This window comes from Corapipo altera, unplaced genomic scaffold, assembly GCF_003945725.1.
Source record: "Corapipo altera isolate COAL_440 unplaced genomic scaffold, ASM394572v1 61411, whole genome shotgun sequence".
Taxonomy (NCBI): Eukaryota; Metazoa; Chordata; class Aves; order Passeriformes; family Pipridae; genus Corapipo; species Corapipo altera.
In genome coordinates, this window is record NW_020884875.1 from 540599 (window position 1) to 642024 (window position 101426).

The window sequence follows — 101426 nt, forward strand, 5'->3', positions numbered from 1 at the left end:
CATCGAGTTTTACTTAAAGTCCTTTAAACGTTTTGTTTGTATCGCTTTTATCTTCTGTTCTCACTCAGCAGGCAGTGCTAGTTCCAAAGATGATTTAAACGAACAGTGAATTACCTTTTTTTTTTTCTGAATAGAGCTAAACAAATCCTTTCTAATTTTTTTAGAAGTTTTTTTTTTTTTAAGAGAAACTTAAGATTATAAAATGAAAGTGCATTCTAAAATGTTTAGTTGCTTTTTCAGGTTCACTTTTCCCAGGCACTGGAAAAGGGAATCATCAGTGACTCTGTTTTCTTTCAAACCAGAGTCCCTTCCTGACTCATGCCCCTACACAAGGCTCAAGGAGTGTGTTTCCAGCACTGTTGTTCTAAAATTAAATCTAGAAAAAAAAAGAAAAAAAGAAAAAAAAAATTCAGATCAACCGAAGTGTCTCCGAAGTATTGTCTTTATTAAAAGCTCTATCAGGTAATCATGTTACAATTTGGCCCAGATGCTCTGCCTATCACTCCTTTGAAGATGATTGCTCATGATGGCAATGTCTGGGCTGATAACTAAATCAAGCTCAGTGTTTAGAGCAGAGGGTTGTCTAGAGGCACTTGTTGCAGTGACAGGCTCGGCACGAGGTACCAGGCAGTGCCTTAGGACTCTTCAGCAGGGGAAGGATGATGTTAGCTGAGCTGAATTGTTCTGTGGATGCAGAACACTTCCACACAAACAAAATAGCACTGCAGAGCACACCCTGGACCACCCTCCGTGCAGAGCAGGAAGGTTTGCAGTGGTGTTTGGCCAGGCCTTACCATGCAATGAGGAAAAGAAAAAAAACGACACAAAACTCCTTTCACAGCGATGAACTCTGGGATGAGGTACATAAAAACAAGTGTGTGATTCCTGACAGTGGCTTTGTTCCAGTGAGGAAATCCCAGGCATATGAAGTAAGTAACAACTTCTGGGACAGGAGAGAGAGCAGCTCCCAGCCAGCTGATTTTTTTTCTAGCAGTGCTGCTGGCAAACACGTTGACACCTTGCCAGGTCACTGTCAACTTGCACCACCCAGGAGGACCAAATCCCACCCTGTTTTTCCCCTGCATCTTCACACAGAAGAGTGAGCCCCTCAGGTGGTTCACTGCAGGGTTAATCCAGCACATTCAATGAAATGTCAGTGAAAAAAGATTTGGATGTGCATGAAGTTCTGCCACCACTCAAGACCCCTCCAAAAGCACTGTAATATCAGACTCACTCAGCCTCCCTCCATGACTTTTTTCCCCCCATGTTTCTAGAAACCTGTCTTTGAACAATGCTCTGTTCATTATTTATCCACATGAGAACAGCCACACTTGCAAATCATTCCTCTGTGCTCCCAGGTAGCTCTCTGGAAATGGTGCTGGCTCATAGCAGCAAGATGGATGATGGGGTGAAGCAGAAGAAACGCTGAGAATTACACCCTTTGACTCCCCAGTTCAAAACTGTGATTATCTCCCAGTGGGGCACGAAAAATCCTCAGAGGGCCCACAGCACCCCGGGATAGCAGCCTGGAGTTCTGAGTCCTTGTTTCAGGTTGTCCCTTGTGATCAATTCTGGCAGGAAATAATATACAATAGCCACGCAAATGTGATGATTAACTCCAGCAGCAGCAGCTTATCAGAATCACCAAAATATACATGCACTAACTTCTGATTATCCATTATCTTAATTTTAAAAGGTCCATAAGTCCAGCCTATTTGTTCAGCTCATTGCTAAGGCAAGGGAGCAGATTATGCATGAACTACTTCTTATTCAAATCAGAGCAATTCTGTTCATTTCAGGGGTTACACCAACATAGAAGCAGCATAGAAAGGGACTCCTTTAGCCTTCTTGCCTTTCACATAACAGTATCACTTAAATCTCTCTTAAGTCAGTCATGATCATTTTCCCCATTTTCTGCATCAATTGCAAGATAACAATATAAAGTGCTGAAGGCTGGGTGCTCCTGCTGCAGAGCGTTTGGCCTCTGGCAGGATTATACAACAGAGTCAAAGCTGATGCTCATAAACAATGTCTTTTACTAAGTGCTTTCATAGGCAGGTGTTGGCATTCAGTTTTGTAATGTAAATCAATCACTGCTTATATCTTCTGATTTCAGGCCAAAAAGTGGAAAAGATACTGTGCTATACGTGTTGGGTTTATTCTGCAGATGTCTGTGGAAAGGTCAGCTTTTTCTACAACCAGAATCAGTAATTCTGAAAGCTGCTGGCAATATTTTACATTCTCCTCTTACACATCTGAAAAATACTATTTTTCTACTGCTCTTCCTGAAGGTTATGCACCTCTTATGGAATATGAGCATCAAAATCCTAATTAAATGGGGTTTCATGAGTATGGATCTCTCAACACTTATATATAGGAATTTCAGATCTTGTATTTTGCAACCTGGTCAGATATTGATAGCATCAGTACTAGTCCATGTTTTTCTCAGATAGCTGAGATTAAATGTAATCCCTAGTGTCTTTCATACTTCTCCTCCCAGACAGTGCCCACAATCTCATTTTATTTTGCTTTAGATAAGGGAAGGATGCTGAAACTAAAGCAGTTATTTGGACCCCAGAGGAACCTGGAAGAGGTACTGGAGCCCAAAGAAAAAGGGAGAAACAAGGAAGCAGAAAGAACAATCAGATTAGGCCAATGGAGTAATATTCAGCTTTTGAGATTCAAATACTCCCGAGAACATACAACCTTGTGTGGGTGTACCAGTGGGACAGAACTTCAGTAGCATATTTTCAGAAACATGGAGTACTTTCAGAGTTGCTACACAGCAGTTTTTTGTCACCCTAACAATGTTTTATCCCAATGCCATCTCCAACAATCTGTAATTTTGTCACATTTTCCAAGCACAAGCAGGATTTTCTGCCCTGACCTATGCCACCCTGGCAGTGTTCATCTTCTGCCAAGCTCTGGGGATGGCTGGACAGCATCCAGCAATCCAGGCAGATTTGCTGAGCTGTGACCTGCCCTCAGATCTCCCTGAAATCCCCAAATGGGGGGGTTCACATTTTTCTGAAGTGTTTCTGTAGCTGATCTGATGGTGCTTGGGTCTAGTTTAGGGGACAGACTGTCTAGCAGTAGGTACAAAAGAAAGCATAAATGAAAAAGCACAACATCTTTATATCCAGGTGGGGTGTACATAATGCTGCCACCACTGACAGCAAAAAGTGGAGCAGTATGTATCAGGGGCTGATTAACCTGAATTATGACTTCCCCCCAGCAGCTTCCAAATTTCAGGCTGTGATTTAAAAAACTCAGCGTGGGTCCTGACAAATTGTGAGCTCCACTAGCAAGACTTGTGCTTTCCTGTATTTACAGAACAAAAGTGGGACCCTTCATCTTTATTATGATATAATAATCTTCTCTCTCTTCACATATCTGTCCTTTACACAGACTCCCCCCATGAACATGGCTGGTATAAAATAGACCAAGGACAAGCTACTACTGGCTGTGCTATTATAAATTCAATTCACAAGGAGGCTAAAATGAACTATTCTGCATGGAAAAATTAACCGGCATGATTACAGTAATAACCTAGAGTTATCATGGTCCTCAGGTGGGCACAGTGTTCCAATTTTATTTGGAAATAATTACTTCAAAAGCAGAGCAATTTTTCCAGGACGCTGTCTTACTTTGAAAGAGTGCATCCGTGCTGCTTCCACTGCAGTGGCAGTGACAGTGATTTTCTTTGCATAAGCAAAGCCCAAGAGAGGGAACACATTACATATGTCTCCTCCATTAATGTGCTGCAGTAAATATGAGACTAAAAGGGCTGAAAAAGAGAAATCTTGGAAGTCGGATAGAGCCATGCATGGAAAGTGAACAGTCATGCCAGGCTCAGAGCTACCGTCACAGTTTGGCTCTGCAAAACCTTGTGTCATTTGTAATAGTGACACTCCACTTTGTTCCAGCTTTAATTTGGACCATCAGCTACAAATGGGAGCAACAATAATGAAAAAACAATGATTCTGATACAATATTTTTTTTACTCCTTTCTGAAAGCCTACTAACATCTTTACAGCAAGGGGGGAAAAACAAGCTAAGAGCTGTGAATCCATCAGCAGGGATTTCTCTCCGTTTATGTGTCTGCTCCTAAATTTTCATAGACTAACGGCAAGAATAACCAGGATGTAAAGTTCCCCAGATGCAATGGGTTTCCCCCAGAGCACAAAAGTGGGCAACCCTTAAGAATGAAACATGAAAGCATGAAACATGGAAGCATAACTGCCTCCAACATACATGGTGGAGGGGTAAAGGCAGGGAGCAAAAATGCCATTATCAACAAGATCTAAACTTTAAAGTGAGAAAATATACACTTAGATACATTTATTATACATTGTTTGTGGATACCACACGTTGAATTATTCATTTGCTGAAAAAGTCTCAGACATGCACTCTATATAAATACTATAGCAAACCAAAGTCAATAGTAAGAGTCAGCCTCAGATTCAAACACTCAACTACAAATCTTCATAGAAATATTCATTTTCCAGGCTCCTGAGGGTAAAAGACTAAGATTACTTTGCTATACACAAGACACAGTTCTCTAAAGACCCTCTTCCATGTAATTCTAAGATGAACACTTGTTTTGATTTCAGTGGTATAAGATATCAGAGGATAAATTCACCCACCGGTAGAACTTGACTGTAGACATTGTTTGCAGAGACCAAAGAAATAGATACAAAAATCTAAAGCTAAAATAAATCAGTCACTAATTATCATCTTAGAGTTTCCCATCAAGAGAAGATTTTCTGCCAATTTCTTTAGCAAATTAGTCATCCTCCCCTTTTTATGGTGCAGTGTTTATCAAGTCTGCTCTGATGCTGTGGGTTTTTTTCTTTGATTTCTATTATTAGGTAATCAGTTCCTCCCTTTGTCTACAGCAGTGCCTCTGTGTGTCTTAGAATTTATTAGATTTCATTGTTAAATATGTGGTCGCATATAGAGTCATTCACCATTTCAAAAGCACCTTCTTCAATTTGAACTTCATCTTTGCACAGAAATCCCTATCTCCTCATACCTATTGGAGAAACCAGAATGTTTTATTTACAATAGTTGAGTGTGTGCTGCCTGGACAGGATGATAAGAAAAGCACTGATTGAGCCCTTCCTTGCGCAGAACCAGCATGCAGGAGTTATCAAATAACTGTGCAATAGATACCAAGTCCTTCTTAAACATTGCCAAAGCAATTTATCACCAGGGAATGTCCATATCCTTAATGCACAAATAGTAGAGGCAGTGCCTCGTCAGTATCACATTAATCAGGGGCTGTGCAAAGAGAAGTGTTTTAAGAGATTAGCCAAGTTTTGGAGACACACTGCCCCAAGGCTAGCCAGCTGCCAGCACTACCTTGCTCCTGAGTACTGGCAGTGCTCCTGCTTTCCCCCCAAAGCATCATGCTTTGCCCAACACGGCCACGTCACTGTCCACCAGAACCAAGGGGATCAGCCTGATTTCATAACACAGACAACCAGCCTGATGTCCTTTCCTCGCAGGATTGGGAAGTACTTGCTGCAGACAAATCCCTTAAACAATCTACTCGTTGTTCAATAAAACGGTTGTCACACATGTTCATCATTATAATCCTTTGCAGTCAGACAGTACTACCCATCTGATGAGCTCAGCCTACAAATTTAGCTTGAATCTGGTCTGACATCTGCCTTGAAGTATGCTTTGATTCGAAAATCACGTTAAAACTCTGCCTAGAATTGTCTCTGTGTGCATCTGTGTCTGTGTGTGCCTGGACACATGGATAGAAATTCCTAATATTTCAGTACTGTTTGAATGAATGCTGAGCACCATCTGCCAGTAACTGTATTTCTAAACTTGGAAAAAATAAGAAAGGAAGAGATATTTTAAACCTTTTTCTCATAAGAGCAGTGATTTTTCTGGAAATTCAAGCAGCTCTGAAAGGGATGTACCATTTCCAAAGGCAGCTCTTTCTCAACAGGTTTTTGAGTTCTCTATAACTCAATGTCTTCATATTCTACCATGTCAAATAAGGACAAAAAAATACATCTTCATCTTTCGAGGGCCCATATGGCAGGTGCTGTCCGTGGCATTTGGGATCTCAGATGTGAAGCGCCGAAGAAAGGCAAAATCATCTTGTTCAATGAGGGCAAGGTAGAAATTAAGTGAACTGTCAGAATGTCTTTTTGGATCATGAAGATCTCTGTAATCTTGTGTACAGAAATTTGATATTCAGGAGAGACTTCTTAGTTTAGTCTGTCAGTTTTTAACACTGTAGTATATGCAGCATCCTTTTTTATTTTTGTTCCTACATATTTCTCCCCAAATTGTACTTTGTTACAGTTAGAAATCCCTCATCACAGGAGTTTTCTGGGAAAATAAAAAAACCCCAACCAAAATCACAAGCCTACCACTAACTGTCTGGGCTGCAGTTAGTGTTTCTTTATCAGACTCCCATTGCACAGCCACAGCAGCCTCTTCTGAACATATTTTCATTGAGGCTTTTGCACTGTAATGTTTCCTTTTGTGTTTCTTGTAGTTAATCATTAAAGACAAAAAAAAAAAAGAGAAAAGAAAGGAGAGATTTAAGAATTGCAAAGTATAAACTCACTACTGGAAAAAGCTGCATGCTTGAATTTTATAGTCCTCAGAGCATGTGATATAAAGACTTGTGAAGCACCATAAGTCTCTCATAAGTGCTCCCAGATCTTCCTTCAGTGGCCATTTCAACCAACCAATATCTGGTTTCCTTTTTTAGGTAAAACATGTTGTTATTCAGCTTGAACTACCTGAGGTCTAGAATTCTGAGAAAGCTAATAAAATAGGTTTTCTACACAGTTCTATTTTTGTATCCTATCCAAAGCACTGCAAGCCAGAGCTGTTACTTCAAATCAACATTTTTCTGTGTCGTTGAGACACAGGTGTGTTGTAACAAGCATAAAAAATCCAAAGGACCCGTGAATCAAATAAATCACCAGAAATCCTCATAAAGAGGGAGAGACAAAGAGACAGACCTAGAAAATTAAACTGCTACACTGCTCTTGAAGGATTGCAATTTAGAGCGATGAAAAATGTCCTTGCAAATAACATCATTGAAAATTTCCAAGAGATGAAATGTCAAATACTAATGTAATATTGCTAAATATCCCCCATATAGATTCAATTTCAGTGACATTAAAGAGTCAGAAGGCAGAGAACTACCATCTAAAGAGGGAAGGAGTGGAGATATGCCTGAAGAGAGAAAGGTCCAGCTGTGGGCCAGAATCTGCAGCCCATTAGGCTCTCCAGCCTGATGAACTCACACATGGAAGTGAATCAGCACAATAGCTGCTTCTTTCTGAGAGTGGGAAATAAATGAGCCTTCTCCCTATCACTAATCTGTCAGGTTTAATGTATGGCCGAGTCTTATTTTAAGTTAATCTGTTTGGAGCAAAAAAGTCTAAGTGTCATAAACACCTTGAGCAACAAGGGCGTCTGAGTGATGCTTGTGTGGTACAAGCGGCTTTTATCCAGGCAGCCAAAGGCTTTTGCCTCACTTTATTTCTTTTTCTTTTTGAAGCTTCATTGCCAATTTGCAATCTGAACGATTACCTAGTGCCAAAGTGCTGCAGGGGCGCCCAGGTGCAAGCCCACTGCTTGCTCCACTCCTTCAGGGAGCTGCAGCACTACAGATCTGCCCACAGGCAATACAGCAATGTACCCTCCCAGGTTACATCCCACGTACCCATTCCACAAGCTGGGGATGGGGCAGAGGCACAGGAGGCACCTGCCTCTCACAGGCTCCCACCTGGAGGCCAGCAGAGAGTCCCCATCACATCCTTATTGCAAGGGACTAGGTTTGCACAGGAGCACTTACAGGCTGTGAAAGTCACGGCTTCTGGGGTCTTGTGTGACAGCCTGTAGTCTGCCAAGTCTTTATCTTGCAAGCCAGACAGGTTCCTGCCTGCATGGAAGCCACTGGACTGTGGACCATGTCTGGGTACAGATAGAACTTTTGAAAATTGCCATCTTTTTAAGGTTGTAATGACAGGGTTGGTGGAAGGTCACTGGGCAAATGCCGTTTCTGATAGTGCCAGATTACAGTAGACCTACATCTGACATCTTCCATTAGTCACTTTGGTATTTCTCCCTATGATGCTCCACAGCCCAGCCCAGTCTGCAAAGTGCCATAGTCCTCCTTTAGATCACTTCTTACCCTGGCATCCATGCTGTCTGCTGTGGGACATCTGTGTGACCAGGGCTGCTAAGCACACATCTCTGCCCAGCCTCATCTCATCTGTTCCCTGTACAGTCACTCTTGCCTGTACCCGTCTGAATGGTGGTGGAGAAAGCACACATGGCCCCAAGACCAGGATTCACCAGCTCAGATCAACACAGATATGGTGGTGAGGGCAGCTGGCATTCATTCATAGAATCATGGAATCATTAAGGTTGGAGAAGACCTCCAAGATCACCGAGTCCAACCTCTGACAAACACCACTATGCCAACAGAACTCTAGAATAAGTGCCACATCCCGTCATTAAATATTATACATGTGAATATTAATTTTCAAAGTTATTAAGTTGCAAACAATGTCTGCCTGGGAGATTGAAGCTTTTCCACTCTGCATTTCTGAACAGTGCCCAGCCCTGTGAGAGCCCAGTCCAAGCCAAGGAATCTGCTGTGGACCACCACGCTGACTGAAACGCCAAACCAACTGTGATTCAGTACTCTTGTTCAGCTGGGATGTAAAAGCAAGCCTTTTTCAGAGGAAAAATCTCATTCAGAGCAACACCAAAGCCATTGCTGTGGGCAGACCCTGTTGTGGCAGGTACATGTCTACCCAGAGCAGGTGAGGTGGAGGAGCCTGCATCTGATTCATCCTTCTCTACAGCTTAGCTCCCTGTAATGCAAAAATCAAGAATATAGCAGGGTGCTTCTCAGACAGAGAACTTCAAGGGGAATTCACTGTTCGACAGCCTCACTCATCCTCCATTTCTCCCGGCATCTCTTTGAGCTGCTGTGGCTCTGTGTAGACTAAGTGGGGACTGTGAAACCCCGACAAAGGAGAGCGAACCAGTGGGATATTTCTATTTCTGGAACTGCCCATTAGAGAAGCTATTCTGTGGTACACAGCATGCCAGCACACTTTAAAAAAATAAATAGGAACAAGAATATTAGCAGAGGAAGCATATGTGGCCCTAAGACCATGACTCATCGGGTTAAATCGACCAGCTGAGGTCAGTGCTTCTATTTATCAGCTTTTAGTTGCAAGTATGGCAATAGGGACAGTGATTCTATTACTTAAATTTTACATGCTGTGAAAAATACGGCAGTGATTAATGTCTGTAACAGGCAGCTAGATGTGCTGCTTTTAGAATTTGGAAGCTATTTCAAGGTCAAGAGTTTTAGTTTTCTTCATAAAGTGGCTTTTCAGCTGGTAAAGTGGACTGCCCACGGATTTCAGGCTCTGTATTAATGGGCAATAAAGGTATTTTGTGCTCTCATAATCATCCAAACCCAGCTGAACCACAGCTTGATGAGAAAAGCCCCCCTAATTGCACTTCCACAGTCACCCATCCTTTGTCCTTTTCAGGACCATGAAAGCATTGACCATAATCTGATGCCAAACATGAGGTTAATTTGACAAATACAGAAAACATTTCTGTGATGTGGTGTTGGATTTCCCTTCGGTGTCCCAAATTTTGGATATATCTTCCTTTTTAGCCAGTCTGTACCTTGGCCCTTTATACCATCAGTGGGAGAGGGGGTTGTATTAGATGGTGCAACTGAGGGGCCCTTATCCTTGTGGGTTGCTGCATGAGGGCACCTTGAAGCTTAGGCTCAAAAAGTTAGTGGGTAACCATCTCTCTGAGGAAGGTCCACTTCTGTTGCCAGGACATTGCACATAGAACATTATGATAGGTGCAAATAACCTTATATTCCTGCTCTCTTATGAGTCGTTACCATTTTCAATATGAAGTTATTCCATTCTGGTTTTTACTGTCAATTAAAAAAATAGAAAAATCAGAAGTAATGCTAATGGGAGGACATGATTGCCTTCTGTCAAACACCCAGAAATCCGTAGAAGTGTCCGGGTACAGCACTCTTCTCTCTTCTCTTTCACCATGGAAGCATAGGATGATGACAGGGCAAGCCCAGAGCTGGAGAGTAACTGCATTATCTCCAGTTATCTCTGTTTCCCAGTAGAGAAGCAGAGGTAAGTTAAAACCGAGTGACTCACTGCTCTGATTCACATCCCACTTGCTGTTATCCTTCATCCTGCTCCGGACGGGTAAACAGGGGCTCAGCAGGTCTGCTAAGGGAAAGCCATGCTGCACAGGCAGGGGACCTCACACCAGAGGCAGAGATTGACCTCTGCAGCACAGTCTGATCTCTGCTGGTCAAAACTAAGAGCAGTAACATAGGGAAGCCCCAACCCAGCAGCTGCGTGGTTGGGGAAAATACCGATGGGGAGACCACAGGCATCTGCAGGGCACACCCATGAGAGGGGCAGCATAAGAAAAGGGTGAAAGGCTGGGCCACACACCCCAAGAGTTTCCCAGTTGCCATCCCCAGCAGGGAGAAGTCTGAAGGGTCTGTTAGGAGTATTAGCTCATCCTTCCAGGCATTCTGGATGGTGCTCGGCACCTACTGCCTCTTCCTTCCCAGCGAGCCTCCTCATTTATGCCCTACTCCTGCACTCAGACATGCTCCAGAGACAAATCCCTGTCCTTCCAGTGCTGCTCAGCCTCGCACATCCGCGGCTGTCTGCCTGCCTGCAGCCTCCCAGCAGTCAGACCCAGCCACCAGAATGCGTAAACCTTCCATGGTAATTACAGACAAACCGTGGTGCTGGTTGGGCCTGTGCTGTAATTACCAGCAGCAAAGATAAAACCTCCAAGCAGGCTCTCAGAGCTATTTAGATCATAATTCTGCTCAGCTTAGCAGTGCTCCCCACAGCAGCATCTGTCTTTCAGCAATGTCAGCTGGTCACTGTGCGGGGCTTCACGCAGTGTTACCTGCTCCCTTGGTTCTTCAGGTTTTTTGTGTTTGTGTGAGGGTTTGTTTGGGCTTTTTTGTTTGTTGATTGTTGTGTTTTCTGTTGATTTTTTTTTAAGGCCAACTTCTGTGTGAGATATTTTGGTAAGATTTTCTCCCCTAAAGCTCTCACTAAACACCACTTCCAAGGTTCATACTCCTGAATTTCATTATTTCTGATGGAAATTGCATGCATCCCAGGTCCCTGGAGCATTGAGGGGAGGTGATTTAACTACTAATGTCAGCCTGATAATTTTGTACCTAGGTTTGGAGGCATCCTCTGCGGCCGTTTCTCCACTAAGTGCTTGGTGTCTTGAATATTTCATGGCTAAGACATCTATGACTAAGGCATTCAGAAAGATTATTCTTTTTAAATACAGGTTAGCTACCCTTTTATTTGATTTGTGTGGGTGTTATTTCACTCAACGCTTCAGTGTCTTGTGACCCACTTACAGGCTGAAACAGGCTCCAGTGAACTTTCATGCCTTTATATTCAGGTTGCTCTTAACTTATGAAAAAAAAAACCTACCAAAAAAATCAACCAACCTCTGAGGCAACTATCCTTGAGTTTTAAAACAAAAATGACTCTTCTGTGTAAGTGATTGTAAAAGTGTTCTGTCAGTTCAACCCATGAGTCTCATGAGCTATGAGGGCGAAGTGGGTTCTCAGCAGGTCTTAGGGTGCTGGGCTCTTCTAGAAGGATAGGTGACAGGGACTCTCATGGGCTCTTGTTAGCCCTTGTGAAAGCTCATGTCCCACATCCAAGAGGGTCACAGGCTCAGGGCATCTCCAGATTTACATGTGGCAGTTGGGGTGAACTACTGCAAAGGCTCAGGTGCTCCTCATCCAGCTCCAAATCCTCCCCTAGGCAGGAGAGAGCACTGGGAGAGCTTCCAAGATCCCTTTGGAAGAAGTTTAAAAGAAAAGAAAAAGAAAACCTACTTATACCTCAAAACAACAGTGCCCTTGTGAGGAGTTCTGTTCGTGCCTAGCACTTTATTTTACTGGTATAATTGTGCCAGAAGAATGTGCATGCTCTTCTGTACTGACATGCCCTTAAGGAGTTTAAGCAGTTCAATCTGTCTTTGAAGAAGTTGTGAGGTGACTTAATTACAATGTCAATGCATCTTCATAGGGGAAATATCACAATTTAATGTCTGGAAGTTGCAGGCAGGATACTAAACTTAGAAATTTAGGGCATTTGCACAGTATCAGCACCATGATAACCTTATCCAAATCATGTTAGTGAAGCATGAAAAAGAAGTTTAAGTCTCTTGTTATCCTTACACCATGGTATGATGTCTAACCAGAAAATCTGACTTAGACAAAACCCATGATGCACAGTGGGAAACAGATACAGCTTTTGGTCAGGAGTTGGGACTAGATTTACTGTCAGTCTCTCCTTACCTTCAAAGTCACCACTGCACAAGTTCCTGCAGCTTCAAGGAGAAACTCAGAGCGAGCAAAGTGAAGATGTAGATACATAGAAATATCTCAATGACTCTTTGCAACTTGGAATACTTGACTTGCATGGAATACTATGCATTTTGCTGGTTTTTTGGTTTGTTTTTTCTTTTTAGGAACCATGCAATATAACAGGTCATGAAGGAAAACTAACAAGAAAGCAAAATGACTAATTTAGATAAAACATGAGTGAGAGACTAAGAATTGTCCCTTCAGTCCTAGAAGTAAGAGGTACCTAAGTAAGAAATCCAGTTCATGCATTACAGAACTCAGTAACTTAAACGTGAGGTGCTCACTGACACACAGATGGTTTGTCCTATGATAAAAGCTAGAGACCTTGCATCCACATAAACAAATGCAACAAGGACAAGAACTGAAACAATATAACATTTTTACAATCACTTAAAAACAAATGCAACAAGAATAAGAATTGCACTGATGTAACATTCTTACAACCACCTATACAGAACAAACTGTCTTCCAAAGGCAACAAATGCTTGCAGGGCCATTGATTTCCCTGGGCACTGAGGTCAGGCTGTGCTTTCAGTGAGTTCAGTTCACAGCTCTGTCCCTTCTTTTCTGCTCCATCCTGTCTCTGGTGCATCCCACTGTGTACCCAGAGATCCAGTTTTGAGTGGCAGCAGTAAACCATTCTTTCTGATAACGGAACACCTGCTTTAAAACTTCCCCTTTTTTTTTCCAAAGATTTTAATGCTTTTCAGAAAGGTTGGTTCACGTCCCCTGTGCCTTAAAGCAGACAGATAATAAAACTCAAAGTGGTGGGTAGTGTCTAAAGAAATCTGGAACGCCTACATGCTTTTTAATTATATAGATATATGCACACTTAATTTAATTAAAAAACAATTACCACAATTTATGATATGAGTACAACTCTTTAGCAAACTGGAATTGCAGCTGAGCTTGCTTTTTAACTCTTTTTTGTTGTTGTTGATTCTGTCTAAAGGATCTGGGCTGATGTTTCTCCTTATGATGAAATAACAAAAGACAGTTTGTCAGGGTAGGTGCTCTGGCTGTTCATTTCTGAAGTTATATTAGCCTTTTTCTCTTCCTAGGGCAAGTTGGGTGAAGGTGGCAATTTGTTTATTGGACTTAAATGATTTTGAATTGCAAAACAGGAGACAAGAAGAACTTATGATGAACACTATGGTGTAAATGAGAGAGTCTCTTTGTGTGCAGACCAGTACAGTAGGAGAGATCCCTGCAGGGAATACAAGTTCATGCTGCATCACTAAGTTCCTTGACATTCCTTCATAAATATGGATATGCATTAATTAGGAAAGGTAGGTATTTCACTAGTGCAGGTATGTTACTCTGTTTTTGAAAAATGTGACAGGTTCTGTTTAACAGAAGTATCCACAATAAGGATCTTCTCCTTAATGTTTGAAGTAGGGAAATAACTTTATAAATAACACCCATGGACTCACAGGACTTTGAAAAAGCTCAAAAAACTTCTCAGCTCACGCTACTCTGACAGTACTAGGCAGAGCTGCAGAATTTCTCCTGCTCCACAGATCCCTCATGCCATGATACAGGTGGGTCTAGTGCCTTCCTTGGGCTTTGCTGCCTGGATGAGACCCCTTGGTGCATTACCTGCCAGACATTGTCGTCATCTTGCAAAAGAAGTGTTGATTCTGGTAGTTTGGTTGGCAATACCTCCAGTTTATCTGTCACATTAGACATCAAAAATCTGCATTTAAATTCAGTCCCATGAAAGAATTGAGTAATATTCTGTAAAATTTTGGGGCACTGGGGGCATTCAGGACAAAGCCGAATAACATTGTGAGGACTGTATTTCTGCTGCTCAAAGAAAACAAGAGCAGACCACCCTCCATTTCCCAGTCCCTCCCTCTGCTATTTGACCAGCCTGTTGTGCAGGAAGCTTGGAGTATCCAACTTAGCAGTCACAGTCAGAGCAATGAAACTGATCACAGGATTACAGGAATATTAGCTGAGAAGGACCTTTGGAGGTCATCCAGCCCAACCTCCCACTTGGAGTGGGGTTTTTGCCAACACTGGATCCGGTCAGCTGTGGCTTTGTCTAGACCAGAGTAAAAGACCTCCAAGGATGAAGACACCACAACGTCTCTGGTTAGTCTGTTCCGGGCTGTAGCACCCTCCTAGTGAAGAAATTTTCCTGACATTCAAATTGGAACTTCAAAAGTGCAGTTTGATGCTATCACTCACTACTATATTATCTGCTTCTACTGAGATGAGTTGGTCCCTGTTATTTTGTAACTCCCCCACCACGTAGTTGTGGGTTGTTAGGGTAGGTACTCTGACTGTTCATTTCTGAAGTGATATTAGCCTTTTTCTCTTCCTGAGGCCCTTGTCTTCCCCAGATTAAAGAGTCCCAGCTCTTTCTACCTCTTCTACTTTTCTACCTCATGCCCCACAGGCTCAGGACAATCCTGACCACCCTTTGCTGGACCCTACTTCCTCAACATCCTTTCTGAACCAGGAGACCTGAAACTATATGTGACATGGTACTGTTGATGTTGATAAGATCTCCCACAGCTCCTTTCCAAAAATGCTGTAGACACGGTGTTGAAATCCTTCCTGAAACCCAGTAGACTTACACGCACTGTTACTCCCCTTCAACCCCCATGGCCAGGCATTTCATCAGAGAAGGCAGTTTTATTGGTCACTTTATTGGTCAAGTTTGCAGTTGATGAATCCTTGACCATTCCCTAGTATATTCCTGCCCTGTTACATGTTTGGAGTGGAATCAGGAGGCTGCGCTTCCTGCACCTCCCCAAGACCTGAAACAAGGCTGACTGTACCCTCTTCTCCATCTCAAAGACAGGCACAACACTGGCCCAGTCCCCAAGCACTTCTCTGAGTCACCATGATTATTCCTAGCTGAATAAACCTCTCAGCTCCTTGGGGTGAATCACATCCAGCCATATGGACCTATGTACATCCAGCCTCTCTGAGCAGTCCCTGAAGCTCGCTGCTGGGGCACACAACAAGCTCTGGTTCAGACAGAGAAGAGTACATCAGCATTTTCTCATCTCTCATTTCACTTGGTTGTCTTCCTCATTCCCTGGTGGACCCACAGTGTTCACTGTGTGCTGCATCATCTGGGAACGACATACGTGACGCTGCCTTGTGAACCCCCTGGATCTTCAGTGCTGAGTGTGGGAAGCCTATGGGCATGAGGCTCCTAGCCTTGGAGAGGGGAAGAGCCTGGGAGCAGAGAAGCTCCCACAGCAGCTTTGGCAATTGGCTGCAGATCTGAAACAGGCAAGTGGCAAATCTGCAAAGCCCTGAGCAGCTCAGAGACACTGACGTGGGAGAGCTGGGACTCATTCAACTGTGCAACCAAAGAACTAAGGACCAAGGAGAATCAAACCTCATTCATTACTGCAACCCCACAGGGTTTCTGATCTCCTTTCTGATGAACATAACCTGCAAGGCACACTAAGATCAGGAAGTCACCAACCTGCTCGTACCTCTAGTTTTCTCCTAAGCAATTACGTTCTGAAGCTACACTTCAGTTAAAGTTGCCTCTTCTATCGCCATGCAGAGAAATTGAAAATGTGCCAGACATTTCTGCTGTTCATGGCTCACAAATCCTTAACCCTTGTGCTGACTGTCAGCCATATGTGATCCTGGGAGCAGGTCCTGTCCATTCCACACAGAAGAAAGAACTAAAAAAAAAAAAAAAAAGTTACTTCAGTACAATCAAAATGTGACTTTGTTTCCTCTTAAAAGACAAAGTAAGAAGTTGGTTCAAAAGTCTTTAAATGCTGTGTGCACATTTCTCTGCATATCAGTGCTGCTCGTACAGAAGGGATTCTGATGTCTTTGGCTCAGCGTCTCAGATTTGGGTATATTAAAATGTGTGCAAATCTTCAGCTGGATCTCAGAAGGAAGCTCTCAATAGCTAGAGCCGAACATCAGGCAACATCCTTGCTGCAAGGCACCTATTAATGCAGTGAATTTAAGCTCCATTTCCTGTTTGCAACGTATCCAAAAAACAGACTTCAGTTGTTATTCCAAATGTGTTTATAATTGCATTTTGTTTCAGGCCTGTTTTATTTGTATGTACTCCAGCTTAAGGAAGGTCACACGCACTCCCTTGTTTCAGGCACAACCGCTCACCCACATGATGTGGTGTTTTCCTGGATGACTGGAACCTCTGTGAGCAGCTGCTATTCCCCTCCCACGCAGGCGCAGGCACAGCCCCAGACACATCTGCAGCGTATTGACTGGTGGGCACAGACCTCTCACTGCACAGCTTCTCCACCTCCTCTGCTGTGCCCAGAGGAAAATCTTTGACTCCAAAGGTCTCCCTGGCACACACAGAGTGGGGACCACTGGGAGAACGGCCTCTTGGGGAAGATGCTCAGGTCTGTCAGACTCTCTCTCACAGACTGTCTGTGAGACTCATGGACAGCCTGGAAAGCGACCAGCTCCCAGATCACCTGAGAGGCACCAAATGTCCCCGGCCTCTGGCCTACGGCCAACTTCGATTTCACTGTAGGTGAAGAGTAATGAAGCTTGTATCCATACAAGATCTTCACTGAGAAAACAGTGGCCTGAGGAATCCCAGACCTTTCCAGGACAGGAAGCTCCCTTGTACCAATTTTTGTTCAGGCACCAGTGTGACTTCTCCGCAAAGGACTCTGCTCACTGCCCCTGCTGAGGTGGGTTACCATGAGATTGCTGTTTGGAGAAATGATCTGGCTTTGATAAATTTCTTATGCAAGTCCTCTGAAAACATGAGGTTTGAGATTTTTAGTGGTCTGTTCAGCACTGCAAACCCTTTTTTAGCTAAATCTTGTTTTCAAAAGTCTGAGAAGTCCGAGGCCCTCAAGAGCTTAAGGAATCAAAGTAGCCTTTTAAAAGCTGGTTGAGACATGATTTGGCTTCATTTGAACAGTCAGAAAAGAAAAAGAACCTATAAAGACGCCCTGGCATGGCAAAGAAAGCTTATAAACTGCCTGTCATTGCACTTTACAACCACCAAAGTCTTCTCCTAACACCTAACTTCAAAGGGAGAAAAAAAAAAAATCCAAGATTTGAATAAATGTGAAAAAGGAAGGGGCAACAGAATATAAATCACAGAATCAACTAGGGTGGAAAAGACTTCTGAGATCATCACATCCAACCTATGACTGCACACCACCTTGTCAGCTGGACCAGAGTATTAAGTGCCACATCCAGTCTTTCCTTAAATCACCATCACCTCCAGCAATGGTGACTCTTAACACCTCCCTGGCCAGCCCATTCCAATGCCCAATCACTCTTTCTGTGTAAAACTTCTTCCTAATGTTCAATCTGAACCTCCTTTGAAACATCTTAACACTATGTCCTCTTGTCCTCCTGCTGGTTGCCTGGGAGTAGAGACCGACCCCCACTTGGCTACAACCTCCTTTCAGGTAGTCATAGAGAGTGATAAGGTCCCTCCTGAGCCTCCTTTTCTCCAGGTTAAACAACCCCAGCTCCCTCAGCCTCTCCTCATAGGACTTGTGCTCCAGTCCCTTCACCAGCCTCATTACCCTTCTTTGGATGCGCTCCAGCACCTCAACATCCTTCCTAAATTGAGGGTCCCAGAGCTGGACACAGCACTCGAGGTGTGGCCTCACCAGCGCTGAGTACAGGGGAAGAATCACTTCCCTGGTCCTGCTGGCCACACTGTTCCTGATCCAGGCCAGGATGCCATTGGGCTTCTTGGTCACCTGGGCACACTGCTGGCTCATGTTCAGCTCCCTGTCAACCAGAACCCCCACATCCCTTTCTGCCTGGCTGCTCTCCAGCCACTCTGTCCCCAGCCTGTAGCGCTGCAGGGGGTTGTCATGGCCAAACTGCAGGACCTGGCCCTTGGCCTTGTTGAACCTCCTACTGTTTGATTTAGCCCATCTATCCAGCTCTGCAGAGCCCTCCTACCCTCCAGCAAATTGACATTCCCCCCCCCCCCCAGTTCGGTGTCATCCACAAATTTGCTAATGGTGGACTCAACCCCCTCATCCAGATCATCAATAAAGATGTTAAACAGGACTGGGTCCAACACTGATCCCTCGGGGACACCATTAGTGACCAGATCCCAACTGGATGCAGCCCCATTCCCCACCACTCTCTGGGCCCGGCCCTCCAGCCAGTTCCTAACCTGGCACAGAGCGCCCCTGTCCAAGCCGTGGGCTACAGCTTTACCAGGAGTATGCTGTGGGAGATGGTGTCAAAGCCCTTGCTGAAGTCCAGGTAGACACATCCACAGCCTTCCCCTCATCCACCAGGCGGGTCACCTGGTCACTCTAGAGAAGATCAGGTTGGTCAGGCAGGACCCACTCCTCCTAAATCCATGCTGGCTGGGACTGATCCCCCTCTCCATCCTGTATGTGCCATGTGACTGCACATAGTCCTGAAGGACTAGAGCATCAGATAATGGCAAATCCTTTCTGAGCCAACATCAGATGTGCTAGACGTGAATGAATTGAATGATGTATTGGTAGTCAAGCAAATAGAAAGACAAAAATATTTTGGTCCATTTTGATAGGAAAATGGCTTATGTGATCACATTGTAAGTGTGTCGATGCCTCTTTCTTCTCCCACTTGTCCTTTTTAATCAAATTCAATACAAGAAACCTGCCAAATAATTTGTGTGTCTACAGCTCTATAAAAATAATAGCCCAATAGAGAAGATGCTTTTTTGACCTGCAACACAAACTCAACTCTTTCAACAAGCAGAGAGCCCAAAAGGGAAAATTACTCTTCTTTGTAAAGCTCTCACTGTAGGAAAAGCTTGAGAGAAAGCAAGTCCTTGAAGCACTGGCTCAGGCATAAGATGTACTTAGAGAACTGGAAAAATCACGATTTTCAGCTGCAAGTTCTCCCCACTGTATGGACAATAACCTGCTTTTGAAGCAGACAAAGAGCAGTTTCAAGGTAAACGAACAGGTTTTGTTGACCTTAACAAATCACGTGTTGTGAGCTGCAGCAGGCAGCCAGCTGCTTCAGTCCAGCCACCAAGGCAGGTTGTATTGACAAACCTGTTTGCTGACAAAGGGGAGGTTCCTTGAGGCACTGTCAGGGAATCAAACCAGAGGGGAAAGCGACTCTGAGGACAAGGCAATGGAGTGTCAAGCTCGAGTTGACAGTAAAACTGAGAGAAAAAAATAAATTAATAAAAAAAAATTAGCAAGAGGGGGAACAGTCCAGAATCACAGACTCATAGAATCATTTAGGTTGGAAAAGACTTCCAAGTTCATGAAGTCCAACCTTTGACTGAACATCACCATGTCACCTAAGCCATAGCACCAAGTGCCACGTTCCGTGGGTTCTTGAACACTTCCAGGCGAGGTGAGTCCATCACATCCCTGGGCAACCCATTCCAATGCTTCATCATCCTTTCAGTGAAGAAATTCTTCCTGATATCCCACCTGAACCTCCCCTGGCACAGTTTAAGGCCATTTCCTCTCATCACTGGTTCCCTGGGAGAAGAGACTGACCCCCACAAGGCTGCAAACTCATTTCAGGTGGTTGTAGAGAATGATAAGGTCTCCCCTGAGCCTTCTCTTCTCCAGGATAAACACCTCCAGCTCCCTCAGCTGAAGCAGCAAATTGTTTGGAAGCACAGAAATGTGGGGGCAGGGGAGAGACCCAAAGGCTACTATTTATCAGCATTTCTTTTCCTATTATTTTCTGCTGTTCTAGGAGCCAGGTTTTCCTGTGTTCCCACAGGTTTCTCCTCCTGGGTCAGAAGGCATTTCTTACTTTCCACAGGCTTCATGCTGCTGCTCTGTAAGCAGGAGAAAACAAGACCCTTTGAGAGGAAACTCCAGATGTTATTCAGAGATGAACATGGGAAGCAGCTCTGACCATGCTTCTTCCTTAAAGACCCTCTCTCACTCCGATCCAAGGCAGCTGCCCCCTGCACGTACCTGAAATCACTTCATATTTGATACTTACAAAGCACCTGACAGCATCTCATTTTACAGAATCACATAATCAATTAGGTTGGAAAAGACCTCTTAGATCATGGAGTCCAACCTATGATCAAACAACACCCTGTCAACTAGTCCATGGCATCAAGTGCCACATCCAGTCTTTCCTTACACAACAAGTTATTAGGCTATTATACATATTAAGCATTGCTATAAAATAAACAAGTTCCTTTTTCAAGAAATTCATACTTCTCTGAAACTGCAAACCCACCCCCCCCATACAGAAAGACAGATGGCCAAGAGGGGAAACTGGGACATAGCAGGCTTTGGATACCTGAAGTGCTTGAAGCCCAGCTGAGCCAGAACTGAGGCTTTGATGAAAACCTTGAGTTCTGTTTCCCAAACTGGTGAATACCAGAGTCACTGGAAAGTACTGAGCAAATGAAAAAAAACCCCAAACCTTTAGATATTGCATGCATTCGATAACACATTAACCACCTGCAGCTCGTAGCATGAAAGGGTCTTTATTTTATTACAGTACAGATTCAGTCCAGTTCACAGAGAACACATCAGTCAGTACATATCTTCACTTTGTAGGAGAAATGGGCATGAACACGTGAGCACTCAGTCACCAGCCTTGTATCACCACTTTATGCATGTTTTGCCTCAAAAGCATCATTTATGGCACACAGGTTCCACCAGCATTCCATGTAATAGCACTGCAACATCAGCTCTAGAGACACAGGAGAGGAGGATGTAAACCTCAAGAACTGTGAAACTATGGATATATATGCACTGCTTGGGGATTTAACTTTCAAAATCCTGGTTTTGACTTGAAAGTTCGTTTTAAAATAACATGTCCCTGAATAATATGTTTTTCCTTGAGGCACATGTTCAAGTTCAGGCTATGGATAACAGTCTTCACTTCAAGCAGTCACTGAGAGCTGAGGATTTGGAGCAGACAGCTGTCTGGAAACCAGGTTTCCATGAGCTGCAGTAGCAGCTAACAGGTAGAAGGGCACCTGAATTTCAGCAGAACAAAGCAGTCTCCCATGTTTAACCATTTTATTGGATCCTGAAATAGGAATGAAGGCAACCATGTCAGCTAAATCAGTTCCTGTTAACCTACCAAACTTACCTTCCTTGAGGCTTTGGGCTTTTTGAAGCACTACATAGGACTCAAGACTCCAAAAGCTCATCTATTTCCCCTGCACATCCAGGCTTACAACAGGGGGTTCAGCAAAAGACACCGTTGCTCTTCACAAACCCGTTGTTGCTTACATCACATTTCTTTGACATGTCCAGCACCAACTCTCCCCATCACGGTCAGAGGTACTATCTTTAAGCAAAATAAAGCTGATAAATACTGTATGCAGTTATCCCCTATGTGGAAATAAAAAAAGTCAAAAAATCCCAAATCATCTTTTGAGAGGGGGGATTAAAGCATGACTTCTTTTAAACCATATTGGTTTATCACCCTGTAAGGGTGACAAAACTCCAATATCCCCCACAACGAAACTTGAAATCAGCAGGAACATGGAAAATACTCACAGAAGGAAGATGAGAGGCCAGAAAAAGGACTATGGATGATACTTTCAGTCTGAAGCATGTTTACAGTAGCTTCGATTTTCAAAGCCATTTTAAAAGTTTTGTGCACGGAACTTGCTCCTGCATACTCCACTATCTTTCTGACCTTTCCACCTAAAGACTTTTTTCTTCTCTCAAAGAGCAACAGAAAATAAGAAAGTGGATCACAGGAGAAAGAGACAATGAAAGCAGTGAGTTAGCATATAATACCAAGTACAGAAAGTAAGCTGCTGTAAGCTGTCCAATATAAGAGCAACATTGCAATTTTCATTTTTCCTCCACTTAAATCAATCATGGTTTGAAATGTTTAAAAAACAATGTCCCCAGTTCATGCCCAAGCTCCTCAAAGTTTTAAACACAGCATCTTACAAGTGAGAGAACACTGTCTTTTTATTTGTAAACCAGAATTTGAAATATCTTACAATATATTTTTAAATTTCATTTTTCTAAAGAAACAGCATTAAGAACTGAAAGAACAGTGTGCCATTAAGTGTTAAGGACCTGTTGTAAAAACCTTTATTAAAAAAGGTTATATAGGTATGATGAATATAAGTTGTGTTTTAGTGTCAACTACTTAAAGCATCTAAATGATTGAAAATGAAGTGCAAAACTGGAAGTCCAGTCACAGATGAGGCTGTAGAGTTGTGCTCAAGATAGAAGAGATCTACCCATGGCAGGCACAGCTGCACACTCACAAATTAACTCAAGTCTGCCCCAGCCATGAATCCTGCAGATCCGAGCGACACCACTGATTAAGTCAGTCTGAACTACTTAATATAAATTCTCCCTTTCTAATAAGAAGGATATTAACTACAGCTTTCAGTTAGGCAATAAAACCTTTCTAATTAGCAACAAAAAATAAAAGTGACATGCTTACTCTGTTTCAGGCACTTTCAAGATCATAGTTTATTTACTGTAGGTAAAAAGCTAGTATACAGATTAAGGGATCCCTTAAATTTCAACTCTACAGTTATACACCATCTAGTATTCTTGCTCTGAATATTAACCAAAAATGTTTCTAAACACCTGTAAGCCCCACTATAAATCTGCATTGTTATGAGGAAAAAAAAAAAAATATAAATCAATGCCTAACTTTTTAAATGCATAATATTTACACTGTGAAACCAATGGGAAATAACAAGCAGTAGCAAAGAGGCAGCAGATTTTAAAAAGCCAAAGTTTTATATAGGTTTTGGTTTTCTTTTACAGTAGTGTGCTAATCAGCATAATTGTATATATAAAAATTAAAATATAGCAGAGCGTCCCATTACAGAAATCTGAATTGTCTGAACTGCAGTCATTACTTGCTAACCATTTACATGCAACACCTGCTAGGACTGACTTTTTGTCTTTAAAGTGTAAAATAGTTTGAGGCTTAAGAGACAAACATTAATTTGTGTACAAATCTAAAACTGCACTTAAGAATGGTACTGGTCACAAGCCTCTTCCATAGAGAGGGGAAAGGAAAGAAAAAAGTACAAACAACAATAGAAAGCGGTCTCTTTCCCTTCACTAATTTTCAAAGGCAATGCATAGACTGAGAATACCTGGATGGCAAACTCTGGAGACTCTGGAAACAAACAGCTTTCACATACAAGACCTTTGCAGGAGGCCTTTCTTTGCATCAAATGGCAATGGCTGACAGCAAATAAGGGGCACCAGGTGTACAGGTAAGTAGGTCTTGCAAAATACTAAGATGGGGCAGTTGTTAATATACAATTTGAACTATATATACAATATAATGGAATGTATCCCCTCACAAAACTGGTTAATGAAACAATTGGACCTTTCTATACTAGCCTTATGACTCAGATACTGTTCTAATGAAAATATAAGTACACAAGAGACTTGCATGGAAAGTAAAATGTATGGGGCATTTTACAGGAACTATTGACAAAGCTGCTTAATGGCATTTCTGCTTTTAAAGTAATTTTGTTAGATATAATTGAAAACATCTGTATATAAAATGTCCTGACAGACACTTCAACATGGAGCTTTGGTGACTTAAACCATTTCAATAACAAGGTGAAAAATTAAACAGAGTATTTAAGAAAATTCAAACTGAATAGGAAATGGAATGCCAATATGGCAGTTAACCCTTTTTCTGTTGTTTTCAAACAGGAAACTCTCTTGTACCAGCAGAATCCTGTATACAGATAGACAGAGAAGTAGGGAATACACCAACTTATAGTTCCCATTAAACAAAAGTCAATTTATCATGTGAGAAGGTACAAATGACAGAAAACATGAATAGTCAATAGAAGAGAAACAACTGGTTTACATGAAAGAAGAGAGAACACTTCAGTCTGAACGCAGTTACTTTGTGAAAGCTGCTACAACAGCCCAGAGAACCTCATTTGTGTTGGTTTTCATACATTCAACCTCAGGGTCTAAATCCAGAAGCTGCCGCACTCTCTTTGTGGCTAAATCATACTGCTCATCCAGGAGGGGGGCAAAAGCGTTCTCCAGGACATCCGAGGCGTGGGCTAAGTACACCAGTGCCAGCAGGCGCTTGTCCATGCGGTGGGGGTCGTTCACCCATTTGTCAAGAACTGCCTCTTGAACCTTCTTGATGAGGCGCTGTTTGATGTTGTTGTTGGTGAGAGGGTGGGTAGTCATGTCAAAAAGAAGGAAGTTCTGTTTCTCTGTTGTCAGTACACCTTTTTCCACTAGATTTTTGGCTAACCGTTCACGGACATTTCGTAGCTGGTAGTGCAACTTCAGTGGGTTCCATGTTTCACCTAAAAAGGCAAAAAACCCACAACAGTCAGACAAGGTTTGTACTATTGCAGTGATTTTTTTTTTCCCACTCTGTGGTGCAGGAGGAGCTGTCAAATTCATACAGCTGAGTACTACACTACAACACTGTGCTCCTGTCAGCATTTCTCTGAGCCCTGACCTACCCAGAAAAAGGCACAGAGACAGAAACCAGGAGGGCCTCTTTGGAGGAACTCTGGAGTACATTTAAAGTTTGGATGAAACACTGGCTAAGCCATGTCTTGATTAAAGATATCAGAAAGCAGTCTCATAAAACAAAAACCAAACCAAGCTCTTTCACAAAGAAAGAGCTTACTTTTAATAATAAAAATAAAACCAAGCATCCCCCTACAGTCTTGTGCATTTGTCTGTATCCAGCCTTTTACCTTTTCAGAGACTGGAAGAAGTGTCATTGCCTTTCTTTTGCCACACAGGTAGGATCATGCACACCCACCCTGTGCATTTCTTTATTTCTTCAGGTTTCCACTCTTCTCCCCCTTCCTACCTCTACCAGATGAAACAGTGAACATGCACTGTGTGAGTATGTGTGCAGTGGGTGTGTGCACTATGCATTTTAGGAGGTAAGAAAGAGCATTAAGTGTTTCTTACACAGACAGAGGTTTTCTACAAATTATATGAGAATTTCTTCATCAAGCTTTTAAAAAATTTATTGGTTAACATACAGTAACAATTACAACAACAACAATAAGCATAAACCACAGATGACTTCAAGGTGATGGAGGGTGACATACACTGTATTCAAGTAACAGCCAAGTTAAATAAACACATGAGGTGATTCCAACTCCAGAGTGACAGGCAGAGAACCCACCCAGGCCTGGACTACACAAGTCCCTATACATCCCACATGTGATTCCTCAGCAGGATCATCCAAACACAAAAAAGTAGTTTCCTTACTACCTTTCATATGGCAAAGTCTATTTCCTAGATTTTCTACATTTGTCATGTGGACTAAAGTCAGTGCTGTGGTGACACCTTGTGACCAAGCTCCTCAATTACACAGACACTCGTCCCGACACAGACAGATGTTTGCTACATCTAGAGGAAATGTGACATTCTGATCTCAGCTTCTGTATTCCCTACACTTCCTTCCCTTAGAGGCTATCTTATAAACATGGGCCTGGCAAACTTCACCTTACACATCCATATAAATACTTCCATGATGGCTTTGAACTCATTTGTACCATAACTTCAAGCAGCATTCTCCACATTGCTGATAATTACAGATAAAGTAGCTATTTTCCAGGATGGACCTGGGCCCTAAAGCAAAATTCTAAGAGAGTTTATGAATTTATTAAATAAAAGAAAACAAAACCAAAGAAACGAACAAACAAAAAACCCCCAAAACAAACTACCAAAAAAACCCCCACACTGAAATATTTTTCTTCAAAGGACAGTCCTCTAAACCACAGGAAATGCAAAGAACACTAATGCCATTCAAGAATTAGTAATTAATAACCATATATAAGTAAATATTGATTCAAGCCTTAGCCACAGCACTGATGATAACTGTCTTCCTAGAGCCAAAGCTCAGTGGGGTCAGAAAAACCTTAGCTTAGCTCAAAGCCTACAACACTGTTCATTCATTAGATGACCTTTTTTGTATGAGCCCTAACTTGATGTATTCTGCACTGGGAAAGAAGGTGAAATGTCAGCACAAATTACATATTTGAGACAAGAAAAACGAATTGGTTTTGCAGGCTGTAAAAATGAAGGGGAGCTGAGTGAGAACTGAACTGCAAGGCTCTGCAGCAGCCATGCCTGCTCCTGACAAGGGCTGCTTTGTAGTCCTGTCTCCCCGCTGCCTGATAGCCAAGGAACAGGAGAGGATGGATGGCAAGGACCTGAGAATGAACTGGAGCTCAAGGAAGGCTGTTCAAGGTGGTGCAGGACAAACGGAAAGAACAAAGAAAACAAGAAAGCAGAATATGGTGGAAAGATTTTGCTCATCTTTGCAGCTCTTACTGCTTGTAAGAAGTGACAGATTTAAATGGGCAAATTCCCAAATCTCATTACCCCAGACCTCCCAGTTCCATCGCTGACAAAAGATGTTTGTTTTCCTGTTTGCACAACTGAAGTACAGCTCTTATCTACTGCAAGGAAGCTGCATTTTACATGTTTTGTGAAAGTAGATGAACACTGGTGATCAATTCTGTCTACAGTTTAGCCTGGAGAAGAGAAGGCTCTAAGGAACCTTACTGCAGCCTTTCAGTGCTTAAAGGGGGCCTACAGACACTTAAGCAAGGCCTGGGACATGAGATAATGGTTTTAAAGTGAAGGAGGTCACTGAGATTGGATACAAGGAAAAAGGTTTGTACAACGAGACCACTAAACACTAGAACAGATTGTCCAGAGAGGTGGTGGATGCCCCATCCCTGGAAACAGCCCCAGCCTAGTAGAAGGTGTCCAAGCTAATTGCAGGGAGGTTGGACTAAATGGCCTGTAAAGGTCCCTTCCAACCCAAACCTGAATTATTCTATGATAATTGGCATTTCATTTTTTGTGCAACAACTTACCAGCTTTACAGGAAGAGCTCTGTGCAAAGTACTCACCTTGAAGACTTTGTTTTGATCATCAAGAAGTGCCTAACATTTTAAAATACTTATTACATTTCTTCAGTTAATGAAAAAACAGAACTCCTGACTACTGTTTCTTTATGACTAATGGCCAAATCACCCTCAGTTTTTATGTCTGAGCTATGGGCTCCTTATCTCCCTTCTTTATCCAAAGATCCGAATAGTGAATCCACACACTTAGGCTCCAAACTTCCACTAACCCTCACATCCAAATACAGAGAAAGGCAGTTACATCTCCAGGGTGCAGTCCTGATTTACTTCAGTCAGTGGAAGGCACCTCTTCCACAGCTGAGATGTCCTCTGACACTTCCATACAGATCCTTTCTGTACCAAGTTAAGTCAAAAGCAACAGTTACTTATATTTGATTAAAGGTTACAATCAACAAGAGACTACCCTAGAGGACAGACTAATTAACTTTTTTGCATACTTTCTCTTGAAAAACCTTACAATATAATCTCTAGTGATGCCAGATAATTAGCTTTATTGGGATAAAAAAAGCAAATACGTTATGTCCAAGGCTTACCACTAAGCAGTTCAATCCAATTTTGTACTGTTTCAGGAGGCTGGGTCTCTTTTATGTGTTTCAGAGCTTCATCAAGCAGAACATCCCCTGTTGGAGCATCTGACTTGCAAATCACCTAGGATAGAATAAAATGCAGTCAGTATTTTGACTTAATTCATATATGACAAAAGCACCCATCAATTAAAAAAAAATGTTATGAAAAGCAAGGACATTTTTAAAAAATAAGGAGCTATCTCTTAAGAATATACAACTTAAAAAACCCCAAACCCTAGTTGTTAAAAAAAAATAAGGCTCTAATTCAAAGATATATTAAGTGTGACATTATCTGTAACTTAAATTAACCTTAATGGACTAAAACTATAATATTAATAACACACTTAAAACCTAATTTTTTTAAGGAAAATAAACCACTTACCCAGGTAGGTCATTTGCTAGCTCCTCAAAACAAAGTACGCTACACACTCTTAAATTAGTCTCTGATGGCAGTCTATTTTACTGCTTCAAGTCAGGTTATTCAAAATACTTCAGCTAAACAATTAGGTCTTGTGGAAATAAAAAAATTACAAACTGGAAAAGCACAAAAATTATTTTTCTGCTTCCAGATATTAATGGATAAAAATAGGTTCAAGGCAACATCTGCAGGTTTTACAACTCTGAAGAACATATTGCCCCATAACACTGTTCCACTCATTAACAGTAAAACCATTTGTATTAGATAAAATACATATGTACTAATAAACCTCTTAATACGCAACAATAAATGTTATTTCATAACTTCTGAAATTATTTGGGGGTTCCCTCAAGAAAGCACAAGAGAACAACCAAAAAATTTATTCAGAATAATACAATAAAATTTAAGAATTTGAGTAACTGCTTGTTTATCAGTATATGTCGTATTATAAACCAGCCAAAATACAATTTCTTTTCTGGTGGGAAAATTAAGAGCACTAAATGAAAACTTACAGATTAAGCTAGCCCAGGTCAACATGTTTAAATCAAATCTATCTTTCGTTATTAACATAAGAATTACTACCATTTCAAAGCACTTACTAAAATAATTATAACCTGGCAACTGAAGTAGTTTTACAAGTTAGCACTTCATAAGCATCAGGTCACTGACAGAAAAACTAATACATCAACAATCCTTACTACAAACAATAGAGGAATGCAATGCATTTTCATAGGGTCTGTTGATGACACTGAAATGAGTAGCAATGATAAGACAACTTCAACCCCGGCAAGACGATCCCCTGTCGATGTACAAAAGTGTACAAAGTGAACAGGATGAAAATAAAATTGATGAAGAGATCTTTGTGACTACCTAACAGGTCATAGCTGGAATACTATTTCCAATTTAGGTGGTCTATATAAAGCAAGAAACTAAGATTTTCAATAAAAATCAGCACGAAATGAACCAGCCCACAATGCCAAGCTAAAATGAATGAAGTTTATTTAGATCTAAAAAGAGAGTTACTTTTACAAAGAGGGAAACAAACAGAAGTTTAGGGAGCCTACTTTGTTAAATATAAAAGATACCAGCTTATTCTGGAAATACAGAAGATGCAGGACATATTCTCAAAAACTTCATCAGGCAATTAAAACAACCTGGTTGTTGAACTGCATTCAGCAATGGAGAATTTGAAGACTAAACATCTGCCAAGGAGGGACCAGAGAAACCTCACTTTCTGTCACTGCACCCAGATTAGATGGACTCATGAGACACTGTCCAGGTCTCCATTTTGGGGAGCTGAAGATCACTCCAACACAGACTTCAGATATTCTGTTTTAAGAGCACATCTGCATTTAAATCCACACAATCCCTATTTGAAACTAAGCACACAACAACACATATTTATCTCTCCGATTTACAAGCATGCACAGCATCACTCAAAACTTTTATTAACCACATACAATTATATTACACATCTTCCAGTTTTGTACCAAGATTTCGAACTTTTGGAAGTGCCTGTTCTTTCATTAGGAGCACACTTCAAGCTAGGATTTTAAGCTGCAAGACTGTAGATATTAACAGGTACTTTTCAGATATTCCTTTAATAATTAGCCTAAAACCAGCCAATTTAGCCATCTTTACTTCTTTTTGAAGCTGATGTTCCAGTAGTGTTTTAGTTTCACAGTAACCTCTGTTACACTGGATCTCTCCATCCTTCTGCAGTTGGTACCTGGTACTCACCATCTCATTTTAACAGGTAAAATGTGAAGTCATCTTTTTAACCTGATTTATTCTTAAAAACAAACAAACCAACTTCAGTGAAAAGATTATTTTTTTTTTAAATAAATAAATCAATCAATAAAAATGAAGTCTAGGACATAAGATTTTTTTTTAAGTTTAGAAAATAGCTTCCCTTGCTTATTGGGAGTTAAAATACTTTTTTCTACCACTGCAAAGAAGTTTAAGAAGCCAGCATGAATATAATGCACCATGACAATGGTGCCTAAATATACAGGAATTTATAGGAAAGAGCTGTAAGGAGCACAGAGGCCTCGATTCAATTCATGACTGACTCCATCAGCTCTTCTGAAGCCACACCATACAGCTATTTTGTTTCCAAGTTTACCAAGTTCTCTGCAGCCAAACACTGTTTCTCCTCACTCCTCTGCTACACTGAATATCCACATTGGTTTCTTCTGATTATCCTTCCCCTCATATAAAAGTATTTCAGTTCACTTCCATAATATTTCTCTTCCCTCTCCTTCCCAGCACATGGAGACAGGCAACAGCAGCAGCAGCCCAGACACCTCTTTGTCTTCATTGATCTGCTCTTTCTTGAAGGATTTAGTGATGAATCCTTCTTGACTAACTGTCTTCAGAGTGGGAAATCAAGTGGGTTTGGGGGGGGGTGTCTCATGAACTGAATCACCATAGAAGATTAGGCATCCACAAGGGGGGCTAAAGTAGAGAAAGAAGCGAAGATCCTTGTTTCTTCAGAGATGATGCAGCCTGACTTAAAAAAAAAAATCTCTTTATTCATATTTTTCAGTGATTTATCAGATACTAGATTTCCCTGGTATTCACCTACTGAGAAAATTTCGATTATACAGAATATTTAATTTGTGTTTTTCACAATGCAGTTTGGCAATTCAGCAAAGCTAAAAATTAAGCCCTTTTTGTGTTGATTTTAAAGCTAACTTCATTGTTTAGTTTTAATACAAAAATTCCTCACACGTGAATTGCTCATAATTGTTTGCAATAAAATACTTAAGTAAATTTGCCAAGGATTGGGATTGCTTTTGCTTTTAATAACTCTGTTGATTCAGTTTGCTTTCTGAAGCTGTGAGGCAATGTAGAGTACCATTTTCCATTTGCAAATCTCAACATTCAATTATTTGTTTCTAAAACTGATCCCAGTAGATGGAACTCCAAAATGATGCAGTGTCTACATACTCCTAAACCAAATTTATAAGGATGTTGCAATGTATAAGATATCCACTTTCGAAGTTTCACTAATGCCCACTAGGTCCTTATGGACTCTTTTCTCAGTCTTATTTGTCTCTCTATGGCATTCCATCATGGGTTTAATGCATCCCAATCCACTCTGAAGTTCTGCCTTAAACACTTAAACATATATTATGAGCAAAGATCAACTTGATGTAAGGCCTGAAGTGGAAATCATTACCATTCTTGTAAGTTAATTGTATGATCAAGGCCATAGCTGGCTGGTTATAAATCCCCACTACTGCCCAAAGAACTGGTTCTACCCTCTTTTTGCCTGCACCTCATCTCCCATGCCAGCAGTGTCACCTGTGTCTGATGACAAGGTCAAGAGAGTACTTCAAGTAAAAACTAAACTGATCAAAGTGAACTTGTTTTCAGCCAGAGGGGTTACCTGGCAAGGCTGTGCAGAATAATAACAACTTCAGAGAGACTCCAATAAGTCTCTTCACACGGACAGGGCTACCCTTCCCAGCTGCAGCGTGGGCTGAAGTGACCCAAGCCTAAAATCCTGCCTTCAGACCATGGCTTGAAGATGCAGGGTTTTGATTCACAAATCAAAGCTTTGAGTTTTAAGGTTTCATCTTCCCACTAAATCGAAAGACAGACCTGGGGCAAGGAGAAAGAGGGATCTCCTGAGAGGCAGAAGCTACAGAAAACAATATTGCCAGGGAATCACCACCTTAGATATATTATCAGACAGCTCATGCCACTTACTAAGCACAGTATTTAATTCGCAGCCAAAGCCAAGGGCAAGTAGAGCAAAGTCTGCAGAAGCAGGACAAGGAGGACAGAGTTGAGGCACTTAAGTCCAGCCAACAGAGGAACAAGACTGAAATTTGGTGTTAATGGAAAACTTCAAAAAAAGTACAAAACAACACAAGTCATTCACAAGAATTATTTCTAAATTGAGGGAGGTGGTGCAATTAGGGATTCTATTTGCAGGAAAATACTTGAGCAGTCTTCATTTACATTTTTAATTAACAACTTTTTCACAGAATCCTTCTGCCTGCAAAAAAAAAAAAGATATCTCCAATGCCTTACAACAGCAGAAAGAAGAAAACCTCCAGTATTACGTAGCTTTGAGATCACTTTAAACAAACACATCTACCCAACCACAAAACCACATGACAAAATTTTAACAAAAAACACCCAACCACAAACAAAACCCAAACACAACCTGGACCATCAAAAAAGGAGCAAATAATTTTGCCTGTATTCTTTAGTGAATATACACACAGGTTATTTTTCCATTTTCCTAAAAATCCCAACAATTCCACAGTTAATATTTCAAGCAGGCAGAACTGACAAGGTTTGCACAGACCGAAAATAACTCCTAAAGAACATTACTGAATGCCTAAGAAGCCAAAAGCTCTGGAGGAAAAAAACTGTGCAAACTAATCAATGCTGAACATGCTTAAATGGGGCTAAAAGAAGAAGGTGCTGTTTGTCTGAACAGAGCCTCAATTTTTCTGAAGTGGAGGAAGCTGGGAGAAGGTTGGGGAAAGCATAAGCTTTCCTCAAAATTTAGCAAAAGATAATATTGACCGGGACATGTGCCATAAGAGAATTTATTTGTGGTGAACAGGCAACATTTGACCACGTTTTCAATAAACTTATTTTACAAGTATCCTCTAATGCTGATGAAGTAAAAATTCTCAAAAGACTGTCACTTTGCACATTCTGTACAAAGGAAAAACCCAGTGGTAAAAGTAATATATAAAGGCCTCAAATATTCAATAAAGGACCTTAGAAAAGTGGCCATTTTAACAGTAAGGGAGCACAACCAATTTAACACACCAGTCACATGTTTAAACTGCATATATTTTTGTGTTCTCAGGGGCCCCAGGTACAAGGATGGTTTCCTTCCCATGCATTGCAGGCACAAACTGCAGCATTGTGTAGACCAGAACTGCTGGCTTGCAGGACACATCTGGCAGGCTGTCAGTTATCCCTTCCTTTCAGCATCAGCCCACATCCCACCGGCATTGCGAAACCCAGTTCTACAGCAGTTCACAGCTGGTGCTTCTGACTCCCCGCAGTAACTGCTGCCACCTCACCCTGGCCAGAGCCACTGCCAACAGGAATCTCTTGGTGCAAGACTCCCAACACTACTAGGAACAAACAGGAGCACAGAACAAGTACCAGAGATTTTCCAAGGCACTTCATCTCACTGCTGAAACACTTCCCAACTTTGGACATCCAACTTAGGTCACTACTCAGAATCATTATTCTCATGTAAAGCAAAAAAAAAAAAAAATCAAATCTTTTTCTTAGAACCAGCTGCAATTTAGAGCTCTTGTATTGCCTGAAGCGTGACACAAGTAAATGTGATCATTTTCCTCCACTTACCTTTCTTGTTAACAGACTTTTACGCCTCATTCCACAAGCCTCCAGCTGAAGACGCCCCCGCAATGCCAATTCGATTAACATGCAGCCACGCAATCCTGAGGAGATGCAATCATTCCAGAAAGATGTGTAACCCTGTGAAGAATGAAACACAGTAAGATATCTCCATCTCCACCTGCAAGCAAACAGCAGAAGGGGCTCACTGAGTTCTCTAAGCAGTTCTCCTGTCTTCATACACTTTTGAAGTGGCATCACTAGTCACCAGTTCCTGCCCTGAAAACATGAAGGAGGAACAGACTCACCCCCTATTAGTTTTGACACTCAAGTCTCTGCTGTTTGAAGAACAGGGAAACATCAGGAGAATGATGCAGAACAAAAGAGGGTGATACCAAGAACTGTGAGGTATTAAGTGTAGTTTATACATGCTCAAAATGAACTTACTGCATTTTTAAGACATCAAGCATTTGGCTTTACTGGCATCACAGACTCATCTCAGTTTAATGAGAAACATTAACATGATTTAAATGCATAAAGACCATGGCAGTGATAAAGCAACAATAACCTGAAAATGGATATTAAGTAAACTACAGAGTATACTGGAAACAGAAATGTAGCAATCAGCGAAAATCACAGAACCGATTTTTTTTTTTAGCTTAAATATAGTAAAGACAAAAGTTTTTAAAGAAATAATTGGAATAGATACTCCATCATTTAAATCCTTCGAAAACATGTATTTTTAAAGCTGGAAGCATATAGTTCTTATACAAACTGCAAAACACATTTATTCTATGAAGCACATCACACCTACCATGCTTTTTTATCTCTATTTCTGCACTGATAGCTGTCTGCTTAAACGGCAGAAGAGAGGATTTAATCCGCTACATTTACTATTCAGTATCTAGAAAAATACATGCATTGACTTCTGTACTCCATTGCTCAACACTTATGACCCCAAAAATCTTTTTAAAAGAATTCTATTTTATCTACAGATTAGCCAGTAGTGTTCTTGCACATTTTTTAATACTTGAGTATCTAAGACAAAACAAAATCATTGAGAAATGTTTTGTCTTTTGAGAAATGTCTGGAAAAACACTCAATATGATCCATAAAGCACTTTCAAAACTCCTCTAGTGATGCACTTCTGAAAATATTCTGAAAATATTTGAGATACTTCAGAGAAAGGTGCTGTAAACAAGAGAAGAGGTGGGGGGATGGGGGGGAAGAGAGCTCTCCCTTTCATAAAATTTATCCTAACCAATAACAAAAATGAGCTTAAATCAAGAGCAATTCAACTTTATTCTATTTGCAGATAAAAGCTGCCAACATATAGAGATACGAGACACACACATCCTAAGTGCACTCAACTTACAAACCAGTCCCTAACTAATGCCATCAAGTACATGTTTCCAGGAATGTGGTAATACTTGCTTCCACTTCCCACTTACCTGTTTTCAAGAGCTGTATTATATAGATGACCAATACTTCTGAAAAGTCTACAAAAGCCCTGAATCTCTAAAGTAATTGCTGAAATACGCCACAGATATTTATTTAAAATGCCATAAATATAAGGTTGGAGAGGCATTTGAGAAGTCATCTAATCAGCCTTCCACTCGAGTGTTGACACTTGGCAAGTATCAGCTACTCCTGTACTGCCATACTGTAATTAAGATTTTGGTTGGCACCAGACGTTTCTTCGCCAAATAACATGCATGATAAAGTGCAGTATTTGCTTGAGGGGGAAGAGATATGACTCCCACATTCTATTTCCAATCAGTTTCTTTACATAATAATTTGCGAAATCAGACAACACATACGCAAACTAAAAATCTACTGCACAAACTCACAGGCACAATAAATTTATACTTCTTTCTATTCACAAAAAGGATTATACTATTATGCAAACAACCCAAGTGCTGATGTTTCTTCCTCTTTGTTTAGTCATGAAAACTGAATTTATTTTTTAAATTACTAGTTTTCAATGAAGTGACATTAACTACACCACTCCCTGCAGTAATTACCAGATGTAAATTCCTCTACCCCAGTGTTTAATCAACACAGATGGCCATAGGCTGTGGGTTGTTGAGAAATACAGGATTATAAAATAATTCAGGTTCAAAGTGACCACAGGAGATCTTTAGCCCAGCCTCCTGCTGCACTCAGGTCAAGTTGCTCGGGGTTCTATTCAAGCAAGACTTGGAAACCTCCAAGAATGGAGACTGCACAACCACCCAACAGTTTTTAATCAAGTGATCCTGACAGACAGCTCAAGGAGATTATAGTCTTCATAAATGGAACCACTTGCTCTGGTGGGTTAGATGACATTAAAGTCATGAGAATACATATTGTGTCACCATCTTCTTTTTTTCCTGCTAAGATGAGTTTGCAGGTGATCCTCTAGAGAAGGAACATCTTATTTCCATACACAGAGATTGCACTGCTACTAACAGAGTTAGGAAGGAGATATTTTATAACAGTCTGTGTAATCCTGAGCATTCTTTAATCAATTAAACTTATCTTTCCAGATTGTTCAGGTAGATGAACTGATTGTTTTTGACACCTACTGCAAAGATACCAGATAATCAAAGGAATCTTCACAGAACATCAGTTTAGGACACAACAGTCTAACTCATCCTTTAACTCATACTTCTTGAATTACATGGAACTGAATAGGAGACACTTACCTTCAACACTGCAAACACTCTGTTGACACTTACTTTAAATGTCACACAGCATAACTAGAAAAAGGTGCACAAAAGAGAAACAAAAGGGTGGATGATAATAATAATAATATTAAATGGAGGGGCAGAATGGCAGTATAGAATGCACTTTATTATTTGTAAAGCAAACAAGGTCTAAAAGGTGGTAAATGAAGTCAGCTCACAGGTTAGAAAAGTCAGCAGCCAACTTCTTTTCTCTGTTTCTATTCAACTGTTTTTACAGGGAGCTAAAAGTTTTTTTAAAATCCTTTAAAAACTGAGATTGATAATAAAGTTTGACAGACAGCAATGGATCTGATCTGTAAACCACACACGGACCAGGAAGCTCCCACTCAGCTGAAGCAGGTGTACACTGGAGAAATTGCCATTCCCTGAACACCACCCGGCCACTGCTCGTTACAGCTTATGGGACAATACAGGGATGTGATTTTTAACACTGTTCTGTTATTCCAAACACCTAACAGTCTCAAAACACTTGACTGAAGATCAAACACCACATTTATAAATGCAATTCATTCCACTATTTAATGCTTTTAAACAGCAGTAGTTTTCTCACAAATATAACACTGAATATTTTTACTTTATCCATCTTCTTTCAAGTTATATAGTTTTATAAACTTCCTAACTCAAAGAAATACTTATTTCATTAAAGTTGCTAAGCAGCAGGGGGGAAGTCTTACAAAGCAGGAAATTATTTTTATCTGACAGCAATCACACCAGAATAGCACTTTAAGCTATGAATAGCTTGCAAGACAAAATTTTAAATCTACAATGATTCAAAGATCAAAAGAATGTTTACAACTGTCATGTTTATTTACACAAACACAGCATTTTTCATCAGATCTGACCTAGAAACTTTCAGATAAAAACTAGTTTTGCTAGACAAGCATAAAGGGAAATAAGAATAAAGTTTACATCAAAAACCTTCTACCATATTAACTTTGAAAGTTCAGACTTTCCACATGGGCATGGCAAAGCACAGAGCTAAAGATTAAGATCCTCTTTCTGTTTTAAGAACAAGTTATTCAAAATCCATGCTCGTTAGGCAATTTTCTTACCACCACCTCCTGTGGCCTTTATTCACTTTCTCCTATTCTCGTTCCTTTTGCCCAACTTCCAGCTCACACAGGTCTTCCTGTTCCGTTATCCATTAACCACTTGAAACTCTCACATATTAAAACAGTCGGTTGCCCAGTGAAGGCTCTGTGCCTTGGAATTACCCAAACTACCTTCCCTTCCACTTCCTGCTTTTACCTTGCCTCTTTAAATCCACAAGTTACTCGAGAGATTTCGTAATTCAAAGATTATTTTTAAATTTTTTTTTTCCCTTTAAAAAGGGCTAACTCTTTATCTCTGACCCAGTAAGGCACTGCAGCAATAACCACTATAATTTAATAAGCATGTAAAAAATCAGAATGACAAGACTAACATGACCAGATGTGCCTGAAGGTATTCGGTGCCAAGTATGTTACTGATTTTTACACGATCAAGGCTACTTTAAGACTTGCAAAAAACTTCAAAAATCGTTTCACATAAGCACAGAACAGCCAACCTTCACAGAGCCATCACTCTCACATTGCTCTACTCAGCATTCAGGCCACTGTTACACTAGCTATATTTGAAACAAACAAACAAAAACAACAACAACAAACCAAACAAAAAACCCCACCAAACCCACAGAAACATCACTATTTTCTGTTTCCCAATTAAAAGCCACCCGGCAGTAACAGTGCAAAAAACGCAACTAAATTGCAGATGCCATTTTACATTTATATTGACTATATTTATATTATATTATAAGAGAATATAATCTTGTAATACAATCATGAGAGAATATAATCATGTAATCTTGGATTACAGAGTGAAGTTAATAAAAAAAAAAACCTTCTTAATAAAATAGAGTACAAAAGGCGAGGTAATTTTTTAGTTACATTGTTTTATGCATCAGTTACTAAAAATCTTCCCAGAGAGAAGAGATACAAATCCTCTCTCCGCTTCCTCAGTTAACTCAGAATACGTGAGCTGCTATTCCACTATACCTGGCACAGATCAGGCAAGAGAAGGGAAGAGTGAAAAACCCGTGAAAATCTCTCAGATTCAAGAGAAAGGAAAAGAAAAACGCTTGCAGAATACAACCCAGAGGGTTCAAAATACACACATGATAATTTAAATAAATATGAGGTGTTTAACTTACTTTGTTAAGGCCACCTGTTTACAGAACACTGACTGTAGCCAATGCATTCTAATTCAATGAGTCTCCTGCTATTACAGATTACTTTGCAGACCACAGAGCCATTGCAAATGGAAATCAGCTTTGTCAGTCTCCCAAAAAAGCACCAAAAGTCACGTAATAGTCTGTGAAGATAACTTGTGGGTTACAACAGCCTACTCACTAAAAAGAAAAAAATAAAGTATTTCTTTATTTTAGCACAGCAGGCCCCTCAGGCCTGTTCTCAGACCTGGATTATTCAGTGTCACAGGTCAGTGTCAGGTCAAAGTTTTGGCCTTGACTCAGACTCAATTTACATTTCCGAAGAACCACAACAGAACAGCTTCCCTGGGATAATGCACTGGTAACACTGCCCAGGCTACTTCTCTTACCAAAAGCCTTTTCATTTTATGTTAAAACTTGATAATATTCCTTAGACCCTCACCTAGCACCCTCTACTTAAAAAGCAAAATAAAAGGCCTATGATAAACAAACTGAAATAAACCAAACAACTGAAAGGAACCTCCTAAAGGAGGAACATCACTATAGCTACTCAAAACCCTGAATTCCTGTTCTCAGGAAATTCCAAATTCTTCTTTTATGAAAGACACAAAAAAAAGAGTTTGAAATTTGGTAAATAATGCCATTTCTGAAACTTTCTGAGACAGAAGAAATAAAATGTTTTAACCCTTTCCAGCCATGGCAGCTGGGTCAATCTGGAAATTAAGAGAAAGCAAAGATAAACCATCATCACTCCTTAGAAGTTTGGAAGTCCCAGCTCTGAGGCAATACATCTCACACTCTAGTCAACAGACATGAAACCCCTAACTTCAGAGTTTCTCAGCTACGAGGCACAATCTAGGTTAAAGAAAGCTTTCACAATAGCAAACTAAATTCTGAATTTACAGGTACCCTGTTCTCCATTAGAAGAGTATTTCAAAGAAAAAAAAAATTCAACAGACTCTACTTGCATGATGCAAGATAAGAAAAATAAGACTTCTCAAATTCGCTGGACTTTGTTATTACTTTTATTACTTCTGCATTAGATGGCATTCAAACATCATGTTGGAGTAGCAATATAAAAGCTCTGAAACATAAAACTAGTGGTTTGTTTATATACAAAAAAAGTGCTGAGCTTTCCCAAACGAGGGTTTCTTGCTATCTCTTCTTTCCAATATGTGGCAGACTAATTTTATGGTATGCTCTCAAAAAACACAGATGACAAACAGACTAGAAAGTATTCTGTACTTGCTGGTATCATGGGAACTTACTGAGGACAATTATCTCCAGGTCCAGTTAGTTGCCCTCGCCAAACACACATGCCAGTATAACAAAAATACATTCTGGAGATCTGTAAAACACACGAGGTCCAGTTCTACTGTTCAAATGAAAACAAGAAGACTCTGTTGTCAGGAGATGTATCATCTGAGATAGACTAATTAAAGTGAATGTGGAACTTATAAAAAAAAAACCTTTCAAAGTCATTTCAGGCCATCTGTTGGATTAGACAAGGTAAATTGAGTCATCTGCTGGTATAAATTATATATGACCTGTTTTTCATGTTGAATAGCACAAAGAGCCTACTTATGGCTAGCATTTACACAGCATGTGTCATGAAGGGTGAATGTGCCTGCATTCTTACTTTGCATAGTTATCTCAATTCTGAGAAAGACACATGTTTTGTACATACATAAAATAGATACCTTTTCTCAGAGGTACTAAAAGTGGCAGAGAGAAACATTGGGGCGGGGGGGGGGAAAGCAGGAAAAGAAACTGAGGACAAAACAATATCCCAGTGCTTAATTGTTTTGCCAGCACAAGTGTATCTTTTGAAATATTGCTTTTTTCCTTGGAGAGATTAATTTCAGTTTTAGTGACCTTTCCAGTCAATGTCACCACATCTCATTTTATCCATGCACAAACCCACGTAATTAGAGAAGGTACGTCCTCCTCCACGTCTTCATTTTTAGCCCTTTGAGGACTAAACCCAAGACAGCTCCAACAAAGCCTGAGCTGCTGCTGAAGATAAAGTATTTTTTCACTCCATGGAAGCACACTGCTGTTCTCTCTCTCGAGCCCACAGTAGCATTTGTTGTTGTCAGTCAGATGTGAAAGTGTTCATGTCTGAGACCTAATGGTCAGTTCCCTCACCTGATGCACCACACTGGTGAACAAATTTCAGACACAGGGGAAAGGGAAGGAACGTCGCTGGGACAGACAGCAAAAGGCAAGAGCACCCCTTTCAGTGACAACCCACACTTCAATGGACAAACTGCATGCAAAACCTGAATAGTTTTCACAACCTGAATCCTTACAGATAAAACTATTCACTTAGTCTTTGGGATAACGAACTGGAGGCAAGAAAAAAATAACTGTGTGTAAAAAAAAAAAAATACTGGTGTACCTGTACTGAAGCCATTCATGGGCAAAATCTGCTCAGAAAATATAAAAAGCATAAGGCTTAAGGTATCATGCGCTATATTCATCATTACTTTCAGATCCCTGCTTTGGACCTCGACAGTGATTAACCTGATGATCAAAAAGTTATATTCTTTAAATCTGACAGGACAGCAATAGCATCCCTTTCCAATTCTCAGAAGCAATAGCAAGTTCTTTCAAGCCTATTATTAGCTAACACAAAGCACAGACAGAACATAATAATCTAAAATCGTCATCTGTCACCCATTTGAAACCTACTGCAAAAGGCAGGCAGAGACAATTTATCTCGACATATGTGCTGTGGCAAGTTGAATTTCACAAAGGACTTACAATTGCAAAAGAACAGTCCCTTTTTTAGTCAAGGCGTTCCTCTCTGCAGTAGTAGTTTTGTTATCTAGAGACAGACAGCTGGTGAGGACAGAAGGGAAAGGACTAACAGCACACACTGTCCAGGTGCACTGCAGCAGGTTAAGAGTTATTAGGAACTCTGACCTGCCCCAGTTTTCAAGTCAGATGTCTGCTTCCTTCCCCTTGCATCCTATCTCCAACCTAGCAAGCAACTTTATAACTCTAATCTGCTTCACAGCTATGACTGCTGATAACAAACACTCCCTAGCAGTATTTTGATTTTAATGAAAAGACTGAAAAGCACAGGGCTATCATATTCCCAAAAAAGACAAGAACCATCTAAATATACTGTTTCCTTCATGTAGTCTCTCTACAACAACTAGTATTACTCTGGATTTTTGAAAACACTTACATCACCTGAAGAACTTCTACAACACATCTCCTTAAAGCTATTCCCAAATCCAAATAGGCAAAATACATAAGCAGAAAGAATAGGGAAAATGCAAAAAAAGGGATTATTATAAATTATGTTTTAGCATAGAATTTCAATCCTTTCTGTTGACCCAAAAGCTTAATTTCAAGAATTCCAAATGCATCTATCACCAGCACTCCTCTACGACAGAAACACTATGTCCTCTTGAATTAAATGGAGATAACAGCTGACAGTGGTAGGAGAGGACAAAGAACAGTAAGTGAACACTGGCTTCCAACACCTGCACATGATTCTGTCATTCCTATCCTTTTTAGAAAGTAAAGCTGCTGGTTGGAACTGCTGATTGCTGAAAGAAAAACTGCCTGATACTGTTGCAGGTAAGTGAATCTCTTCTTTGTGATAACACAACTATGAGCAGAAATCTCAGGCAAATCAAAATCAGTAACTGAGTTACAGCAATAACTTTAGGGATTCTTTAGATAGAAAAAAACTCTTAAAAGTTAGTAGTTTAGGAACATCATAGTTCTATAAGAAACAACTAACACACATTTTGAATCTCTTAAATGGGGTGAAAGTCAGCAAAATTGATGCCACAGATAATTAACTTAATATTGAGCATATTTCACAAAGTATTTGTCCATCAAATCTGACACCTGACTTTTTTTACGTCAAACCTAAAAGCTTCAATCACATAATTACTAGATTATACCTTAAAAATAAGGTACACTTGAAAAAAAATGTGAAGTCTTTTCTTCCTGCACATTGATGCAAGCAGCTTCACAACATAACACTAAGCAAACCTGGCACTTGCTCTCATTAATCTTCATACAGTTGGTCTAATTTGTTAAGGTCTCTCTGCAAGATTTCTCTGACTTTCAGGCAGCCAACAGCTCCTCCTCATTTAGTGTCAACAGCAAACTTAATAATAAAAGATAAAAACAATAAAAAGACAAAAACAAGATGCCCACAACTTGTGAATGATAAAAAAAATGCTCAAGTAAAATATCTACTAGAGTGATGCCTCAGAAATACTCTGGATTTTCAAATACTCTGGATGTGTCAAAGGAAAAATACTCAAACTTCAAGTCATTTGCAACTAAAATAAACTGGAATCCTCTTCACATGAGATTACAGGTATTTGCCAAACTATACCTAACTAGCTCTTTACTGCAAATCTGGCCTATTAAGTAAGACATCACCTTCTCAACACAGAAGCTTGCAGGAACCTATGAAACTTTTGAAAATTAGTATCTGTTTAAGAAAAAAATGCAAGCCAGAGTGCATCAGTGTTTATTACTGGAATACTACAATGTGAGGGCTTTGATGTCTGACTCTAGTCCCTCTCAATTTCCTCTTTGGATGCAAATGAAATCATTAGCCATTTTACTGGAACATAAGTTGTACTCCAGTTATAAATAGAAGATAAGTTACTGAGGGAAATCTCTGACAGTCAAACACTAGAAATCCTTCAGGAAAGCATGCATACAGATTCTACAAAGCACAGTACTGTTGATAAGAAACTTGTCAGGTATTTGATTAACCTGCCACTGCATTTAAGAATAAATAACAAACAGCGACTGCTGTCAGCTGCTGAAAGCACCAAAGCCAAATGCTATTGTCCACTTTGTCAAGCACATACATAGGCATATGTTACACAGACACATCTCTCATTAAAATGAAGATAATAAAAACACCTAACTTTGCTGAGGACAAGGCAAACTAACACATGCACACTGCTGAACCCTTATGAGATCTCTGATTAAATCAACACTTTAGAGTCTGTTAATTTAGAAACCAAAAGACAAATTTTGAAGCCCAACTTTTATCATGATTAAGTGTATACACAAGCAGATAATGACTTCAAATATTTGCATGGCTCTTGCAAATCCACCTTTCATCAGGGGTCCAATCTCTGTTCTCCATATTGGAGCAAAATAAAGATGTAATTAGTTTGTTCAATAACCTCCTAGTTCTACAAACTGATTTCTAGTCTACCAGCTATTGTCACTGAGCATAAAATCTGACATTTATTTGAAAGAAATGTTTAATTAGAACTAGTGCCTAAATACTCCACACCAGATATTTCACTCAAAAAACCAAGTCTTCCCGCTAAAGTAAGCAAATAGAGCAGGATCAGATCCTGCTAATAACCCAGAAGCTTACAGCACACAGCTTGTGCATATTTAGTGTGTCCTACCGGTGGGCTAACCGTGGCTGCAGCTAAGTCCCACATAACTGCTCCTTCAATCACCTCAGCAGGATGGGGGGAGAGAAAAGGAAGAGCAGAACTGAAAATGCAAAACTAAGTGATGCAAAAACACTTGCTCACCGCCTCCCACAACCAGACTGATGTCCAGGCAGTCCCCAAGCTATGACCACCTATGGCCAGGGTACCCCTCTGGGCATTTGGGGTCCTGGCTGCCCCCCTCTGTACAACAGCAACCTCCTGACACTCAGGGGGTGGGCAGAGTGAAAAACAGAGGCGGCCTTAACACTGCATAACACTGTTCAGCCACAGAAAAAACAGGGGGTATGTTATCAACACTGTTTCAGCCAAAAATCAAAACCACAGCACCACATTGGCTGCCCTACAACGAAAATTAACTCGATTCCAGCCAGGTCCAGTATACTTCTCTTAATAAGCATAGGAGAAACCTAAATCTGGTATGTCCTTCTAATACAGACAAAGCAGGTCCATTACTGGCTGACTAAGTAACAGGGGGAGGTTTCACTAACTTTGACTAACTAGGCCACAGTAATTAAAACTGTAACTACCTTCTCCAGGCTTACACATACAGTGTATCTGTCCTCAAACAAAACAGCTGCCCCTCCCTTCCATCTGTTCTTCTACAGCAGTCACAATTTAAAACACTGTGTAAAAGCACTGTGTTATTACAAATCTGGGGAGCTGTACAATTTTAAGGAATCTACATCTGGCCATCAACATGGATGAACTTCTAGAGACATGTCTTGGGTCTCAAAAAAAAAAATGTACATAATGGATAGAGATTCCTCTTTTCTTTGTCTAAACCTCTCCTAGTTTCCTTTCAATTTGTTCTTTTCCGAACAGGTTTCTCACTTGTTTCACTTGTACAGGTGCAAACAATTTTTAATAAACAGAGCATCTCATAATAATGCCATGTCAACATTTTCATTATGAGATTAAAAAAAAAAAGAAAAAAGGAAAATCCTCTTACTGTGCTGTTCTCACACTCAAAAGAACAAGTTCTTCCAGTTAGTACTTAACACACATTAACTGTGAACTGAAAACCTCAGCCACAGTCTGCAGAAGCTGCTAAAGCAGAAGTCCCATTTAATTATCCAGCACAGGCAAAGTAGTTGTTGTTAGGGGATTAACGTAGACAGAACATCCACCTGGCATTTACCTCAACCTCGGCAATAAGCGTTATACACCTGCCTTCTCCACTGCGCAATACAGAAGACATACTGAAATTACAACACAATGCAGATGGAATGCTTCTCCTGTGGTAGAGACTGTCCCATGTGGAAGTGACACAGTAAAGTCAAGTGTCTGCTGAAATTAAAAAATGAAAGTGCAATGTGCTGTTCTGTACAAGAATGACAGGCTAAATACAAAGCTCCTGGTACAACCCATGTACAAAAGCCTGGCAGCCAAGGACTCTGTAAATAACACAACCACATGATGCTATCTAGCAAGACCATAAAGGCAGATGACTAGAAAGTGTATAGCAAAAAAGCAGCTTACAAGTGCTTAAGAGTATCAACAACAGAAAGATATGCAAAAAGCCTGACAGACTAATTTCCCAGCGTGATGAATAAATCCTGTAACATCCACAAATAATAAAAGAGCTTTGAGTGTAACACCTCTCCAATTATAAAGAGCTAGCTCACAAGGAATAGTATTTTATTAATTCAATGGTCCATCACAAACAGGGGGTGGGGGAAAACAAAAAAAAAAATTGGTGAAATGGAGTAGTTTAGTGCAGGATATACTGGGGGGTGGTGGGAAAGCCTCGACATGCACAACACCAGTGATAATACCACACACCTTTGGACTCCTACTCATCCAGGCTTACATACAGTGCACTTAGAGGAAGAGAACAGACATGCAACATTTTATGTGTAACCTCATAACTTTTATGTCTGAAAATGTACGTGAAATCACTCTGCAGTAACACTTTATGAATATTGCTGAAAGAAAGTAAGTTACTGACATTTATCTAAGACCTGTTTGCAAGACAGGAAAAACCCAGCTAGAAGTGGCACGTGGCAAGCCACTGATTTTTTTCTTCCTTTACTAAGAGTTATGAGAAAACTTATTGAGAATGTTGTCTGTGCAGAGGAAATCAAGCCACACATTTACTCCAGACTAGCTTGCCATTTCTCCAATAATGCAACACAGAAGTAAATATGTGCTGTAGTAATTCTTTGTTCTGTGAATAAGAAAGTCATTCTTAAATATACAGCCTTTAGCACTCAGTCTGGTCAATTTAGCCTTGTAAGGAAGTCCTATAACATGGAGCTTGACTAATTGAGATAAAAATACTGCAGTACTCTAACTACATCAGGATCAAAGAACACCTGAAAAAATACCACTACTTCTTTAATATAAAATACTGGTTTTCAGTTTCATTATTATTTCCATTCTGGCAATAAACAGCAATACTTTTTAATCTATATTTCAAGCAAAACTTTCAATTTAAGGAGCTTCCTATAGGCAGAGGAAGAAGAGTTATGGTGTGCTTTTATGAGCACTCTAGAGTTCAAGCTTTTTTTTTAAGAGCACTTCAAAAAACTGGAAAGCATCACCAGAAAGGCTTTGACAATACTTTTGCCCTGCAGCTTGACATGAAAGAAAGGACTACACTGCACTTAAAGTTATCCATAGAAAAATAATACAGATTACAGATTAGCCATGCTGTAAGCGCAGGGATAACCACACAAACTGCATGCAGCTGCTCTGAAATCAGTATATCCTCCAAAGAGCCCCAAAGCAGGATTTATTTACTCAGCAGCACAGTAAAGAGGCACTTTTTTTTTTCTGGTTGCATGTTGTAGCAACCAGAACTGGGGTACTCCTCCTCTCACAACTCCTATCTTCTCCTAGCCTGTAACTTGTGTAATGGACATGAAATGAAAAAAAAGACCAAAAAGGTGGGTAACTACGAAAGAAAGGATTTTTCACCACAGACATTACACAGTTTGTTGTTACTAGGCCCTGAACATTTGAGAAAAAGCACGTCTTTGTCCAAGTTTCAACACATTCATACATCATTCTTCAACTTCAATGCAAATGAATTCCCAGTAGACGCCTCTTCACGTTACACTTGTTTGTCTCAGAAATTTTCCAGCAAAACTTGGGCGCTTCCGAGTTGACGTTCAGTCTGTTGCTGAAACTTTTTTTAATGAGAGGAAAAAAAAAAAATACTGAAAGGACGGGAAGACGACCTTTCAAAAACTGATCACTTGTTACACAGGCAAAAAACCTCAGGCTTCTGCATCATAATGTGAGTTTCACAAAGTCAAATCTTAAGAGCAGGAAAAATGCCGACCACATTTTGAATGTTTTCAAAATTCCTATTTCACCTTTCACAAAAATATCTTTAGGAATTAAAATATAAAAATCAGAAACAAATCCAGAACCTCATATTTTTAAGAAGAATAAGTAAACTACATTTCAGCCCTATTCTGATCAACACAAAGTAGCCCATCTCAAGCAGGTAGACTAGCTTCCTAAAATCTTATTTCAATAAAATGAAAAATATTGTAAGCAGTAGACCTTCACACGAACTATTTGGACATAAAGCTATACTGCAAAACCAAACCTTCAGCAATAAATCAAGTTTCTTATGGCCAAACATAAGTTACAAAGATCGAAGGTAATTTCTGGCCCTAACAAAGAGATTTAACATTATCTCACTCCTACAAATGACATTTCAGTCTTCAGCTAAGGAAGGGTAAAAACCCCAGGAAATATTTACTGTTGCAGTAGACTGCAGCACCCAGCTATTAATTCAGTATACTTTACATGAGTATTCTTTCAGCAAATAAGGAATTAGTTACAGAACAAATAAATATTTTATATTAGTAGGTGCCAGGTCTCTCTAGCTGCTTCAATTTCTTTAGCTCTGGCAACTGTGTACAGGATAGAAGCAGCACAGTGCTAGAATAGATTCCTGACTAGTACTAAGAGAGAATTCCAAAAAGGAGGGGGAAAAAAACCCCTGCACATGTACAAAAAATTTAAAAGAACTTCAATGGAGCAACAGTTACATGGCACAGCCATCTGGCAACCTCTAAGTTTTTATGGGACTGAATTACGAGATGTCTGGGGGACCCGTAATGAACAAACTACCCTCCGCTCATCTCTTAGCTATCATTTTTTAATAAGCTATAATCTAACTTTTAACATTTATCACTCCCTTCTTTTGGGAGCAATGACCTCAGATGCTTCAGTAGTTCTACACAATAACTCCCTTTTGCTGTGGCTTTGACCTATCATACCACACACAACACTTTTTTCACCTAATACAGCAAAGTGGTTTACTTCAGTGAGTGTTTTCTATTCCTATAGCAACAGGCTACTGCTCTGCTTTTAATGGATGAACAAGACTCCCTTTCCCAGACGTGTTTCTGAAGGGTTTCCAAATACATGTAGGTGTTCTTGTGACGCTTCTCTGAAAAATTTTAGTAATGCATTTTCTTCCAGTTTATTACCTGCTCCTCCAAGGACACAGCATCTGCCATGTTATGTAAGATGCATATTTCAGCACATATCCCTTGTCCTGACTTTGGAATACAGAAACAGTTATGTATACACAGAAGATACACATGGAAGAGGAACCACCAGCGGAATAGAGCAACGAAAACACATATACATCAAGTATTAACTTAATTAGGCCAAACTGCTGGGGGGCACGGCATTAGCATACAAAAAGGCCATGTCCAAGAACCATGTTCAAATGCATTTGATTGTGTTAACACATTAGGAATGGCTTTGAGGGGTGCTGTGTTTGTTTTACAGCTGCCAGACATTCCCATCACCAAACCCATTCTGCAGCAGCAACCGGGCAACAACTCAAAAAGTTTTGCTGTGGCTGTTTACGACCATCACTCTCTCCTGAAAGCAGGATTCACATAAATATCTAACAACCTATGAACACTGAACTCATCAATCCATCACTGAATAGATCTTCCTGAAAAACTGTCTCCTAATCATACTCTTCCACCTACACTCACAAATCATAAATGGTAGCTCTGTACATGTGAGGTATTTTGTATAAAATTTATATGAAGTTAAGCCATACTCACTAGTGTTTAACTTTCTAAAAAAAATTACCTAAAAATCTGAAAGCAAAGTTATCAGTGCATGTATCAGTGACTCTTCTGAGAGAGAAGCTATTTTTAGGGAAACATGTTCTTTGGCCAAACGAGAGTCCTCGTTTTTATATTTCTTACTTATATATTCTTTGGCCAATGCAGACTACTTTTGCTTCATCCTGCCGGAATAAAAAGGAAGAATGTTATCAGCTTTAAATTAACTGTCTTTCAGTTGAGCTTGTGCTTCATAAACCTGCCTTAGCCTGTCCCTTAGACTTTTCATAGTTACACTTTACAGAACCTATATTGCTTTTCTCTGCCTGTTCTCTTGAGAAAGTCTCACAAATATTCTAGTAAATCCATTCTATTGGAAGTAAAGACTTTGTAAAAAGCATTTCCAGATATGTAAAGTAAGTTAGTTCTGCTTAGTTATCATTAGAACAAGAGAGAACAAAAAAAATATTCCTCTTGGAAAATGAGCCTATAGTTTTATTTCAAGTTCCGAAAGGAGAAAATAAGACAAGTGATTTATACAGTGTAGCCTGTACACAGGGGTACAAACCCAAAGTCCGAACCCCAGTACTTTATGCCTAACAAAGCTCACAAACAGGTTGTGCTACAGTTCCTGCACATATGTCCCCTGCCCTAGAGACAACATTATCATTCTTTTTGTCTGATGTCTCCACTGCAAAATCCCAAGGGAATTATGGATATCCACGCCACTGTAATCACTCAGTTCCTTTTTCCACACAAAGGAATATTACATCTGCAACGTATGTCACTGCTGCACTTAGCAAAGTCAGATAATTTATAACTTTGATGCAAACCACTGCAAAGCTTGATTTTTGGGCCCAATGTCAACTATCACCTTTTGATATACCATCAAGATTTGCGTCATATATTCTTTCCTAGGCAGACATAATGCTCCCTTATCTTGAAATATTTACAACATAAAGCCCACAGATTCAGCAGGTTTAGCACACAGTCCTTTAAAAAAAAAATAGAGCTGAAAGATCACCCAGTTTATCCCACCTTCTTCAAGGCAAGACCTCCTAGGCAACCCTGCCAGGAATCTCTCTTGCCCCCCCTGACTTACTTTCCCCCTATTGTTCAGGTGTATAAAAACAGAAATGCACAAGTGCACAAACCTTCAAGTGGTGGAACCCCACACCACTGAGCATCTACTGAGTCTATGAGGATGCCATGGCAAGGTCCACCTGGAAAAACAGGGCTACAAGAATACGGCCAAAACCACACAGTCTGAGAGATAAATGTTATTGCAGCAGGTACGTACACCAAGACATCCACATGTGTTAACCAGGAAAACTACTCTTTATTCACTATTAACCAGCATGTCTATTTTAGATGCAATGCAATGTCAAAGAACATATCACCTAGCAGCTTCCCTCCCCCATTATTCTGTCCTCAGGAACATGAACAGTTTCAAGAGACTTCCACCCAAATCAATGAACTGGATTCATTAATTTCCTTATCACACAAGGAAAAAGAAAAAAAAAAAGGGAGGTTGCTTAATCAAATCCGTAATATATTTCATATCTAAAATAAAGGTGTATCGCACTTCGTCACACACCACATCAAAGTAAACTGCTTCCTCGATAGAACTGGCTTTCTGCAGGGTGTGTGCTTTCCATATTGATTGCCTCTTTCAAATGAAACAAAAATCCGACACACTGGTAGAAGTATACCCTCCTCAATAACTTATTCACAGTCTCACAGCAAGCTATTGAGCTGTGAAACCAGCAAAAACACAGAATTATACAGTAATACCATTTCCTCATTTTGACACGCTTCTCGTTACTCAGGGCCCATTTTTGTCCTGTAACCCTGTAAGACATTTTTCACATGCATTACTCTGGAAAGTCTTAGTAGAAAGGGCTGCTCAGCAACCCAGAGCACCTGAGAACCCCGTAACTATCACGGAGTTCCACCTGACAAAACCCACAGGAGTAAAAAGGGTCTCCCACGTTAGAGCCGTGGCTAAGCTGAAGCAGAAGGAGTATAAATGTGCCAGATCCATCTCAGGCCTCCAAGTCCAACGCTGGCCTGAGGCCCTGGCCCCCATATCCAGGTCCCCCTCTTGCCCCAAGCCCTGTATATGTCCCATCACATATATTTATAGGACAGCCCCTCTGCGAACCCCGCACCCCAAAGGCGATCCAAACTCTGCCAAAATCCGAGCACCTTTCCCTCACCTCATCCAAAACACCGAGCCCGTTCCAGCAACACCACCTCCCCGTCCCCTCTGCCCCCAAACCGCAGCCACCCTCACCCTGCAGCGCCCTTGGCCTCATCGCACCGCCCGGCTCCCCTTCCCCACCACCCCCAAAAAACCGGTGTCCCCCCGGGCACCCCCCCGCGGCCGCACCTCGCGGTCCTTGAGGCCCAGCAGCAGCACCTCCTCCATGAGGGTGAGCCGCGTCTCCTTGGAATCGCCCTTCTCGTCATCGCCGGGCTCGTCCCGGCGCCCTTCATCGTCGGAGCCACCGCCGGCGCCCCGCTCCTTGTCGGCGGCGGCGGCGGCGCTGCGGGAGGCCTCGGTCCGGCGCTGCACCAGCCCGGAGCTGCGCTGGGTCAGGGAAGTCATGGCTGGCGGGGGGAGAGCGGGGCTCCGGGATGAGAAGGGCCGGGGGCCGCTCCGCCCTACGCGCCCCGGCCGAGGGCAGACATGGGCAGCGGGTCCGGAGCGGGTCGGCCGCGCTGGCGGCGGCGGCGGCTCAATATGGCGGCGCGGGCTGATGTCAGCGGAGGATGTGGCAGCGCCGGGCGGGGGCGGCGCCGGAAAGGGCCCGCGGCTGAGGGAGCGCGGCCGTGACCCGGGGCGGGCGCTGCCCTCCGTGCGGGCGGCCGGTGTCCTGATAAAGGTGCCTCTTTTGCTGCCTCAAGTCCGATTGGTTTCATGGAATCGTGGAACCGTCAAGGCTGGAGGAGACCTTCGGGAACGTCCAGTCCAACCGCCCGCCCAGCGCTGCCCCTGTAACCCCAGAACCACTAAACCGCGTCGCCCAGCGCCACATCCGTATGCCTCTTGAACACCTCCAGGGGTTGTGGCTCCACCATCTCCCTGGACAACCTATTCCGATGCCTGGCCATTCATGTTTAGCCAGAAGGCCGTGTCCGGTTGCTGGCGCAGCCCCTTCCAGCCTCATTCCCTCCATATGGGAAGCGTTCAGGGCCAGGATGGGACGCTGAGCAACCTGGGCTGCTGGAAGGTGTGTGGCCGGCAGGACCAGGGAAGTGATTGTCGCCCTGTACTGGGCACTGGTGAGGCCGCACCTCGAGTGCTGTGTCCAGTTCTGGGCACCTCAGTTCAGGAGGGACATCGAGGTGCTGGAGTGAGTCCAGAAAAGGGCAATGTAGCTGGGGAAGGGTCTGGAGCACAAGTCCTGTGAGGAGAGGCTGAGGGAGCTGGAGGGTGTTTAGCCTGGAGAAGAGGAGGCTCAGGGGGGACCTTATCACTCTCCACAGCAATCTGGAAGGAGGTTGTAGCCAGGTGGGGGTCAACCTCTTCTCCTGGGCAACTGGCAACAGGACAAAAAGACACGGTCTTAAGCTGCACCAGAGGACGTTCAGGTTGGACATTAGAAAGAATTTTTTCACTGAAAGGGTGTTTAGACATTGGACTGGAGTGGCCAGGGAGGCGGTGGAGTCACTGTCCCTGGAGGTGTTTAGTTGGCACTAAACTTAGTGCCATGGTTTAGTTGACATGGTGATAGGAGAAATAAATAACCTGATTTTATTACAAGCAAATGAACTGAGTAGAAAGGTGGAAGGGGGTGGCTTTTATTAACCAAAGAGGGGTCCTTTTTTTTCTTTTTTAATTAAAATAGGCGTGTCACGGAGTTGTAAGGTGAATGGTTCTGTCTGCACCTGACACCAGGGAACTTTTGCGGCTGGGAATAGGGAAAAATACAAAAAGTAATGTAACTAAACAAAGACCTTCTCTGCCATGTGGTAGCCTATTGTGTACCGAGGACATCACAATCCATCAAAAAGAAGGGTAACACCCTCTCCCTGGTCAGAAAGTAATCTTTTAAGGTAAAAACTGCATTTAGTGAATATGTAACAGTTTATGTAACCAAAAGAACTACAAAAGGTGGGATTTTGAAACTGGCAGTGTGCTTCCAGAACCTAGTGGCCTGGACACCCAGCGTGCTGCAAATAAAACCTTCCATTATGGTTCCTTTGTCTCACAGGTTTTTGCTGTCTTTCTAAATTCGAAAGAGATTTTTCTCACAGTGGTGTTCAGTCAGAGGTTGGACTCAGTGATCTCAGTGGTCTTTTCCAACCTAATTGATTCCATGACTCTGTGGATGGAATGGACTCTCCGTGGCAGAGGAGTTGGAACGAAATGATCTTTGAGGTCTCTTCCAACCCAAACCACTCTGTGATTCCATGATTAAAGGTATGTATATATGTGTGTATATATATATATATATATACCTGTCAAATGAATTCAGGTGAGCTCTCAACAGTTTTGACTTCAAACCACAAAGATGGAGTCCCTCAGCTCTGGTGTCAATGAGCACCTTTTCAAACCTTTAGCCCTTTTGTAGATGGCACACCAAAAACTCAAAAAAATTCTTGTAAGTTTCCAGACAGTGTGTTTTATTGCAGAATAAAGGTGCTTGTGGTGCAAGGATGGCCTACACTTTTTAGTTCACAGTTTGAATATTGCATTTGACCATACTGAAATACATACATATAAACATATATAAACCATATATTTAATATCTAAATAAAATATGTTAATAAAGAGTTATCTTTAGTGAGTTGTTGGTTTAGGGGTTTTTTTAACTGGACTCTGTTTACTGAGAGCTCTGACTGTAGCCTCAACTGTTTCCCACACTCCCATTCCTTGCATCCACTGCTATTGTGACTTGGTGACAATTTGGTACAGCTTGAGAAAGAATAGCAGATGGACAATAGTGATCCCCAGAGGATCTGGATTGCTCTCACAAGTGTTTGCTGATTGTTCCTCTTCTGTTTTTTGAAGCCTGCTAATTATTCACAGTCCACTTACTGTATGAGGTTCTGGGTTTTTTTAATCCTTCTAATTTTATTTTTTTTAATTAAAGTGTCTTGCTGTACCAGCTCAAATGCCAAACTGAAGCTTGAGGATATAACATGACTGTTATTTTTGTCAAATAAGCATTTGCTTAAAGAAGAGACACCACAATAGCATTAAAAGATCTGTTTTACGGAAATGTCTTTTCTGAGTTGTAATTAAACTCAAATATTTATTAATTTAGTCCTCTGTGAGCAACTTGGATATTTTGCTGAGGATTACAATCAAGATGACAGGCATATAATTAACTTGGGTCATTACCTGAACCTTCTTTTAACGTAGTCTCTATGTTAGCTTTCTTCCTGTTCTTTAGAACTCCCAAGGTTTATTGAGAATCATAACTAGAGATCAAAAAGAAGTTCCAAAAAGCTAGTTCAGAAAACTGTATGCAAGCTATCCTGGCTTACTGATAGGAATTACCTAACTTTAGTACTGCTGTTAAACTTTTTCTTAAAGTATACTATTAGTAGAAAGAATTTAATCTTTACCCCATCTGATAATATTTACCTGTTTCCCCAGAATGCAAAGCTATTTGTTGAACACATCTTCTTAAAAGCACTATTAGCAAAATTCTCACATTTCACTTTAGTAATATCATTGTTACAATTTGCTTTGCCCCTACATTCAATCCCCTGTTTCTTTCTCTTGGAAAAAAAAAATAGAGAACATTTCTCAACATCATTTCTATTTCCTCTAATTCCTACCTTTAATTAATGAAGCAATTTTATCTTCTCCTTTCTTATCAATAGAATAGCTGTTTGGGCTGTTACAATTATTTTAGCTGTCCCACTGGACTACTGTGACATTTAGGTACTTATGGGTTTAGTCCTGATTGAATTTTAAAGGTTAACTGATGGAATGTTCATCAGCAACTCTTAGTTTTATTTTTTTTTTATTTGGGTCCTTTCCTCAGGGGTATCAAAGGACTCATTGTTATTTTCAGTTTTGTAAAAATCAGTTTTTAAAAATAGTTGCTAATCATATTATTAATTTGCCACTTTTCTGTATTTTGTTACAAAAGGGGACAAATTAGGATCACTTGTAGGTTAATAAGTTTTAGTTTTTTTGATCAATTTCATTTTTATTAGGATGAGGTGTACTATGAAGTTCCTTATACTTGACAGTCACTTCTGTGATTTAGTAACTCAGATGTTTGCACAAATTGAATGGTGTAATTTCAAAGAAATTTATTTCTTCATTATTAATTTCAGTTCTGACTCGTCTGCTGAACCTAAGCTAATAAGTTCAGTGCAAACCAAATTAAGAACACGTATGATTGAATTTTGAGCCAATTAAATTATTTTTTTACACCAGTGCAACATTGACAGAGAAAACCCAAATCAGAGTGACAAGGGTGGCAAAGAGGACACACTTCATTCAGCACATGATTTTGTCAGTGTTCATCCCTTCTACACAGCTAAGATCTGGTGTGTTACCAAGGGCCACCGGGCTTGGCAGATACCCACCCAGGAGATCCTGTGTCATGACCTTTTTGCCTGCAATTTATTTTACAGTACCAAGCAGCACTAGAAAAATATTTCTGAGTCCTCCATGGCTCCACCAGGAGTTCAGAATGCTGTAGCCCCTGACACTGCAATGTGTGGTTCATGTCATTTGGGTTGTCACTGGGTATCTTGCTGGGGACAGGACCCCTTTCCTCCCCCATCCCAATGCCAGTGGCATCCAGCCCAAGAGCTGAGGCCTGAAATCTTCGGAGCGTTCTGTTAAGAAGAAATACTGCAAGAGTACAGGCTGTACTCTGGAAACAATTTTGTTCATCTTGCAGTAAATAACCCTTGTAATTCATCCTTGTTTATTCAGCCCATACCTGGCAGAATGCAGTAGACCTCTGAAGGAGCTAGGGTTTTTGAATTGCTGCTAGCCAACTGGGGAGTTGAATTAAAAGGGAAAATAGCAAAGGTATAGGTCCTAGAGCCTTACTTTGTGTTGTGGTAGTTGCGGTTGCCATGACTTTCTTCCCTAGGTAGGAAGCAGGGGATTACCACAGTCATGCCAGCAGGAAAAGTGAGTGACAAACTAAGTGCAAACATGTGTTGGGAAAGCAGGTCGGGCAAAGAGTAACTTTAACACCTGAAGTAGAGGCTTGCATGCTCTTAACTACAGACAAATGAACAACCTGAACATCAGGAGCACAAGGCAGAGCTGGATAAAGCAAGAAGTTGTGGAAGTTTCAACCTAACAGACATGCCAGGCTATGGAATTTCAGACATAGTGCTGCTGTCACAGATCATAACAAGGTACTGCTGGGCAGATTTTCCCCCTGAAGGACAATTAGATGAAAAGGATGTACATGTTTTGAAGCTGACAGCAAGAAAACAGGAGTTGTTTTCTAGAAGATGGCTGCTGGCTAAGAGAGGTTCACCATTCAGCAGTTTCACCAGTCAAGCTTGTTTACATTCCTGCCTGTGTCTTCCGTTGCCTCCCAGTGAAAGTTTGACACTCCCAATTACGCCATTAAAAACAAATGTCAGGTGCAGCTGTGGCCTGAATCCCTGTAAGAGTGTGACTTTAAAACAACAGTCAAGAAAAAGGCCATATTCCCCTATATAATTTCAGGGATCTGTTGACAGGGCAGCCTTACATACAGGCACCATATCATTACTGAAGAAGCATGAAGTATGGAAGCCCAAGGGCTAGGAGCAAAGGGACACAAATTTCCTAAGGCCAAATGGTCTTTAAAACCATGCTGATTGCAGATACGCTGCTTGAGTGCTTGAGTAGATATTGATGCCAGAAAAGAACTGGAAACAAACTGTCTTGAGGTTTGTTCTATCCATTATTATCAGCAGGATCTCCAAGAGCAGGATTTTCACTTCCGATAAGAATCGAGAGGCTGAAAGGTGCAGAGTTATGAGAGAAGGAGATCAGAGATATGGGACATGGGCAGACTAATGTGTAACACTGTATGTGGGAAGAAACTAGAGACAATGATCAACTGGCCTTAGAAATCGTGTCTGGTACACGGTGGTCATGTAACATTCTCTCTTTCAGTTTCAGCTGCACCTGTTTTACTCCTACTGTTGTTTTGGTTACTAAATAAATCCTTCACTAGCCAGTGCAAACCAGGTGGGTTTTTCTTCTTGATTTTGGAATGAACTTTCCAACACTAGGAGCAAATTTTTCTAAGTAAAAAACCCTTACTGATATGACTCTTTCTGTCCATGCAACAAACTCCTTTTTGATTGCTTTTAATGCCCAGCAGTTTAGATGTTGTTTAAATTATCAGTTTATAAAATCAAAATTTGCAAGTGTATCTTTTCCAACAAGCTTTCTTTTAAGCTTATCCCTTAGGCTGATTCAAAGACGATGTTTTAGGCTTCTAAAGAATTCGAAGAATTAGTTATTACTTTCAGCAGCATAGAGCCAGTTTTTAACACCAAGCTCATATAAAATCAGATGCAGCCTCTACATTAGTAATAGAATTTATCTTCAAATGACTTTGAATTAAAAACCAGCGCATGCTGCTTTTAAGTTTTTTATCTACCAATGCAATAAATTTTGGATTTTTAGAGAAAGAATGACAGACATTTTAGAAAGATCATAGGCAGAAATGCAGAAGCGCTGTGCACATTTGCTCATTTCAAAAAGGTTTTCTTTATTTCGAGTATTTCCAGATCCTCTCATTTTCTTACCTCCTGGGGAGTTCAAATCATCCTGGTTCCTGAAATCTTTGTATTGTAATAGCATCTTCCTCCTTGTAGCTGAGTGAGATTGTTCAGCAGCAAGAACCTGGACTGGTTATTTTAATATTACAATTATAGTACAGAAATCATAAGGATGAAAGTATCAGTCAAAGTGCTGTTTGTAATTGAGATAGCCTTTCATTTCTACACAGGGGTCCTGTTCAACCAGCATCACTAAGAAAAATGTGCAGTTTCCTTAATAGATGTTCACTGAGTAAAATGAGTCCCATAAAGCCTTCACCAAAACTGTCCCTTGTATTTTGGCAAAATTTAAAACATTTAATAAGGTGAATTTTATGCAAGTTCAGTTTTGTAAAATCTTTATTTCACGTCCTTCTGTAACAAATGCTTTGCTATCTGTTCCTTTTAACGCATATAAATACTCATCAGCTCATTAAAAAATACATCAGGCCAGATGGTGCAAAGCAAATGTTTCCATAGAGTTGCAATCTACAACATAAATAGTGATTAGAGCAGCATTCATGGTGTCTAAATAGAGAGTACTTGGGTGCATTCGTATTGTGTGCAGAATAACTTTTGGTAGGTTTAGGTTTACACCCTCTTGTCATGACCAAAGACCCATGCAGAGAGAATCAGATAATGGATGGTAATTTTAGAACTGCAGATGTGAGACAAACAGAGCCATGGGGTCAGTGAGGGAGAAAAATATGGATTCCAGGAACTAGTGGTCACATCAACTCAGAAAAGGTGTGTGAGCAGCTGGGACTGGGGAAATGGAAGAACAATCTGGAAATATTTGGTAGCAGCCAGCTCTGAGCCTCTATAAAGCCTGTTTAAGGGAGATAAAGCTGCATTTTCAAGTTACTTTGATCCTGAAAAAATCAGCCAAGTGCATTGCAGTCTGTTCTGTTCCTGGCACAAGTTGCATACCCTGCTTGTGCTGGATGATTTGTACTCCTGATGGCAGCCAGGAGGTTGTGAACACAGGGAATGCCAGGAAGTTTTTAAGTCTGGCACAGATGTTAATACCTCCCACAGTACCTTCTATCCAGGGAGCAAAAAACATTGATAAACATTTGTAGATTAAACATACAGACGTATTCAGATTACCTTTTTCTCTGATTCATTCAAGAGTCAAACCAGGATGGAAGCATTTCTAATTGGGTTGCTAAAGTTAGCTTTGAAAATAAGGAAGAATGAAATCCGAGTTAAGTCTTTGGGAGCACTATGTCTCACCGTCTTGCTGTGAGCTACCTTGCACAGCTGACTATGACGAGGGGAGAAAATTCCAGATGTTTTTTTGGGGTGATGCACTTGCTCTTAACTGGGGAAATTCAGAAGTTGGACTCCCCACTCAGCAGCATGGAGTGCTCAGCTCCACAGCACTGTTTGTTTTCACAAATTTCACCATTTGTTTTCACAAATGGTGAAAACAAGCGAAATATGGACAGAATTTTTGGGGTGGTTAATTCTGCACTGGATTATATCTGTGAAACAATATCTGCCTTCGGTATTGAAAAATGGTATTATCGTTATATCATTTCTATGTGATGGCTTTTAAAGAGATTTCACCGGCAAGCACTTTACCTTCTGTGCAAATATATAAATGGGCTGCAAAAGAGCTGTTATTCAAACAGAAACCTCTTCACAGGGGATCCTATCTACACTGCATCACCTTCTTAATTCAAATTGAAATAATAATTTGAATGATTGGGACAAAGGCTGTTTAAAATGTTACCTGCATCGTAGAGATTAATGAGCATTTTAGCATTAAAATACAATGTTATTTCTAAGGTTAGCCAGTTATTTAAAAACTTCTTGCTGAGCGGTTGAATAAGTACATTTTCATAAGCACTGACTGCATTTAAGAGTTGATTAATTATCTACAAATGTGTAGGAACTCCTTCTATGTACTAATGTAGCACCAAACACAAGACTTTCTACACAGAACTAAGTCAAGATGGCGTATAATATATAACCATGAGACACAGAAGGAGGGGGATTCTAGAATGTCTCCTGTTTTTTAAAAATAGTATTTGTAGCAATCACAGTGGATTCAAAGAGAGTAGGAACCTGATTAGTAGTCAGGAACTGTCAGAAAACTCATGAAGAGGTGATAATTTTACCATCAGCCTTACACATCTATAGCATGCTCATCTTTCTGCCTGTGAGTGGATTATATTTTCTCTCTGAAAACTAGATTGAGGAAAAAGATGGGGGATTTGAAACTTCACTACTGAAGCCAAAAGGAGCTAAAACAGTACCAGAATTACACAGTAGAACTGGAAATGTTATATGACTCTTTTTCTAGGGATGCTGGTATGGGGAAGGGACTTACTAGACAAATGCTTCACTGACTCCAGAGTGAACCAGCAGCTGGGTACATTTCTCTGCATGCCCAGGCATGCAGCAAGCACCAAGTGACAGCCAATGAGCCTGACAAAAACCATGTTGAAAAACCTGGCATGAGATTAGTTCCCCAAAAGCTTTTTCTATATCTGGGAGGAAAAGGAAAGAAAGTGTGAAAAAGTGCTTGCATCACTTGTTCAGTTACATGAACTGCTGTCTTGCCAATGGCCACTTACATTTGCATTATCTTTTTTTTTTTAAAAAAAGGTATAAGTTGTTGCAAATGTTATATTTGAATAGGCCAGAAGAAGCCTTCCTCTCCTCTTGAATCCATTTGCTGTTACATTATAACTTCAAGCCATGACAATCCTGCCTTCACTGCAGCAGGCAACCATCCTGTGCTGATGGGATTGCAGCACTATCTACACATCAGAGCCCATTTCCTGAGCCTCCCAAAAATCTACCCTCCACAGCTGCTGGAGGCAGCCTGATCCTCATGGCAATAAGCTGTGTCAGTGAAGCCAGGATGAGACTTTCAGGACTCCAGTGACTGCCCCAGGGAGGAGAAATGAAAAAGGATTAGCAGCTAAATTATCACCAGTCACAAATTAAGATGGAAGTTAGAAACAAAAAGTTAATGGAGAAACCCAGCTGGTGAGTGGTAACAGAAATACATCCAGCAGCCCAAGAAGGTTGCCCTGGCATGGTCCAGAAACCTCCAAACAACAGGGATGCATCCCATGGCTGCAGTCGGGAATGAGGGAAGCTGCACAGTGTTTTCACTTGCACAGTCACTCAGTCGAGAACTCTGTCTGGTTTACAAGGCATCTTTGGAAGAAACAAATAAAAATAAATCTCCTTCTGTCTTTCTGACATACAGCAAATGACATCTGAGCTTTCCATATTTAACACAGAATATGTCACACTGATGAGTCAGCCATCTGCATCAAGGTGTCCTACTTAGGTGTGTATGTATGGTCTTTTCTCACTAAGTGTTTTCCCTGATGTTTACTCAGGCACCAGCTTAATTCTCTTTGCCAAGGGATAAAACAATGATTTTAATTAACAGCTATTTATTAAGTTAAGCCCTTCAGAGAGAAAATTAAAAAAAAAAAAACCCCACAACCAAAACCAAACAACAACCCAACCAACCAAAAAATCCTTAAAAACTCCCCCCAGACTAAAACCAGTCTCATTTTTCATAGCCTGTTATGGAACAACAAATGCAAGTCTTGTGTTTCTGCAGAACAAATGCTTGAGTAGAAGACAGTTAAGCTTTTACTGGCCTCAGTGGTCAAAACACACCTGTGGCTGAAATCCAGTGAGGTGATCTTGCACGGCTTAGAGCAGGAGAGCAGGGCCAGGCACTGTGCCAAAGCAAAGAGAGCACTCCCTGTCCTGGAAGCATGGTCCCACTCTGAAACACAGCTCTGTAAAAAAGAAAAAAACCAAACCAAACCAAACCAAAAAAAAACCCCAAACCAAAGCAAACCAAAAAAAAAAACCACAAAACACACAAATTTTGCACTTTCCCTCCTCTTTAAATCAAATAATTCTGTTTTCCTAGCTTCAAACTCAGCCTGAAACTGGAGAACCAACTTGGCACCTCACCATCAGTCCTAAACATCCTGCAGTCAAAACGAAAGCATTACTTACATCTGCATGACCCCAGGACTGTAAATTGGCCTCAGGTATTAATGTCATATTTAAACATGTGTTTGTTAGTCTTTGTTAATACAAGGCTAATACAAAGTGCCAAGTGTTTCTAACATCCTGTTTCATGACAGGAACTATTTTTGATGCTTCACAAGGCCACATTGCTCTCAGCTATTCTACTGCAACAGAAGTGAAAACTTCAGTAAATAATTTTTATGAAGGTGTGCTCCAGGCTGACTGTAGCAGGGACTCCTTTTTGCCATTAATATCACAAAATATGGCATGGAATATGGAGGACCAAAACTGTTTAAAGAAGAAGATACCATTTTTACCATCTTTGGCAAGATCGTATTGGAAAGATGCTGCTGCACAGAAGTAACTCTGAAATTTGAAAATATATAGATAGATAAAACCTTTTCAAAGTAGGCTTTTTACTATGTCTCTCCACCACAGCTGACAAAAATAAAAAACCGAGCAAGATTCCTAATTCTGCTTCATCTGACAGTTTCCCTTCCGCAGGAAGAGATCTTTCTTAATCTGGGCAGTTGGCCAGCTCAGTGTCCAATAAGCTACTCCAGTTAGGAATAAAGCATCTTTGATGCAGTTTGGTTTGTTTGCAAAAAAATATAAGAAGCCCTTCTTGTTTGAGCACAGTATGAACCAAAGAGCTGGAGGCAGACAGCTTCTTCAAACACAGCTCTTTCAGCCAGCACCTGACCCAAGAGCCCTTTTGCAAGGCATCTCCTCTACCAGTTCTCCACAGAGCAATTCTCCACTTCATGCTCCTCACTGCCATCAAATACCTCTCGGAAATCTGACTGAGTTGGCACACCAAAGCCACCAGGCTATTCCCTGCTCCGGTATGAAACAGAATGCTTGGGCTTCCATGGCTCAGCAGTGAGGATTTGGTGATGGCCACACCAAGACAACTGGCTTATTAATGCAACACATATCTTCTCAGGCCCAGGAAGACATTCAGAAGACTTGGAAAATACCAATCAGTGGGTGGTTTTAACAGAACAAGACTGTCCTGTGAGAGTGGCCACCTACTGGCAGATCAATAGTTAAATGAATTGAACAAAAGCTAGTACAGATGCGTGAAATACATTTTCAACATCTTTTAAACTCAGCCATACCTAAAGGGACTGAAATTCTCACCATAAAAGCTTTCAAACAGCCCACAGAGTCAAACAGATGCTGCTGAAGGGCGCAACTGTTTAAGTGTTTGTGGTGGGTTGACCTTGGCTGGAGAACAGGTGACCACCAAGGCCACTCTGGCACTCCTCTCCTCAACAGGGCAGGGCAGAACATATAACAAATGAGCTTCCTAAGCGGTCACAACCTCCTTTGGGCATACACCTGCTCCAGCAAGGGGTCCTCAGGTAGATGTCTGTTCCCACATGGACCTCCGTGGACTGCAGAGGGACAGCCAGACAGTGTTTCCTTTCCCTCACATGTTCGTGGAAAGAGTTAATCCTCCTTTCCTCACTTGAAAGAGCTCAGGTGTATTAAAGAATTCCTTTCCAATTCTGTAATTAAATTTAGCTTTTTCAACTCTGGTTTGATACACCCAGATATTATTTTACTAACTGAATGTAACTTTTTAAAAGAAATTTCTTGGCAGGGAACAGCCATTTACTACGGTCCTCTGACAAATGCAGAGATGTCAGTCAACCTTTCCCTCTGTGTTGCAGCTGGGGAGATATTTCCCTCATGAGGCTAGAGCTGGAAGGCAGCAGGTTGTATATTAATAACTGAGGGGGAAAACGTTCAAGGAGGGGGAAGGATGTCTATCAGCCTAGACAGAATATTAATGTCAGCAGTCAGCATAAGCAGAGCTATTATTACTTTAATAAGATCGAAAGATTATAAAAAAACATTTATGCTTGGTCATTTCCTGCTGCCTAAGTCAGCCTGGGTCCCTGGTAATTGTATTTCAGCTGTTTCTAGCATTCATTATTACCTTCAGAACTCCAGGGGGTTGCATATTCATGCAGCCTCCTCTTAATACCAAGCCGTTGAGTAGTGGTTTTACTATTACTGTATTTCATTTCAGTAACTTGCCTTTTTCATCATCATCTCTGCCAGATAGCTATTCTGCTGCAATTTGAACCATAAAAAGGGCCACTGCCTTCGGAACAACACTAGGTAGATAAATTTCCATGGAAAATCAGGTGGAGTACTATATCCTACACCTGAGAGAGATAATGGGTGGTATATGGACAAAGCAGATCACCTGCATTAAATCTAAATAAAAAGTAAGTAAAATACGCTAAAGGAGTGTGGGGGAGTAACCGATCAGATAACTTATGTGTGGCTGGATCTTAGAAGAGAAAAGCAGGAATGCCCCAGGAATCAAAAAATCACTTGCTGAGCAATGGCTGTTTTTAGATTACAAGTCAGAATAATGATTTTTGCTTTTCAACAGCTGCCCTCTATCACTGCTTACAGCCCAGGCAGGATGATGGCATTTAAAACCTCTGCCATCCAAACTAAAGCCACAGCCTAAGGAACTACAGGCCTGACGAGCACCAAAGCGTGTTGGATGGCCACAGATTGAATTCACTGGATTTGCTTACCTTACTTACCTTCCTACTATGGCAAACAGGCCAGATCCAATGCAACTATACTTTAAATCACCCTGTAAGGCTTCTACAGGCAGCCTCAAAACAAAGCTGTTTTGGGCTGTGGCTTTTTCTTCTCTCTCTCTTTTTTTTTTTTTTTTTTTTTTTTAATCCCTCAGAAGTGTTAAATAGCTGTAGTTGGCTGGACATGTTATTTACAACATTTCAGCTAGCCACACTTCAGTCGTGGTTTCCCGGGATTTATCTTTTTTTCAACAACATGGCAGATCAAGAGCAATTTCCTGCTCCTGTGTTTCCACCTTCCATCTCGTCTGCTCTGACTGGGGGCCATCTGTTGAGAGGGGCATCCTTAAACCATCTGCTCCCCTTGTTTCTCCCTGCACCCTGATGGGGTGATTTGGATAAATGAGCTGATCTGATAGAAAGCTAATCCACAAAAGCAAAATACTTATTTCCATTCAATCAGCTGGCAGCTACCTGAGGCTAACAGTGCATAGCAGGACCCCCTTTGGCACCTGTCAGGATTTGCCCCACACTGGGTGTGACCCAGACCCAAACCCAAACCATCACAGCAAACTACTGAAACTACAGGAGATGTGCTGCATTAGAAAATACATCTATTATCAGGTTTACCACCCTGCTTTTTCTTTGATGCAGTTTTTGTTTGGGAAAAAATGCTGTCCAGGAGGATTTTACTTACTCCAGATAATAACAATTATTTTTACAGGGTAAATTCAAGAGCTGCCATGCTCCATATTGGCAAGGAAGAGAGGGACCTTGTGCTTTCAGAAGACTGGTTAAGTCATCTGTAGTACTCCTTGTCTCGCTTTCAGATATTCCCACCACCCCCTGCAACAGGAAAAACTAAGTATAACTGGCAGGTATAAAACCAGCCTTTTCCAAAGTTGAATGAACAGCCATTGGAAAAACAACAAATATTCTTTAAGAGCGAACCCACAGGGGAAAATCTGGGTTGGGAAACTGGAAAATGCAAGAAATGGCTTATAGGAAATAAACTGTGTTCATCTGTGTAGTGAACTCAAGGAGGCTGGTGAGGAGCATGCTGTTTTGATTTATGAATTGGGGTCATGGCTAAAGTTGAAATATCTTCTTGCATCATCACCAAAACATGAAGCAATGAGCACTTACACCCTCTGCATAAAATTAGCTTCTCTGTCATCACATGCATAAAGGTACTTCAAAAAACTCTCTAAAACACAAAAGGAAATGAGTCCCACTGAACCCAAAGTGAGCCCACGAAGCATTGACATTTAAAAGCTCACTAGTATTTGTAAAATACTTGAAAATTTACACTCTTTATTAGCAAAACTGTACATTAATTCTAGCAGCGTTTGCTTTTCTTAATTTGACATATTCTTCACATGGGAGTAATAATAACAGTGAGGATTGTAAGTGACCTTTCAGAACTCATAGAAATGTCAGTTGGTTTCCAGGAAACTCAGTGGTTCTATGTCCTGAATTTTGGCTTCTACAGTGTAACAAAAATTTTATTTCAGAGCACAAAAACAGATAATATGCAACATTAAAAAAAAAAAAAAGTTGCATTGAGAAAACAGGGATACATGATGTGGCTGTAAATGAGCAGATTTTCCTGTTTGAGAGCAGCATTGTTTTTAGCCTGAGAACTGCAGATTTGAATCATGCCTGAGCTGCAGGCACGGGGGAGTTCGTTCCATTCTCCCACCCTGATTTCCTCAGTAACCACACAGGGCAGCTTGTCAATAGCCTCTCCACCCACCTGCTTTGAAAACCAGCAGATAATTTTGATGCATTTTGACAAAATATTATTTCCAGGGTTACTAGATTCCAACAGCAAGTCTGAAGGCTCTGTGGCCTGGCCAGGTCAAGTCATGGGTATTTACTTGGTCCTCCAGGAACCAAGACACTGAGTTTGTCTTGTCCAGCAAGTCAGCAGTGACAAACCTATAAAGTGCTGGTACAGCACAGGAGTCAGGAATAGAGAGGAGACAGATGGAGACTGAAGATGCTATTGTATGAACAAGGGCAGGAAATGCCAGAAGAAAGGACAAAGTGGAGGGAACTGTGGTATGGCCAGAAAAGACAAGGCCCTGGGAAATCAGACCTTGTAGTTCTGGTGTTCACAAATTAAGTTTCCAAATGCATTTCTAGGTATGGGTTATGGTCCTGCTTTAAGTATAATGTTAAGGGAAGTACCTACTTCATTCTACTGGATTGCTGAAACAATAAACAGAGAAACCAAATGCAGAGTAACATGCTGCACTCAAGCAGCAGTGTTTACTGTTTCACAGGGCTCACACATGAGCACAAGGCTCCACAGCAGCCCAAAACACGGCAGCACTGGGCATCCCTTGCCCATACAAACACTTGCCAAGATATTAGCAGTCCTCTATTAACCTCTTCTCAGCCTCCACAGCAAGTTTAAAGCTGTGACTCAAGTCAAACTTACCTCCCAAGCAGAGGAAGTCCTCTGGGTCTCAGAACTGTGTGTAGTCTCCGCTATGTTCCTCTAACACAGCCTGAACAACCCCATTTCTACTCCCTTTATGTTCAACATAGTGGTGCCCTCCCCATAGAAGTGTTTCACCAGTTCAAACATCAGCTCTCCTCACCTTCTATGTCCACTCCTTTCCAAGGTAACTCTACTATCCCACCAAGTTCTCTCATCCTGCAAATGCTGACAAAAGCATTTGTCACATTAACCTTATTATAAGCCAAGGAAAAGTACATGATATGGTAAGAAGGGTTCCATTCCCCCACCTTGCCCAATTCACTGCGGAAGAGCAAGTATAGTTCTGTAGAATGGTCTTTTTAGACTCGGATTAAGTTCACTATTCAAATCTCCTTCCTGTCCCAGAAAATGAAGTCCATCCTACTTAATTTTTAAATAGTTTTATGCAAAACCTAGCTCTTTCCAAGTACCAAGCTGTAAATACTGTGTATGAGGTCTCCAGCTAAGGATTAGAATGAAGGTGACCTCTAGAGTGACAAAACTAATCCATTGTAAGAAATCCTCAGCAGAAAGTATTATGTTACCGCCTGAAGTTCTGCTTCCATGCTTTGAGCATAAACAGAAAAAGCCTTAGCTGGAGCAACAGATCAGGAGGCCAAACTGGCTGTAAGCACCTTTATAAAGTGCATTCCAATCTGCTACACATCAATAGCTGAACATTTTCAATAGTGAATACAGTCTTAAATCAAAGCCAAGTGGTCAAAGTACACTCGCTGGTCTTTAGAAGGTGTGGGTGAGGCAAAGGCACACCTTGTGTTTACAACATGACCTGCAGCAGCTGCACCAGCTATTGTTGTACAGGGCTCCAAGAACAAGCCTGGCACAGGCTTTAGGAAATATCCCAAGTGGCACAGTTTTTGAATGTGTGATTTGCACAAGTGCTGGCTTTGAGCAGGGGCTAGTAATCTGTAATGTCTTGAAAAAAAGTGGAATTTTTTTGATTCGTACTCCACAGCTCACTGTGACCACTCTCAGTCCCTGCTCAAACATGCATTTGGTTCCATAAGCACCCTACTGTGGCGATTTCAAGAAGTCGCTTAGTTTAACAATGTAAGAACAATGTTTGTTCTGGATATGGGGGGAGTACCCCGCTAAGACCGAAATAAACAGTGTTTAATAACTCCCCAAATATGGACATTCAGCAGACGGCTTCTAGATCACCTTGGTAACTTCCTACAGCCATCCTATTTCACTACACTGAACTTTGCTCTCTCCTGTGCCAACAGCACCTCTCCAGTAGGTACAGTCAGGTCAAAACTGCACAGCTTCCTCCCTGTAACAGTCTGTAAAAACAGGGTTATAACCAGAAAAGCCTTGTCACTGCAGATTGTCAAGCTGCCTATGATTTAATGAATCATTTGCAAAGTAGGACTTTAAACATACATTCTTATTTCAGGACAAGTATTTCAAAGTATATTTTATTGACACTCTTCAAACAGCCTGTTGGAAATAACAAGAAGGTAAAAACCTGTAAAGCTTCTAGCTTGCATTCAGTGTTAAAACTTGGAGGTATAAACAGAAGCCTGGAGTAAAAATATGAAGTACATTTCCAATCCCTCAGTGCAGAAAACCGGTAACAATGGTATTTACTCTATGTTAGAAGTGTTCCCATGTTCAATTCCAGATATATGCTTCTCTTCTATATATACTTCTGATAACTTATGTACAAATAAACGTCCAACATCTGTTCTTTAATATAAATATGTAATCTTCATGACTGAAATATTACAACAGTTTGATCAAAAGTATAGAAAAATCATTTTAATATTTTTTTCCTAACGGCAGTTTAAAAAAACCCACCCTTGAACCCAAATGACCTTGGAATGACAAGTATTTCTTCACCATAATAATACACTGCTCATTCAACATGCAAAGTGTTATTGCATACATGAATCACATGAATTACAACAACTAAGTCTGAAGGAAATGTGCTGTACAGCCCATTCTAGCAAGTGCTAGCTGTAAGATCATATATATCACAGAAGAAAGCATAAGTACTAGTGTATTTTTAAATAAGACACAACAAACTCAAGTATTGTCCTCGCACTAAGACTTAAGGCAATCAAGACTTGGGAATCTTCTGTTTGGCATAGTTGGATCAAGCTCTCCTTCTTTCCCCATTAATACATTTACTTTAACATATGAAAAATTATTTTTAGAGGGCTGCTGATGAATTGTTGCTATCTATTAATACAACTCAGTGTGAAGTGATAAGTCAGTAACAAAGTTTAATATCCCCAGTTTCACCGAGCTGATCAAATTAAGCAACAGTTTAACCACCAGCTAAGTTTTCCAGCATGGATTTCTAAATTCCTATGAGAATAGAGAAACTGTTCAATGTCTAACCTCTCAGTGTAACTGATTTTATGACTTGAATCCATTCTTGGTGTATTCTAGAATTTAAGGGTTCAAAATAGATTTGACAGTCAAATAATATTGAGCTTTAAAAAGGACAATTATTTGCAGTAAAAATACTTTATATAAACATACACACAGTAGATCCAAGTCAACAGGCATTTCTTTATGGCTTTTTTCACTGAGGTACTGTTATAACATCCAGCAACAGGATGCAAATGTCCTATGGTATAAATGCCACATTCATAAGCTGTACCACCAACCCATGGTAAGTGGCAACAGACTGCAAATCCTGCTTCACTGCAGGATTACAGGAAAAGAATCTTCCCTGCTATGTGGAGGGTGCAAGCTACAGAAAGCCTTAAAGGCAACTGGCATCCATGGGGGAAACTAAAAATGAAACTCTCACTCTACTGAAAGGAGAAAAACCACTTGTGGCAAATTAGAATCTCATAGTCAGGCCATTTTTTTAACATTACCAGCAAACTTAATATTCCAAGGCAGCAAGGGCATATAGCACAGCAGCACTAAGACTTGAAAAGTGTCATCAAGCTCTTGCATCTCACCCTAAGCTGAGTGCATGCACAGGCTCAGGGCAGCCAACCTGTGACACACAGACAAAACACTGTGAGGGGAGGGGGCAAGCACATGACTTCTGTTGATGCAACAGCAGACAACCCCTGGTGACCAGAGGTTTATTCCTCAGCTGTCAAAAGCTCATCTGTGAATGTACAGTTAGTTGCACCTTTCGCTGTTTATTTTATGTGGAGGGGAAATGCAGATGTATTAAGTTCCTCATCACAGTACTTCCATTCCCAGTACTCTTAGCATAAGGGGAAGAGGTGTTATGTTAAGATGGCATGATTGTTGCACTATGCATTTAGTATTCCACCTTTACAGCAGAAAGTATTCTTTTGTTGTTTTTCTTTTTTAAACAGAGTGGCCACAGGGTTACACTAGCCAAGACTCCTGTTTTTATTACACCTATGCTAAAAACACGTTTCAGCAATAAATATCTTTAGAGTGAAACAGAAGTTCAAAACATGCTCAGTTAATTATGGCAAGTAGTTCTTTCCAATCAAGGTTTTTTAACCCCACAAACCCATTAAACAGGTTGCAGATGCTCAAGTTCCATATATGAAGATACAGCACAACATTTAAACTCAGAGCTTAGCCACATACAGTCCATACTGTAATGTATATACATGTTATGACATATCCCCACTTAGATCAAGAAATTCGTCATCCCTCCTGACCAAGTCATCTTCATCTTCCAAGTCCTTCCAGGTGCTGGTGGGTAAAGCTGGTTTGACAGACTGTCTCTGGAGTAATGCAAATGGAAACAAGGATGACAAACGGGCAGAATTTCTCGGTGTGGTAACAGAATGTACATCTCCGGAAACAGCTTGACTATGTTCTTCTTCTATTTTCACCTGCAAGCCTTGCACTTCCTCCATCAAGTCCAAAATCTTGGCAGTTATAGCTATTGTTCCACCACCATGAAGCTGGGCTTCAGGGATCCATCGTAAATACCGCTGTGCCCACACTCTGATTTCAGGGCCATCGATGCGAGGTAACAGAAGGCCATGGTAGTCAACAGGTTTGCTGTGCCAGCTATCATAGAACTCCCTTAAATTATTGGGAGGCTCGTCTGAAGAATTTATGAACTTGCCAATTCTTCTACCCAGAATGTTTTTAATTAGATGATCTGTTTCCTCCCTGAAAAATCCTCTCTTTGTGGAAGGCTTTGCCTGCGTCAGTGGCAAAGAAAGTTGCCGTTGATGCTTTAAGAGGAAAGAAAAGAGAAATACTAAGATAAATATTGATGGGACTTCAGAAAGCAACTTCAAGAGGAAGAAAAACTTGTATTCAGAAATTACTTGCAAGCAATAAAGTCACTTCAACCACACAGGAAAGCAGTGGCTGTGTTTAAACTGTTCTTTCGGCTAATGCACAAATACAGAGCCCACTCAGTATTGCCAGATACCTTCCCTGCACTAACTATAGCAATGAAGTAACACTGATAAAGCAATCTTCTCTGAAAAAGCCAAATCCTTCAACTATTACAAACTTCCCTGTTTAGTTTAAGCTAGTCACAAATCAAAGAGCACTTGATTTGTGCTTATGCAGTGGTTCCTTATTGCATTTCTCTCCATAAGAGATTAATGCTGTAGATCATATTGGCAGCGCCTCACTCGAGAATGCTTTGTACAGTAGAGAACTTAACCAAGGGAGAAATTTCAATTGAAAGAGGCAACTCCAAGCTCAGTTTTTTCCTGAGTTTGTGCTACTTTCCAGTAATGAGGTGGCCCACCCATAATCTTCCACACCCCAGACAGTTTTTGCTGTTGTTGGTCCTTCTCCCTCTCTTAGTGCACACATGCACTCCAGTTACACTCAGACAAAATTAGGGAGGCAATTATAAACCTGCTATGTATTTTGGTTAGGTAGTCTGTGCAACAACAAAATAAACTCTCTTCAAACATGCCAGTGTAACTAACCTGAATGTTAAAACTCATGACTTACCGCTATACTTGCATAAAAGTAGGAATAAAAAGCCCTTAACTTCATGACTATGAATAGTTGCTATAAAACAATTATTTACAACTGAGGTGGATGCAAATTGGGTTCTTAAGATCCAGGTGAGTCTGAGGTGCACATGTATTTTATTAATTAAAAAACCCTCACCTTTGTACCAATACTTCCACTGAGAGTAAATTTGAAATAGGAGATGTGCAAAATATTTCTATCATTAAAAAAAAAAAGTTAAGCAGCACATATCTTACTTTGAATCGGGCAGTTTTCCGTTGACTTTTATCTGGTTTTGGTTTCTCTGCATAAAAAGGGTTGTTCAGAAAAGCCTGGGCCTTGGGGTCAAACTGCACAGACCAGTCCCACACGGTAAGAAATCTGAAAGGACCACTTTGTGTCTTGAGGCTTTCACCACTCTGCCAAAACAAACAGGTTACAATTAATACTGTTAGAAAGGAATTCTGACCAAGTCAAGGTGAAATTAAGAAACTGGCTTTTCAGAGAAGAGGTTACAGAGTTGCAACAACACTCTTTTCTTTCTATATGTTCAGTTACTGAACAACAGTGCAATTAGACTTTCACATTTGAAAATAAGGTTAAATAATCTAAGAAAAAAAAAGAGTTTTCAAACTTGAGCACAAGACAGATTCTTCAAACAGGGTTAATGTTAGACACTGCACTTATGCAGTGCTACTTATTTAGATTTTGTGATCAACAATTTATTTATGAAAGACAGTGGTGTTCCCTTTTTTTTTAGTCTCCGTGCAGCCTCGCAGAGGATACTTCCATTGCTTCCAGATTCTTAGGCTGGAGAAAAGCATAAACCAAATATAAAAATCAGCATTCAGGAAATGCTGATTTTGGAATACAACTGAAAATACTATACAAGAATTTCATAGATAACTTATTCTGAAGGACAGCCAGATATACTCCTCTTAGGTTAAAGAGCTCTGTTTTCACTGAAGAGCAATAAACATGAAACTACAGCCACACATGAGAAGTAATAGATCCGTTCTGTCATCATAAACTCTTAAGTCCTGAACTCGACTCCTTACAGCCAAAGTTACACTCACTCACTTTGATAAGTATGAAAAGAGGTGCTGCTAGGGAATTAGCTTTTTTGAGTTTTCCCTGCTTCTTAGTCGAACTTGTTCTCCAACACTCTCCATCCACAAAATAACAAACCCTTACCGTACTGGTGTCTCTTTGATGTTGGCAGTTGAAGAAGAAAGTGCTAAAAACAGGCACATAGAGGCTGTCTGACAGGACAGTTAAGTAAGTTTCTGTGAACTCAAATGCTGGAGGATACTGTTGTACCAACTGCCAAACACAATTTAGCAGGAGCAGAAAAACAGGAGCCTAAAGTAAAGAAAATATTGCATCAGTTTCAGAAAAAAAAAATTGTTCCACCATGAAGGTTATTTATTTTACAGTATTTAGTGTCTCCAAATACAAGTCTTAAGGCAAGAAGCCTGGTAAACTACAGAACTGCTGCACACATATTTGGCTGAGCTCTGAAGAAGTATCATCTGAGCTACCCTTGGGCCAACTGTTGACAGATGAGATGAGCCCTTCCTACCCTGAATATGGAAGATGCCACTAAGCAGCCTATTAAAGTTGGCAAAGCAAAACTAGTTTATAGCAATTCTTGATCAGTTTACACCTATTATTTCCATTCTGTATAGCCATCTGATCTAATCCCAAGATATAAACAAACACTGCTGTCTTGCAAAATTTAGCAAGACAGCAGAAGTTAATCTTTGGATGTAACACGAATAGGCAACTCATTTGAGTTATTTCTACAGAAATTACTGCCATTTAACACAGTTTTCAAGGACAGAAGATATATGACTTTCAAAAGGCTACAAAATTAAAGAGAACAAATATAAAATTTCCCATTAAGTTAAAGACATTGCTGACCTCTAAACAGCAAAAATAGTAAAACTATCAACCCATAAAACAAAACACAAAAGATCCTGAGTAACTGTAACTTCTGGACTAACAGCTAAATTCCTCCTTACATTGAGTAAACTTGTAAGTAGTAAGCAAGGAATGTAATAAAATCATACCTCCTCTTTTTCACTTTTGTGTAAGTGGTTACAGCGATCCAAAAAGCTATGTCCTCCAATTACCCACTCCTTCTGAATAAGGCTCTGAAACCCTGACTTTGTTCTGCTGTATGAATCCATCATCACTTGAACCAGACTAGATATCACACAGCACAGATCAGTAGCAGTCTCTTCTGCAGAAGAGAACAGAAACCATATTATCTACTAAGCCATTCCTAAAATCTTGTGTAAAAAAGCAATGCATTGCTATCTTAGCATAAACAAAATTGTATTTCAAGATCAGAGAAACAGGATTTTTTGCAAGTGTTACACCATCAGAGAGAAGTTAAGCCATGTTTCCAGTACTTCTGTTTGTAAAAATGTAAGGTTATTTCTACATTTATATCAGGAAAATACTGTGACAATAAAACCTGCAAACCCCAACCTTTTACTATTATAACTTAGACGTCTGCACCCTGCAGTCTCACACACTACACACACACACACCAGTCCAGCTATCCCTCCTTACCCCTCCTATCCTCCATGTGTCTTTCCACAAGGTGTGAATGAAACTGCCTCCTCATGCAACATGCATTCTTCACCTTTCAGCTGCCTCCCAAACCCACCTTTTTTCCGTGCTAGGTTTCTCAAATGGCAACACATGGGAAAAAAACCAACTAAGTTACCAATCCAAGAGTAATTTAATGGTTAACATTAGCTTTGGTTTTCTGTGTGATTACTTTATTTAATCTAAGAAAACAAACTGCTCAACATGTGTACAGTAAGCATATTCCTTCATTTATTTTTCATGAAGAGACTACACCGTATTCAGTGTGTATCTAGAACACAAAAAAGTCCTTTTACAAACTTTTCACACTGCTAGTCCTTTGTGTAGATATGGTCCCCCTCCCTCGAAGTATAGCAAAGAGTCTGGGAGACCTTCAGTAAAATAAATTAGGAAGCAGGAATGCTACATCTTCTTTATGCATGGCTCTCCTGCAAATTTATCAGCAGTTCTCATTCACATCATATTTCTCTTAGCCTGGAACTATGCTTACCAGGTTTTTTAACTAGAGGAAGCATTTTCAAGGGCATAAGAGATTTAGGGGTCTGGTGCTTGAATACTCTATGAATTTTACCAAGCCCCTACCATAATTATAACCTTACAGCTTAAGTAACTGAAATGAATCAAAATAAATTTAAAAAAATAAATATATAGGACAATCTCATTAAGTTCTTACCTATAAGGAGAACGTTTGTATGCTGCCTTTCAAGACACTCAGCAACTTCTATTGCTTTCTTCAAGACTCTCCTGTTGTGGTACAAGAAAAGTTAAGGGAATGTTTTCATAGCATTTTTACAATTAAGTTTCTTACATTAGTTTCCCCTAGATAGGGTTAGAATGCCATACTTGAAACTTGACTATTCCTTTAAAACACAAACCCCACGCTCAGTTTGTGTAAATGAAGAACTGTTTAGCTTCAGGAGCATCTTATTTGTCCACTGATCATGCAATTCCAGTTGTTATATAAAACACTTCATTCTGGACCAACAGCAGCCATCACTGAAGTATTACAACTGCTAAGGGCCAGATCTTTACCCTGGAAAGAGTCAACATCCCCACAATTTAAGTTCTAATGTACTACATAATACATTTCTTCCATAATCTGGTTTTAAGAGGCAGAGGGAACGATGAGCAATCAGATCTTGTAAATGCACTGACAAAATGTATTCAGAATTATCATAACACAAGGAAAAATGAGTGGAATTAAAGATCACAAAAACAGATGTAACACTGTTGGTTTCTAGATCTAAATCTTCATCAAGTTGGTTATTTCTAGCAAAAGTCTGCACACAAATTAGGGTTCTTGCAACTGCTTAGCTCACTAGTAGAAGCTGACAGTTAATTTCCTAAATGTGGAGTTGTCAAATTCTTTGTTCTAGCATCTAGAACAGCTGAGCAGGCATTCCTATAAACTGCAAGAGCCAAGACCAGGCTGATCCAGGAAGCAACTGGATCCAAGTATGGAAATGACCAGTTTCAAAACAACTTAAGGACAGGAACTTGGGCTGGCTTACACTTTAAACTTGTGCTCTTGGTTATGTCAATGAGTTTCTCAACACATGGTCTTTGCTAGAACCTCTTATTAAACACACATTTAAATTCTGAATTAATGAATTGATAACTATTGATATTTATTGATTAAGACTAGAAGGGACTGGAGCTGACTACAGAAGCACTTCATGGTAACAAGCTGATCACAGAATAAACTGACAGACAAAAGAGCTGGCACAAAGCAACACTGAAAACAAATAAAGCTCCTCAACATTCCACTATAACAAGCCTTCAGTTAGCCAACACCATTCCAACACTTACTCACTGTGGACTGCTGAGAGAAGAAAAAAGAACTTGAGGAACAATCAGGACAGGAAGGGGACAAAACTGAGAACAACTGTCATTTTATAAATCTTTGGTGGGATAAGATCTTGAACAGTGCAGTTCATCCCGTCCTAAAGAATATTGCAGAAGTAGAGAGTACAGAGAAGAATGGCAAGGCTAGTCAGAGACACGGAACAGGTTTCATGCAAGAAACAAATAGGATTCTTGAGTTTTGAAAGAGGGTGGCTTAGTGAAGGAGAGAAATTACTGGATCTGTATTTTTAATAGGTTTGCTGGAAGAATTGTAATTGGAATGATCTCCTGCTTCTCACATCCTTTACTGTGGGAGGCTTTACACAAACCTGCACTGTAAAAAACACTGTCTCAAGTTGCAGAAATAAAATATATAAACGGGACCATAAGTCTGTCTTAATTTTTTTCCTACCGGTGGTAAAGAACGTTGTTACATTTCAAGAAACCAGCTACAAAATCCACTACAAATGCATTTATCAACAATTTTGAAACACAGAAAGCTGAGGATATAGCAAACCTGATTATCTCTAGCCAGTTTGTGCTCTCCAGTAATGAAAACCATTTCACATCAGTTGCCCAGAAGTCTGTACTGTTATCTGCAAAAAAACCCCAAAACAAAACAAAAATTGGTTTATTCACATACATGTAGTGCTAATTAACAGCCATCCATGGTATTACCCTTCAGTTATGAACCAATATAAAACAAGCAATACCAAGGAGTCAGCAAGTACCAATCACTGCTGAAGTTGACACTTTATAACTAAAATGAGGAAATGAAGTAGTCCTACAAACACCAGTGAACTTTTATAGCACCATAAGCTTTCAGAAAAAGTATGCTGAAGGTTCATAACAATCAAACCAGGTAAATAAACCTGTTGACAAAATGTGAAAGGACAAGAAAATAAATTTACTCAGAGATGATGATCTGTATAAAGCTTAACATAAGGAGGCTGGATTTTGAAAGTCATTACCCTCCGAGCCAGAAATGTCAATCGGTTTTAGAAGTAGGTTACACAAACTTATGGAATGTAAAACTTCCTGAAGAAGGTTTTAAACAGTTTTCACTGCAACTGAAGAGGCATGACAATACATAAAAAGGAACAGCTAACAAACTGGAAAGCAAATTACCATACCATAAATTCATTAAACTCTTAAAAATTTCACTAGAATTTTTACAGTTTTTTTAAAAGCAACCTAAGTGTCCATTGCTTTTATTTCTATCAAAGCCAGTAAACAGAAATTGGAAAGCTCTCACAAGTTGATACAGGCAATTAAAACCAGAATACCTTACCTTTCCTGCATAAGCCAAATCTTGAAGCCCAAGGTCTGACAGTTCTATTACTGAGAAACCCTGTATCACACTTCCCTCCTTCCCACCCTTCCCAGGATAGCTTCAGTTCTGCATGTTTCTGTGCAACTGCTCACCTCCCAAAAGTCTCTCCATGTATGTCCAATATTTAATTCCAGCCCATATACACTTGTGTCTGTTCTGCATCTTTCATCTATGATTCTCAAGTACACAGGTACATACCTGTTTTGTTCCTGTAGCTGTTCTGCCTCCACGCCTCTGCTCCTCAACCCTGTTCATTACACTTAAAGTCTTCCTTTCCCCAATTCCTTTCACCCTGACCATAGAAACCAGTTCTCCAAAACCGCATACGAATGCACCTTCAAAGCTCCCTAGTGAGCTCTCCTCACACTATATGCAGTTTTGATCTATCTCCCCACCTTGCAGAATTTCTTCCTAATACCTAATCTAAACCTCCACATTCCCACTTGTCCTGCCACTACATGCCCTTGTCAAATGTCCCTCTCCAGTCTCCTTTAGGTCCTTTTAAGTACTAGTTTTAGGTACTGGACAGTGTTATAAGGTCTTCCTGGAGTCTTCTCCTCTCCAGGCTTAGCAACCCCAACTCTCTCAGCCTGCCCTCATAGGAGAGAGGCTCCAACCCCCTGATCACCTTCATGGCCCTGCTCTGGACTCAGTCCAACAGCTCAACATCCTTCTTATGTTGAGGACCCCAGAGCTGGATGCAGCACTGCAGGTGGGGTCTCACCAGAGCAGAGCAGAGGGGCAGAATCCCCTCCCTTACCTGCTGCCCACCCTGCTTTGGATGCAGCCCAGGACAGGATTGGCTTTCTGGGCTGTGAGTGCACATGGCCGAGTCAAGTTACCTAAATCCAATTAGCTGAGCATGTATAGGACAAGAATAATGGTTAACATGTTCGGACTTTAAAAGTAAGTAAAGGGGTATTAAATTTCTGTAAGATCTTAGTACTTCTGCAAAACGTTACCTGAATGTTTTTCTCAGACTGTCAGTGCATAGTGCTATATTCAGTAAGGTACAGTCTACTAACAAACCTTATTTAAAAAGCCATAAGACAAAAACACTTAGTGGACTGCAGTTTTAACACATTCCCTTTTGCATCAATAGAAGACAATAATACAATTACCTCACTGAAACATGCAGTATTTCCTGAGAGATGTTAAATGACTTAAATTCAAGCTTTGGCCTTTTTCATATAGGAGGATATAGGAGAAGGGTGTGAGTTACCAGAAACTACGTTAACAGATAGGTATTTATTTTTAGCTCTTAAGATTCACTGTGGATTTGACAGTGTATTCTGGACAAAATCCTCAGTGCAAAACTCTGGCAAATACCTCATATTGCAAAGTGGAGTGGAACTTTCTTCATGTCAAGAGGTGAGGTCAAAGTACTGTTTCATGATAGCAGAAGAGTTAAAGAGTCTCAAAAAAAAAAAAAAAGCCTGTAAGTCTGGAGTACACTTTCTCATGGATCCCATTTTACTCCTTTCAAGTGGACGAAATTTAAGCACCGTCATGTTTTGAGATGTGACTAATGTACAACAAAAGCCAGGGCAAAAATTAATCAGCATTTAGACTAAACGCTTAACATAGCACAAAGGCTAAAGGTTGACACTTAACATTCAACTTCAATGGACCACAGAAGACTGGAAAAAAATCTCTCCTATGAACTTCACTCCAGCTGGTGTATTCCAACTAACAGACATCCTCTTTAAAAGTCAGTCATTTTCAGATACAAGAGGTAGTTAAGTCTAAGAACTACAAACCTTCATTAATGTGCCAGACATAAGCACAGTGTTCAGTTACATATTTTAAAATCTTCTTTTAACCACCCTCAAAAGCAAGACACTGTAAAAATGACTGCATTCATGAGACATGGCACAGCCTTGTTATGCTTTGCTTTAAAATTTGACTTACCTATCAAAAACAGCTGTTTAAATCTTGTATATGCAGTCTGGATATCTTGCAGAGATGGAAGGCTGCTTGACAAGTCATCCACCTTCAGGAGTTCATAGGGAGGTTTGCTAATTGTCTTATAGATTCTAAATCAAATCATTAAGAGATTAAAGCCTTCTGCTTCACAAGTCAAATAATGCAGTAACTATTATCACTGATGACAAAGTTAATAGGCATGGTTTGGGAAAGAGCTGTAATATCAAGAGACAGTCACCGTGGAAAGCTAGTGGCATCCATGCATTTTTAAGTGCTGTCTGAAAGCTTGCCTACAAGCTTATAACAAGGTTTGATGCGTTTAACCATTACACCAGTAAAATTACATTCATGCCTATTTGTGCAGCTATAAACATTGTAAGCACTATTTGATTATCTTCACCAGACACACCAAAATCACTTTACTAGCAGGCTACTAGAGATCAACTCAGAAAGAAAAGATGGATAGAAACACTCAACTCTCCCAGTAGAAGCTTACAATTTCTCTTGACTTCTACCAACCAAATTACATTCTGATACCCAGCTGTGAGGTCTGCTAATGAAATACATGAGTAAAAGAAAATCTGGGCACAAAAAAGACAATATACCTTGCACTTCCCTAGGTATTTGCTATTTTTGTCCATTGAAGGAGAGGAAAAAATACCAGACCAGATGAAGCTTTGGTTTGGACCCAGAACATCCCCTCTCATTCAGGTTCCAGAGCTCAGATGAACATCAGCTTAGTAAATATGTCTGCTGTCATGCTGGCTTTTTATTGTCAAGACCTGGGAAAAGTTGATCTAGCTCATAGTTCAGAAATGAAACCTTGTGGGCACTTTTCCAGGCAGGACAGAGTGCTTTGTTTCCTGTATGTTGTAGCACAGAAACCTGTTTTAAGTGAGAACTACAGGCATCCACATCAGAAACACAGGTTACTAGACCTACCAGAACGTGCCTCAGATCAAAGAACTGAGGGAAAGCAATCACTGGTCAAATACAATACTTCTTCCAAGTGAAGTAGTAAAGAAGTAAACAGTTTGTGCTGGAAGATCTGGCTCTGAACAGCTTTTTCAACAAGATAAGCTGTTAATTGTAAACACCTGCTTTGTGCCTGAGTTGCAACTACTGTTACAACAGCACGTTAACACACCCTCGGGGACAATTTGTACATATATTTTTAGATACGAGTGGTAAAGCACCAGTACTCCACAGCAAAAAAAAAAATCAGCAATACTAGTTCAAGTTCAAATGACTCCAGAAAAGGGATGAAAGTATCAGTCAATACCTTGTAACAGCTTAGTATGGTTTTACTTATTTTTGCATCATGAAATAGCATTAGAGTTCTAAGTCTTGTAATCTTCCCCATTTCACACGAGAAGCATTAGAGAATCTGCAGGAAGAGTCAAAAGCCTTTTCTATGCAAGTATAATTAATTTTATAAACAAAAGAGGTTTTAAGAACCCAATCAAGATATTTTCTGTTAGTTCTGTGTGATTAACAGGCCTTTCATCTTTGAGGAGCAAGGAGCTGATGTTGAACATACAGACTGTACATATGAGTGATCAAAAGCTGGCTGCTAAGAGAAGTTCTCTCCAGGACACCCAACAGGTTAAAAAAGCCAAGACCAAAGAGCAACAAATCATCACCATAACTCTCAGTCAGGCAGCTGCGCTCCTTCCATTAAATTAAACTTTGCATTTTTCTAACTGCTAAACTAATTCAGTTCACTGCCTCACCTGAAAAAGCACTGTCTGGCTTCACATCTGAAAGCTCCAGTAGTGAACTGCTAGGCTGTCTCAAGAGATTTTTAGATCACTTTGTCTATAAAAACACAAACCTAGTTCTCAGAAGATGGTAGAGTCTTAAAAACTCAGCTTGCAAATCCATGTTTAGAGATGGAGTCTAGAGTTTTCCCACTCGCAAACAGAATTGAGCCCATCAGTTACTAATATTTCAACTGTACTTAACACCTACAGGCTTTGGTGCTGCTTGTCCTAAATAACACACCATAGTTTGTAGAGAGATTACTCAGGTATGTGTACATACTTCCACAAAAAAGCCTTCAGTGAAGTTCCAGTCCTGCACAACTGACCAATGCCGTGGAGTCAAGGGCTTAACTACATTCCACTACAGAAAACTACTTTCAGGTCTAGAACTTGGTTCCTGATGTGTGAAAGCTTAAAAGATATAGCATATATGGAAAAAGAGAAGCAAGGTCCATACCAAGCAAAGTGTTGTGGACAGAATAGCTATTACTGACCCATCCAAGAAGGCTTTTTGCATTTGTGAAGTGCTGTCGTCCTGTTCTTTGGGAAATGCAGACATTTTGAGAAGAGCGGCACCGTTATGGCAAGACCAACACCAAATCTGCAGAAAGACATTTATCAGGTGATAAAAATTAGTAAATTGTCCCATACAAGATATTTGCTTTACACAAGAAATTTCTCTATGCTGTGCTTCACTGAGTTTTTGATGTATTCAAAAGCACCATCAGCAGAAGCAAATCTACACCTGCACCAAAATTACATGCCTCAGTACACCATGTTACCACTTGCAAGTTTTAAGTGAAGTTTTAAACTTACACAGACACAAGGAAACAAAATGTCAGATTATATAAAAACCCTACTTTCTTAACTGCCCTCACAGGTAAAAAAAATGCATGGCCAAAATACGTTGGAATATATGCCACAGCAAGACAGCACTTGTAAGTAACATATATTTCATCCATCAGTTTCTCCATACTGATAGCAGGGTTTTTTTATAGTTCAGCCTTAAGATAACTCTCAATAGATGCACTGATATGCCTTTCCACGTGAACTACGCATAAAGGGTCATTCAGGCATATGAAATAAAAATTAAACACTCCAAAACTGAATCAGATTGCCTATTCCCAGGTACTCCTTGTAGCCAATCAGTCCTCAAAGCTTCTTACTTCTCTTTACACAATTTCTTGACTCACACCTACTCCTTGAAGTTCTCGAGCTCATCTTTAAACTTGTTTTGAAGCGAGGAGTAAGAATCATTTTGAACAGGAGTATCACACAGGGCAAACTGGGAAGCTGAAGGTCTGCTACCAACTCACAGTAACCAAGGGGAGCACCTCGGAAGGATGCAGGAAACTCACAACCATCAAGTGTGGAAAAAATTACTATACTGTCCTTTCACTGCCTTCTCAAACCACCTTAATATTGTTAAGCTATCTTTACCTTCACAAAAGTAATTTGGAAATAACGAGAAGAGTTCTACAAGGCCTCTGAACACTGGACAAGAGCTACAAATGCTGTCATCCAGCCTGCTGGAACAGGTCCAGAGGAGAGACACAAAGGTGATCTCAGCCTGTCTCTGTAGCACAGGTGCCCCAGCCCTCTGATCATCCGGGGAAGAAAAGGGTCTGGAAGACCTTACTGTAGCCTTTCATTACTTAAAGGGAGATTGTAAGAAAGCCTGGGAAAGGCTTTTTCTTAAGTCCTGCTGTGATAGGACAAGGGGTAATGGTTTGAAACTAAAAGATGGTAGATTTAGGACTAAATACAGGGGAGAAACTTTTTACAATGAGGGCAGTGAAACACTGGATGGAACAGGGTGCCCAGAGAGATGGTAGATGCCCCAGAAACATTCAAGGTCAGGTTGGACTAGATGATGTTTAAAAGGGCCCTCTCAACCCAAACTATGAAGTGATTCTATGAATGCACGATGGAATTAAAAAAAAAACAAACAAACCAACAAACGAAAACACTTCTGTTTGTGTGTAAGAGCCAGTGTAATATATCTCTGACACTGAGACAAATTGAACCGAACTTTAGTCAGGACAATACAGTACCATCTTCTCTATGGACCAATTAATTTAAAGGCATGAAATGAACATGGGTTTCCTTGGCAAATCTGATGGACATGCAGCAACTAAGGTAAGACTTTACAAGTGAGATTGCTTTGCTCCTTGTTTTCATCTACTCAAGTCTTACTGGTTCCTAAACTACAAGGTAGGAAGCCAAAGCGAGCTTGCTACAGGGTGCAAACCAGTATATTTAACTTCATTTTCTTTTGGACTGGTAGAACTAGTTTTTCAGTTGGGTTATTTGACTTTGTAAAAGCACTGCATCATCACAGCCATACCATTAACCAGCACCCAAGCCAGGTAACTGGAGGTATTCACCTTCACCTTACATGCATGGTCTTCACCTCAATAACCAAACAGTATTTCAAGTCCTACATCCTGCCCCAGCCAGACGCCAGTCAGTACAGTCTCATGACAAACAGGCTGATGGACAGAAGGACTAGTAGTATTTGTAGTCTATAGGAACACTGACATCTGATGTAAGAAAATAGGAACTGTGAATAGTAAGTACATATTTTGCTGTTATGTCTTTGCTACGTATTACCCGGTTTAGTGAAATACAGAATACTTCGAGCACCTCTCCTTTCAACATCTGTTTCCCTTGAGTAGATGGCCAGGTATATTCAACATGTAAGCTGTTGAAACAAGTTCTGAAATAATATGCAGTCACATCTGAAATGCTGGTTGAAATTTTGCCATCTCAGTAAGATTTCTTACCCTCAGCCATGCACATACTTACAGGAATGCCTCTGCCTTCATACTTCAAGATACTCTCTTCAGAAATGCATATGGGAACAACAAAATACAAAGGCAGCCTAAGATGACAAAGGAGAGTTTATTGGTCTTAAAAATTAAACAAAGAACAATCTCCAACCTTTTTTTAATGATAGTGAGTGTTCTAGCCTACATGCTAATTATATATTCATTCTTACTGCTACAATAATCTTTCCAACCAGACAATTATATTTTCCTCAATGCTGTCCCTTTATTTTCAGCTGAGCAAGGTATTTTTTCCCAATCTTGATCTCTTAATTATTTTCCCTGCAACTTCCCTCTGTTTTTCCAAGGTTGCAATTAAATACTACATTTAGCTGTAACCTCTAAGACTGATTGTAAAAACCACCTTGGTTTTCTCATGCTTTGTTGTTTCAAAAGATACCCTTGCAGTATTAGATAACTACTCCTGTTTCCAGGCCTTTTAAGCAGTTCACACCCTAATTCAAGAATGTAATTTAATATATCATGGATTTCCAGCATTAGCCAACATTATTTATATTCAAGGCCCAGAGAAGCAACAAAGGTAAGTACTCTTAAACTCGGTTAGGGTCTCTCAAAACAGTCATAGAATAAATAGTTAAGACTTGTTTGAATGTTGGTATTTATTTCCAAGATCTGTGAAGCCTTTCAAGATTTGACTATTAAACAAAAAAGCAGTAGTATACAAAGGTTTGTATACATTCCAAAGGGTTCACCAATAGATGCTGCTCAGCTAATCTGGTAGCTAAACTCAGCTAACCTTCTCTTAAAAGCAACACAACCTCCACTGGCACATTTTGCATATACACTTTAAACCAGGTACTCTTTCCCCATCCAGCCCCCCCTCAGTTAAATCAGTGAAAAATCTCCAGTGCATCTACCTTGAAATTTTACCAGAGTAAAGGTGCAGGATTGAGAAAGTGTCAACCTAACCAGTATGACAGCAGTGCAAGTATCAGATGTACATATTTCCTATTCCATTTTAAGGTGGTATTCTCTACTTCTTGACCTGCACAAAGCTTGACTGACCAAGGTCCTGAGTAGTCTGACCTGCTATTGAAATTAACCCTGTTTGAGCTGAGGGTTGTGTAAGATCACCTCCTGAGGTCACAAATCTAAGTATTCCACAAATAAAAATGGAAACCAGATCCTAAAAAGAGCCCCAACTGTATAATCCTCAGCATCAAAAGTAGCACTGATTTTTGCAAATCCAAAGTTCACTATTCATTAGGGCAAGCTTACTTCTCAGACACTCTGTAGCCTTCATTGGTGATCACTGCTTTGTATTTCACATTCCCTTTGGTCCGCTCCAACTCATCACGCCAGTCCTCGAGTGTATCAAACATCACAGTTTGGTTTCTTCCATCTGTCAGATATTGGATAATGTTAACTTTGCAGACTACTAGGAACTTTTAACACAAAAGCATTCCTAAATAATGGAGTTGGTTGCCACTAAGGTAAGCAAGCAAGACCTATTGTGTACAGAAAGTCAAAGATAAAACGCCTTTTGTACACCATGCTGTCTCTGTTTCATCTTTAATAAGATACCTTTTGTCAAATACTGCTGTGACTAATAACTTCAGGAATAGTTTCTCCTACAGAAACTAATCAGTTCTCACAGAACTCCCAGAGAGCTGAGGCTGTCCTCATATCCAGCTTAAAATCCAGGATATTGTGCAGCAAATAACATTTTATACTTATGCTGCTGACTGGCATCTAATAATATAGGTTTAAATGCAGAATTCACAATCATATCAAAAACCTTTCTACAAAAATTCAGATACTGCATTTCATTTAAAGTTCATTCTTTTACGAGGGAGTTTTGCATTGAATAGAACATCTCAGGCACTTGATAAGAGCAGAAAATTGATTACATCAATTCAGTCTCAATAATTTCAACTGAGAACCTTTCCTGTAGTTATATTTAGCCACTCCAGCAGCAGTTATGACAGTAGCTTGATTCAGCCTCAATTCTTGTATAATAACCATATAATTTATGGAGTAATGTCAATTGTTTTAGGCACACATCATAGTTAAGTAACATCCTGCAACATCAGCTAACACTGAAATATCAAATAGAGCTAGAACTTCCAGTGAAGACATAATGGCAACTTGAAACTTTCCACTGTAAGAAGATAAGGTTGATGAAAAATTTACAGCTTGAAACAGAACATTATTAATGAGTTCTTAGAGAAAAGTTACAATTTTAAAAGTATCAGACCATAAGAGGCATAAAAAACAATTTCTAAAGTTTACTTGGTTTGTCTTGTAACAATTTCATAAAGGATGAGACCTAGACACTTACTACTGAAAACAGTTATTAAGGCATGAAAGAATTCTGGCACAGCACTCCAATGTTGCTATAAAGACTAGGCTTCTCTTCTCAGTCTCTCCCTGGAAAAGCTCAGTCTTTCTGATGTTTGTAGCTGAAACTGAACACCAGTTACAGGTAAAGTCTGCAGCAACTACTCGAGCCAGCAACAGGCCCTTGCAGCAAAGGCGGACAGTGTATTTTTGGGCTGCGTCAGAAATCCACTGCCTACCACCTGAATGAAGTGACCATTGTTCTCAGCCTCCATAACTGAAGGGCTGCGCCCAGTGCTGGGCTCCCCAGCACAAGACAGGCACAAGGTTCCTGGGCCAAGCCCAGTGAAGGCCCATTGTCTTCACTGACGGGCTCAAAGTACCTGCTATGAGGAGAGACAGAGCTGGGATCATTCAGGCAACAAAAAAGCGGGCTCAGCATGGGCACAGAGGGGGTGAGAAGTGTTCCCAGTGTGTATAAACATCTGACTAAGAGAGGAAGCAGGGGAGGAGAGTACAGAAGATGAATCTAGACTCAGTGACATGACAAAAGGCAGTTATGCACAACCTGAAATACAGGAAATTCCATTTAAATGTAACAATAAAATTTTTCACTACAAGGAGGGTCAAATAATGAAACAGACTATCCAGAAAGGTTGTGGATATATGTGAAACCCAGCTGGACATGACCCTGGTAAGTTGCTGTAGTTAATCCTACTCTGAAGGAGGGCAGATGGACAGTGCTCCAGAGGTTTCTTCTAATCTCAGTGATTCTGAAATTCCTTGACATATTTTGCTAAATGTCTGATTAATTCCTTGCATACATCAAAACTTCCCTCAGTGAAAGGAATAGGTGTTGCTGGTGCACTGAGGATCAGGTTCCTAATTCAAAACAGCACTACTGAGGTCTGAACTGCAGAATGCTAAGAAGTGTACTGATAACTTTTTTATCTTGAATTTTGCAGCTTACTTTATTAGTCAGCCCAGTTTGATCAAGAGGGAAGATTATGTAATAAATCAGCTTCATGAGGAAGTCAGATGTCTTCCAGAATCCTGCTATGCAAACCTATGCTTTTTTTGCAGTTGCCTGGAAGCAACATATTGCTTGCAAATGAGAGCAAAAAGGGAAATACTTTTTGACACGATGCCACTGCAAATGCAATAATTTTAGAATTAAGAGCAGGAAGTTTGGTTCACAGCAATAGTACAGGAAAAACCACATTGATAAAATACACAAAGTGTTCTGTAGATGAACCACGTGAAAAGCATTTGCATATATTGGTCACAGTAAGTTTTCAATCCAGGGGTGCTACCCTTGCTTGGAAAATTTCTGTGCAACTACCCGAAGGACACAGACACCAACAGCAGACAATTTAGAGATTCTGAACAACAAGTCTAACACAGGGAAAATTAATCTTCTGAGGCTATCTGCCAGCAGGACAGAGTCATAAGCCAAGCACACACTCAAATACTAAACATCCCAGACTGCTTAAGGAACTAACTATGCAACAAACAGATAAAAAAATAGAAAAACATTTACCTGTGTTGTTCGGGGCAGCTGATGCATAAGAGAACAGAAACAAACGTTTAAGCAGCTTAGGAGTCTGGCTATGATGAACTATACCACTGACGATCTAGAAGAGGACCAAAAATTAACACCCAAACACACACCAAGACTATCAGTGTTAAAAATGTGATTTTTTTTTTTTGCCACCCACTCCATCCAGGTTTTAAACAGAACTCACGGATTCTATCCCCAACAGCTGAAAACTGACTTCTAGTAAGCTTTCTCTGTTGTCTGCAAGACACTGTATCTACTTGGCCTAAGTGGTATTATGTATGTTTAACTTCCAGAATTACTTGTATTCAAATAAAACTAGTAGACATCTAGTTTGGAGTTCAGATTAACCTGTCAAAAGAACTGAAGTTATCAGGAAACTAACAGTTTTCACAAGAAAAAGGATGAAGTCTAAAATATAATGAAATTACACATCACAAATAGAACAGCTTTACAAGTTTGCCTGAGCTGAAGCTGATTTCCTGCAGCACTCTACAGTTCCAGTTTTCTTCAAAGAGCCAGTGCATCTGATTTTTTAATTGCTACACATAATGACATTCAATGAAATCAGTCTTTCTCAGAGGTGATCAGAGCAATTTTTTTTAAATTATCAGGAAATACTTAAAGTTTCAGGGATCTCTCATGTTGAATTTTACCCTTCTCTCATCCTCACAAACACTCAACACTAAGCTTAAAAATAGAAAAACAAACTAAGTTACTATACTTACTCTTTTCACTTCCTCTTCTTTTGTGTATCTCAGGCAAAAATTAAATACTCTAAGATCTTTACAGTAGATAATTAACCTTTCCGGGTATTTTCTCAGCTGTCCAGTTAGAAGTTTCTTTTTCTCATCATAAACTGTAAAATTAAAAAGCCCAAGTAAATATCAAAAAGATATTTGCCATCTGTTGATACAGTTGTACCTGTCTGACTCTTCAGAATTCTCAGTAAACTATTTCAAGCCCAAGTTTTAGCAAGAGAAAACAAGTATAATACAACAAAGGTTGGCACACTCTTGTGTTTATATACTCAACCTTTTCTTTTAAATCCCTCAAATTACTTCATATGAGGTAGAAAACAAATTTGTACCAAACCAGCTGCAAAGCACTCCTTGATTTACCTGAACATTAAAACCAAGACCCTGTTTTAGATCTCCTTTAATATGTTGAAGATATCATGGATTTCATAAAATAAAGTTCCCTTAGACAAACACGAAGTATTGTTTGGTAATTTGGTACCTGAACTGCTCTGCAGTGCTACTGTTCAAATGAAGTGAATACCTCCACACTTACAGGAATAGTTGATACACTGGAAGATCCTTGTGCACCAAACTTAAGAGACTTTTCGCAGTACATTCTCTGGTTTGAATCATTGTATTTTGAAGAGATTGTTCTGTTTGTCCCAGAAAGATAATTAATCAAATTAATTCAGTCAAATAAATTAAAATTAATTTGACAAGCTTGAAGGATCAGACTGGGTTCCGAGAGATTTCTTGTCTTTCATTTCATCATTAAATATAGCTGCAGTTTCTTGTTCTAGACTACCCAATCCTAGTTTCCAAAGTGACAAATCTATCAGTTTTCTAAAAACAATGTACATGTAAAAGGAGCGCTACAAAACACCTCAGAGGAGAAAGCTGACCTACCTCCATAGATTTGATCTACACATTGCAGGGTTATGTCATTTTCTCCTACAATTTTGTTCTTAAATTCTGGTTCCTAGAACATAAAAAAATATTCTTAGAAAAGCCACACTGCTAAGCAGTAGCACTCACAAGTAAAGGATGCATTCAGTACATCAGCAGCACTTCTTATTCTTACAAGTCGTGTAAGGCAGAACACTGAAAATAGTTATTAAAATACAGACAGATGCAGGTTACACAGACATAGTTTGAAAACTGCAGATACAGTTTTTTTTAAGTCTCAGCCATGCTTGAAATGTAGACAGAGATTTTATTTTTTCAATAGCTTCAAAGCATGCATTTCTATTGAGAGTAAATTTTCAAAGTAGAATCATCCCAGTAAACAGGAAATACAGTAACTTGATGGAATCCAAGCCCTTTTATGACAAGTTTCCTTGCTATGGGAACCTGGCAGGAAATACAAAGTCTCTTAAAAGAACAACCATCCTAAGAATATTCCAGCATCATAGCCAGATTTATCACTGGGTAAAGTGAAGACACACACAACCCAATTATTACTGTGTCACCAAACCTGAAGTGATTTGGAGTTCCCTCCACTTTTATCATTCCACAGGTTCAGAGTTAAAAATGGCATTTGAGTGATGCCACAATTAAACACTGTTATGTAAAATATTGTTACCAAAAAGCTGATATACACTGTATACCAAAAAGCTGATATACATCAGTAAATTATATTTTGCTGTGAACAGAGTTAACCTTATTCACGTTACTTCCAGGTCTGCAGTACTCTGAATCAGGTGGCTAAAACTGAACTTTTGTTAAAAGAAATATAGTTGACTTGGCATACTATAAAACCAAGGTCTAAAGTTAGTGGTAGAACATAAAGTAGCATGGTCATTACTAACTTTCCACACTAATTACCAACTACTTCCACATCACTTGCAATTTATGCTAAAAAACTCCACAATTTGTTTTAATTCCAGAAGGTCCAAAAATCTGTATTTGGCTGCAAAAACCTTAGTTTTAATGCTTAAACTTTGTGAAATTTTACCCCAAGAAACTTCTGACTACCATCAATGTGTGCTGATCATATTATTCTCACTGTTCTTCACTGTTGAGATCATCTTGCACTCAAGAGCCACATACCAGGCTCTCCTGCCACTTTTATCACCTAAATGGACCAAACTGTTTCAGTGCTTAAGCATATCAAAAAAGGTGTGGCATTATCATTCCCCTTTCACAGCTCAATTTGAGCACCTAAACCAAAAGAAACAAGATGGAAATAATTTTTAAGATTTGAGGAGCTTTCACTGTTTTGTAAGCTCAACAGCACTAGATTTTTAAATCTTTTCAGTAACACCTGACTTTGAATGGAATAATTCAGAGCCTTAGTGAGCCACACAAATTATCTGGAGCATTTCCACTGAGTAATAGCTTATTCAGTCTTGTACAGCCCTGAAGTAATTCTGCAGATGTAGCCCAAGCCAAGTCAGACAGATGTTATCCAGTATCAGAGCCATGTTTGACACACACTTCCACTATTGCTACCAGACAAGGAGTCAGAAATCGGGTTTAAACAAACTGTTGATTTAATTTTCAAAACAAGAGATTCTTTTAACTTAAGCTTCATCAACTCACAAAAGTTATAAACTATGTCTGAGGTAAGTGTTCACATTAAGCTTGCATTGTTTTTACTTAAAATAGTCATTAGAGCTTGAGGATGCAGATGCAGATTAAAGTTACTCTGCATCCATTAGAAAAATTTATAAACTTATCTTTCCTTTACACAGGGATGCAAAAAACCCCCATATGATTATTTATTCAGAAACGCTACATGCTTTAGAGCCTGTTTGGTCATAATTAGAAAACTTGCTTTCCTACATTATCATCTGAAGCAGAATCATCATCAAGGAAAGAAATCTTGAAGTTCGTGCACACGAGTTTCCCGTAGGTGCCACGATTTGATCCATCTTCTTGCATATACTTGTACACTGTGCTTGCTTCACAAAGCAGCAGTTCACCTGCACAAAAGAAACACCAACTTGACACGTAACTGACATTTATAAGTTAATTGTTTCAGTTGTTATCTTAAACTCAGCATTAACTTCCTGACAGCTTCTCAGAACTCATCTGAAAATATTTCATCACCGTGACACAAAAACACTAAGAGGCAGCTCCTGAATCAGCACACTGAGAGCCTTCCAGGTTATCCACACTACTACGGACGACCTGAACTGCAGATGCTTAGGAGTTCTGTAACCAGAGGTACCTCTGTCATGGCCTACTCTAAGTGGCAGAAGTACAACACACAGAGTTGCAAAGAACAACCTTGCCAGTGTGTACTTGAAAAAAAAACCAAACAACAACAAAGAGTATCCGGTCAACAAACAAGTTAACTCTTACAATTTTCCTTTCTGTTAAAACTCTAAGAATGCTGAAACATTTGAGTTAATTATTTCAAGTTCATCATGGTTAATTTTTCATAACTTTGACTGAGCACATTGCTTATTTTGCAGGTCCCAGGGCTATTTTAAAATTCTCAAACACAAGTTTACATAAATAATGGTCAACAAAGATCTAGTCTTAGAATTCATAGGAACTGAACTTCAAGTTTAAGAAAATAAAGTTTTAATAGGTAAAATCAGACAAACTCTTGGTCTTTCCTAGAAAATGCAAGAAACACCAATACTAGTTTATTGTAAACTTTTACCGATATTTTGTCTTTCCTGATCTTGGAAAACATTTTTTAAAAAGAAATAATTGTAAATTAAAAAAAAAAAAAGTCTTAACAGTAAATTAGGCATCAAAAGGCCTAAGTAACTCACAGTAGAAGCAAAGCAACCAGAAAGTAAGTTACCTCTAGTTCTTGTCTTCAGTTCTCAAACAAACAAAAACATATAACATACAACAGTTACCTGGTAATAAGCGAGGATTTACTTCCTTTTCTATGGGTTCCTTTACGTGTATTTCCTAAAGACAGAAAGAGTAATTATTACTTTGAATTATTACCTTCAACACATGCTGTAAACAACTACACTCCCCCTCTATAACACCTCAAATTCTAGTAAATAGGCAAATTAAAATTAAGGAAAACACCTTCTATACAAAAGGAGAGTAAGTTTGCAATGTGATCCTTCCACTAAGTGTCAGTAGTCTATTAGCTAAATAATTAAGTGGTTTGCCACCCACAGATGCATTTCTGAACACACACAAAAAATGCATTATTTGTGTAAAGAACAGACAAAAATAAAGCATTACAAACACTTTGAGTTCTCTCAGCACATCTGAATGAATAAGCACAAACTTAGTATTACACCACCATCTCCCAGAATTCACTCCTAAGCTCTGCAACATATGACTTACTATTTTTTCTAATGCATCCTTCACGGTTTTTCAAGGTTCATCCATCACTACCTGTTTCTGATTTTCTTACATGTATTATTTCAATCAAAGCACAAAAAGTTACTTAAACAGTACTAACACAATGTAAAAGGGACTTCGGGATCTCAGAGTCAAGAGGTAAAAAACAGTGATAGGATATTCTTTAGTTTGGACCTAAACTGCATAAAATGAACGTTCTCAGTATCACTTATTCCAGCCTCATGGCACTGATAGTTGGGCTAAAATCTCCAGCCAAAAGACTAATAAACTAGAGGACATGCTACACCCTTCCTGCTCAGCCAGTTCAGAGCTTCCTCCTCCAAGTCCAATCACTTCACACGCATTGGAGTCTTTCTGGAAAACTATCAGTTAACTGGAAACCCCCCCGGGGCCACAGCAATAAGCAATCTAATTTTAGTTTGTCACCAGCATCCAGAGTCAGATACTGCAAATCAAGGCAAGCAACCAAAGGGAGATACAAGCAATAATAGTTTTGCTGGATTAAGTACAGAGAAACAAAAGCCCCTGAGAGTACAAAAATAAACCCTCCTGCCCTTCATATAAACACTTGCCCTCAACACTCAGAAGACCCAGAACAAAGTTTGAAAGTTGCACAGCAAAGCTAAAGCCACCAGGAAATCATGTCATGAGAACAGCAGAGATGTTCACGACAGGCTGAAAAGAGAAAAAGGTTATAAAATTAAAATGGTGGTGAAGAAAGAAATCCATAACTACAGCTGGCAGCTAATGCAGAAAGCAAAACACAGTTTGCTACCTTTGACTTCTAAGAGTGGGTGTTGTACCAGTAGATTTTAATCAAAGTTCACACTCGTCAGCTAGAAAAATTACTGTAGCTTAATGTAAGCACTGCTGCATTCAGAGAAGATATGCACACTCTTTTCTTTCTCCAGTGTTGCCTCCTCACCACTCCTAAGCTAAACTCTGGATTTACTAGTGACTTTAATAGCCATACCTTATACAATCACTCTTTGTGTGCAACTACAGGCAACACTGCTCAGAAATTGCATGCCAATAATCACTGCCACAGAACAGTAAAGCAGTATATTAACCAGGTGCTTTTCCAGTAACTTTTACTTTGGGAGATATCATAAGGCATGTAATAACTACTGTTTCTGTATACACACTGCTTCAGTGTTTTAACTCATTGCCATGAGTACCATTTTATGTTACTGTTGGCAGATAAGACCTGAGGGGAAAAAAAATTGACCTCAAAGAAGTTCTTTATGCTTACACACATTTGCTAAAATGCAATGAAGATTTTATACAGGTATCCAAGGTAATAATTTTGTACAGGTGTTTTGGGTGTTAAACAAGTTAAACTGGTTATCTTCTAAAAGGAATTAGAATTTTCATTTGATTCCATCAGAGCAGATTAGAGACCTCAGTCAAACAGTGAGACCACCATGTAAAATCCAGTTTTGCTTCGCTGACAAAACCCCACTCACTGAAGTGCTTACAACAGGCAGAATCCCTGTAACATTCAACAGCTTTCAAGAGCTAAGCCTACAGAACAGTTCTATTTGAAAGTCAACATTTATATTCCCATAATGAATTAATGAACATGTTAAACACTAGGGATAGCTAGACTGCAAGACATGAACATTGCCGAAGAATCCATGCTGTGGCACTCATTTTCCAAGGGAGGGTATTAAAATACATTAAATTTTAGTAACATTTTGTAGATACATTTTGTATTTGCTCTTTTCAGGGAGAAGGCAAAGATCTTTAGGAAGATATGTTGTTAACTCACCGTGAGTCTGTGCAAGTTGTGCAGGAAACCACATCTTTAGCTACCATCTCCATTCTGTTTCAAATTTTTTTTTTAATATGTATTTAAGTTTTGGGGCAACACAGATCCTACCACTAACTTAAGAGCCTGCTGACACTACAATTCATGCTGTTCAACATCACTTTAATCAGTCACAGGTTCATAGTCTCCCATCCAGTTCTTTTATCCCTGGGTTTGTCTGACTACATAGTGAGGTAATTTGGTTCATAAGATCAGCTGGGATGTATGTACTTGTGCTACATCTGTTTTTGCAGTTAGTGCCCATTGTTAGCAGAACTGGCTCATCAAGAGGTCAGATGAGCACAGAAACAAAAGAAAGGGAAGCAGCAGGAGTAAATCTGTCCTTTTCCAAAAAAGCCACTAAGCACATTTGGACTTCAGGAATCTTCACCCTTTGACCATTTGCTGAAGCTACATGCAAGCACTTTTCATATGCGACCACAGAAAGCTATGCAGATTGTAGAGAGATACTTCTTATACATCTATTTAGATAGATCTGTAGCTTCCCTGTTCTGAATTCCCCAAGCAGCATTTTGTCACTTCTTACTCAAGATACAACACAGGAAACCCTACTAGCAGCCACAGCTAAAAGCAGACACCCATAGGACACCACGCAAATGACGAAAATTAACTTCAGATACTACAGAGACAAAGACCTGAACTTCGCTGAGGGTTTTAGAAACTCCTTTCTCAGAGATGCTTCTCCCTAGTGCACTCACCTTGTGCTACAGTCCTTTTTCCAGGTTCTAAAATAGTGATAGGTATTACAGCAATGCCCTTTAATTATCAGTTGTAACAGTGCAGAGTACCAGATCATGCCACAATTTCAGGCTGACATATAAGGCTGACACCTTATTATAATGCTAGCTAGTTCAATGCTACCTCCTCCTAGCTAGTTCAAAGCAACTTCAGGTGATTGCCCTATAAAAACATGAAGTGCTAGGGAAAGGAGACACCACACTGCTCACAGATTCTCTGCCTCAACACGGGAGAAAAGACAATACAGAAACTGCTTTTCTTAAGGAAAGGTTCACCTCTTCTCATCTTGGTTTTTACCTGAGTATGAGCAACAACTGCACAGTTTGCAATACCCAGGGACTACATTCAGGTCTCCCAAAAACATATATATTTGAAGGGACCAGTGTATATTCCCCACATCTGTCTGGGGAGGTCTTCCCCAAGCGCTGAAGGCACATGTGAGGCAACATCAAGTTCAGGGCAGCAAGCTCAAGCAGCAGCTATGCTTCATTAAGAGGGTCCTAACAGTTGGAGCAGGAAAGGAATCCCAAGTGAGTCCTGCTTTTTGTCCTACAGCCTCACTACAACTGAGAGCGATTCCTCTCACTCCACGAGGAGGTAAACAACTGTGTACAGGAGATATGTAAAGAGAGAAAAACACTGTCTGCATGCTAGAACACAGACCTTGTTAGAAAATCTGGATATTTGTTTTTTAATCAGTATTGCAATATATATATATAGAGAGAGAGAGATACAAGTCTGTTGACACTGGATGTTGGTCATCACTCCCAGCAGAGACCACGCATACAGTCTGCTACTGCAAACTGTATGCCGTAAACTCTGAACCCACCTTACCCACAGTAATGCCTCCATTTATCCATAGCTGGACATTCGTGCTAGAGGTAGTTCCAACAATGAAAAATAACATTTTTAGTAAACATACTGAGAAAACACGTTTCTGAGATTCAAACAGTAAAGGAACCAGTTATCACTTTCAGGGTATCAAGAGTGTTGGCTGAAAAGTACATTCTTTCAAAGTTGACAGCAAATAGTAGAGCTGTGAGGGCACAGGATACTTTTGTGTTTTTATACAGTTTTCCAAAAGTAAGCTCTGCATGGGGAAGCTCTACATCATGGTGAGGTTTGCTATGAACATCTGCTTTTTTTTCATATTTACTTCATCAAAAGACTAAAAGAGGGGTGAAAGATAAATGTATAGTTAAGAAAGTTATCAGTTGTAAAAGTCAAACTGTACTGAAATACTTGTAAGCTAGTTGTGGTGCTCCAACAAACAACGTACAGCGTTCCTGAGTAAAATAAATCAAACTTGTGCCTGACAATTCCACCAGAATGTCACACAAAAAAGGAAATACCTGTGCAGATGCATAGCATATACTTTGTATTCTGAAACAAACCACATTAAGTACTTGGTATTTTCTTTATTGGTCACACAAGCCTAATCCCATGTTGGATGCCTACAATCCAGAGAATATACTTACTACAGTTTAATAACATTGCTGAAAATAATCTCTAACTGCTTGTTTTCCTTCCTTTCACTCCATTATTCAACAGTCCATTAGATCATAGCGTGTTTTCCATGTCCGTTTCATCTCTTATCCGTTCCTCTTTCCTTACATTGTCCTGTCCATCCCCTCTGACATCAGCTCCTGGCTTCCCCCATGTCAGCCCAGCTGTCCTCTTCAATAACTCCTATTCCATATACCACTAACCCTTTAATTACACCATTCCAGCTTTGAAGGAGCATTGTACCAAGATTTACAAGCAAAAAGTATTCGCGGTGGTCATGAGCTAAAAACTGTGCAGGATCTGAGAGACAAAGCACAAGAGGTATGAAAGTTACCCTCAGCAGTCTGTGGTGTACTCCAGATTTCAGGGACAATCAGCATGGAGCAGAACAACCTCTTTTAAAGTTTAAGGGCTAACACATGAAATAGCATTCCATAATAATTAACATGAAGGATTTAACTCTAAAGAACGCATGTGCACAAAAGTGAACTTTAAGCTTGAAATCAAATTTAATATCTACTTTTTTATCCAAATTAGGATTTTTTCAGGAAAATATGATCTACCTTGTTTGCCCTGTAAATCCCCTCAGTTTTGAAAGTTTGAAAAGTTAGAAATCCTGAAGTAATTCAATGGTTCTTGTTTCTGCGTCTCCATAGACAAATATTCCAAGTCTATGATCAGACATGTCAAAACATTGACTTTATACCCCAGCACTCACCCCACTTCCTGCAGGGTAGCCAAGTCTGTCCTGAGGGGAAGTGTGTCATTAATATCAACATCCTACAGTCTCACTCTCAATAGACCATTGATTGATCTGTGGGTTCATACAGCAGAGCATAACTAGGTTATATTTAGTCAGATGTCAAAAACACTGCTTTTCCAGACATTCTGGGGTTTCACAGCAGTAAATTCTTCTGTTCCTTTAATAAAGAGCATTTTCTTTTCACTCCTTACTTCCATGTGGTCATATAGTAACATGAATAGTGTTCCTGTTTCTTTTCTTAATCAAACACACAGCACAGCTTAAAGCTAACTTAAATTTTACTTTTCAGAACATCGCCTAGTGTGTCCCTCAAGTACCTGAAGATGGAATAAATAAGAGGGGCTAAACCAAAACTCAGTGCTGGCTGGTGATTTCCTTATTGTAGGGCTCTCCTAACCCAGAAGGGGCAGCTTAAGGTCTTAAACAACTTCCCAAGCAAACAAGGACAAGCCCAAAGAACCTGGAGGCTGCAAGCAAGGAGGGGCTACAGCATAACACCAGTATATCACTCTCTGTTGCACCACGGTTGACAGGAAATCTTGCTGCAGGTTAGAAGCACAAAGAGATTCAAGGCAAGGCTCTGTAAATTCAGCAAGAGGTCCATCACTAACTCCAATGCTACCCAGATGTAAACTCAAACTCATCAAGTCCCTGAACTGCTGGTACCCATCTTCTGACAGGACCTGCCAGAGGAAGCATCATGCTGAATACACCTGTTGCCAATATTCCTCCCTGAGCACCTGGAAGTTAACACTACCTTGGTCAAATTTCTCAGCCGAGAAACTCTGTTCCATATACAAGGAATTAGAAATTTCCCCTGTTCTATCAGTCTAGACCCATTTTAAAAACTCAGCTACATGAAAGTTAACTTGTACAGGAAACTCATGTTCAGAAAGTTATTTTTCTTGTGTGCATACAGAATACAGTTCCTTGAGAGATGCTCACTTCTGCTTACTGTAGGATATTTAATCAACATGCTTTTTCTAGATACCCAAATAGCCTCACGGGTTTCAGCATATATCTAATTTTTTTTTTTTTTTAATCCTCAAAAAAGCCACTAAAGTCTTCAGTTTCCTGTGTAACCATTAAGGAAGTCATAGGCTGTCAACAAGAGCAGAGTGACACTTGCTTTACTTGCTACTCACATCAGACCTCAATTTCACTGAGTTTTTGAAGGTGCTAGCGAGACACCAATTCTATGGCAGAAGTCACAACTGTAACACAAAGTTTCTGCTGCAAGAGTCCATGAAATTGTTAAATTTAAGTCTAAAAAGGAGAGGGCTAAAAGCAGCAGGAATACATCAAGAGTTAATGACTGCAAACTCGAGTGAATCAGGATATTTCATTAAGAACTTCATCTTCCAATATTAAATACTTCTGTTATTCTTCCTGCAGCCACCAGGATCATATTTGAGGTGTTGCATCACTGCAGTTGAAATCAAGCTAAAGTACTGTTTATTATTTGATATTTTACTATTTTGCACTGTATATATTTGACTTGTACTTTTCCAGACCAGCCATTTTTTCTAGCGAGCTTTAGGCATCCACCTCACTCATTTAAGTGGTGAAATAGCATCCAGTAAGTCCAACAAGTCAAGTTGTGACCTTCACAAAATTCAGTTCCCTGAGAACTGAATTTTGTATATTTGTACAAGGTACTTTCCTAAGGTGAAACAGTGACGTCACACAGGGATATAGTGGCTGACTCTAGAAATATCTGTACATATCATTTACACCCGTTTTCACTTGGAAATTCAAGAAAGAGAAAACTTTTAAAGCAAACCAATGAAACTACAAGCCACTAGGCCTGAACAACACATAGAATCAGTTTTGCTATCACAAACTAAGGACCTAAGTTTTAAGTGGCACAGCTACTTTAGTTGTAACAACTCTGCCTTGTTTTCAGATCCAGTAAAAAATAAAAGCAGTAGACTTACCAAGGTCCTACCAGTGACAGACTGTACTAACCAACAAGATAAACAAAAATCTCTTCCTTAAGAAGATCTCATGAGAATCAAACAATTAAGAAGAACCGGTCTGACACACATTACAAAGAACTAGGAGAGGGGGAAAAAAACCCAACACATATGGCGCATTTTCATGGATTGGTTTAACTAGAAAACAGCTGTTTACCAGGAATAAGAATGGAGAAATACAGAATAATACTGACCTAATGCCATCTGGTAACAAGATGACCTCAGTAAACCGAGTCTAAGGTCACTTCGATCAAGCCGCCAACACAAGTTTCAAGAAGTGCAAGGACAAGAGTGAAGAACAATATGAAGGTTGAACACAGAATGATACACACAGCCAAGAGCTGTTGCGGAGATCCAGAGCTTTCCAGCGGCAGAACTGAGAGCAAGGAGTTCACCGAGGCACAGCGCGAAGTGATGTTCAGGGACAATAAGAACAACAGGTTCGGAAAGTCCCACCTTACGGGACGAGCAGCCACAGCCCGACATCTGGTCCCCGCTCATAAAAACAACTCCTCTGACCATCCAGCGATATTTCTTAATATTTTTTTCAGCTTTTTTTTCACTCCCTCACCTTCGGGGCAGCCCCCGGGAGGCTCAGCCCCGCAGTCTCCGGCGGCACCCCCGGCACCGTCCCCGCTCCCTCAGGATCCTCCGCTCCCCGCGGACCCGCCGGGGCTGAAGGGGCGGGAGGACCCCGCGGCCCCCGCCGTGTCCGCTGCGGCCCCGCCGCCCCTCCCGCGGCCCTTCCCCGCCCGCCCCCGCGCCCCCCGCACCTCCGGGCTGATGTAGGACACGAAGGACGGCTTGGCCGCCCTGGCCCCGCCGCCCAACATGGCCCCGGCCGGCGGCCGCGCCGCTTCCCTGGGCTCGTCCCGAGCGGGGAGACAGCGGAAGGAGCGAGCCCGCCGCGGCGCGGCCAGGATCCGCATCACGGAGTCGACACCGCCCATGTCCGCCCACAGCCCCAAACCCGGCCCCGGCCCGGCCCCGCGACGGCCATTTCTGGGGCGCCGCCTCCCGCCCACAGCCCTCACTGGGCCCGGCCGCTGTCAGTCACCGTCCCTGGGGGTGGGAGGGCACGGCCCTGGGCATCTCCCGCGGGATGTCCCGGGAAGGTGCAGGCTGCTCTTGCTTTGATCTGCTGGACGCGGCTTGGGCTAACAGGGGTCCCTTCTCCGCTGGCTTTTTGAATTCGGGGTAACCGCGTCCCTTTTTGCGTTGCTGAGAGGAGCGCCTGTCCCTGCCGGTGCCTCGGTCCCGTTGTCACTTCCACAGAGTCATAAAATCACGGAATGGTTTGGGTTGTAAAGGACCTAAAGCTCATTTCGTTCCAAATCCCCTTGCTATAGGCAGAGACACCTTCCACCAGACCATCTTACACCATCCAACTTACCCTTGAACATTTCCAGGGATGGGGCATCCACAGCTTCTGTGGACAACCTGTACCAGTGCCTCACCACCCTCACAGTCAAGAATATCTTCCTAATATCCAATCAAAACTTTGTTTCAGTCATCCATTGCACTGTTTTGTACTCAGCTGCAAAACGCCAGTCTTGTATCTGTGCAAATTTATAAGAAAAGTCAGCACAAAA

The 101426-nt window shown here is 40.4% G+C and overlaps 2 protein-coding genes across 5 annotated transcripts; both read right to left on the reverse strand.

The window, feature by feature from the left end:
- Window positions 1–20884: 20884 nt before the first annotated feature.
- Window positions 20885–52030, reverse strand: GOLPH3 (golgi phosphoprotein 3). Its single transcript, XM_027634816.1, has 4 exons — window positions 51473–52030; window positions 33642–33773; window positions 27839–27953; window positions 20885–24704 (listed from the first exon to the last, which is right to left on the reverse strand). Exons 1-4 carry the CDS (start codon window positions 51689–51691, stop codon window positions 24280–24282), a joined length of 891 nt encoding a protein of 296 aa, XP_027490617.1. The 5' UTR covers window positions 51692–52030; the 3' UTR covers window positions 20885–24279.
- Window positions 52031–68341: 16311 nt separating this feature from the next.
- On the reverse strand, window positions 68342–100786 carry MTMR12 (myotubularin related protein 12). 4 transcript variants are annotated; one of them, XM_027634759.1, is made up of 17 exons: window positions 100608–100711; window positions 93593–93695; window positions 92555–92609; window positions 91521–91660; window positions 89643–89715; window positions 88725–88855; window positions 87979–88072; window positions 85377–85500; window positions 84118–84193; window positions 81804–81910; window positions 79532–79656; window positions 76805–76883; window positions 75116–75186; window positions 73896–74068; window positions 73018–73185; window positions 72081–72242; window positions 68342–71078 (listed from the first exon to the last, which is right to left on the reverse strand). In XM_027634759.1, the coding sequence occupies exons 4-17, from the start codon at window positions 91617–91619 to the stop codon at window positions 70503–70505; spliced, it is 2058 nt and encodes a 685-aa protein (XP_027490560.1). In that variant the 5' UTR covers window positions 91620–91660; window positions 92555–92609; window positions 93593–93695; window positions 100608–100711; the 3' UTR covers window positions 68342–70502. The 4 variants fall into 4 exon arrangements, with proteins under 4 accessions (XP_027490560.1, XP_027490561.1, XP_027490557.1 ...); XM_027634760.1 differs by lacking the exon at window positions 100608–100711 and adding an exon at window positions 97068–97082; XM_027634756.1 differs by lacking the exon at window positions 93593–93695 and having other exon boundaries at window positions 100608–100786.
- Window positions 100787–101426: the final 640 nt, after the last annotated feature.

Excerpts from the sequence above, each read along its gene's own strand:
- GOLPH3 (XM_027634816.1), bottom strand. The coding sequence starts at position 51,691 with ATGACTTCCCTGACCCAGCGCAGCTCCGGGCTGGTGCAGCGCCGGACC. Across the intron at positions 33,774-51,472 it reads TGGGCCTCAAGGACCGCGAG|GGTTACACATCTTTCTGGAA; the intron begins GTGCGGCCGCGG and ends CATTCTTCACAG. Across the intron at positions 24,705-27,838 it reads TTGGATTGAACTGCTTAGTG|GTGAAACATGGAACCCACTG; the intron begins GTAAGCCTTGGA and ends TTGCCTTTTTAG.
- MTMR12 (XM_027634756.1), bottom strand. The coding sequence starts at position 100,784 with ATGGGCGGTGTCGACTCCGTGATGCGGATCCTGGCCGCGCCGCGGCGG. Across the intron at positions 74,069-75,115 it reads TACAAACGTTCTCCTTATAG|AAGAGACTGCTACTGATCTG; the intron begins GTAAGAACTTAA and ends TCTCTTCTGCAG. Across the intron at positions 71,079-72,080 it reads GGAAAACTGCCCGATTCAAA|CATCAACGGCAACTTTCTTT; the intron begins GTAAGATATGTG and ends TTCCTCTTAAAG.